This window comes from Ruditapes philippinarum, unplaced genomic scaffold, assembly GCF_026571515.1.
Source record: "Ruditapes philippinarum isolate M1 unplaced genomic scaffold, ASM2657151v2 ctg713_1_1_1_1, whole genome shotgun sequence".
In the NCBI taxonomy this organism is placed as follows: Eukaryota; Metazoa; Mollusca; class Bivalvia; order Venerida; family Veneridae; genus Ruditapes; species Ruditapes philippinarum.
The window spans coordinates 576,367-720,545 of NW_026864226.1; the positions used below are offsets into that span (position 1 = coordinate 576,367).

At 33.6% G+C, this 144,179-nt stretch overlaps 5 protein-coding genes, 1 non-coding gene and 1 pseudogene across 8 annotated transcripts in view; 1 reads left to right on the forward strand and 6 right to left on the reverse strand.

Moving 5' to 3' along the window:
* LOC132724898 (NKAP family protein CG6066-like) overlaps positions 1-4,943 on the reverse strand; it is a 10,944-nt gene extending 6,001 nt beyond the window's left edge. Inside the window, exons 1-2 of one of the 2 annotated variants that reach the window (XM_060709882.1) lie at positions 4,866-4,943; positions 1-129 (exon numbers count right to left, since the gene is read on the reverse strand). The exon at positions 1-129 is cut by the window's left edge and continues 463 nt beyond it. In XM_060709882.1, the coding sequence (XP_060565865.1) occupies positions 1-82 (82 nt within the window). In that variant the 5' untranslated portion in view covers positions 83-129; positions 4,866-4,943. Of the gene's footprint in view, positions 130-4,812 lie in introns of both variants that reach the window. The other variant, XM_060709883.1, reaches the window with a different exon arrangement.
* A 45-nt stretch (positions 4,944-4,988) lies between these two features.
* On the forward strand, positions 4,989-5,060 carry Trnad-guc (transfer RNA aspartic acid (anticodon GUC)). Its single transcript has one exon. It is a non-coding gene; the product is annotated as a tRNA-Asp (tRNA).
* A 12,846-nt stretch (positions 5,061-17,906) lies between these two features.
* Positions 17,907-25,554, reverse strand: LOC132724893 (heparan-sulfate 6-O-sulfotransferase 3-B-like; annotated as a pseudogene).
* Positions 25,239-71,512, reverse strand: LOC132724899 (secretory phospholipase A2 receptor-like). Of its 2 annotated transcripts, none has more exons than XM_060709884.1 (12): positions 71,336-71,512; positions 67,808-67,846; positions 67,280-67,411; positions 33,512-33,600; positions 31,916-32,003; positions 31,105-31,323; positions 30,493-30,609; positions 27,872-27,960; positions 27,523-27,610; positions 26,751-26,963; positions 26,119-26,212; positions 25,239-25,392 (listed from the first exon to the last, which is right to left on the reverse strand). In XM_060709884.1, the coding sequence occupies exons 1-11, from the start codon at positions 71,379-71,381 to the stop codon at positions 26,127-26,129; spliced, it is 1,206 nt and encodes a 401-aa protein (XP_060565867.1). In that variant the 5' UTR covers positions 71,382-71,512; the 3' UTR covers positions 25,239-25,392; positions 26,119-26,126. The 2 variants fall into 2 exon arrangements, with proteins under 2 accessions (XP_060565867.1, XP_060565868.1); XM_060709885.1 differs by having other exon boundaries at positions 67,280-67,382; positions 67,806-67,846; positions 71,336-71,511.
* Positions 71,513-73,450: 1,938 nt separating this feature from the next.
* On the reverse strand, positions 73,451-80,092 carry LOC132724903 (uncharacterized). Its single transcript, XM_060709890.1, has 9 exons — positions 79,972-80,092; positions 79,667-79,750; positions 79,226-79,389; positions 78,354-78,478; positions 77,205-77,353; positions 76,355-76,415; positions 75,407-75,566; positions 74,625-74,766; positions 73,451-74,064 (listed from the first exon to the last, which is right to left on the reverse strand). The coding sequence occupies exons 2-9, from the start codon at positions 79,737-79,739 to the stop codon at positions 73,874-73,876; spliced, it is 1,065 nt and encodes a 354-aa protein (XP_060565873.1). The 5' UTR covers positions 79,740-79,750; positions 79,972-80,092; the 3' UTR covers positions 73,451-73,873.
* Positions 80,093-91,645: 11,553 nt separating this feature from the next.
* On the reverse strand, positions 91,646-110,313 carry LOC132724894 (angiopoietin-2-like). Its single transcript, XM_060709876.1, has 5 exons — positions 110,166-110,313; positions 93,408-93,541; positions 93,020-93,119; positions 92,061-92,171; positions 91,646-91,863 (listed from the first exon to the last, which is right to left on the reverse strand). The coding sequence occupies exons 1-5, from the start codon at positions 110,311-110,313 to the stop codon at positions 91,646-91,648; spliced, it is 711 nt and encodes a 236-aa protein (XP_060565859.1).
* An 18,544-nt stretch (positions 110,314-128,857) lies between these two features.
* LOC132724895 (angiopoietin-4-like) lies at positions 128,858-137,874 on the reverse strand. Its single transcript, XM_060709877.1, has 5 exons — positions 137,772-137,874; positions 131,044-131,192; positions 130,663-130,762; positions 129,570-129,728; positions 128,858-129,072 (listed from the first exon to the last, which is right to left on the reverse strand). The coding sequence occupies exons 1-5, from the start codon at positions 137,872-137,874 to the stop codon at positions 128,858-128,860; spliced, it is 726 nt and encodes a 241-aa protein (XP_060565860.1).
* Between the last annotated feature and the right edge of the window lie 6,305 nt (positions 137,875-144,179).

The window sequence follows — 144,179 nt, forward strand, 5'->3', positions numbered from 1 at the left end:
TTGAACTTGAATATCTTTTCCTAGACTTTTTGTACTTATTGTCTGAATATGAATCATCACTGTCATAACTAGAACTTGACATCTTGTTGTTTAAGGTGTCTTGTCTTACTGGTTTTTCTCTCAGGAAATCTAAATAATATGTAAAATTTGCTGAAATTAAGTGTCTTTAAGCACAGAAAATTAAAATATCATCTGAACCTGTAATACAAATAAGGCTAAGCCTCAAAGCAAGCTGGCTTGACAGTATATATCATATATATAATTTATTGTAGTAAATATATAACACTATTATGTATTTATTAAACCCTCTGGCTGGAATTTTTTTTCACCAAGTCAGCTTACTTTCCGCTGAATAATTCACTCAACACTTCTACACGCTACTTTTTCATTTGAAAATACATCCATTCTATGTTCTATATATTATCGAAATTGAAACACCCTGTCGGAGAACATAATTTTGCTTAAAAAAGCAAAATCTGAGAATCATATTTCGGGATTAATAATTTCATTTCGAGAAAAGGATATCATGAAACAGCATACTGAAGTTAATATTGACTTGGCCTCTTTGTCAATCTATTCTATATCAGGATTATCCTAAAATACTATAATTATAGAACTAAACTATAGTCCAATATATTATATACATCAAGAAAGGATAAGTAAGAAGAAAATTACATGGCAACACCAGGGATGTTTATGTTATTTTATTATCTACCGGTTTCGACCTTCCGTGAGGTCTTCATCAGGATAAATTTTGACAGAAATTTGGGTCTGAAGTATTAAAAATGTATAGGATGGTAAGTCACATGACTGACCAAAATAGTAACAACAAGTGCAACGATATATGCTATATATATAAAAATAGAATAAGATTTGGCTCAGTGCCAGAATGTTGTTAAGTCCATGTGTAATAGTTATTAAAGTAAAAATATAGTTTTAGAGAGTCCAGTGCTTTCTGATTATTGAAAAGTTCCATAAATAAAAATACACAAATAAATTGTTCTTTTGTGTCACCATAAGTATTACTATTTCTATGTTATGCACTTTTTTTAATGTAAATATATGTTGGCATCAGTAGTTTTAATGTACAGTCTAGTATAGAGGGTGCCATGTACATCCATAACTATTTATGAGCTTCTTTCATGGCTGGCGATTTCATACGTAATTTTGATAAAGGAGTGAAAATCGTTCAAGTGGGCCAAGAAGGAATACAATTCCCCACAACGATGTGGCCAAATGGTAAAAATGTCATCAATATATCTGAACCATATGAGTGGTTCTATTTGTTGAGTGGCAAGAAATCTCTCTTCTAAGTACGCCATGGATGAAATAGGATAATTCTGGGTATCAAAGTCAGTATGTGCTTCTTCCCACTGTATTTGTGAAGTTGAGCTGATAACTGGTACTTGTGGTATGAATGACTTAAGGATGGATTTTGTTCTTATGTACTTTTCTAAGTATAAAATATTATATTGTGTTCGGGTCTTTTGAACATGAAGTTTATTTGAGAATTTAAATCTTGAGACTTTTGGTTCGTCAATTTTGCGCTGTTTCTGACCTTCCGTTGTTTGTCTCATCTTCGGATTTAATTTAGACCTTTCCTGTTCCGGAAGTGTTGCTATGGACGTTGTTGCCGAAAGTAAATGTAATTTGGTTTCTGATTGTTCGGATTGTGTGAGTGAATACATCTGGTTTCGTTTTCGTTGCAATTTCCCTTTCCAAGGGCTCCGATGCTGCATTTTGTGATGGATCAAAAAAACTGGATACACGGCGGGTATATAACAATTTTTAATCCCAGCCCACACCACGTGTTTAGCTGGATGGTTATCCCGGCGAATATATTATATACATGTTGAATATATTACAGGCTTGATATAGTTTATGATGGTCAAGCCTGACATCTAATAAGCATTGTTTAGAGCTGTCATTGATTCAGTGGAAAGCATATATTGATATCCAATGACAAATATCAACAATACACAAATATATTGATTATTACCTATAATAACTTATCTGTCATTCACTTCCAACTTGTTTAAATGATTTCTGTAAAATACATGTTCTGTACAGTGTATTATTTTATAAATGCCCATTGAGTGATTTTTTTCTGACCATTTATTTGTCATCATTGGTTTGAAATATTATATTATGTAACAACAGCATAATGTTAGACATGGACACCTGCTTCTGAATATGTTTTAACTTTTAGGTGAATTTTTATAATTTCTAGACATTGAATTAATCACAATTATCGATTTTTAGAAATTTGTATTCATTATTGATTGACAGAAAAATATCAACTATACATCAACTGATCAATATTTTTTCTCTTGAATACAGCTCTACTTATGCTCATACATGCAGATGCATACGAACATTAAAAAGTTGTGCTATGGGTTTATACGAGCTTTATGGTAAAGCCAGTACCTGCTAGTGATGGTTTAAAAAAACTTAAGCCAGAAGTGCTGCAAAATGACACATCGCAACTTTTAGGCAGGTCTATAATCAAAGAGATATCAAGATCATTTTGGACGGACTATGTCTTACGTTTTGACAGTAAGAAAAAAAAATTGTTGAATGGGTCAAAGACTCAAACCGTTCACAACAAATTAATTTGGCTAGGCTGATCTCCTATGCTGCGGTGTGACTTCTATGGGAACCATTATAGACAGGGAACCAGAATAAACAGAAGCAGTGCATGAAATACGGAATGGCAGTTTTAAAACGGAAAATGTAAATTGTGAGTGAATTGTGTGACCAAAAGTGTGCAGTTCTGAGTGTACTAAAAACCGGATTTTATACTTTTGTTCATCTCTAAAGTTTAATTAAACCATACTATTACCAAAAAAATACTGAATATTTACAGAAAAATTAAAAGCTCGCGAAAATATATTAAATCTAGGTATTTACAGTGTTTAAATATACTGGCATGCGAGCAGTTCCCGTACAGAAGCAGTACCCGTATTTTTCATTTAAACGCTTGATTTTTACTTGCATTCTTCAAAAATTCATTTCAAATCAAGCAGATACATAAACGAGACAAAATCTAAGTGTCAGTTCGGCAGTACGTATATAAAGTCTCATTTTTAAATCACTTTCACCTGTGCGTCGTCAAAACGTGACCTTGTTTTCTCTGGGGATTCCGTCCTTGCGCGCATGCGCAAAAATACTTACACGTGAGGCTTGTTAAAGGGTTTTTCCACTAATACCACCTGTTTACAAATAAGTAGGCAATGTGATGTAAACTTGTTTAATTATCAGAATGTTGACCAATATTACTATATATAATAATTTTATGGCTTTGATGCGTAAAATATCATGCATACAAGCATGATATTGCATGTGAATGCGTTGGGGTATAACGGTACCGGGTAATTGATACCCGCGTTTAGTCTACGCTCTATTTCCTGAATTACATCTATTTATCTCTTAGATAATGGTCTGTTCAACAATTGTAAATGAAAAATAGGTCCTATATAATAAAATTGTATAATAATAATGGTTTAGATTTTATGTACGGGAAATACTTCTCTTCTTACAATATAATGGATAATTTCGGTACCCCATATGAGGCCTCATAACTAAGGGTTATTCTATGTTTAGAACATAATGGAATTTCCATGATTTGTGTGACGAGCTGAATATTGATGTGTAACATTCAAATTTTGGTGAGTGAGCGTAATAAACAAGAGCTGTCCGTAAGACAGCGCGCTCGACTTTTTTATTGCTTGCCAATAAAAAAAGTTTTTGCAGTAAAAGGCAATACAAGAATCTCTGTATTTTTAAAGTGAACAATGGCCATGAGCATTAAGATATTTAGTGAAGAATTATTTTACTGAATTGTGTGATACGTAATGTTTATATGACATAATTTATGGTAAAGTGAACAAGTGGATAGGAATGAATTTTTTTAGATTTTTTAAGTTTTTTAGTGCTTGCCTATAATACAAAACATTGACAGTTAAGGGCCATAATTCAAATAAAATCTTTGACAGAATTACCTTCTCCTGGACATGTTTGGGAATCATGATTGTAAACAAGTATTCCAACTTTCAAATTAATATCTCAAACAGTTCAGTCAAAAAGTGGACTGGTACTAAAAACTTACCCAAGATTCTAAGTCGATAAAAGGCCTTAATTTTTAAAACAAATCCTTGACAGAGTTACCTTCTCTTGCGTACAGATGGGGGTAATGATGTGAAATAGCATTAAAAGTTTCAAAGCAATATCTCAAAGGGTTAAGGCAATAAGTGGATTTTACCCATATTCAATGTATTTTCTAAGTCAAAAAGGGGCATAATTCTGTCAAAAACCTTGACAGAGTTATGTCCTCTTGTCTGTTGATGAAGGTCGTGATGGTAAACAAGTATGGTCAGTTTCAAAGCAATACCTCCAATGGTTTTGAAATAAAGTGAGGTGGTACAAAAAACTTAACCAAGCTCAATACACTTTCTAAGTCAAAAAAGGGCCATAATTCTGTCAAAAACCTTGACAGAGTTATGTACTCTTGTCTGTAGATGGAGGTTATGATGGTGAACAAGTATGGTAAGTTTCAAAGCCATACTTGTAATACTTCTGGAATAAAGTGGGGTGGTACGAAAAACTTAACCAAGGTGTGACGCCGACGCCGACGCCGACGCCGGGGCGAGTAGGATAGCTCCCCTTTTCATAGAAAAGTCGAGCTAAAAATAATGTTTAAGTAACTATGATTTTTGTACGGGAACTGCTCGCATGCCAGTACTCTGAGAAAGAATGAATGATTCACAAAAACAAATATGGTGAAATTTATAACATTAAATATATCATAATCACCTGCATAAAATATAAATCGACTGAAATCAAAAATTTGATGAGAAAAAATTTACTTTGTAATCCGTATCTCTAACGTCTTGTTTTTACCATAATCGGAGTACTCCAAACGACTGCATAACAGCAGTGTAAACTAGACTACTGTTTATCAGTTTACTTTACACTCATAGCAGTATGAATCCTCGATAGTATAGTGGTGAGTATCCCCGCCTGTCACGCGGGAGACCGGGGTTCAATTCCCCGTCGGGGAGGTTCATTTTTTTTTTATATATTTATGCAATATATAGCTTTTATTATTAATTGACATTCACTGTGAAAGTTTACCTATATCATGTTATAGTCTCTTTTGTTGTTCAAATATACGAGTCATAAAGTAACTGTATCCTTTTAACTCACTAGAACCAAAGGTTTATGTTCTAAATGGGCTATAAACTATAATAAGATATATCCTAATATACATATAAAGGCCATTTATGTAAAATACTTGATTATGTGACTAACACCTGTGCTTCAGGGTGAGCTATCACAGGTGCTTGGCACATGGCCATGACTTACACTATATCCCAGTTCCCCCTACACAACCTAAAACCCTTAAACATCATCCATACATCATTAGTATTGACAAAAATCAATTACATAAGAGTTCAAAACAATTTTTTAGTCATGTTTTTTTTATATTTATATATATACTTGATTTTTGTCAATACTTATGATGTATAAGGGTTTTGGGGTTGCAGAGGAAGAAAGATGGTATAGTGTGAATCATGGCCAAGCACAGAACACCTGTGGAGCTATTAGTATCAATTGGGGATGCTCTGGCGTCCGTTGTTTGTTGTCATGCGTCAACATTCATACTGCTGGGCAGATTTACTTCAAATGTGTATCATCCTTGTGACAGTCACACTTAAATTTGCAACCCGTACGAAAACTTCCGCCCTGAAAAAAGCAGAAATTCCGCCTAGCTACTAGGCGTGATCCGTCTAAGGCATTTCAGGTTTACATATCACAGATTCCTCCTATAAGCAGGAATACGCTGCGAAATATGCAAATTTTCTTAGGAGGAAAAACAGTTAGGGTAGCAGGAAAAAAATCCTCCTTAGAAAATTTAACCAGGAAAAAATTCAGCTTAAGGAAAGCACTAGCAGGAGAAAATTCCGCCTTAGGAAAATTCTTAGCCGGAAAAAATTCCGCCTAAAATATTTTAACCAGGAAAAAAATACCTACTTAGAAAATCACTAGCAGGAGAAAATTCTTCCTAAGGAATACTAGCAAAAAATCCGCCTAAGGAAATGAAGTTATTCAATTTTGTGATAGTACACTAATAAAGCTGAATTATGGATGGATACAACATTATTATTTAGCTGCATAAGAATAATTGGAATCCAAAATTGCAGACAGACAATAGGTGATCACAATTACAATGCTTTTAAGTTATTTTTGTGAGCTTTACCATAATGTATTCTACATTAGGGTGCATGTACAGTACGTAAAAGAGTCACACAAAAAACAGAAACACGAGTTATATTTTTTATTGCACTGCTATTGTATTGTTTTAATCCATGGCAAATTATTTCATTTTATTTCACTGTAAAAGTTTTTTGTTCAGCCAGTTGTTTTCATTTTTATTCCAAGCATAACTGATCTGCTTTAAGTTATGGCATCGTTAATATCCTTGTCCTTGACTCCTCCTCTCCCATTCTTTTTACACCAGCTTGAGACATATCCTGAAACACAAACAGTCATCAGTAAAACACTGCCACCACTAATATCTTATATTATTGTTTCTTGTCATTGTATGCAGTTATAATTATACATGCATTTAAACTATAATTCATTACAACCAAACTTAGTGTTACAAATTTACTCTCAAACTTAATGCAAAATTATTTAATTTATTTGAAATATATTTTATTGTTTAAATGTATCCAAAAGTTACTTACCTGGAATTTTTATGATATTGGTATTTATCTTCTTATCCAAGGTCATAATGTAGCATTCAAAATTCATTTACAACTGAGCATATCCAGATTATTGTCATTTTCATTCACAAGGTTAAGTCTTATTTTTTTTTTCTTTGAAAAATTCAAAAAATATTCAATCCTTACACTTTAAAACAAAATATTATCTCAAAAATTGCTTATATATTATCACCACAATTTTTAACTATCAATAAAATCCTTTGTTATTTGCTTTCTTTCCCACTGTCTCAGCTTCTGCTGACCCATATTTCCTAGATTTCAAATTATGGACAAGTCCATGATATGATGGTAAACAGGGATAATCCAACCCATCGTTTTATTTTCACAATTATATAAAAATACCAGAAAATAAATGGAAAAAGAATCCAAAATTCATAATAAATATCTTTAAAAAAAACTTTGCAAAGTCCTTCTTTACAGACTCATCATATAAAATGTACAAAGTAACTGTTTCTTCCCCCCAAATAAATCACATGGAACAGTCTGGACTGTAGCAGAATTTACGATCTGACCTGTGTGTTATCAGGTCTATGGTGTTAAATCATAGTAGAGTGGTTACTAGAGGCAGTATTTATTTATTTATCCTGGTGATAAGAAATTTTCAGGGATATTACTCATTTAATTATATTACATTAAAGAGCTTAATATATGAGTTTAGTTCATACCCAAATTTAACACAGTGAAATATATTCTATGCAAAAGTCATCACAACATCATTATATATGTTCTAAGTTTTAGTTTTGTTGTGGAGTTTTTTTTATCAATTAATGATTATGTATGTTTATGTTTGTACAAACAATATTTTAGTTTTGAAAATTAACAATGAATAAAAGCAGCAAAATAATTGTTGATCACTTAATATTCGATTTATCATTTACCTGTCATCTGCAGAAATTTCTCCAAATTCAGAAATCTGTCTAGTAAAATTTTCTAAGTTCAATTTCTGGTTAACAAAAAACTCTAAGTACATAATTCCTGTTAACAAATAACTGACAAAATTCTAAGTCCTAAAACCCGTCTAAATTATTGCTCATCCCATATTTTCCGCCTAAGCCTTAGGCGGAATATGAAATTGCTTAGCAGGATTTTTTACAAAATTCTGTGTCCGTCTTAAATTAGCAGGAAAATCTTATATACACGGAAATTTTAAGCGTTTTCCTGCTAATATTAGGCGGAATCCTACTATCTTTTTCGTACGGGTTCTGTCATTTCAATTGGCCCCTTTTTAAGGGTCATAGAATTTTTTTTTAACATCTTCTTCTACTGAACTAATTGATGGATGATCACCAAACTTTTTCTGTAGCATTCTTAGGTAGTATTTTATCAAATTTGCGCATATTAATTTGATTGGCCCTTTTTAGGGGCATACAGAGCTAAAAGTAGAAAAACTTTTAAACATCTTCTCCTACTGAACTAATTGATGGATGATCAGCAAACTTTGTCTGTAGCTTTTTAAGGTAGTCTTTTATTAAATTTGATGTCATGTCAAACATTTCCATTCCCATCATGTCAAATATTTCCATTCCCATCATGTCAAATATTTCCAGTACCATCATGTCAAATATTTCAGTCCTGTCATGTCAAATATTTCCAGTACCATCATGTCAAATATTTCAGTCCTGTCATGTCAAATATATCAGTCCTGTCATGTCAAATATTTCCAGTACCATCATGTCAAATATTTCAAGTCCCATCATGTCAAATACTTCCAGTCCTGACATGTCAAATATCTACAGTCCCATCATGTCAAATATTTCAGTCCTGTCATGTCAAATATTTCAAGTCCCATCATGTCAAATATTTCCAGTACCATCATGTCAAATATTTCCAGTCCCATCATGTCAAATATTTCCAGTCCCATCATGTTAAATATTTACAGTCCCATCATGTCAAATATGTCCAGTCACATCATGCGTCAAATATTTCAGTCCTGTCATGTCAAATATTTCAGTCCTGTCATGTCAATATTTCCAGTCACATCATGACAAATATTTCAGTCCTGTCATGTCAATATTTACAGTCCCATCATGTCAAATATTTCCAGTACCATCATGTCAAATATTTCAGTCCTGTCATGTCAAATATTTCCAGTCCCATCATGTCAAATATTTCCAGTACCATCATGTCAAATATTTCCAGTCCCATCATGTCAAATACTTCCAGTCCTGACATGTCAAATATTTCCAGTCCCATCATGTTAAATATTTACAGTCCCATCATGTCAAATATTTCAGTCCTGTCATGACAAATATGTCCAGTCCTGTCATGTCAAATATGTCCAGTCTCATCATGTCAAATATTTCCAGTCCCATCATGTCAGATATTTCCAGTCCCATCATGTCAAATATTTCCAGTCCCATCATGTCAAATTCTTCCAGTCCTGACATGTCAAATATTTACAGTCCCATCATGTTAAATATTTACAGTCCACTCCCATCATGTCAAATATTTCAGTCCTGTCATGACAAATATTTCAGTCCTGTCATGTCAAATATTTCCAGTCCTGTCATGTCAATATTTCCAGTCCCATCATGTCAAATACCTCCAGTCCTGACATGTCAAATATTTACAGTCCCATCATGTCAAATATTTCAGTCCTGTCATGACAAATATGTCCAGTCCTGTCATGTCAAATATGTCCAGTCTCATCATGTCAAATATTTCCAGTCTCATCATGTCAAATATTTCCAGATCCATCATGTCAAATATTTCCAGTCCCATCATGTCAAATATTTCCAGTCCTGTCATGACAAATATTGTCCAGTCCTGTCATGACAAATATTGTCCAGTCCTGTCATGTCAAATATTTCCAGTCCCATCATGTCAAATATTTCCAGTCCCATCATGTCAAATATTTCCAGTCCCGTCATGACAAATATTTTCCAGTCCTGTCATGTCAAATATTTCCAGTCCCATCATGTCAAATATTTCCAGTCCCATCATGTCAAATATTTCCAGTCCCATCATGTCAAATATTTCCAGTCCCGTCATGTCAAATATTTCCAGTCCTGTCATGTCAAATATTTCCAGTCCTGTCATGTCAAATATTTCCAGTCCCGTCATGTCAAATATGTCCAGTCCCGTCATGTCAAATATTTCCGGTCCTTTCTTGTCAAATGTTTCCATTCCCGTCATGTCAAATATTTCCGGTCCTTTCTTGTTAAATGTTTCCATTCCCATCATGTCAAATATTTCCAGTCTTGTCATGTCAAATATTTCCAGTCCCATCAGGTAAAAAAAACCTCTGTGGAATCCTATTAAAAAAACAACAAAAAGACAAAATTGTGTAATTACTCTTTTTAATACAGTAATACTTTTTTTCTTTAATATGTGTCTTGTAGAAAGTAAAAAATAGAAACCATAACAGTTGTCATTATTGCATGATGCATAAGAGGCCTAATAAACACGTACAAAGCATAAATAATACAGCTAAAACATTAGATTGGATTTCATCCGTGTGATAGGTATAACAGCTACTTTAGCACTCGCACACTTCCTTCATTAACAAACATATAAAACATACAGTTTTTTTAAAAACATATTGTTACAGTACATTATATAATTAAACAAGTCACACACTTCATGAGACTGCCTACCCTTTAACCCTTGACAGCATTAATATTATGTTAAATGACTCCCCCACTCCCCCACGAGAAAACATCCATTAACATCATTTTCTTTTAATTGGCATATTTATTTTGTTTGGTTTTACCAACACTATTGAAGTCATAAGGCGCCATAACAGGAAAGATGATTTTGGCTAACTTCGTAAGTTACAAACTCAAAGCAACACCAGGGGTCAAAACCACCTCACCCTCTGGAGCTATGAGATGCATAGACTCCAGTAATTTGAAGCCATTAAGTCGCCTGTGACGATGACTCGGGGATAAATGGAGGCTTCAATTCTGATGCCTCAATCCTTATAGACAACGTGGTTTAACATATTTACCTTATATAGAAATTCCATTCCCTTATTCTTGAAACAATACAAAGGCTATGGAATTCCGCCTATCCTTGGCTATTCATATTAAAACAGCCTTCAGCTTTTATTCTGTTGGAGAAAAAAAACATATTTTTCCTTTAGAAAAGCTGAAGGCGGCTTTAATCATCAACATAGCAAGGAGAATTCACTTTTTTTTACTTTTAATGTAAAAGTAATCAAAAATGTCTTTAGAACAAAGTTAAGGGTCATTTTCTCATGGCAGGACGGATTCAAATATGAAGAGAAAACTTGTACAATTATAGCAACAAAACTTTTAAATGCCTTGTTGTTGACATCATACTGTAATAATATACTCGTAACTAAACAGCCTATTTCAGTTATTTCTTCATGAATTTAAAGTCAAATATGACGCTGCTATAAAATACAGAGCTATAAATGACGAAATATTATATACTAAATTGACTATTATTTTTTTGAAGTTGGGTTTTTAAGTCACATCAACAATGCATTTGTTCAGCCTAATTAAAGAAATGCTTATATGGCAGACTTACCATTTAACAAAAACATACCAGTTATACAGTTATTTCATATGTTTGACTCAACAGTTCCCAATTCACATATGAAATAACTGTTTTATTACCTGATCAATTACTGTTTTAACAGTATTTGCAGAAGACAAAAGGAATAAGAAAATAGTTTTGCAAATATATGTTAATAATTAAACTTTCTCAATCTAACAATATTTTAACTATGTCACATCACGTCTGGTTTATAATCTAGATCGATGGACGCATCAAGGGGGATTCCTCAATGACGTCAGAGCACAAAGATGTCAGAGCACACGAGGGAAACAGTCGAAACTTAATTGAACGGTCAACAGTTTGCGAACGTGGACATTTTTAGATTTTCAGAAAACAGTAAAAAAAATACCAAATTTCATTTATATAAGGTAACGGGTAATTATAAATATCAGATCTTCATAATTCCTGTGGCATCATATCTTGTCAACTTAATTTATACAAAAATAAGTTCCTGACACAAAACGCCTAATTAAACATATAAATAATCTCAAACAAACTATCATATAAATATCACATAACTAAGTTTTTCACCAGATGTATGCCAAATTATTTATGATAAATGTAAAATGTTTTAAATATTAAATGAGCTGTGTCATGACAAAACCAACATGATTGGTTTGCGACCAGCATCCGCGCAGTCTGATCAGGATCCATGCTGTTCGCTATCAGTTTCTCTACTTGTAATAGAGTTGGTAAGCGAACAGCATGGATCCTGATCAGACTGCGCAGCTACACAGGCTGGTCTGGATCCATGATTGTTGCAAACGCATTATGTTGGTTTTGTCGTGACGCGGCTCATATGTAGTCTCAAATAAAATCAATCCAGCTACCTGTAGCTGTTGGTACTAATCCACAATGGTGACATTAATGAGGTTATGACCTTAAATTAAAACAAAATAACTCCATCAGCAATGAGAAAGTCAGGAAGGTGAAAAAGATATTTAAGTCTCTCATGCTTTGAGTTTACCACTGTCATATTATAATATGACAAAATATCAATATGGGAGCTCACAAGCATCGTCATTCGGGTCAGCAATGGTATATAATCTACATTGTACTGAAGGGAAAGGAAAAATTTGCTGTTGCTCTTTAACATGAATACTGTCCGTTCAAATATGAAGGAGTGAAAGGTATAACTCTAAATACACTTATGGCACTTACTTACTATAAACAATTTTCAAAAAAAAAGAAAAATATGTAGAAGATATTGAATGAGTGATGCTTCAATAATGAATTTAAAGAACGTGTTGCATAAAATAATCTTAATTGCGAGCCTCTGAAGTATTTTTCATAATACATTTTCCTTGCCTGTAAACATTAATACTATTTAGCTGTTCAATGATTTTGAAATATTAATATACATATGTGCCATCCAAGCAATGCTATTTTACGTAAAAAACTAGTAAAAATATAAAACTTAAATAAAAAACTTTATTCTCTGATGAGAGATGAATTATCATAAATGACATACATAAATTAGTTTTTCAATAAATGAGCCGTGTCATGACAAAACCAACATACGGGTTTGCGACCAGCATGGATCCAGACCAGCCTGCGCATCCGCGCAGTCTGATCAGGATCCATGCTGTTCGCTATCAGTTTCTCTACTTGTAATAGAATTGGTAAGCGAACAGCATGGATCCTGAACAGACTGCGCAGATGCGCAGGCTGGTCTGGATCCATGCTGGTCGCAAACCCATTATGTTGGTTTTGTCATGACACGGTTCAAATATAAATGAACTTTAATGCCCATTTAGTTAAAAATTTGTAAATACATGTAAATATATCTTATCAATCAAGTAAATACCTATTTTGATTGGCCTTAACTTAAGGTAATACCTATTTTTATTGGCATAAAGTATTAAATAGCCATTTAATCAGCCTAAAGTTTTAATTGGCCAAAAGTAAATACCCATTTAATCGGCCTGAAGTAAATACCTATTTTATCAGCCCATTTAATAAGCCTAAGGTAAATACCTATTTATTTGGCCTAAAGTAAATACCCATTTAGTCAGCCTAAAGTAAATACTTTTTTTGACTGACCTAAAGTAAATACCTATTTAATTGGCCTAAATAAATACCTATTTAATTGGCCTTAAACATAGCACCATTGTAACACTTGAAATATATATTTAGTATACCATATCAAGAAATAAATACCCTTGTAACTGGTCTTAAACTGTAATCAAATATAAAAGAATAAAACATGTCTCTAATTGACCAAAGTGATTTAGCCTTTGTTGTGCATATAAAAAGAAAATGAAGACAACCCAGGCCCTATACTTTTGGTAGTTCTATTTGTTAATATTAGGGTAGTCTTACTGCAATGCTTTCCCGCAAAAAAATGTCTAACATCGGCCAATATCATAATAAATCAGTCATTTCCAGAACGTTATCTATCTTTCACAATATTCGTAATTTAATAATTTTTAACCGTTTATGATCGGAATTTAGTACATAGCAATAAAGTTTTGAGTGATTGCAAATGATCTAATGCCCAAGATTTTGAAAAAATAACATTCCAGAAATAACCTATTTGCTTTTTTCTTTCAGTTCCAGCATGTTTAGGGTTTATAATATTGAAACAAAATGAAAATTGAAATTAAAAATGATCCCAGACTAGATCTCTCACAAAATTGAAATCTGATAAAAATCTTGTTAAAATATTTATAATAGCAATACATGTACTTCCTAAAAAAATTGTAACATAATTACTGGCACTACAAAGGAAATGGACAAAATATGCAACATGAAATTGTCACCTTAGTGCAGTAACGGTTTAAGTCCTTCTAAATTCAATAGGAATTAACCAGTTATTGCACCAAAGTGACAAAATGTCAATTTAAAGTTCTCACAGTCTTACTTTTTGTGGTATCATATACATAGCTAACATAGATAAAAGTTATAATATTGTTGGGTGCCTTAAATTCATCCCTGTCCTAGAGTCAACACCATTACTGTGTATGTCAGGAAGACTCAACAAATGTTCATTACTATAGAAAATAATTGAGCAGCATCACAACAAAACCAACATAGTGCATTTGCGACCAACATGGATCCAGACCAGCCGACGCCTCCGTCCAGTCTGATCAGGATCCATGCTGCTCGCTTGCAGTTTCTCTACTTGTAATAGGGTTTGTAAGCGAACAGCATGAATCCTGATCAGACTGCGCAGGCTGGTCTGGATCCATGAGGGTCGCAAACGCACTATGTTGGTTTTGTCATGGCATGGCTCAATTAGATATTTTCAAATTTAATGTATCTGCCAAATTTCTTCAACATTGGAATCATTAGGCAATACAGTGTATCAAACTAGCACTGTAAAATGCTTAGGGTAATGAATCATGGCCACTCGTGGATACTACTATTTTGGATTTCAGTAACACAATTCTATAAAACAATTTAAGAATAAACATATTTGAGCAAATGTACTTTTATCTTACTATATCTTAACAATTTGTAAACATTTTTAAAACATTTATCATTTACAGTGATTTTTTTAAGAATTACAAGTCAGACCTATTCCAGAATGACATTAAACTTAAAAAAATTCTCAATTTATTTTACAAAAATTCAAAAAAGTATAAAAATTTCATGAATCCAACACAACATTTAGGAACTAAATTAATGCTATTTCAATGATTTTATAATATGGTATTTTCAAACACGTGTGCTGACATCTGAAAGTTGATGTGGTTTTCAATTGTCTTCATTTTGCTACAGTAACAATGCTGCAGTAACGATGCTAGGGTAACGATGCTACAGTAACGGTGCTACAGTAATGATGCTACAGTAACGATGCTGCAGTAAAGATGCTGCAGTAACGATGCTACAGTAACGTTGCTACGGTAACGATGCTTGATAACGATGCTACGGTAACCATGCTACAGTAACCATGCTACAGTAACCATGCTACAGTAACGATGCTGCAGTAATGATGCTACAGTAACGATGCTACAGTTACCATGCTACAGTAATGATGCTGCAGTAACGATGCTACAGTAATGATGCTACAGTAACCATGCTACAGTAACCATGCTACAGTAACGATGCTGCAGTAATGATGCTACAGTAACTATGCTACAGTAACCATGCTACAGTAATGATGCTACAGTAATGATGCTACAGTAATGATGCTACAGTAATGATGCTACAGTAACCATGCTACAGTAACGATGCTACAGGTAATGATGCTACAGTAACGATACTACAGTAACGATGCTACAGTAACGATGCTGCAGTAATGATGCTACAGTAACTATGCTACAGTAACCATGCTACAGTAACCATGCTACAGTAACGATGCTACAGTAGCGATGCTACAGTAACAATGCTACAGTAACGATGCTGCAGTAACGATGTTACAGTAACGATGCTACAGTAATGATGCTACAGTAACTATGCTACAGTAACCATGATACAGTAACGATGCTGCAGTAACGAATCTACAGTAACAATGCTACAGTAACCATGCTACAGTAACTATGCTACAGTAACCATGCTACAGTAACCATGCTACAGTAACCATGCTACAGTTACTATGCTACAGTAACTTTGCTACAGTAACAATGCTACAGTAACGATGCTGCAGTAACTATGCTACAGTAACCATGCTACAGTAAAGATGCTACAGTAACGATGCTGCAGTAACGATGCTACAGTAACGATGCTACAGTAACGATGCTACAGTAATGATGCTACAGTAATGATGCTACAGTAATGATGCTACAGTAACCAGTAACGATGCTACAGTAATGATGCTACAGTAATTATGCTACAGTAATGATGCTACAGTAACGATGCTACAGTAATGATGCTACAGTAATGATGCTACAGTAACCAGTAACGATGCTACAGTAACGATGCTACAGTAATGATGCTACAGTAATGATGTTACAGTAATGATGCTGCAGTAACCAGTAACGATGCTACAGTAACGATGCTACAGTAACTATGCTACAGTAACGATGCTACAGTAACGATGCTACAGTAACCAGTAACGATGCTACAGTAACGATGCTACAGTAATGATGCTACAGTAACCAGTAACGATGCTACAGTAATGATGTTACAGTAATGATGCTACAGTAACCAGTAATGATGCTACAGTAACGATGCTACAGTAACTATGCTACAGTAACGATGCTACAGTAACGATGCTACGGTAACGATGCTACGGTAACGATGCTACAGTAACGATGCTACAGTAACGATGCTACAGTAACGATGCCACGGTAACGAAGCTACAGTAACGATGCTAAAAATTGCCAATCTAAAAGGCATCCATGGTTTGATTAGGAAAAACAATTAAAAATCTCCACTGGCTACACATACTTTTTACAGCAAAATCATATACACAAAATTGGCAGGGTTACCGCTATATGAAAATGTATTATAAACTAATTAATACAAGGACACCCTCCTTCCCTTACCATTCTCCTTTCAAATAATTTAAGCAATCTGAAGAGAAACAATGCAAATGCAGATAATGTGTATAAAAGCTGTAAGATGGTTTATGATGATTAAATGAATGTTCGTTTTCACAAAAATCCAAACAAATGACTTTCATTTTCACAAAAATCCAAACAAATGACTTTTGTTTTCACAAAAATCCAAACAAATGACTTTCGTTTTCACAAAAATCCAAACAAATGACTTTCATTTTCACAAAAATATCATAACAAATAACTTTCATTTTCACAAAAATATCATAACAAATAACTTTCATTTCAGAAAAATCCTAAGAAATGACTTGTTTTCACACACACACACATATAAAACCACAAACAAAAAATTTCACTGTAAAAAAAAAAAAAAGAAGCAAAAAAAAGAAACCAATAGTGTCAATCACCAAAACATAATTATATCTTGCTTATAAAGTTACAGCAGTCAATATACAAACCCTGTTAAAATGATGACCTTTTACAAAAATGAAAACAAAAAAGTTATCTAAGTACCGTACATTTTATGTTAAAACATATAAGCTTAGCACACATTCAAACTTTTAGCTTTTAGCCTAATACTGTAGTCATTGTTGTACATAGTAATATATATCTGCTTGCTCAAATATAGACTATAGTCATTAAAATCTACACTGTTTTACCAAAAATATACTTTATCTTATTCTATTCTATTTAAGAACTTCAATTAAAATCTACATGTACACTGTTTTACCAAAATTATGTTCACCTTATTCTATTCCATTTAAAAATTTCAATAATGAATAAAAATCTACACTGTTTTACCCCCCCCCCCCCCCAAAAAAAAAAAAAATGTTTATAAATTTTATTCTTTTCCAATTAAAAACCTCATTTAAAAATCTACATGTACACTGTTTTACCAAAATTATGTTCACCTTATTCTATTCCATTTAAAAATTTCAATAATGAATAAAAATCTTCACTGTTTTACCCCCCAAAAAAATGTTTATAAATTTTATTCTTTTCCAATTAAAAACCTCATTTAAAAATCTACATGTATACTGTTTTACCAAAATTATGTTCATCTTATTCTATTCCATTTGAAAATTTCATTAATGAATAAAAATCTACACTGTTTTACACCCCCCCCCCCCCTCAAAAGAAAAAAAAAATGTTTATAAATTTTATTCTTTTCCAATTAAAAACTTCAATTAAAATCTACAGGTACACTATTTGAACAAAAATATGTTTATCTTATTCTATTTCAATAATTTCAATCAAAATTTCTGTTTTGGAATTTGTACAGTGAGAAAGTTCAATATATTTACTGTATTGGACACTGTACTCAGGTCAGGGACCATCAACCAGACAGTTTTTGAACATTTTCCCAGACAGTTTTCATAATTTCAAACCTAGAGACCTGATAATTTGACACAGTATAGCTAGGTTCTTCTCCAAACAAACTAGTTTGTTTATTTCTGATTATATTGACACTTATAAATTAATGAGGCCTGTCAAAGAGGGTAACAAAATTACCTAAATTGTCAACACTACAGTATCATGTGTCCGGACAGATATGCACATGATGTGATTCAATTCAGTTAAATGCTTGGGTATTTTAATTTTTTCATTTTTAACATAAAATAAAATATTTCAGCAGCAAATGCTGAAGTTTTGGATATTCTATTGTTTACTCTGCAAATGATTATAGCTGGTATATGAGGTCAGTTTTTCCACTCTTGACGCCTAAAATTTCATTCTTGAAAAAGACATTAAAATATTACAATTTGAATTATTTACTGCTTACCAATACGGAAGATAATAAATTTAATTAATTATAGAAGAAACATGCATGTTGATAAAAAAGTGACTGATAGATCGAAAACCACTGAACAAAGAAAAAAACTATATTAAGCATTGTCTGGGCCGTCCTGGTTTGGTGGTTGTCCGGTTATGGTGGTCCCTAACCAGTTATATCAAATAATCTATAATATTGGATAATAGAAAACACATACATGTATGACTTTTTCTATGTTACTATGTACCATCAAGGGTAAAAGTAATTGAGCCGCATCACGACAAAACCAACATAATGCGTTGGCGACCAGCATGGATCCAGACCAGCCTGCGCATCCATGCAGTCTGATCAGGATCCATGCTGTTCGCTTACAAACCCCATTACAAGTAGAGAAACTGATAGCGAACAGCATGGATCCTGATCAGACTGCGTGGAGGCGCAGGCTGGTCTGGATCCATGCTGGTCGCAAACGCACAATGTTGGTTTTGGTCATGACACGGCTCATTTATGACAAAAGTATCTGAATAATATTTGTATTTGTAACAAGCATTGAAAAAGTTTTTTAGATACTTAATCATGTTTCTTATTTGAATAAACTATATATGTACTTTAGCAACAACATGCATAATTTCCTTATTATAATTTTTGCATATACATGTAGAATTTACATACATGTTATTATTATTGAAGTAAACATTGATCAGTTACTGTGTATATTTTGGATTCATGCATAACTTGTGAAATCGTTAATTGGTCTTGCTGTATTGTGAGCTTGTCCAGTGTGGTTTCTATATGACCAGTGTACATGTCATAAATTAATAAACATGTATAATAATAACCATTGTAAAGTTTAATGTGAAAAAAACGTATAATAAATATAACAGTTACACTCTTACTCAGGAAATTTGTCTTTCATTAAACTTTAATTCTAATCTACCGGTATTCTATAAAGATTTTTTCTTTAAAAATTAAATTAAGACTCTTAAATATCAACATTAAATTATGGCACAAATGGAAAATATGGTTTTAAAATAAATATATATGCAATATTCAAGTAAAGCTTTGTTGTTTGAAAAAGAAATTTATAGTCACAACATCTTAAGATGTGTGTCCTATTTTGATGAGGAATATTGGCCCAGTTGTAGAATTGATACTGTTACAAATAATACTACAGAACTGTACAATACAGCTATTTTGACATCAATATAGCTATCAAGTTTTGAAAACAGTTACTTCAGAACTCAGCAAATATGAGTTTTTACCTCATCAATCCTGAAGTACAATTTACAAACAAACTTGGTTAATATTTCCATAATAAGCACAATGCATTGATTATTCTATAGTGAAGGGTAGTGAACTGTGAAACTAAAATGGTAAGCCTGTTTGTACCCCGCGATTGGATGGGGAAAACCTACATTTGCTGAGTTCCGGATAACAGATGCATGTAATATCAAGATCTAAATGTAGCTACATTTATCAAGTTGTATACATAGCTATCAAGTTCTAAATATAGCTATCAAGTTCTAAATATAGCTATCAAGTTCTAAATATAGCTATCAAGTTCTAAATATAGCTATCATCATCATCTCCTTCCTCGTCGTCTTCAATATCCTCAGAATCATCAAACATGTCTTTATCATTATTTATATAGTCCTTAACTTCAGTATCGTCACCCTGTGACCTTTTAAGGTTTCTGATTCGCTGTAAGAAAAGATCTTTGGCATATTGATATAAAATTATATCTAATCTATTCTGCTCTAAAATTTTGGCTTTCTGCTCTTCAGTTATTTTCGTCCTATCACTACGGGTGACAGGTAGCTGTGAGAATTCTATGTTGAACCTCAATTTAAACGTCTCTTCAAACAGCCGTTGTGTGTACCGCTGGAATTCAGTTAGGCCAAAATATGCCATATTTAACAAGTTTTCCTTAGCACTTTCTAACATAATTTGGTCCCGCAGTTCACTATCCATTGCACTTGTATTGTAACAATTTACTTTAGTTAAATTTGCCAACATGCGAGTCTGCCTATTTACGGCGAGATTATCTTTACAATTAAGGAATTCATCTAGTGTTACACCTGACCAATCACTACCATTGAAACACGGAGCAACTTCATCTGTAGTGGCACTGCGTCCGTTACAAAAAAGACGAGCAGTCTTCCAGGTAGCTCCTCTCTGAACATGCTTCCAAATTCACTTTAGATACCTTTTTTACAGGATCTCTTAAAATAGTGGATGTAGTAATACCTACATAGAAAAAAAGGTATGTATGAAAGCAGCAACAAAGTTCCGAAATGATATGTTTTTAGTTTATGTTTAATATATTGTATATTTTGTTACTATTTTGCCATTTACTTGTAATATGCCCAACCTGAAGTTTATACATGTAATCAATGTGATGTTGCGCTTAGACTAGTTACTGTAAAATATGGCAATAAGACCGATTCAGGGTGTAAACTGGCAGGTGTCATATAAATAAATTATGCTCAATTAATTGCTATGATTAAATTGGCGAATGAGAGGCCAATATGTTGATAGATCTGCATATTATGTCACATAAAATTTAGATGCGTGATAACTGAAGTCAATTATCGGCAGAAAATGTGTTGTCACCAATTCAGCTTAAGACTTTAAGTTACGCCCTGAGGCGAGGATTATACTTATTGACAGGAGTTGTGTGATTCGTAAACATCTGTACATACAGTAATTAAAAAGTGCAGCAAAGTTAATTAAGGGCTTAGCCCTTCCATTAGAGCCCAGAATCATCCTACAGGTATTAGAAATTCTAGGACAATTTCAATTTTTTTTTAATATAGGTGGTGTACGTCAGTGTATAAATCTGATCTTTTATAATGATAAGACTCATACCTTCTCGTCCTCACAAGCTTTTCTTTCTTATTCATTGCTTTTTCTACACAAGATGTTAGCTCTGTCCAATCAGCATGCAGGCCCCAAACCCCCCCGTGGAATAACGAATTTAAAAAACCCGTTTCGTTTTTTTCTTCGTTTAAAAAATTTACAAACGTTTTTTTTTTTTTATAAACATTTTCATGGGGGATTTTAGATCCCTATTTTTTAAAAGAGAACCCCCCGAAACCCCTTGGGAACCCCCATTTTTTTGTACTGTAGGAAAAATTCACATCCTTTCCTTTTCAGTTTTACATTGTATTTGAATGGAATATATTCAGACTTTCTAAAGTCGGGTTTTTTAAAAGGAACATTCCCTTTTTTTATATTTCTCTCCTGACTGTGACAGAGGGAAAGTCAGTTGCGGAATTTAAATTAATGAGATCCCCTACCTTTAAAGGGAAATTCCCCTCTTGGTCAGATAAACAAAGAGAAATGCTCCCAGTGAACAGATGAATATTAGAACAGATATCGTCTTTTTCCAGCCCATTTTCTTTCTTTTTGACCAAGCTCCAAATAGATATCTCTGCATAAACCTTGCATATGCAATTTTGAAATAAACCATTGACTAGTTGGAGCCTAAATCAAATTTTCGTAAATTTCTCATCACAAAAACTTACGAATCCTTATTTGTCCACCATATTGGGTTAAGTGGAAAACAATTTCGTCTGCCACACCAGAATATATATCGTTATCGTCTTAAGAAAAATTAACGTTAACAACATCATTGGTGGTCGGTTACGTGATACAGAAAGAATAGATTAAACCACTATTAAAGGGGAGACGAATAGTAAATAATTCTAATATTGTAAACATATTTATGTCCAGATTAAAGTTTCTATTAATATTTTAGGTCTCAGTTTCCATGTAGTAAAAATCTTACCTAAAATGAAACATGCAAAAATGTGTGTAATTTATGTGTACAGTACAATTTTGACAATACTGCAGTAGATTGTACATTTCTTGTTATAGATTCTATATAGAACGTCAATAACAACATCTAAATTTTGTTATAAATACTATGCAACTCATTTTTTAACCACTTGCACAGGACATTTTATCATTAGGGGCCCTAAACTTCCTGGTAGAATACGAAGAATAAAAATATGAAATTTGTTTCATCAATATTTCTTGATATTTCGTTGATAAGCATATAATGAACTAAAAATACTGTTAACTGTACATAATTATGTGCGACCTTTCTTTTAACATTTTGCAATTCTTTTTGAACGATGCAAAATTTTGTTTTGTATTCATGTAAAAAGACAAAAATGATAAATTATTGTGTTGAAAGAATTTAATAGAATCTAGTATTTATTTATTTATTTATTTATTTATTTATTTATTTATTTATTTATTTATTTATTTATTTATTTATTTATTCATTCATTTATTGAAACAGTGAGTGAGTGAGTGTGCGAGCGAGCGATTGCGCGCGGATGTGTGCGTGAGTGAGTGAGTGAGTGAATGAATTGGGCGTAGATATTTTTTCATTTTTAAATTGTAATTTAAATTTTGGGAAAGTTGGGATTAAACCCCACCCACCTCAAAAACACAACCCGTTTTTCAGTGTAGGGCAAAACCTTGTGGGTTTTTTTAAAAAATTCCCCCCATACCCCCAAAAAGGGGCCCCAGATCCTTTTAAAGCGTAAAACAGGGCCGTTTTAAAAATAGAAGTGCCCATTTTTTTTTAAGGGTTTTTGCTATTTTTCCAAGAAAAACTACTCTTTATGAAAATTTTTTTATTTTTTGTCCAAAAATTTATTAATGTTCCCCTTTTACCCGCTAGTTTTCTCTTCACCCATGACGCTTTTCCCTCCAAAATTTTTTACAATTTTAATGTTGTAAGAAGTAGAACCCCTATGTAAAAGATTTTAAAAATATAAAACTTTTAGGGTTTGGGTTGAGGAATTGGTATTTAATATGTCTTATTCATTTGTTTTTATAAGTTTCAATGTATTTTCAATTAAAACAGTTAAGGATTTATTAAAAGTAATTTAGATAAATTTGTATTGATCATGAGTTAGAATTTAAGATGGCAACATATATTCTTATCTTACAATACTTTCTAGAAGTCACTGTTTCTATTTGTTATGCACTGATGTTTGTAATTTACAGCAATTGCAGTACAGAGCTAATATCACAGTGTGAGTGACAGATCTATGTATAATTTGCAGAGTTTGGTCCACGATTGGTATGTTATATTATGTTTATATGTCATTGTTTATATATTTTTGGAGCTACGTGTATATTTTTAAGTTGAGCATATATTGTATATTGTTTTATAAGTAAATGATTAAGTGATCCTCGGGGGAAACAATTATCCAACAAAATTAAAATGAGAACTGCAGGGCTTGGTTTTATTTTAGTCTGTACTGAGGATAAAGAATTTGGTGGGAAAATCTCTCACCCCCCCCTAGCAAACCGGCTTGAAAAGGGGACTCAGTTTTTAACCCCTTTAAAAGTGCTGGCAAACAAGTTGAAAATTTCCAGCATAAAAAATTGGGCCCTTCAAACCCTTTGGGGGGCAAAAATTACTCAACATATTGTTCCTCTTTTCTTTATACTTGAACCATTAAACTGATATATTCTTATACTTATGATATAACAATCATTTTTCTATCCGACGACTTGGTGCTTTAGCAACAAAATCTCTACTTGTTGTTTGTTGTGACGAGGTAAGTGCTGGTCAGGGGTCAATCTACATATGTTACATCTGTTGTTACCTTAACTTTTAAAGTTGTAGAAATTTTGTAAACACAATTTATACGGCTCTTAATAAAGTCTTTAAAATATATCTTGTCATTTCAAATATACATTAACTGTAAAATTCAATTTCAGAAAAGTTTTTGATTTTATCGATTTTGTGAAGTTAGCGACCTAAACTTGTTATATACATGTACATGCAGTTAAACATTTAGAACAAATATGATATACATGCAGTTAAACTTTTAGAAAAACTTAAGACTGACTCTTATTGTAGTTTTAAAGACATTTGTAAGGCCCCAACAATAAGTTTGACTCATTTTATTCTCCTCGTCTAAATTTAAGGATCCTTGTAAATTGACAGTTTTATCAAAAATAATTTGTTTAACTGGTTAGTGTTTATTAGTAAGCAGTTACTACAATAAATTGTTCGAACGGCTAAACCGTTATTGACTTTAATTTTGTAAATGCTTACTAATAAACACTGACATACGTATACTTAATAAGTCTTTTTGGGCAGCCGGGCCACCAACTAGAGGCCACTGGGTCGCCAACTTCACGCCGCTAGGTCCCCAACCTCATGCCGCTAGGCCCCCAACTTCATGCCGCTTGCCCCCCTACCTTCACACATCTCAATTTTGTATTGAATTGCTGTAAAAACAGCTTCTTCTTTTTTAAGCCTTTAGATAAATAGAATCATGTAACATTTGTTGTATATTCATTGAACAGAAAAAGTAAGTCAACCAGTAACAACTAAGCTAAGACGGCTAACTTTCAATCAACATATCTTGAAATGAGCTTTGCTCACTGTCGTTCTTTATGACTTTTAGTTTGAAAAGTCTTTCATCAAACCAAGAGAAATTTTGCGTCACGTTCATAATATTGTCGAGGTTTTGGTCATTTAGTGTTTCGCTCATTTTTTTTAATCCTTTTCAATTTCATTCGTTTCCAATACAACAATCTATATTTTATCTCATATTTCTTCATTTGTTTGCGATGGAGCAATTAAATTCAACTAAAACTCAACATAAACTAGAGCATGCAAAGCATATATCATCTTCTGTAACTCTGTACACACTCAGTTATATGGTAAATAAAGGACAATAAACATGTATAAGCTTGATTAATATTATTAAAACTTTGCAATGTCGACATATCTATCGTAAATCATATTTATTCCGGCGTTAGTTGTGTGTATCACTGTCATTATTGTCCTTCTCCTCATCCATGTGATCTTATTAGGGCGCAACTGAAAATAATATAAAACAATGTTTAAAGGTCAAAAACGCCGTGCCGTTCATTGGCAGAGTTAATATGCTTTTAGGGCAGGATTTACTTGAGGGTCATAAGCCTCCTTTTCGCGGAATGGTACTGAGGTGTCACATTGAAAATTCCATGATAATTGTCGCATGGACACATCTGCAGATTTTTTAAAAAATCCAATATTTACCATGTTAAATGTTGAATTCTTCTTAAGCCGGTGCTTCAGGGTGTGGACGGAAACTTGCAATTTTCATTACTGTTATTCATGAACAGGCACAATCAAAACGAGCCTGCAACATTTTCAATTTTTCGTTGTATGCGTTCTATATGGATTCTAATTTTTTCTCTATTTTACATCGGTAGAGTGTGTTAGCTTTTCCTTTTTGTGCCAATTAATGCATCATTAAACATACAACCGCTTCATAACTTATCATTGCCTTAGCATTTGAGATTAATTCAAATTGCATCAGCTATATAACATTTACAATTGGGGGGGGGGGGTGTATTTAAAAGAAAACTTACTTGTAGGAGAATGTTCACAGAAATAAGATTTTAGACTAGTACAGAAGTGGTCATTCCATTTCCATATAACTTACATCCCAAGACCATTCGAAACACGGTGTGTTATCTGTGACTTCTTATTTGTATTTGTGATTTCTTTAGTGCCCGTCAATCAGATAATAAAATGCTTTATTTTTATAATAATACTTACGCTCACAATTAGGTACATGTATAACTGCCGGATTGACTTGTGCACGTGCCTCCGTTCTTGCAAGGGCGTTCTGTGCAGGGATCATCCGTGGCGGCTTATAAAAGAAAAAAAAATACACCAATATATTATGTTTTACAGAAATTAAAAAAAAATATCTGGCACATTTTTCTTTTCAATTTTCGTGACAAGATTTGAAGTTGTGGCATTTCGTGATATATTTACACTCATTCATGCTTTCAGTTTTTCATTCATTTCCAACAATACAATGGTGTCGTCTGAATTTTCATTGCAGTCTATGATCTACTTTGTGATATTTGCAACATGAAAAAAAGATCATTCTTTCAACAATTCAAATGAATGATCGAGATGGTAATAATTCCGTATCGACCGAAAATCATGTCTTTGTAACAAGTATATGACGTAATTTCAATGATGAACTATAGAACAGTTGTATCTGAGGTTTACATTGTCATTGACAATCACTTTTATGTGATAACCTCGAAAAGAACTTGTGACCTGTCACTGTTAGCATTAGTTCAATCTTGATTATTTTGTATTTTAAGTGTATTTTCCATTCATCAGTTTCCATGATAATTAATATATTTATCTGCAATTATATTGTGTGTACATACCTTTCTCGCAAATGTAGTCAGAACTCGTAGAGCAGTCATAGGGATCCCAATACCCGTGACTTAAGCCTAACTTGTAGCAATGAAAATCTGGTGATCTGGGTCCGTTACCCCAATTTCTGTAGGGGTATAGAGTGCCAGATGTTACCCAATAGAAATCGTCCTTGGTATAGTGCCACTGTAGTCCTAACCAAACACTCGTCGTTAATGTTGAAACTTAAAGAAAGTGAACGTACTGCTGTTATATATAATGTTATATTGTAAATGATATATGTTATGATGTTTATCATACACATGTGCTGTTAGATTATATATAATGTAAGATTGTAAAAACTATATATTAAAAAATATTTTCCTGTACAAATGTGATTATCTTTGTGACATTAAAACTGTTACTTCAAAATTGACCGCTTGCTGATACAAGAAATTAATATTAATATTATCTTGGGGTATATGTATTTCCATAATCGCTTAATGTAGTCCTTGACTCCCTCCTGTGTCTATTTGACTGGGTGCAATCCCGACACTGACATTTTTGTGATTGAGCTAAGAGATGATAAGGTCGTGAAATCAAATGTTTAGATTCACAATGAAACATTTTTAATTACCGTTAAGATAATACATTTATAGATTTTCTTCCTCCACCAAGGTTATTCAAATTAAAACTATTACAAATAGATACAGAAGCTTGATTTCGCTTTAAGCAATGAAAAAAATACCGTTACAAACGGTATAAAATATTTTAGGTTTAAATAAATTTTAGACGGACACTTACTTGCGCTACCGGTCGTCTGCAAAAATGAATTCTCCGCGGCACTCATTATTTCTACTAGATAAGCACCTTCGTCTGCTACACATGCAAGCTGCAAACCATCAATAAATAGGTGCATATGCATGGAATGTGGTCAAATATGTGATACAAATTATATGTTTTGTTAAAATATTTTTAATAAGGCACCGTTTAAATAAAGATAAAGCGATAAGTCATGCTTAACGCTGTGAATGTCAATAACAAAAGGCAAATGATTACATAGAATCCTGAAATGGGACAAGACGTCTGTAAATTACATACAGATAACCAAATATGAATTTAAAAGAATACAGCATGTAACGTATAGTCATACCTTAGCCGCTTCCCAAGTTTTAGTATTTGAACTGAATTTGTAGCATTTTCTTCCATAGTGAGACCAACCTGCCTGACAATAGCCTGATGCTAAAGTCAAAAAAGAACGAAAACATTACTGCGAAAAATAAATTGTTTTTCGTACACTGTACGACCTTTAAAATGAAATCTAGTTTTGAAAAGATGTGCAACTTACTCGTATAAATATTTGGTCATATAATATGGAATGCCGGTAGGGACATGCCACTTTGCTTATTTGCCAACTACTTAATTGCTTATTTGCTAATTGCTGATTTGCCAATTTGCTTATTTGCTGATTTACCAATTTGCTTATTTGCTAATTGCTTATTTTCTTATATACATAAATTTTTATGCTATTGTCAGGCGACACGTCCGACTCGCGAAGTTCTTGTTTGATATAAAATAACAAGTCTTTGTAGACTTTATTTCAAGCTCATGAACCTATATCATGTTATTATGTTTATAAAGTTTTGTTAATAAATTATACTTTGTGACAATTATGATCAGTCCATCATTACCTAGAATATAGGTAGAAAGACAGATGGAAAAAACATTTTAATAAATTTCGAAAAAAATAAATTCAGTTTCAGAAAGTAGTTGTTTTTTTAATTATCTTGAGTTTCAGTTTTAGCTCCACTATTCATGCTATTCTACCCACTAATACATTGGTTTTCTTGGTTACTTGTTTTTCTGTCATATCTCTGTTACTTTTGCTGATTCATGCATCTTACTGCAACTTTGCATAAACATTGTGTAGCATGCATACAAAGAACATGAATAGGCTGTGCCCGTTACACTGAAGGTCAAGGTCACCAATGAATTGTACTTTGGTAACTTTTAAGGAAGCCTTTGTTTTTCTGTCATATCTACTGCTTATATCTAATTGTAACTTCACATATGCATTAGGCAACAAGCATACAAAGTATGCAAAGAGGCTTTGTCCATTATACCCTGGGTCATGATCATGGTCATGGTCACCTGATAGCATGTAAAATGTACAACATGAAGAAATGGAAAAGTGTGATCAATATCAAAAACATTGAATCAAAGCAAAATGTTGATGCACACACAGACATAAGTGATCTCAAAATATTACAGAGCTAAAAACGAAGGCTATTGCTTAAGTGCAAAGACAAACACCCGTGTTAAGCATGCACCAAATGTATCATTCGTGATACTATGTGTTCGTACCACTAAAATGAGGCCCTCTGTGACAAATCTGCTGAGAATAACGACATTTTATATGCCATAAAATAAGAAATAGTTTTGTTTTCAAGTTCATTTATTTTCAATCTTTACTCAATATTTTTCACTTAAATATGACTAATCAAGTGTTCATTATGCCATCAATCTCTGACTTAAGCTGCACAAACATATCTATAGCTGCAACACATTATAAGGCATTCTCAAGCACAGATGCTGGCGGGTCAAATCCTGCCCCTTACGTGATACGCGTCTGTAAACACTATATCAAAACTATTTTAATATTTATTTAAATACGAACTGGACATTTGTTACAACGATAAAACCATTAAGTACTTTATTGAGACTTGGTGGTATATGGTATTTTTTCATACCCGTATATGTAAAAATTGCTTGAAAACCAGTTTTAACGATGTCCAATTCGTGTTTGAATATTAAAATATTTTAAATAGAGTGTTTACAGGGGCACGTTGGGGTACGGAATCTGACCCTAAGCGTCTGTGTTCTCAAGGACATGTCAGCCATCAGTTGTAGACATATATCTGCGTAGGCATCACTGCAACTAAATTCGTTGACCAACAGTATTCTTGGAAAACACTGAATTTACAAGAATACTGTTGGTAAAAGTTAACAGATCTGACTCAACTGGTTGTCTGTAGTCAGATTGTCCATATACTTCCGGCACAGTGTTAACTTTTTCTACTGCAAAAGAGCAAATTAGCAATAGGCAAATAAGCAAATACGTAAACCAGCGGTTAACAAATAAGCAAATTAGCAATTCAGCAATTGGCAAATAAGCAAATTTGTCGTTAAGCCTATCAGCCATTGGCAAATAAGCAAATCGACAATTAGCAAATAAGCAATTCAGCAATTGGCAAATAAGCAAATTGGCATGTCCCTACCGGCATTCCATAATATAAGGAGATATTTTTTGGAACTTTGCGGCAATATTAACTTAAATGTATCTCTTATGGTTACAAACCGTCTATAAACAGACAATTAATGATATAAACATTAGCATAAACGTCATGTACGTAACAATTTATATGTACATTTGCATTTTTGAATTAGTGTTGTATTGTTATAATAGTAATATAATAGTAATTTTTACACTAAGAAAGTATATTGTACCCGTTTGATAAACATAGGGTATTGTTTGGTTATATAAACCTGTTAAGTTGATTAAATAAACTGCAAGTCAGACCCCTCTAATTTTACGCAATCATTTAACTTACTGTGTTGCTGCGGATGTGATGACGATATACTTAGAGCAAGTGTGACGTTGTAAAACATAAATAATATATACAATATAAATTCTCCGGTGGAATAGGATATTTAAATGATAACTTTAACGTATCGTCCATTAAATCAAATAGTAAAAAAAACATTTTAACTTACTCTCACACTTTTTCCCTTTGGAACCAGATTGGCAATTACATGTATAATCAGCTCCATTTACAATGCACGTACCTTCATTTTGGCAAGGATTGGGGAAACATGGGTCTACAGACGCTTCTAAAATATGAAAGAAAAAGAAATAGTTGATCTCCTTTCTTTTATTTTCCAAACTTGTTTAAGATTTTTGTACCATTTGGATCTATATCAATAAGTTATGTGTCAATTTATAAATCATTCTCTCCCTTCGTTTTTTTTCTCAGAATAAACATTTCTATCATGCAAAGCGGCCTAAACTGAAAAGCATTGAAACCGCTTTCAATTGAAATCGGGCTGAGAATCGCACATAATATCAATTTTCTTTTTTTAAATTCTGTGTATATTTACTTTTCATTATTTTCCGTTCTAAGTACGCCAGTTGATATATAACATTTTCAATTGTAGTTTTTATTCGGCTTTTTGTGATTTTACAATGAATTTTGCTTCATGACAATTGAAACATGGGAAAAGTTTGTGTGTGTGTGTGTGTGTGTGCGCGCGCGCGCGCGCGCGCGTGTACGTGCATACTTGGAGTATTTATTGCAATGCAAAGCCAGTGACGAGTTGTTAACATACCCTTTTCACAAATGTAGTTAGAACTCGTAGAGCAGTCAAGTTCATCCCAAAACCCGTTACTTTGGTCAAACTTGTAGCAGAAAACATTTGAAAATTCTTTACCAGAACCCTCTAGCCAGTTTCTATAGGTATGTACAGTGCCGGTTGTTACCCAGATGTATGTGGCATAGTAATTGTGCCACTTCAGTCCAAACCAAACACCCGATGTTAATGATGATACTTAAAAAGAAAAGAAATGCAAACATAAACTTATGAGATGATATTTATATTGATAAGTTTTATTCTATTTCATCTAGACTATAAATGTTAAATAATTAATTTATATTATCACCTGAATCCTATATACACAACTTTGTCGTCCTGCTTATAAGCAAAGCTACAATCGGGATGACCCTTTCCTTGGGTCGGCTTTGATGGTGGTAAACATTTTTTTTGGATATGATCCATGCCCTCGGAAGAATGAAGACCTAATCCCTTCTCGTTTATTATCAAAATATAAAGCCGTACCAAAAGTGTAGATATTTAAAAAATAACATTTTGCTATGTTCCATTTTGGGCTTACTTTTTATGCATTCGTTAAACAACTTGTTAAAGGTTACTTTTTACAAGTATGAAAGGCATTACCTTCAAACTTGCAATTCTTGTTTACTATCGAAATTGAAATAAATTTCAAAGAGCAGATTAATTCACCTCAGGCATGAAATACTTATTGACTTTGTTTACCCTGTCAATCATTTTAGCAGCTAAGTGAAGCAAAATGTCCGAAGTCTTGTTTGTTTATGCAGAACAGACTCCTTAACAATAAACTTACTCTTTTTCCCAGTATATTCAAGAAAATTATTTTCATCTTCGCTGTAGATTTCTGCCAGATATCCACTGTAATCTTTCACGCATGAAATCTGTGTAATAAATGATAATGATAATAATATGTTTGATATCCTAAGTATGTCATATTTAAAATTAAAAGACATGTCAAAAATGCATATATATATATATGTATATATAAGATAACTTGTATTTTGTGTTGATACGGAGCAGTAATCATGATTGAACGATAGCAAAGGAAATGAGTGTTGTCGTATCAAAATGTCTAATAGTAACGAATATCTCTTGTAGCAACAGCGAAATGAGTAATTTATCAAAGCTCTTGGATATAATTAATATGAAATGCCTTTGCATACGGCGGGTTCATACCACTAGCAACTTGTAACAAAGCTTTATAATAATACAGAAGTGTTGCCATAACAATGAAAAACGGTATGCTTATAATCTATATTGAATAAGGTTCCAGCATGAAATTTTGATTTTGTATAAGATTTTGTATCACATACCAGTACCATTTTTTCCGACTCTGTAAAAACGATAGTGCACGATGTATATGGAGTGTGATACTTTTTCAAGCATAAGTTAGAACGTTAAAGGAACTTCACTGAACTGTTGACATGACGTGACAAAAAATAACTTTTCGAGATTTTATGTTCCGTTTGATGTAGGTGTAGACCAAGAAATATGTGTGCAAAATATCACTTTATGGTTCCTTATAACTTCTTTAGTTGCGAAAAATGACCTAATATTCAAAAGCTTTGCAACACTTTCAACATAAATCGGTTAAGAATGGCACAAAAAATACGATTTTCAAAGTATTTCTTTGTAAATTTCTTAATATCTTTTGCATACCTTACTGTTTTAAGTGCTCCAGCTGTGTTTTGTAAAAGATCATTTTTTTTATGTTTTAAGCATTTGGACCTCATTTTGGTAGCTCTTATTTTGGGTATATGATAAACAATAAACCAGTATGAAGCTCATACAGCTTCATTGCTACAAATGTAAATCTATTGACCTCGGACAAAAATAATATGATGCTCGCTAAAGGTTGTCATAATGTTATTTCATTAGATTTAAATACGTCTAAAATTTATGCACTCAATGCCCTCTATTCATATAATAAACATGAGTAATATTTCATAGATGCCAGTATTTGACGCTTATAGTAGTTATAGTTGTAAATATGTATTATTTATTAGATACCGGTGCCATTTTTTTCCGACTCCGTAAAAGCGATATTGCACGGCAGTGTAAATATAAGAACGATACAATGTCACGTATAACCTAGAGAGTTAATAAAAAATCATTTTGATAGTTTTTTGTGTTTGGTATATGATAAATAGTACACTGGTATTACCTTCGCTGAGTATCATTGCCAAATCTATTGAACTCTGACAAAAAATGATGTTATGCTCGCAAGAGGTTCGTACTATGTGATAATCATTCAATAAAAATCGTATAAAACGGACATAATTTAATGTCCTCTATTTATATATGAAAAGAAAACAACAACATGAGTATTCATAGATTATAGTATTTGTCGCGTTACATGATTTTATTGTTACATATATATGATACTTACTTTAGCTGCTTCCCAGGTTTTTGTGCTAGAACTGAATTTGAAGCATTTGTCACCATAAATATGCCATCCTGCGTCACATTTTCCTTTACCTGCAAACAAATTATACAAAATGCATCATTACCACACGTTATAGTATGATCTGAATTTAAATTTTATATTTGGCAATCGCAACTTTTCGGCCCTTTACGTCAGTCTTCGAACACATATGGATACACAGAACGGATACGGCATTTCGGTCTAACTTATGCTAAGAAACTAAACCTGCAAACAAATAGTAATTGAATGCTTAGAGTTTTTGACAAGTTTTTATCCAATATATCAAGTAAATGTCCACCTAAAATAACGATACATTATTAATATATTTATTATCAGGGTAGTAGAAATGTTTATGTTTAAATAATAATGGTTGGCAAACATATTTTTAATCATAATTGCACCGAAACAGACTTCCTTTGGATGTCAAATATTTACATTCGTTTTACATTATCTCTGTTTCTGTTTACATCTGCAACCACGTGATAGATCTACTGTTTAATATGAATAAGCCGAGGATGTTCCGATCCTCGGGATTATTTATTTCAATACAGGCGAGTGTGACAGATGCTGCTCCACCTCTCGAAAATATATGATAGACTATTGGTAAAAAATATGACAGACTATTTGTAAAATATATGATAGACTATTGGTAAAAAATATGACAGACTATTTGTAAAATATATGATAGACTATTGGTAAAAAATATGACAGACTATTTGTAAAATGTATGATAGACAATAGGTAAAAAATATGACAGACTATTTGTAAAACATATGACAGACTATTTGTGAAATATATGATAGACTTTGGGTAAATTATATGATAAACTATTGGTAAATTATATGATAGACTATTGGTAAAATATATGATAGACTATTGGTAAAATATATGACAGACTATTTGTAAAATATATGATACGTGACGTCACAATGTAGCGCCAAATATCGCGTGCAAAACAAGACGCATAAATATTACTGCGTGCTGTACAATTGCATTGGCGTAGCAAGCAAGGGGGAACGTAACATTTTTAATTGCATATGTTACTATAAGTAGTAAAAAAAATTGTGTACAAAAATCCCATATTGAGGCTATTTCCGGTCATCACGCACCTTTTATCCAGTAACGACAGAACGTCTGCGCGTATACACGTTACGTAATTGACAGCCGCATCGCAAAAAATGGCCGTCGAGAGGACGTTGAAATCTTTGGCGAATCGCTTGATGGATTTAGATAATCTAATCGAACAACATGGACAGCCAGCTGACAATAAAAAATATTAGATCAATTATGTTATTGCTTGATTTTATTCCAGTTTGAAAATTTGCTGCGGAACATATGCAATAAACAGATCATTACATGGGGCAAGTGTGCCTTTAGTCGGGCAAATAGGTCACCAATTGTGCCAAAATGAACTAAAGGCACACTTGCCCCATGTAATAACCTCTACTTCTTTGATAATGAAATTAAATAAAAAGGTTAATTTTTTTCGATTTCGTGAAATATGGTATATATTTTCACTCAACATGATAAAATACCACTTATTGCATATGCTACTATAATTAGTAATAAAAATGCCTTTCTTTTTTTTTGATGCGTAATTCCCGTATTTGAGCAAATGTGCCAATAAGCCATATTGGCGCACTTGCCAAGTGTGCCAAAATCCCATATTGAGGCTATTTCCGGGTATCACGTACCTGTTGTCAAGTAACGGCAGAACGTCCACGCGTATACACGTTACGTAATTGACAAAAAAGCTAGTGGCATCGCAAAAATGGCCGTCGAGAGAACTTTGAAATATTTGGCGAATCGCTTGATGGATCGGCCAACAAGGACAGCTAGCTGACATTTATGCTCTTACGTTATTGCTTGATTTTATTGCATTATTTGTCATTAAGTAGCAAAATGTAAACGGTTTCATACTTCGACTTCCATACAATATAATAAATCATTATAACTAACATATAAAAGAAGGAAAGGATAGTTTTGCTTAATGACTAGTGAGTACTAAACAACACTGAAACAAGAGAACCTTTTAACGTTTTTTTTATTATTGTTTTTTGTGTCGCCTCTACGGAGTAATGGCGACATATAGGGATCACTTCTCCGTCGTCTGTCCGTCCGTCTGTCCGTCCGTCCGTCACAAAAGCTTGTTCGGACTACTCCTCATAAACTACTGGTGCAATTTCATCCAAACTTTACAGGAATGATCAGTGCCAAGTCTAGTTGTGCATATTGTCAGCATTGACTGGTTCAATGATTTTTGTCAGAGTTATGGCCCTTTAATAATTTCTATTTTTTATAGTTTGACCGGACTACTTCTCTTATACCACTAATGCAATTTCAATGAAACTTTACAGGATTGATCTGTAGCTCAAGTCCTTGCGCATATTGCACGGGTTTTTTGGTTGAATGACTTTTGGCCAAGTTATGGCCCTTTGATAAAAAGGTGGTTTTTTCTGTGTGTTGCCAGATACACAAAAGCTTGTCCGGACTACTCCTCATATACTACTGGTGCAATTTTATCCAAACTTTACAGGAATGATCAGTACCAAGTCTAGTTGTGCACTGTCCGTCTGTCTGTCCGTCGGTCACAAAACTTGTACCAACATGAAATTGGCCATCATGAGGCGAAACATGTGATCAATGATCACTCTTGTTTTTGTTTTTTTGTTGGTTGGTTGGTTGGTTAAGGAATATTTTTATGTTTTTGTTCTTTTTGTTGCTGTTGATTTTATTTTAATGTTGGCATAAAGTTTTTAAAACATACAATTTTATGAAACAAAGTTTTTGGCTCAATAATACAAACTACTTACTGTCACAATATCTTCCTCTGAACTGACTTTTACAGCTGCACGTGTTAATCTGTATTCATCAAGCCGTGCATGTACCGCCCATTCTGACACGGATTTGAAATCGGCACGGACCTTGCAAAAAAGATAATCTCACTTATTCAAAAACAAGTAGATCTAAGGAATATTCATATTTATTTTGCCTGTACCTTTTTTACAAAATGATAAAAAAATAATGCAGTGTCTTATTTCACACAGATTGTTCGTTGCTTTGGTAAAATTGGATATAATGTCCTAGTTTTAGTTTGTTAGTGTAAATACTGCCCGCCTCTTAACATTTCCAGTAAAACGTTTTGTTTATCATAATTAAGTACTTAACAACACACAGAAATAAAAACAACAATATCAAGTTTGAATAGATAATATTTAAAACTTACCTGTCTCCGCGTTTATGACGCCCATCTGTGCTCTTTAAACCTGCAGTTTAAATAATATAGGTTAAAAGTCTTAAAAAAAAGAAAAAAACTTGATGAATAAAGATATCCGAACATTTCTTTTAGATAAACAAAACTTAATTTGAATTGAAATATATAAACATATAAGCCGTTATTGTAACACTTTGAAGCATTCTGTATACCAAGTACTTATTTACGTAAGACAAAGTCTCAAGGACATGCACGGTTATTTGCATGAGCTACTGCTGCATATGAAAATCAAATCAGTCAAACCGATACTTTAGAGTGTTTTGGCGGCCTTTCAAATCCTCATTTTATCTATATTGTTGTGTGTCTAAAGAAGAGATAGATAACTGATGTGTTTTATTGTACATGTATTCCTTGTATTACATAGAAAACTTGAAATTTGATATAAAATGAAATTTAAAAAAAAATGTATTATGACATTTTAGGTTCATAAGTTATAAGTGCTATTATGATTTAAATGAATGACGGACACAACATTGTTAAAGCGAGATTTTATTTCATAAGAGCGAGATTGTATTTCATAATTCATGCACAGGAACGTTAAATATTACATAGATTAATTAATTGTAGTTAATTTGATTATAATGTACGTATACGAGTATAAAAACGCAATGCCTGGTCTAATTACTATTATAATTCAAAAAAACATAACATGTAGCGCTAATTTTTTTCTCAGCAACCTATCATTTAAATCACTAAATGTGGATTATAATGTACGTATATAAATGAAAATACACAATGTTTGTTCTAATGACTACATGTGTATTAATATTTTCAAAGAAACATCTCAGTGCGTTCTTATTTAGCGTTAATTGATTAATTTTTTGTCAGCAAAATATAATTTAAAACACTGAATGTTGATTTTTGACTACATTGCTCATTCAGCCAGATATAATAGGGATTATTTCCGGTTTTCACTGAACTGAAATGAAATAAAACAATAATATATTTTCAGCACGTATCTAAATTTCAATTTCCATCGAGGGCCGTTGACAATTCTTTTTAGATAAATAATTATCAATTATCGATGAGAGCAGAAGTGACCGCAAATGCGACACGTCTATAGGCATTTGTGTTTACATGCCAACTTACAAAATAGATTGTAAGTCACGAGTTTTGTTTTTGTCGGAAACAGTTCAATAAAAAAGACGTTAAACATACTGAAAATAAAAAGCGTTATCAAATATCAGGAGATTCAAATTAATCATTAGTAAGAATGATATTTGCATATGTTAACATTATTTAACCTATGTCGCTTAATATATTGATGATATTAGTTTATTGGAATAATAACCATTTGTACATAGTGTCGATGTTAAGACAGAAGTTAAAGCTGCGGTCTCACTTACTACCGGCAAAGCCCAGGACCATCCCGGTAAGCTACGGTTCATGCCGGTGCTTCCCCGGTCGTTCCCGGATGACGCCGGAAGAGCCGCGGTTGACCCAGGCAGAGCCCCTGTCGATCCAAGCAGAGCAGAGCCAAGGACGATCCAGGCAGAGCCCCGGTAGAACCCCGGTGGATTAAAAACGCCCGAAAATGATAACATTGATACATAATTTTTATTTAATATAATATATATTATTCCAGAATAGTAATTCATGATGATTTTCTGAAAAATCCTTATGCCAGACTGGATAGAAGGGAAATGGGAAGGGTTTCAATACAAACAAGTGCAATCATCGCAAATTGTGGTTATTCTTTTGAAATGAACCGGGCTTTGCCGGGGCTCTACCGTGATCATCCGTAGCTCTACCTTTATCCTCCGGATTTCTGCCTGTAGTTACCGGGGCTCTGCCGGCATCTACCGGGGCTCTACCGTAGGTCTACCGTAGCTCTACCGGCATTATCATACCACGGATCATTCCCGGTTTGTGCCGGCAGACCTTCGGTGGCTTCCCCGGTATTACCCCGGTCGTTCCCGGCAGAGCTAAAGATGAAGCGGACAAAGCTATACATTCCGATCATCCCGGACCACCCCGGTGATATTAAATATTTTATTCATCAGGGGTCGAATGCCGGATGTTCCCGATCATCGCGGATCATCCCGGACGTTGCCGACAGAGTTACGGTTGTTCCCGGTCGTACCCGGTCTTCCCGGGTCACCCAAAGTCTACCAGGGCTCCGCCGAGGGGTCTGCCCGGGGGTAAATGAACTGTAGTTAAAAACTACAGTTCGCTTACATCCCGACAGGCCCCGGTAACATCCCGGGGTGATCCCGGAACGACCGGGTACATCCCTAAATCTCCGGCAAATCCAATATTGGGGACATCCGGCTTTGACCCCGGTGGAAAAAAAATTTTAATGTTTCCGGGGTGGTCCGGGATGATCCGGGGAAAGGTATAGCTTTCGGGTTCATCCTTAGCTCTGTCGAGAACGCATGGGTTTTCACCGGGGAAGCCCGTAGCTCTGCCCCCACAAAAGGGGGGATCCGGGATGATATAGCCGGTGGCACGGGCCCTGGGAATGGGCAGACCCCCTGAATGCCGGGAAGCCCCGGGGATGACGATGAGCTACGGTTGATCCAGGTAGAGCCCCGACAGAGCCCGATTCATTTTAAAAGAATCACGACAATTTGCAATGATTGCACTTGTTTGTATCAAAAAACCCTTCCCATTTCCCTTCTATCAAGTCCTGCATAAGGATTTTTCAGAAAATCATCATGAATTACTATTCTGTAACAATAGATATTATATGTAATAAAAAGTATGTATCAATGTTACCTTTTTTACTCGTTTTCAATCCACAGGGGTTCTACCTGCCTGGATCGTCCTGTGCTCTGCCAGGGCTCTGCCTGGATCGACCGTGGCTCTGCCTGGGACAACCGGGGCTCTTCCGGCGTCATCCGGGAACGACCGGGGAAGCACCGGCATGAACCGTGGCTTCACCTTGGCTCTGCCTTGATAATCCGGAGCACATCCTGGGTGGTTAGTTGGGAATTACCGTAAAGCTGCCGGGGTTAGTGTGACTGCAACAATAATTTCACCCCGGATCATCCCGGTAACTTATCGGGATGGTCCTGGGCTCTGCCGGGAGTAAGTGAGACCGCAGCTTAAGGGTTTTCTGTGCATGGTATCAATGTTGATAAAATAGTTATTGTGCAGATATAAACACATAGCATTACGATTTCTTAACGAATAAAATTTAAATCACTTAATGAATTCAATTTAAGTTTCTGTACGAATTGATTAGATTATTAGATTTATTAACATTTAGATTAGTTAGATTTATTAACATTTTTTTCTGACTGAATATAATGAAGCTTTAATCTAAAATTATAAACAAGATTAATTTAAACAACTACTTACAAAGGCACACATATATTCCAATGACAACAATATGTCTGATATTCATTTTGAAGGAAACAATCTGTTTTAGTGTCCTTCCTTTTTAGCAGAAAGCAGTACGGCTTCAGGATAAGTTAGTTCTATCAATATCATATGATAGACACCTGGCCAGAATATACCGGGTTAGCATGGTTCTGAGACATTTATAACTGTGAAACTGAATGACAGAGTGATTTGCACAAAACATAAAATAATCATTAAGATGGCAGATGAATATAGGATTTCAATGTTTTCTTTTGTTTCACATTGTTCCATACGAATCTAAATGCAGTAAAAGTCTTATATTGTAAAGTTTTCAAATTGCTTCTATCGACTGAATTGTAGTTGTTGGAAATGCAATACGCAATGAAAGATAACATTAAAACATAGTTAAACAAAGTTATATTATATAATTCCCTTGTTCTTGAAACATATTGACGGATTATCAAAATTCTCATTGAGCATATTGCGCGTTTGCGATGAATACCTTTATGGATTTGACAGATGTTCAATTAGACTTTAACTGTAAATGCTCAACATTTATAAATTTTCATTGCTTATATATGAATCCATAAAACGAACATTATTAACGCACGTGACTGCTATAAAGAGACATGAATTTTCATTGGAATTTGATTTGTGATTTCAAAGACCTTCTTTTCCTTGTTGTGTTTCTTCTATTGATATAAACTGCGTCTGATACGGTACAAGCATTGCTGGTCAGTGTAGGTGTGGTTCTATTAGGTGGCGGGGTAATGAGGAACAAATTGGTCAAGTTCAGAATTATAGACACTCGCTCCGACATAGAGTTTGTCACAACGCTATATATTTCTTCTTATTCATATGACCGGATAAAGATTTTAACGGCAGCTTGCACTTTCCACTACCATCCGCGAACACAATCACGCCGAGCCTGCAACAATTTCAATTTTACCGTTTTGGGAGTTATTTAATGGTTTCTTTTTATCTCGTTTTTATTAACAGTTAATATTTATACTTTCAAGGTTTGATATATGATGAATGGAATTGTGTATCCTGTTGAGATGGAATTATATTGTTATGTATTTACATAACTAGTTAATCTCTTAACTAACTAGTTAATTAAGAGGTTAACTAGTTAAGTAAATACGTAACTAGTTAATCTCTTAATTAACTAGTTAGTTAAGAGGTTAACTAGTTACGTAAATACATAACTAGTTAATCACTTAACTAACTAGTTTATTAATATGTTAACTAGTTATGTAACTAGTTAACCACTTAACTTACTAGTTAATTAAGAGGTTAACTAGTTACATAAATACGTAAATAATTAACCTCTTAATTAACTAGTTAGTTATCAATTTGTCGTATAGTTGATTGCACAGGCTAATTAGTCATACATGTTATATTCAAAAAGAATGACAACAAAAAGATCTTACAAGTGCATATTTTTATTTCATAATGTGAACTATAAAACATGACATTGATTTATGAATATTATAGTACAAGATACATATAGTATGTCAAAATGATAGATACCGTATTTGGGAGTCGGCTAGATTTCATCACATTTTATGTGTAAACTGTCACTATATATTTTGGGCTAGAGATTCAGTCTGGGAGTTCGAATTTGGTATTTCACTTGTTCACTTGTGTATTTGTATTTGTATATTAAAAGTATGTAACATCCGTGAGTTCTCTCTCCGTTATACGACAAGGTTATCTTGTGGCAGAAATATGCCACCATAAGTTACGTTACTAGTTAACCTGATAACTAACTAGTTATTTAATAGGTTAACTAGTTACGTAACAAGTTAACCTCTTAATTAATTAGTTAGTTATCAGGTTATCTGGTGGCAGAAATATGCCACCATAATATACAATATGACCACTTACTGAAACAGTTTCTATACCTAGAAAACGACCAGTTGTTATATTTTTGTCAATAAAACTTTGCTCGTTGTGTTAAATGTTAACGAACATTTGTTAAAATGACTATGTTTCAATCTCTCATTTTCAATAAAGAAAAAATTTAACCTTCATGTAGTTTTAAAATACAGAATTATCACCGTGTATTTATAATTAACATAAAAAATAAAAGTCAAATAAATTATGAATTAATACATGTTATTGTATATACATGTAATATAAATGAGCATTTGATCCTAGAATATCTTTATTGTTCTCGTGAATAGAGTATGTGGGGGTCGACGGTGTCCTCATCTACACCGTAAAATGTTGTAATTGGTATGTATATCATGATATGCAATAAGGTACATTATCATTTTTATTCAAAAACAGACCAGACCTACCTAAGCATTTACACCAAAATCTACTAAATCGTAAGTTTTCCCAAAACAAGAAGCCGTCGAAGACGGGTGATGCTCACCGACTGGGTACTTTGTTACAAAAACGGAAGTTATATAACTATTGAGGTAAATTTTGAGAATGGTTTAGTACTATAAAATCAGACATAAGCAAACCAGCATCTATAAAAGTTCATTTTATGGGTGGTTCAAGAACTTCCTAGTGACTGTAAATTGACTGCAATCCAAATAAATTTGATGGTCTGAGACCCAAATGTTGCCTGCGACACGTTATCTCAATATGGTGATCATTTCTGTGAAATAGTTTGAAAATCCGACTTCAAATAACAAAAGTATGGTCCGGACACGATTTTGCTACAAGGTCATGCTGTGACCTTGACCTTCAAAGCAGCGACTCAAATGTTGCGCGCGACACGTTGTCTTAATATGGTGATCATATCTGTGAAATAGTTTTCAAATAACGAAGTTATGGGCCGGACACGAATTCGGGACGTACGTACGGACGGACGGACGAACTGACTGACGGACGGACGGACAACCCGGCGACGATATGCTCCTCGAAATTTTTCGGGGAGCATAAAAATCTGGCCTGTGGTTGGAATTTAATTATAATTATATGATTATTGTTACGTCATGGAACAGATCAGATATTCCTCAATGTGTGACATCGTCAAGAAACATATAATTGATATGTATCATCTATACTTAGTTATTTATTTTAAGGACTGAGAGGTGCCGCAGAAAAGAATTGTCAATTTTAATGTGCATTTGAATACGTTTATGTAACGTAGTTTTGATACTCATAGCTGTAATTTGTATTTGTAAAAAAAGTATATCATTGCAAATATTTAGCTTTGTCGCATTTTCAGAAATTAGATAATTAAATATCGACCAGACTTTTTGATGGCGGATTCATCCGTGTTCGTAAATCCCAATTTTGTGTCAGCGATTCCTCACAGATGTTGGCTTATGATGTATTTACATCCATAGAGACAATAATGTTAATATGCATATCACAGTTTCTTGTGACTCCTTATGTCCCTTATGTTCAAAGTTAGTGGTTTGCCAAAGCACCTTCGAATAAAAAAGATGGTGGGCAATATTCAGTAATGCGTTTTTTATGATTATTTGTTGAGACGATAGAATAACCTGGATTTCCTCTATGAGTATTTTGGATGTAGGTCCTTAAGTTAAGGATAATCAAGTAGTTTTAAATGTAGTGTTGAGTCTTCAGCACGCACTTTAAAGTGCTGAAAATATTAATACCACTCAAACCGGTGCTAGGGGCCGTATGGGATGTTGCACCCTGTTCTTTTGAAAGAGTCACGTAACTACACGTTGTATGTTATCGTAATATAAAATATATTAATAATAACATTTTTGTATAAAAAATCACAAAGTTATTTTCATTAATCAGTTTCATATTTTATATCATTAGAAAAACCTGTATACTCATATTTTACACAGTAAAAATAGATTTTCAAAACCTTTTCCTTTTTTCTTGGTAAAGGGTTAAACCATAGGTAATCGGCGCGTTGATTGGTCACTACCCCCGCACCCCCCTCACCCCCACACCCACTCTACTGTATTTTACATGGTTTTGAGAGGTAGGAGGGCTGTAGAGTGGGTGTGGGGGTGAGGGGGGTGCGGGGGTAGTGACCAATCAACGCGCCGATTACCTATGGGTTAAACTTGACCTGTTCTACAAAAACGTTCAATAGTTTAGTTTAGGTTAAACATCACTAAATAATTTTATGCTCAAGAGGCACATTATTGAAATCGTTGATTTCGTTATATTCCGTCCGTTTCCGTCGCGCAGGTTTCCAAAACGGTATGACGGTATGACGGTAGGGGTCCTGAATCGTATTAGATACATAGAAAAATATAATAAACTATCTTGATTATATCGTATGTAACGATGGGAATACATGTATTGATTTCAACTTAATTATATATTTTTCGATAGCGCATAATAATGATGGACACCACCTTTACAGTAGAATTGCATTGTTTCATGAAATAATCAAACATATATATTTTCAGAGTCACTTTGCAAATATTCCATGATCGGACATTACTTGTCGGAAATTATGGGATTCTGAACTAGTAACCCATACAGAATGTATGGTACAGCAGTATATGTGTAAAGTAGAATTACAAAAATCTGGAAACAAAGTGATCCCTCGGAAGCATTAATCACAACAAAATTACAAGAGCACTGCAGACTCGGTTTGATTGAGTCTGTACATGTGGGATAATGAATAGGTGCAGCATATATCTCACGCCCCCTAGCACCGGCTTGAGCGGTACTCAGTTCTCAACACTTAATAGTGCTGGCATCAAGTTGAATTACCAGCATACCCCTTGCCTTACAAACCTTGGTGGCAAACATTACTCAACATATTGTTCCTCTTTTCTTTATACTTGAACCATTAAACTGATATATTCTTATATTTATGATAAAACAATCATTTTTCTATCCGGCGACTTGGTGCTTTAGCAACACAATCTCTACTTGTTGTTTGTTGTGACGAGGTAAGTGCTGTGCAGGGGTCAAACTACATCATATGTTACATCTGTTGTTACCTTAACTTTTTAAGTTGTAGAAATTTTGTAAACACAATTTTTACGGCTCTTAATAAAGTCTTTAAAATATATCTTGTCATTTCAAAGATATATTAAGCGTAATATTTAATTTCAGAAAAGTTTTTGATTTTATCGATTTTTTGGAAGTTAGTGACCTAAACTTGTTATATACATGTACATGCAGTTAAACATTTAGAACAAATATGATATACATGCAGTTAAACTTTTAGAAAAACTTAAGACTGACTCTTATTGTAGTTTTAAAGACATTTGTAAGGCCCCAACAATAAGTTTGACTCATTTTATTTTCCTCGCCTAAATTTAAGGATCCTTGTAAATTGACAGTTTTATCAAAAATAATTTGTTAAATTGGTTAGTGTTTATTAGTAAGCAGTTACTACAATAAATTGTTCGAACGGCTACACCGTTCTTGACAAATTTAATTTTGTAAATGCTTACTAATAAGCACTGACATACGTATACTTAATTAGTCTTTTTGGGCCGCCGAGCCACCAACTAGAGGCCACTGGGTTGCCAACTTCACGCCGCTAGGCCCCCAACCTCATGCCGCTAGGCCCCCAACTTCATGCCGCTTGCCCCCTACCTTCATACATCTCAATTTTGTATTGAATTGCTGTAAAAACAGCTTCTTCTTTTTTAAGCCTTTAGTCACACATGATAAATAGAATGTAACATTTGTTGTATCTTCATTGAACAGAAAAAGTAAGTCAACCAGTAACAATTAAGCGAAGACGGCTTTTTTCTTGAAAATTATCTTTTTTATTGAGCTTTGCTCACTGTCGTTCTTTATGACTTTAAGTTTGAAAAGTCTTTCATCAAACAAAGAGAAATTTTGCGCTCACGTTCATTATATTGTCGACGTTTTGGTCATTTAATGTTTCGCTCATTTTCTATCCTTTTCAAATTCATTCGTTTCCAATACAACACTCTATATTTTATCTCATATTTCTTCATTTGTTTGCGATGGGGCAATTAAATTAAACTAAAACTCAACAGAAACTAGAGCATGCAAAGCATATATGAGTCGAGTCACGACAAAACCAACATAATGGGTTTGCGACCAGCATGGATCCAGACCAGCCTGCGCATCCGCGCAGTCTGATCAGGATCCATGCTGTTCGCTTACAAACCCTAAAGCAAGTGATAGCGAACAGGATGGATCCTGATCAGACTGCGCGGATGCGCAGGCTGGTCTGGATCCATGCTGGTCGCAAACCCATTATGTTGGTTTTGTCGTGGCACGGCTCATATCATCTTCTGTAACTCTGTACACACTCAGCCATATGGTAAATAAAGGACAAAAAACATGTATGAGCTTGATAAATATTATTAAAACTTTGCAATAATGACATATCTATTGTAAATCATATTTATTCCGGCGTTAGTTGTGTGTATCACTGTCATTATTGTCCTTTTCCTCATCCATGTGATCTTATTAGGGCGCAACTGAAAATAATATAAAACAATGTTTAAAGGTAAAAAATAGCTGTGCATTTCATTGGCAAAGTTAATATGCTTTTAGGACAGGATTTACTTGAGGGTCATACGCGCCTTTTTCGTGGAATGGTACTGACGTGTCACATTGAAGATTCCATGATAATTGTCGTATAGACACATCTGCAGATTGAAAGTCCTTTACCATAACCCCCTAGCCAGTTGGTATAGGTAAGTACAGTGCTGGATATTACCAAGATGTAGTTGGTTCTGTAATTGTGCTACTTCAGTCCAAACCAAACACCCGATGTTAATGATGATACTTAAAAAGAAAAGAAATGCAAACATAAACTTATGAGATGATATCTATATTGATAAGTTTTATTCTATTTCATCTAGACTATAAATGTTAAATAATTAATTTATATTATCATCTGAATCCTATATACACAACTTTGTCGTCCTGCTTATAAGCAAATCTACAATCGGGATAACGCTTTCCTTGGGTCGGCTTTGATGGTGGTTAACAATTTTTTTTTGATCAGATCCATGTCTTCGGAAAATTGAAGACCTAATCCCTTCTCGTTTATTATTAAATATAAAGCCGTACCAAAAGTGTAGATATTTAAAAAAAAATATTTTGCTATGTTCCATTTTGGGCTTACTTTTTATGCATTCGTTTAACAATTTGTTAAAGGTGATTTCTTACAAGTATGAACGGTATTACCTTCAAACTTGCAATTCTTGTTTACTATCGAAATTGAAATAAATTTCAAAGAGCAGATTAATTCACCTCAGGCATAAAATACGGCATTTTAAATAAGGCATTTTTTCACCATTTGAGACAAGGGGGGGGGGTGAAAAAGGCGTTAAAAGGTGTGTATATCGCGTAATGGGTTAATAGGTTTATATGATAAATATGACCAGGCTAACAATATACCCATGTATCTCCTATTTAAAGTGGGTTATCCATCATTAAGGTGACAACGGAGTCAATTATCACTGAAAATACCTAAAATGAGATTTTTTGCTTAGTAGATTTATCAACCTTTTCTGAACACATTCGTGATTTAATTTTGGAAGCAGTTAGTCCAAAAAATGTGTTTTTAAACGTTTTAAAACGGTACCTGTACCATTTTTATCTGCTATCGCGTAACCTGTCAATTATCGATAACGCTCCGCCCCCTGTTGAGGCATCAATGAGGGAAATCGTAGTTCCATATATGCGTGAATTACCGGTCCATACTGGTCCATACTACTCGTAATTCATGTATCGTACAAATACCGTACATCTTTTATGAATGTACGTAACATAATGTATGAAACATAAATAATTAAGCATAGCGACAAATCGCACGAGACACGGGGTTGATTAAAATATAGTTGCTAAAATATCCATAATGTGTGAAAATAATTTGTCTGTCCGTTAATCTGATAGATATTACATTGAGTTTATGGACTTTTGTACGGATTCAAGGGCTTGTTTTACATTCAACCTCGTTTTCTAACAATGTCAAGTAAAACAAACAACAAAAAACAGACAACATTTTTTATGTGAACGCCTATATGACTTGTGGTAAGGTGGTCCCTGACAAATTTCTAAACCCTTTTAGGTTGTCTAAGGATGATTATTTCTCAATGAATCAATAAAAAAAGATAATAAAATAAAATTAATCAGTGAATGCTTTGAATAAATTGTTCGCTAGTAAATCGAACACAGTACTAATAAACCTGGGAGAAAGTTTGGAATTTATTGTATATCCCAGTAGAAACTGGATCTCTATGCCGTGCATAGATGATTTTCATGATAATAGAAGTCAAGAAGGTCAGATCATATAATGATCGAGTGATACCTTTTATTTCTATTAAAATTATGTGAAGCATTTATATCAATTTGGAGGAAAAAATATATAATATCCCGTTCTTATTTGTACATCTACCATGGACTTTAAAAGACTGTCAAAAGCTCAGTTTTTTTGTTTATTTTAATTTATATTTTAACGGAATTTTCATACACGAAATACACAGATAGAGTGACACTGGTATAATATAATAATAATGCTGATGATAATAATAATAAACTTCAAATGTGAAACAATTAAAATACCCCGCTAGCGGGTGCACAAATACGTCCCATTTCCCCCCACCGAGTGCCTCAAAATTTTACCGAAAGTCACGTGACATGTGCGACCGATACCAGACTGACGGTAAATCACGTTAAGATTTTGAAGAAATTTCTGTTATAAACTGATCTTTTAATCAGCAACTTTTTAAATTGGTCAGATGTCACTGGGTCATAAAATGTTGTTGGAGTATGTTAACCGCAACTTGTGACCCTCTCTTGGTGCGATATTTGTGTATTATGCAATTATTTAGCGTGAAACGTAGGGGTCCGAGAGAGAAACAGCCGATTTTATGACACTTCGTTTGATGCGCAGCGGGTCGGACTAACTTTGAATCGGCAAACTTTTTTAATAATCAAGCAATTAACATGCGGTTTTAAAGCACATGAAAGGAAATTCATTTACGGAGGGAACCGTGTCAGGGATTTTTGTTTGCTCAATCAGCGACTTAATTATCTTTAATTACGTAATATGTATGTTGAAAAAAGTCGCATAAAATGTTTGACGTTACGTAATATTTTTTTGAGAAAAGATAGAAAAAATTTGAGACACGGTTCCCCAGATATTATAAGTATGTTTATTTTCCAAAAGTTTGATGACAAAAAAATAAAAAATGACTTTGATATGACGATTTAAAATTTTAGGATTTTTATTAAAAATCAATCATTTACAAAGGCATTTTTTTTCAAATATGTTATTTTTTATGATGATCAACGACATTTAATGCACAAAGATTAAATAAATAACAATTATTACTAAAATAAGTTGGTTTAAATGACATTTATGTGATTACCACGGAAAGTGTCTGTTGTCACCTTAACAATTATTGATAATGCAGAAAGCATTATTGTGATTGTTTGAAAATATCAATAATAATTCAAATTCAATATAATGGTATAATGGTCATTTTTGGAAACTACATGTTTGTACTTAAGGAAGAAAATTGACAACATAAGATATAAGGAAATTATATATGCAAAAAGCAAACAATAGTTACTGTAGTGGTTCTTTTATGAGATATTTGAGAGGCCCTAAACATAAGGAAAAAAGTCTTGCATTAAAATCAGTTTTTTTGTAGTCAATAGGGGAAAGAGTTTTTGTTACATGAAGTTATATATTTATTTAATCTGTACTTTATTGTACTGAGAGAATTTTTTTACAAATATGTTTAGAAAAGATGATATTATATACATATGTATGTCAAACTGAATGACTTTTTTTATTTAAATTTTCATGACTATTAACCTTTAATTTATCTGACTAATGTGTGCAGTGGATGTACCCAGTAATGTGAGGCTCAAGGCTAAATACAAATACACAGCCTACCCGTAATTTGAGGCTAAGGGTGAAATTTATATACAAAAGTGATTGGAATGCTTATTAATTTGTGAAGAACTGATAAAAGATATAACAAAAGATTTTTGTAATGGAATAATATTTTATTGTGAACATATCTGATTAATACATGGAAATATTTAAAATACATGTTCATACAAAGGATGATATTTGAATGAAATAAAGATTTTAATGGAGAAAAATGGGATTAAAATGATTATTAAGAATTGATTTAGCATAATGTATTTACAAACATTTGTAATGGTAAATTTTGAACTTAAAAAGCGGCCTTCAGCTTTTATTTTCTGTAGGAAAAAAAAATTCTATGTTGTTTCTAACAAAGTATTTCAGTAATTTTATCCATTAAAGGGATACTCAGGGAAATAAATAACAAAAATATTAAAATAATCTTATGTACTCAAATCATCTGCAAATTTCATTTTTCACGTCAATTATTTTAATTTGTCAATTATATGAAACTATTTATCTAAAAATAACATATTCAACGTTTAGAAAAGCTGAAGGCTGCTTTAATATATCTTGAAGAAAATGAAGATAAATGTCATGTGTTACAAGCTAAACGCAACAGAGAAGATAATGCAGCAACAAATTTTACAATTTTTAATTAAAGAAAAACAGTAATTTACAATAATACAAAAACTATGAAAGTAAAGTTTATCTCACAATTATCCAAGATTCAAGTTTAACAAATGTCCTTAAGTTTAACTCACAGTTCGAGATTCAATTGTCTACAACTCAAATTTAATCAATGTCCAATGTCCACAGCAGAATATCAGAATATGTCCAAATTACCGTCCACACAGAATTACAGAATCTAAACATATATATTACAGTAACTATGTAAGCAGTACAATAGCACATAATCAGTATATCAACATCACGAAATAGCATAAATTAGCACACATACCTCGAAGTACAAACATTCATCATATATATATATATTTATATATATATATATATATATATATATATATATATATATATATATATATATATATATATATATATATATATATATATATATATATATATATATATATATATATATATATATATATATATATATATATATATATATATATATATACTATCAATGAACAATCTAGAAAACTAAACTACTTAGAGAAAGAATATTCCAGAATGAACATGAAAAGAACTTTCTTGAAAGAAGATGAATAAACATGAAACATTATATAAACATCAAATAAACAAAATTATTAAAAAAGATAGTGGCATTAGTATGGTATCGAACCCACAACATTGAGATTATCAGTCCTGCGCTCTACCTACTGAGCTTTTCAGGAAATAGATACTCAAGACATTTAAAACAAGAGCCCGGTTTGAACCGGGTGATGCTCCCCGAATAGGTTTTGGACACAGGAAAGTACACCTCTTGTAGTTTCAGAGTTATGTCCCTGGAAAAAGTTCAAAGTGCAATAATTCAAAAATTATGCAAGGCAGAGTAACTGTTCATTGCACTGCACTTCTAATCAATGCGATATATCAACCTACAAAGTTTCTTGTTGATACCTCTTATGGTTTTCGAGTTACATCCCGTGCAAAGTTTAAAATGTAAAAATGAACAAAGGGCAATACTTACAAAATTTGGCATGCTTTTTTTGTACTGCACTTTTAATCAGTGAGATCTATCTACCAACAAAGTTTCGTGTGGATATCTCTTATAATTTTAGCGTAATGTCCCAGACAAAGTTCAAAAAGTATAAATAAACAAAGGGCAATAACTCCAAAATTAGGCAAGGCAGAGTTATGATTCTTGTGCACTGCACATCTACCCATTGAGATATATCTACCTACAAAGTTTCATGTTGATATCTTTTAGTTTTACAGCTATGTCCTGGACAAGGTTTTTCTAAAAGGGGAGATAATTAAAAAATGAGGCTGGACAGAGTTATGGTTCTTTTGCACTGCACTTCTACTCAATGAGATCTTTTTACCTACATAATGTTTCATGTTGATATCTCTTACAGTTTAAGAGTTATGTTCCGGACAAATTTCAAAGTGTTAAAATTAACAAAGGACAATAACTCCAAAATTAGGCTAAAATGAGTTATGGGTCTTGTGCACTGCACATTTACCCATTGAGATCCATTTACCTACAAAGTTTCATGTTGATATCTCTTATACTTTTAGAGTTATGTCCCGGACAAGATTTTTCTAAAAGGGGAGATAATTCAAAACCAGACAAAATAGAGTTCTGGTTCTTGTGCACTGCACATCATTCCATTGAGATCTATTTACCTTCAATGTTTCATGTTGATATCTCTTATAATTTAAGACTTATGTTGCGGACAAAGTTCAAAGTGTTAAAATTAACAAAGTGCAATCACTCCAAAATTAGGCAAAGAAGAGTTATGATTCTTATGCACTGAACATCTACCCATTGAGATCTATTTACCTACAACGTTTCATGTTGATATCTCTTATAGTTTTAGAGTTATGTCCCGGAAAAAGATGTTTCTAAAAGGGGAGATAATTCAAAAACGGACAAAATAGAGTTACGGTTCTTGTGCACTGCACATCTTCACATTCAGATCTTTTTACCTACAATGTTTACAATGTTGATATCTCTTATAGTTTTAGAGTTATGTTCTGGACAAAGTTCAAAGTGTTAAAATTAACAAGGGGCAATAACTCCAAAATTTGGCAAAAAAGAGTTATGGTTCTGGTGCACTGCACACCTACCTACTATTTACCTACAAAGTTTCATGTTGATATCTCTTATAGTTTTAGAGTTATGTCCCCGACAAGATTTTTCTAAAAGGGGAGATAATTCAAAAACCGGGCAAAATATAGGTTATGGTTCTTTGACACTGCACTCCCCCTCAATGCCCTCTACCACTGTATGATGTTTAAACCAATTATCTCTAAGGGTTTTCAAGTTAATTGCTCCGGACAAGACAACGGACGGACTTACTCACAAAATGGTACTTATATGACTTTTTCTTTGATCTTTTTGGCCATTTTTAGTCACACAAGGCTTAAAAAAAGACACACAAGTAAAAACGGAATGAAGAGGATCAAAGAGAATTTACTGTTACCCATTGTTCTCCAAGTCACACAAGTACCTCTGGGTTAGTATGGACAGATAGACGGACGGACAGACGGACAAGGTGGCGACTATATGCTCTCCCTTCGGGGAGCATAATAAAGCCTTTATACATAACACATGAGTGCTGATAAAAAAATAATAGAAAATTTTTATTTTTAAATGATTTAGAAATTATTGTGTTTGTAAATATTTGTTGATTAAAATGTGTTTTAAAGGCATCCCACTAGTTTAAAAATCCCCCCATCTTGTAATGTTTGGTGAAGAATAATCCCCCATGAAATTCAAAGCCATTAGGTTTACTCGACTGAACAACTTTGTAGAAGAATATCATTTAAGTAAAGATCTTTATGACTCTGAAGCTAGAAGAGTTCAATGAGAGTACCAATAATTCCTCACTGTTTTTATTTTCCTAATTATTGACTTAATACATTTAAAATTAATCAAAATTACATACACATGCTCTTCTTTTCACAAATGAAGTGCCAGTCTTCTGAGCAATAATAGTTAATCCAATCTCTCTGGGAATAATGAATCGCCACACAATCCGTATTATCAGAGTTATTTGGCTGTCCCCTACCCCAATTTGTGTACACACCAGACGCCGTATTTTTGCTTGATATCCAGACAAAGACACCCTCAGTCACTATATCATTCAATCCAATCCAAACTGTAAAAAATGAGTTTATTAGGTAGACCATGGGTTATGCATTACCTCCTTCTTGAAGAGTTTTCAAATAGGCTGGAATCACTTGTCAGCTACATTAAAAATGAGGGGTGTGGGTAAGAATCAAACCGCATTAGGGTCAACTTTTTAGCTCAACAGAGCCGAAGGCTCAGGGTGAGCTATTAGTATCAAAGGGGGGTGCTCCGGCGTCCGTCGTCATGTCAACAATCTTCTCTGAAACTACTAAGCAGATTTACTTCAAATTTGGTCTGTAGCATCCTTGTGACAGTCACACTTGAATTTGCTTATGTCATTCCAATTGGCCCCTTTTAGGGGTCAGCAGAGCTAAAAATAGAAAAAACCTTTAAACACCTTCTTCTACAGAACTAATGGATGGATGATCACCAAACTTTGTCTGTAGCATTCTTAGGTAGTCTTTTATCAAGTTTGGTCATATTAATTTGATAGGCCCCTTTTAGGGGCCGCTTAACCTAAAAATAGCAAAACCTTTTAAAATCTTCTTCTACAGAACTAATGGATGGATGATCACCAAACTTTGTCTGTAGCATTCTTGGGTAGTCTTTTATCAAGTGTGCTCATATGAATTTGATTGGCCCCTTTTAGGGGCCGCTAGAGCTAAAAATAGAAAAACATTTAAACGTCTATTTCTACAGAACTAATTGATGGATGATCACCAAACTTTGTCTGTAGCATTCTTAGGTAGTCTTTTATCAAGTTTTTCTAATATGAGTTTGATTGGCCCCTTTTAGGGAACTCTAGGACTAAAAATAGAAAAACAGTTAAATAACTTCTCCTACAGAACTAATTGATGGATGATCACCAAACTTTGTCTGTAGCATTCCTGGATAGTCTTTTATCAATTTTGCTAATATTATTTTGATTGAGAGGGCTAAAAATAGAAAAACCTTTAAACATCTTCTCCAAAACAGAACTAATTGATGGATGATCACCAAACTTTGTTGGTAGCATTCTCGGGTAGTGTTTTATCAAGTATGCATATATATCAGTATGCCCTTTTAGGGGCCGCAAAAGCTAAAAATAGAACAACCTTTAAATGTCTATTTCTACAGAACTAATGGATGGATGATCACCAAACTTTATCTGAAGCATTGTTGGGTAGTCTTTTATCAAGATTGCTCATATTATTTTGATTGGCCCCTTTTAGGGGTCGCTAAAATTAAAAATAGATATACATTTTAACGTATATTGCTACAGAACTAATTGATGGATGATTACCAAATTTAAACTTTGTCTGTAGCATTACTGGGTAGTCTTTTATTAAGTTTGCTCATATTAATTTGATTAGCCCCTTTTAGGGACCGCTAAAATTAAAAATAGAATACGTTTAAACATCTTCTCCTACAGAACTAATTAATGGATGATCACCAAAGTTTGTCTGTAGCAATTTTGGGTAATCTTTTACCAAGTTTGCTCATATTAATTTGATTGTCCCCTTTGAGGGGCCGCTTAAGCTAAAAATAGAAAAACCTTTAAACATCTTCTACTCCAGAACCAATTGATGGGTGATCACCAAACTTTGTCTGTAGCATTTTTGGTATTCTTTTATCAAGTTTGCTTATATTAATTTGATTAGCACCTTTTAGGGGCCACTAAAGCGAAAAATAGAAAAAAACCTTCGAACATCATTTCCTACTGAAATAATTGATAGATGATCACCAAACTTTGTAGCATTCTTAGGTAGTTTTCTATCAAGTTTGCTCATATCAATTTGATTAGTCCCGTTTAAGCTAAATCTTAAATACCCCAGGTCATGGCATTTCTTCAAATTATTGTTTGAACATATTCTATGCTCACATTTAATATTAGAAGATATTGCCATTCCAACACTAAAAAGCAGTTGTTTCTGGTGAGCGACTCAGGGCCATCATTGCCCTCTTGTTTTTCTTTCCTTTTTTCTCTTTAACATTATTTGGGTATATCTCAGATCCCTTTTGGAAGAAAAAAAATGTTTGATTTTAACTATATGATTATTGTATGTAATTATTTGTTAAATAATGCCAAATTTAATAGCAAATATATTTCCAGATATTTTCAGTTTAATAGAATTAAAACTACACTGTAAAAGTATTTTATATTTCGCATAATCAACAAATATACTGTTAAGAAAATTTAGGCAAACTTTGAAAACTGCCCCTCATTGTGGTAAATTTTATGGATATTTAAAATAAAGCTTTTATATATTGAAATGGTCAACTATGTGTTTAAAGTGGGTGCGGTAGGGTAACATTTTTATACCTATGAAAAACATTTTGTTTAGAAACTATCATTATGCTTGTGAAATTTGTTACCTGAATGTTATTATTTGTTTCTTAACAATATGCAATAGGAAAACTACGGCAGTGATAATAATGATTATTTGGAGTTTCCTCATTTCTGAAAAAAAACCTTCAAACAGCAAAGTTTAAGTTGAGAAATGTATCAAGAACTCATAAACCACACAGTAAATTTTATTTTAATTTTGCATACAGGTGACCTTCAAGACACATAACCGTCATATGTTGTCAATTTTATAGTTTCTTATAGTGCCAATTACCTATGGTGTACCTTGAGTTATTTCATATGATCGGTAATTCAACATATTTATCCAACCATTTTAGACGCTTATATCTATAAAAAGTGATTTTCACTTAAAATTCATTCATTTATTAGTTAACTCAGCTCTACCTTCTTACGTCAAAGGTCAAAGACTAGTCACTTTGATGTACCCTCTCTTTAGGGGGGGGGATTTAGATTTACCCTTGCCTGTCTGTCCTTCTGTTCTCATTTTGTATCGCATATAGCTCAAAAAGTATTTGACCTAGAGTCATAAAACCTTTCAGCATTTGTAGTTGTGCACTTGGGTATTTTTGTGTGGATTTATTTAGTATTTTTAGAGTTATTGCCCTTGACTTGACTTGTGTCGCACATAACTCAAAAAATAGTTGACCTAGAGTCATAAAACCTTACAGGAATGTTGCTCAGCATGTGAAGTTGTGCACCTGGGGTTTTGCCTGTGGAGTTATTATCTGTGATAAAGGTCAAGGTAACTGTTACTAAAATAGAAATTCAGTTTCTGCTCAATAACTTGAATTTGCTTTGGCATATTGACATCAAACTTGGTGTATGGATAGCTTATATCAAGAGACAGCTGGTATATGGCCTCAGAATTATTGGGTACTATGAAACAACTCTCCACAGCCAGAAAGTAGCAATAATGTTAACTCTGACACTGCTCATACAATTAATGAAGAAAACTTGACTGAAATTGAGATCAATGAAAATCCAAATATACAACCATTATTCAATAAACAAGGATTAAATATTTTTCATTTAAATATCCATTATCTTTACCCCAAATTTGATCAGATGAAAATTTTATTACATTACCACAAAGAAATAATTATTGATCTACTTTGCTTATGTGAAACATTTTTGAATAGTCATTTTGAAGACAGTGAATTGCAACTAAATAATTACAATATGTTTCGAAGAGACAGACAAAGTTATGAAGGAGGATTAGTTGTATACTGTATTCCTAGAAAAAATTTCGCGCGTTTTAAGTTAGCGCTTTTCGCGGTAGGTATGATTCCGCGAATCTTTATAGCCGCATATATGTCATTTATAACAAATCCCCACAACCAAATAAGACATTAACGTGCAGAATATTTATAATAATTTACTTACACATAAAACATATAAACACAGGTGCTGTAGAAATGTGTAAAGAATTATCTATGTATGTTAAAGATACCTGTTTGGACCCTGAAAAAAAGTCAATTATTAATTTATTAGCAATTATCATGCTTATTGATGTGCTCGCTAGTCACAGCGTATACAAAAGCATTTACAGTTTGCGTACATTGAATGATCGGGTTTGATTTGCTTGGAGTAGGTGTAATCCTTTGTTTAAAGTTCAATATCGATCAAGTGCTACATTGATAATCAGCTGTTATGTGGTTATAATGAAAGTGACGTACAGTCTGATACTCTGTAAAAAAAATACGTATCATCATTTTGAAGAAATAGTCAGTTTTGATTCAAATGAGAAAACGGGTCTGACTAAATTTTACTTAATCACATAGTGAAGAGGTAAGAAAATAAGTAAAAAGTGTTCAGGGAACAATCGTCCGTCTGTTCGACTAGTCAATAGATGAATAGCTATCGAGTAACGTAGCGCTTTAGGCGCGACTTGTCAAAAAATAAAAGAATTAAAAACATCCAACAGGCAAGGTCATGCACATAAACTGTTATTTAGGTCGTAGCGACTTAATATTTGCGGAATTCGCGGTTACTACAAATCCGCATGTTTGTCTCAGCGAAAAATGCCGACTTTGTGAAAAACTCGAAATATTGTATGCGCGAACATTTCTAGGAATACAGTATGTAAATTGTAAATATCATAGTGTTCAAAGACATGACCTTGATAGTGACATGCTTGAAGCCATCTGGCTTGAATTAAAGTGTTCTAAGCAAAAGCTATTCATATTTGGATATATCTACAGACATCCATCGTCAAATTGTGTCTGGAATCGGGAATTTGAACATAATTTAGAGCGGCTATATAATCAGAAAACAAAGAGATTATCATATCTGGTGACTTTAATTATAACATGAGTAATTTAGATTCAAATTCTACGTGGAGGAACACTATAAATGCATTTAATTTGACTCAGATGGTTGAGAAACCCACCAGAGTCACCCATCAAACTTCTTACATCATTGACCATAGCTATACAAATATGCCATGTAACATAGTCCAAATATGTGTACCTCACATTAACCTTAGTGACCATTATCCAGTCTGCTTCACACGAAAACTGTCATCACAAAAGGACTCAGGACCCACACATAATATGATACGATACAAAAATGTTAAAAATTTTGATGAACAAAATTTTATCCATTCTCTAAAAGCACAGCCATGGTCTGTTATTGATATTTTTGATGACATAGATGATTCACTTGAATATTTTCTCAACCTATATAATGATTCACTAAAACAAAATGCTCCTTTAAAACAAAAAAAGGGTAAAACATAAAATTCTAACAGACTGGTTTAATACTGAAATATCCCATGCTATGACGAAAAGAGAATATACCAAAAGGTCTATTATGATGAAGATTCCTTCAAATACTGGAGAAATAAAACAAAATCACTTATAACAGATGCAAAAAGTCATTTTATACAAATTCAAGAAATAATAATCCTAACAACCCTTAAAAGCTATGGAAAAATCTAAAAGACATTTCAGGTAAATCATCCCAATCTCAAACTAACTTAATTGTTGATATATCAGGTAATCCTATACAGGACGCACACACCACTGCTGAATATTTCAATGATTTCTTTGATAATGTATTTAAAAAAGCTCCAGACAATTGTTCTATACTTTCAAATGAAGACAAAACAACAATTCACGAGTTCACCACTAAACACATAAGTGCAACTTCTTCCTTTCAGATTCCACAAATACAAGAAGAATTTCTCATCAAGCAACTCATATCCCTCAAGACTCAAATAAAGCAACAGGTTTGGATGACATAGGGCAACATTTTTAAAACTCTCAGCTGAAGTAATAGCAAAACCACTCACACAAATATTTAACCAAAGCATTTCAACATCTGCTTTCCCTACACTTTTCAAAAAAGCAAAGATAATACCAATTTTCAAAAAGGGAACAAATCTGATGCAAATAACTATCGTCCTATTTCCATTCTCCCTGTTCTTTCCAAAGTACTAGAAAAACATGTCAGTAATCACCTTCAAAATTTTCTCGAAACACATTCGTTATTGCATAAGACTCAGGTTTCCGTTCAAATCATTCATGTGAAACAGCATGAATAGCAATCATTGACACTTGGATTTCTGCAATCAATGACAACAAACTTGTAGGCACTGTTTTTCTTGATCTAACTAAGGCATTTGATTTACTTATTTACTTAATCATTCACTTTTAATTCAAAAGATGACACAATATCAGTTTGCAGGGGAAACACTTAACTGATTTAAATCTTATCTCTCGAACAGAATACAACAGGTCTCAATCACTGTCAAATTATCAAGTGCCAAAGAAATATCATCTGGAGTCCCTAAGGGATCCATTCTTGGCCCCACTCTATTCATTCTATATATAAATGATATGCCTTTAAACCTTACAAATACATCTACTGACATGTTTGCAGATGATACAACTTTCACCTTATTTGGATCATCTATTGACTCAGTCTGCAGATCACTACAAAATAGCATTGACATCTGATCTACGACTGGTGTGCAAGAAACTCTATGCTACCAAATCCCTAAAAAACAAAAGCAATGATAATCTCCCAAGCAAATATTATTTACAACACAATCAAATCAAGCAATGACTACATTTTGAAAATGCAGGAAAATAATATTGAATTTACTAAATCTGAAAAATTACTAGAAATTCATGTGGATCATAGATTATCATGGAACTGTCAAATTGAACATCTGATTAAAAAATGCAATGCATTACTGTATCTTCTACTTCGTATTAAACAATACCTAAACAAATAAATGAGAATAGTTTTTTTTATAATGCATACATATTGCAACACCTAGATTACTGCTGCACTATTTGGGGAAATTGTAATGATGAATTACTGAACAGCTTATACAAATTTCAGAAGAGAGTCACCCGTATTATACTTGATGCAAACATTGATACACCCTCAGATATATTGTTTCATGAATTGAATTGGTTAAAAATACATGACCGCATACATTATAAAAAGGCAATTCTTGTTTACAAATCCCTTAACAATCTATTGCCACATTATATGTCTGATTTATTTTCGCACACAAATCACACAACTCCTAGATCACACACTTTACATACACTACATATACTAGTACCAAAACCTAGATTAGAATTTTGCAGAAAAGCTCTTGCATACTCTGGGCCTAAAATCTGGAACAAGGTCACTGTTACTAAAAGAGAAATTCAGTTTCAGCTCAATAACTTTGGCCTATTGACACCAAACTTTATGTATGGGTAGCTTACATGTATATCAAGAGGCAGAGGATTGCTACCCAGGTGTCTGTGATCAAGGTTAATGTATTCAGTTTTCACATAACAACTTGAGTTTGCTTTGATCTTTTGACACCAAACTTGCCGTGTGGCTGCTTTGGATTTCCACTTAGATATATGGGAGCAAGGATAAGGTCATTTGCTTACAATAATATTTTCAGCTTCTACTAAATAACTTCAGTGCACTTTGACCTATTAATTGCTGTCACATCAAAACTTGGTAGTTGCGGCGCTTCTTGTCTTATAACTACTACATTGCAATACAATTTGAGTCAAACTTTACAGGATTGATAAATACCTAAAGGCCCTGAGCATATTTGATGGGTTTTCCAGTTGAATGATCTTTGGCTGAGTCATGGCCCTTGAATAAAAAAGCTTTTATTTGCCTGTTAATGATTTGTTGACTGTCTCCTACTGTGCAGTAAAGCTACAACATGCTACACAACAGGTGCGATATATTGGAAACAAACTGGTTAATCACCCATCAATACATCTGCTTAATGCTTGATTTGCTTTCATCAGGCGACACGTGATCAGTGATTGCTCTTGTTTGTATGGCTCAAGAAATTATCATGTTTATTAACACGACACATTGTAATCATTACCATGGTATAAATTTCTCATAATTGACGTTATGAAGTTGTTCTCTTGCTCACTTGTGATCTCTACCAGGTGTCCTCCCAAATCGATACAGTGATGCTGTAAAACATATCAATAAACATTGAAACATATGTGAAGCTATTGACTATCAATAACACGGTAATATAATTCAATTGTTTACGTGAAAATCATGCAAAATACTATCATGCGTGCATTATAATAATAGTTTATAACATTTCAGACGCGTATCTATGATTTTGTTAGGGTTAATGCGTATTATAGAATGAGTTAACATTATTTACTGGCTTTCCGGGGCATTGCATGTTTCACTAGTGTCATAAGTTAAATGAAGACTTTGATGCAATATTATATTTTATGTATATTCTAAGTCATGGCCAAATACCGGTTGAGACCCCTTTATAACACTAGTTCAATTAAACGTTACTTATTGCTCACAAAGCTAACGACAAAAACTTGCTGCTGGGTCGGTGATTTATAAAAAAAATATTTGTCCAATACATGCATGCTATGAAACTATTAAGCTTGGAGATAAAGACAGTTGAGTGTTGATGAGAATATCTTTCAGGAAGATATATTTTGAAACCAAGTCTTGAAATAATTGCAATCGAAGCTAAAAGAAATAATAACACAGATGTTTTATTGTTTAACAGCATTCAGATGGCTATATTCAAGTATCTGCTGGGAAATGAAAATGTCTATTATCTGATGTAATACTTACCTCAGCTTGAAGCCAAGTACAAAATGTATTCATTATGTAATAGCAGCTTCCCTTGAATAAGTACCAATAGGCTGGGCAATATTCCACTACAAAAAAAACACATGATAATTAGCCTAAGAGCCAAGGGCCATTTATTCAAAAAAAATTCAAATCTGAAACTTACACCAGGGCAAGCATATAGTATCTCCTTTACAAAAATGCAAATCTTACAAATTTTTGCTTTCACATTGTTTCAGAATTCAATATGGCGGCCGATTTTATGCAAAACGGATATAGATCTGATTATGGGAAATTTTACAGCAAAGATTATGCTGTTTTCGATAAAAAGGTGTACAAACATTTCAAAAATAATCAATTTATAATGAGATAACAATGAAATATATAGCTTTTCAGGTTTCAGTCCTAAAATTTTCAAAATATCAAAGAAAAATGCCTCTTTTTTTGCACATTTTTGTAATACAGTTACCTAAAAATAACAAAAATATTCCAATTAGCAACTTACATTCTAATATTGTTTTGTTTTTCATAAATACTATGAGTGTTTAAGTTGCTTTAATAAAAAAATGGAAGAAATCGCATAATTTGTAAGTTAAAGTGGGTGGGTGGGATAATTTCACCCAAAATGAGAAAAAAAAATCGCTGAACTATGTTTATTGTATTTCTCTGCTTTTGTATTTTACTTTATATGTGATTTCATGAAATTATTCTCTATTTTCATGTATTTTAAATTTATTGTTTTCAAGTATTTTTCTTTATTTCTTAAGGTACGATGGGTGGGGTTAAATTTAAAAACTGCACATTGTATAGAGAATTACAGAAAAATTGAAATATACTCATTATAATAATTTCTCTTAAGTTGACATTTTTTAAAAGAAATAAATTATTTACAGTAAATGGAGATTTTCTTAAAATATTTAGGTATATTTCATTGCATAAATTTGGACTTCAATTAATATTTCCTGATTCGCTCTTATGCTACACGTCAATAAGTAAGCATGATTGTTTGTGTTTCAAAGTGTCAATCTAAATTATTACAAGTTTTGTACTTGTATAAATTTCGTACATGAATATATTTTAAGTAAAATATAATTGTTGTTTTACAGAAAAAGACAAAACAGCACAAGTATGTCAATTTGTAATGACATTTTTATTTGCTGATAGTATTAGAACATGTATAACAGGATACATGTATAATAATATTCTAAGGCATATGGTGTAAAATTTACATTAATAATGTTACATTTTGTATGACAGTGCAATTCTGAATACATTTAGTATACTAGTCTACTTTCGAAAATTTGCAATATTTGTTTTATATGAAAAGTGACTTATTATAAAGATAGTCTAAGTAGAAACCAACAAAGCATACCTTACAGGAGTTTATATCTCGCTTTCCTTTTCGCTAGCCTATAACAGGCATTCATTTTCAACATTTAAGGTATCATTTAGACAAAAACAAAAACATGCAAATATAAGAACCCAAACATTTAACATACACCAGGCCAACAATATGTGTTGCTTTTTTTTTAAATGACTAGTTTGAACAAAAAGTTATATGTTTAAATATGAGGATTAAACAGAACATCTTATCTTATTTTAGAAAAATTTCAATCTAATGTCAGACGCCCAAATGATGGCATTTTCTGGCTTTGCATTATATAAAACTGTCAACATTAATTAAGGCATTTTAGTAATGTCAATGTTGATTAAAAATAGGTAAACAAATGACTAGCATAATTTCAATGTTATGATTTGATGTTTGAAAAAGGTATATGAGAAAAAACAAACCTAGAACTGAGTCGCAAAATTTATTGTAAATGCAGTCAGACGAGAAATTCAGATAATTTAACAAATATTTGTTTACATGTATTATAACCCTATTCCATGATTTTCCAGATATTTCACTTGTGATCCATATGGTACCATGAAGGTCCATTTGGAGGGGTGTGTTGATTTTGCACATACCAATTTGACTTATATAATGTTCATAATTATTAAAACATGTCACTAATTTTTTTACTAAATTTTTATTTTACATTAGCATTTTAGCTTTCTACTTTAACATTTATTTTATATAGATTGAAGTTACAGCATGATTCTCAAAACCCACCTGAAGGCTTTAGTTTTTACTATAAGAACTAGATATTAAAAACTTATCTAACAACTTGTATTACCTGTCTGTACATGTTGCCCCGTTCTGACATGGATCAGGATTGCACTCGTCAATATCTGATTAATAAACTTGTATAAGCGACCGTGCAAGGGAAATACCCAAAACGGTCGTTTAATGAAACTGTCTCTGAAGACAAAGCATGATAAAAGTCAAAATTTATTCATGACATCTTTCTTTTGCGGTGGGAATGTTTTTCAACTTCATTTTAATAAATGTTTAATAGTTAGAACGCTCCGATAATCCTAATGGATGCTAATGTAGAAAAAAATAACTTTCAGATATTTATTAACAAATCAGTTTTGATCCGTTACGTACATGTTTGACATTTTTCCAGAATTTTTAAACTTCTCCGTTGTATTATCTTGTCTCAAACACGAAAACCCTGATAAGTGAAGCTTTTTACTGTTGTGCATTTTTCATTTGAAATAAACTACATCTGATTGTAATGATTAATTTGATTTCTGATCAAGTTCAAGGTCAATTCAATGCAGTCTAAATATCAACAGCTAAGTGTATACACCATCTGAGTAGGGGCGAAGCGCTGCATTGTTTTATCGATATTTTTGGATAATACACGTCACACATATACATACACTAAAATGATTTGGCAAATAGAGTTTTTCACACATTTATATACTGTGTTTTGATTGTTGACACTTGTGACATTACGAGGCGGCGTTCTCTAAAAACACAATTACTTGACAGGTAAAAGTGGTCGTTTAATGAAAAGATTGATCTCAACTAGCTGACTTATTAGCGGTCGTTGGTCGTGAAAGTCGCTTGATACAATAAAGATATATAGAGAAATTGAACGGGGGGAATTGAAAGTGGCCGCATTAAGACAAAAGTCGCTTAATACACGTGGTCGCATGGGCAAGTTAGACTGTAACTAATAAATGAGTATAATTATATTTTGAAAAAAAAAAACAACAAAAAACGTTTCCAAACAAACATAAAAAGTGGGGTAAACATTGTTTACTTTTTCCTGTCCATCCTATGTTTACAGTTCTAAAATTGTCATTGAATCACCAAGGGGTTAATATGACTCCCCGTCATATCTATGAAGATAACACTTAGAACATTATTAACACACATACAATACAAAACACACATAATTGATACACTTTTTATAGCAAAAAGACATACATCAACAACTTTCTATGGAAAGAATTTTGTCACTGGAAACATTGCAATGAAGGCATGACACTACAATAAGAATGTTACACACTTCAACAAACACTTCGGTCTAATATTTTCACTATGCCCAAATATTTAAAAAGAAACACCCATGAATGTATTTTTAAAATCCATACAGGGATGTCTAATTGTTGGCCGGACACGAGCAGCAATATGCATTGTTCTAAAGAAAAAATTCATAATCTAATTGTGACCCTGACCTTTGAACTTCAAGCCTTGGTGTTGCACACTGATGCAAAACATTCAAAAAATATATGCACACAATATAAGTATAGCAATCATGAGGGACTATTTAATAAATGGTTCCTCGGTAAGGAAAGTCGCAGTGCGGGTTAATCCGATCTATTGTTCCAGATATAAAGGACAAATCTTATACGAGTATTCGATTTTAGCCAAGCGTTTTATGCCCCCAAAGGGATGCATAATATAATTGCCCCGTCCGTCTGTCCGTCCCCACTTCTTTCGTGTCCGGACTGTAACTTTGTCATACATTGAGGGATTTTGAAATAACTTAGCACAAATGTCTACCACATCATGTGAGGTCAAGGTCACACTATCATTTTAAAGTTTCACATTATCGTAATTAGAGTAAATGGGTACATATATTCGTGTCCGGACTATAACTTTGTCATGCATTGAATGATTTTGTAATAACTAGGCATAAATGTCTACCACATCAAGACGATGTGTCGCGTCCAAGAATTACGTCTCTAACTCAAAGGTCAAGGTCACACTAACATTTTGAAGTTTCACATTATCACAATTAGAATTAATAGGTACACACAATCGTGTCCGGGCTGTAACTTTGTCATGCATGGAAGGATTTTAAAAAACTTGGCATAAATGTCTACAACATCAAGCCGATGTCTTGTGTTCAATAAAGTACCTACCTCAAAGGTCAAGGTCACACCACCATTTTGAAGTTCACTTTATCTCAATTAGAGTTAATAGGTACACACATTCGTGTCCCGGCTGTAACTTTGTCATGCATCGAAGGATTTTAAAATAACTAGGTATAAATGTCAACCACATCAAGACGTCATGTCTTGACAAAGACCCATGTCCCTACCTTCAAGGTCAAGGTCACACTTATAGTTTGAAGGTACTCATTCTCTCGAGAAGTGTTTAAAGATACACATTCATGTCCGGACTGTAACTTTGTTATGCATGGAACGATTTTAAAATTACTTGGCACAAATGTCTACCACATCAAGACAATGTGTCGCGGCTAAGGCTCATGTCCGTTTGTCCGTGTGTCCCCACTAACTCAACAATCATGTCCAGACTGTAACTTTGTCATGCATTGAGAGATTTGGAAAAATTTGGCACAAATGTCTATCTCATAACAACATTTTGTCGCGTCCAGGAACCACGTCCCTTCTTCAAAGGTCAAGGTCACACTTATATTTATTTTGAAGGTCCATGCTATCACAATTAGAGATTACAGTAGCAAAATGTAAACGGTTTGATACTTCAACTTCCATACAATACAATAAATCATTATAACTATTCTTTCGATCAAAATATAAAAGAAGGAAAGGATAGTTTTGCTTAATGACTAGTGAGTAATAAACAACACTGAAACAAGAGAACCTTGTTTAACTTTGTTTTTTTATTGTTTGTTTGTTTGTTTTTTTGTTTTTGGTTGTTGGTTGTTTGGTTGGTTGGTTTAGGAATATTTATATGTTTTTTTTTTGTTGCTGTTGTTTTTTATTTTAATTTTGGCATAAAGTTTCCAAAACATACTATTTTATGAAACAAAGTTTTTGGCTCAATAATACAAACTGCTTACTGTCACAATCTCTTCCTCTGAACTGACTTGTACAGCTGCACGTGTAATCTGTACCATCAACCGTGCATGTACCGCCATTCTGACACGGATTTGGATCGCACGGACCATGCATAAAAGATAATCTCAGTTTTTCTAAAACAAGTAGATCTAAGGAATATTCATATATTATTTTGTCATTCGTTATATATACATATAAACTTTTTACTTTGTAACTTTTTCCCTTGTTCCCCCCCCCTTTTTTTTAATGTTTCGTCATTCTATCCACTGTCGTTTTATCAATTTATCTAAAAAATTCATTTTTGCCTGTACCTTTTTTACAAATGATAAAAAACATTGTAGTTTCTTATATCCACACGGGCTGTTCCTTGCTTTGGTAAAATTGATATAATGTCCCTAGTTAGTTGTTTGTGTAAATACTCCGCCTCTTAACAGTTTCCAGTAAGATGTTTTGTTTATCATAATTAGTACTTTAACAACACAGAAATAAAACAACAATATCAAGTTTGAATAGATAATATTTAAACTTACCTGTCTCACGTTTATGACGCCCATCTGTGCTCTTTAAACCTGCAGTTTAAATAATATAGGTTAAAAGTCTTAAAAAAAAGAAAAAACGTGTTGAATAAAGATATCAGAACATTTCTTTTAGATAAACAAAACTTAATTTGAATTGAAATATATAAACATATAAGCCGTTATTGTAACACTTTGAAGCATTCTGTATACCAACTACTTATTAACGTAAGACCAAGTCTCAAGGACATGCACGGTTATTTGCATGAGCTACTGCTGCACATGAAAATCAATTCAGTCAAACCGATACTTTAGAGTGTTTTGGCGGCCTTTAATTTTATCTATATTGTTGAGTGTGTGTCTAAAGAAGAGATAGAGTAACTGATGTGTTTTATTGTACATGTATTCCTTGTATTACATAAAATAACACACAAACATTTGACATTTATCTTCATAGTAAACTTGAAATTTGATATAAAATGAAATTTAAAAAAATATTGTATTATGACATTTTAGGTTCATAAGTTATATGTGCTTTTATGATTTAAATGAATGACGGACACAACATTGTTAAAGCGAGATTTTATTTCATAAGAGCGAGATTTTATTTCATAATTCATGCACAGGAACGTTAAATATTACATAGATTAATTAATTGTAGTTAATTTGATTATAATGTACGTATACGAGTATAAAAAACGCAATGCCTGGTCTAATTACTATTATAATTCAAAAAAACATAACATTTTAGCGCTAATTTTTTTTCTCAGCAACCTATCATTTAAATCACTAAATGTGGATTATAATGTACGTATATAAATGAAAATACACAATGTTTGTTCTAATGACTATTAATATTTTCAAAGAAACATCTCAGTGCGTTCTTATTTAGCGTTAATTGATTAATTTTTTGTCAGCAAAATATAATTTAAAACACTCAATGTTGATTTTTGACTACATTGCTTATTCAGCCAGATATAATAGGGATTATTTCCGGTTTTCACTGAACTGAAATGAAATAAGACAATAATATATTTTCAGCACGTATCTAAATTTCAATTTCCATCGAGGTCCGTTGACAATTCTTTTTAGATAAATAATTATCAATTATCGATGAGAGCAGGAGAGACCTCAAATGCGACTCGTCTATAGGCATTTGTGTTTTCATGCCAACTTACAAAATAGATTGTAAGTCACGAGTTTTGTTTTTGTCGGAAACAGTTCAATAAAAAAGACGTTAAACATACTGAAAATTAAAAGCGTTATCAAATATCAGAAGATTCAAGTCAATCATTACTAAGAATTATATTTGCATATGTTAACATTATTTAACCTATGTCGCTTAATATATATTGATGATATTAGTTTATTGGAATAATAACCATTTGTACATAGTGTCGAAAGCTGCGGTCTCACTTACTCCCGGCAGAGCCCAGGACCATCCCGGTAGGTTACCGGGATGACCCGGGACGATCCGGGGTGAAATTATTGTTGCGGTCACACTTACCCCGGCAGCACTACGGTAGCTCCAAAACTAACCACCCAGGATGCGCTCCGGATCATCAAGGCAGAGCCCAGGTGAAGCTACGGTTCATGCCGGTGCTTCCTCGGTCGTTCTCGGATGACGCCGGAAGAGCCGCGGTTGATCCAGGCAGAGCCCCGGTCGATCCAGGCAGAGCAGAGCCCAGGACGATCCAGGCAGAGCCCCGGTAAAACCCCGGTGGATTAAAAACGCTCGAAAATGATAACATTGATACATCATTTTTATTTAATATAATATATACTATTCCAGAATAGTAATTCATGATGATTTTCTGAAAAATCCTTATGCCAGACTGGATAGAAGGGAAATGGGAAGGGTTTCAATACAAACAAGTGCAATCATCGCAAATTGTCGTTATTCTTTTGAAATGAACCGGGCTTTGCCGGGGCTCTACCGTGATCATCCGTAGCTCTACCTTTATCCTCCGGGATTCTGCCTGTAGTTACCGGGGCTCTGCCGGCATCTACCGGGGCTCTACCGTAGGTCTACCGTAGCTCTACCGGCATTATCATACCACGGATCATGCCCGGTTTGTGCCGGCAGACCTTCGGTGCTTCCCCGGTATAACCCCGGTCGTTCCCGGCAGAGCTAAGGATAAAGCCGGCAAAGCTATACCTTCCCGGATCATCCCGGACCACCCCGGTGATATTAAATATTTTATTCCATCAGGGGTCGAATGCCGGATGTTCCCGGATCATCGCGGATCATCCCGGACGTTGCCGGCAGAGTTACGGTGTTCCCGGTCGTACCCCGGTCATTCCCGGATCACCCCGAACGTCTACCAGGGCTCTGCCGAGGCTCTGCCGGGATGTAAGTGAGACTGTAGCTTAAAGCTACAGTCTCGCTTACATCCCGACAGAGCCCCGGTAGACATCCGGGGTGATCCTGGAACGACCGGGGTACATCCGTAAATCTGCCGGCAACGTCCGAGATGATCTGGGGACATCCGGCATTCGACCCCGGATGGAATAAAATATTTAATGTTACCGGGGTGGTCCGGGATGATCCGGGAAGGTATAGCTTTGCCGGCTTCATCCTTAGCTCTGTCGAGAACGACAGGGGTTACACCGGGGAAGCACCGTAGCTCTGCCGCACAAACCGGGGATGATCCGGGGTATGATATAGCCGGTAGAGCTACGGTGGAGCCCTGGTGAATGCTGGCAGAGCCCCGGTGAATGCCGGCAGAGCCCCGGAGGATGACAATGGAGCTACGGTTGATCCAGGTAGAGCCCCGACAGAGCCCGGTTCATTTTAAAAGAATCACGACAATTTGCAATGATTGCACTTGTTTGTATTAAAACCCTTCCCATTTCCCTTCTATCAAGTCCTGCATAAGGATTTTTCAGAAAATTATCATGAATTACTATTCTGTAACAATAGATATTATATGTAATAAAAATTATATATCAATGTTACATTTTTTACTCGTTTTCAATCCACAGGGGTTTTACCTGCCTGGATCGTCCTGTGCTCTGCCAGGGGTCTGCCTGGATCGACCGTGGCTCTGCCTGGGACAACCGGGGCTCTTCCGGCGTCATCCGGGAACGACCGGGGAAGCACCGGCATGAACCGTGGCTTCACCTGGGCTCTGCCTTGATAATCCGGAGCACATCCTGGGTGGTTAGTTGGGAATTACCGTAAAGCTGCCGGGATTAGTGTGACTGCAACAATAATTTCACCCCGGATCATCCCGGTAACTTATCGGGATGGTCCTGAGCTCTGCCGGTAGTAAGTGAGACCGCAGCTTAAGGGTTTAATGTGCATGGTATCAATGTTGATAAATAGTTATTGTGCAGATATAAACACATAGCATTACGATTTCTTAACGAATAAAATTTAAATCACTTAATGAATTCAATTTAAGTTTCTGTACGAATTGATTAGGTTATTAGATTTATTAACATTTAGATTAGTTAGATTTATTAACAGTTTTTTCTGACTGAATATAATGAAGCTTTAATCTAAAATTATAAACAAGATTAATTTAAACAACTACTTACAAAGGCACACATATATTCCAATGACAACAATATGTCTGATATTCATTTTGAAGGAAACAATCTGTTTTAGTGTCCTTCCTTTTTAGCAGAAAGCAGTGCGGCTTCAGGATAAGTTAGTTCTATCAATATCATATGACAGACACCTGGCCAGAATATACCGGGTTAGCATGGTTCTGAGACATTTATAACTGTGAAACTGAATGACAGAGTGATTTGCACATAACATAAAATAATCATTAAGATTGCAGATGAATATAGGATTTCAATGTTTTCTTTTGTTTCACATTGTTCCATACGAATCTAAATGCTGTAAAAGTCTTATATTGTAAAGGTTTCAAACTGCTTCTATCTCCTGAATTGTAGTTGTTGGCAATGCTATACGCAATAAAAGATAACATTAAAACATAGTTAAACAAAGTTATATTATATAATTCCCTTGTTCTTGAAACATATTGACGGATTATCAAAATTCTCATTGAGCATATTGCGCGTTTGCGATGAATACCTTTATGGATTTGACAGATGTTCAATTAGACTTTAACTGTAAATGCTCAACATTTATAAATTTTCATTGCTTATATATGATTCCATAAAACGAACATTATTAAGGCACGTGACTGCTATAAATACTTGCTACATTTTCATTGTCTTTAAATGTCATTTAAAGACATCTGTGAATCCATGAAATATTCCCAGGAAAGCACAATGTGCAACAAGTATTTTTGCAATTTTGCAGTATATGTAATATAATGTTTGTATGATTCGTCATATACATGAATCGTCATCAACATGATTCGACATTTACACATGTTGCTGTATCCCATAACAAAATTTTGTAAAAAGTTGCAATGTGATTGGACAAAAAATAATGTTGATCATTAAGGGGCAATGAATGCAAAATGTTACTCTTTGCAACGTTTGTCATATATCCTTGAATAATGCCAAGAAGCAAGTTCTTAGCATATGTATAAAACAATGAAATATTTAGATTTGTTTTATATGGCTTCTCGGAACTAAAAAAAGCTAATGGTTTGATCCCCAGTCCCTTTTTATTCCTTTTCACATATTTGCTCTGGTCAGCAATGGCTGGATGCTGTTCAGTCGTTCATTTCATGTAATGACTCCGGACCGAGATTTTGTTAAACACATTTTCGTTTCGTTTTATGTAGCGGTTTGCCTCCATATTTATGCTATAATTCATGAAAAATTAAAACAAATTAAAAAGAAAAATATTATCAAGTGAGCAAAGATTTCAAGCAGCAATTAAAAATTTACGAAAATTACCAACAGTAGGTCTGTATATGCAAATATAGCTTTTACTGAGTTAGTCTCGCAGCAGAAATATGATGATAAGATACTGCAATTGCATATAACTTGTAAATAACGTTTTGAATCGTGAACGTTTTAAATTTTCTTTTAAAGTCTGAGTGCATGCTCCTCCATGTTGATTTTCTGCTCAACTGGCTGACCTAGAGGCATGAAACTTTAAGATCTCTTTAAGTATCAATAGTATCAGGTATCTAGGGGGTTGGTTACATTAATGAAACCTAACAACTAGTGTCACCACTCATTATCAAATAGTTAAATTTAATTTTATTCTTAATTCCATTTTAAGTCCTTTATTGGTTCAAACATCATTATCTTCAATTGTCAAGTTTAAACAGAGTTGATCTTCTGACATTTGTGTTTTAAGATTTTGATAACGAGGCACACGTGCGTTAACTCTATTTAAGCGAAATAGTTAACCCCCTCTGAATTGTATGATGAAAGTGCAAGCAGGACATCAGCCACTTGATTAGAAAGCATTTGTGTTCATATTATTGATTTATATCTGAAAGTTTTTCTGATGTGCATATATCCATAAAAATAAAGTATAACAATGATATTTTATGCTGAAACTTGTTCAATCGTTTTCAATCGTATCTCCGTTGCCAAAACGGTGGACAGGCGTCAGAAGCTGTCTTAAATCTGACGTCAGTCTGACGTCTTGTGTTTGCTGGTTATAGGCTTTTAGACCTCAATGGAGTTCCTCTTGAATTAGAATCTATAAGTTGCAGACTTTTAGCCAGAGTAAAACAAACACTTCCTAAAATGCGGGTGAAAATTTATTGTTAGAGGATTTTCATTCATACAAGGAAAAGTGGTTAAAATCATAGTTGTAAATTTTTAATTATTTGAAACAGTAACCTATAAAAAAGATGAAATCATAATAAAATGGTCCTACACAGTAGCACTTGAAACATCCAGAAACATTTTCAAGCCAATCTAAAATAAAATATGTATGTTCTATGTTTTAGCAAAACAAAAAAGAAGAAGAGAAAAACAACAAAATAAAACATTTTATAACAAAAATTCAAAACAAAATTCATAATTTCAAATGTATAAGTATATTTTAGATCATATTGTCGTAATTAATTAGTTTCTAATAATAAGCCAATTATAAGCAGCGATCGTTAATCCGTTTGGTATGCCTGGTTGGTAAGTCTGGTTACAAAGCCTGGTTGGTAAGCCTGGTTGGTAAGCCTGTTTTTCCGAGATTTACGCCACAGGGATAGACATGCCTCCCATTGAAGTTCCGCCAAGTTTGCTCAAAATTCCCGCCTTTTCTTGTAGTTTTCTAAACATGATGACTGCAGCAGCTGTTGATGCAAGCATCCCGCCGACCAGGAAGATGATCAGAACAATGAAGAGGCCTTGGTTGAGACAAACATCGTTTACGTCTGTGGGACCTTGTGTATAAAACATTATCGACATGATAAGAACATTTTCGGACGTTGATACCGACTAATTTACAAAAGGAAAGTAACAGTTATTTCCCTTTGTCCGCCAAGATTTAAGACACATACATTATATATTTGTGAATGAAATACAAACAACGCAGCAAATAACTTAACTTTGTAAGAATGACTTTATCAACATTTTGATGATTCGAAGTTTGAAAAAGTAATATTCAACTTCTTTCCACCTTCAGTCACAAGTTAGCTTTTTAATCTCAAATTAGTAAACACATTTAAAATTCGGTTATACAACTAATGAAAATTTACAACAATTCAAGAACTGAGGAACGCCATTTAGAATTTGCTCGAACCGAAAGTGCTAATCGTTTGCTACCAGTAGAGAGCGAGACCAGTCTCCGCATCCGGGCATTCACAATTTCAAATTTACTGTTTCAGGTTCAAAGACAGGCAAAAACCAACCGCAACTTTTTCGGCCCTTTCCGCCAGTCTTATTATGAATAATAGTCGAGAAAGTTCCGATTAAGGCATATCCATTACATAAATAATCTTACCTTCAATAACAACCTCATCTGTGGCAATCTTGAGAGAGGTACCAACACTAATATCCTCGACAACATTGTCTGGTTCAGCCTGACGCTTTGTTAAGCTTCTCTTCTTTCGTCCGTAACTTGAAGACCCGTCTGTGCATGTCGTCTGCGAATTAACAGTGGTTTATTATTTTACGTAAAATATGAAAAGTGTTCTGAACGCTGATCGTAAACTAGTTTTGATGTACCTCCTTATTCAATAGAAAATAAACTGCAAATTCTGATTGATCCTTTGAAAGCTTTGTCATATATATTGAGAGAATAAAACCAGAAAAAGGACCATCTAAGAAGGACAACATTGGTCAAATGCTTAATTTATACTTTGATTAAAAAAGAAATTGACCGCTTTTGTAAGTTTTACACCGCGGCACAGGATATACATTTACTTTAATGCATATTGTGAAAAAGAAAAATATTGCAAATTATATTAATCACTTCCTCTCATTAGAACTAACCGTTACTGGTGTAATACAGGGAAACAGGGCTATATCTTGAGTTAGACTAAAACCCACGACCCTTGTTTTGAAGGTAAAAAACCTTAATCACTTGGCCAAATATCTCTTTATTGAGTAAACGTTTTGATTATTTAAGTCATCTGTAACATATGCAATACCATACATACAAAATCAAACAAACGTTTCTGATGTGATTTCCATTTGCTATCTCTCCAGCCAAAAGGTTTGGTTACTAATATACATGTACGAGTATGTATAATTTACAAATTGTTTACATATTATTGTACTTACAGGGCTGCATGATCCGAGACAGACTTGCAAGGTGCAAGAAAACACCATAGGTACAGGATCACCTGATAAGCTGGTTGTTCTGAAGGCTCCAAACTCTGCCTGGATAACTCCCTGAGTTGTTCTTGAGATAACCGGGAACAGATAAGTATCTACTGGACAGCTGAAATTAAAACACATGTATGTTAAAATAAAAATATTAATGTCCCCGACAATTGTGCCTTTAATTTATCGTTTATAAAATTAGATATAATTATCTTGTGTTCGCGTCCATAAATGAACTAGTTTATAATGACAAATGGCAGTCACTGTTCCTTTCAGCTATGAAAAAAAAATTCTGTTGATCTTGACCAACTGTTAACAAATGGTCATAATTATATAATTTATACTGGAGAGCAGACGACAAAAGGACATCACTGTCCACTATCGTTATGAAAAAAGGTACAATTCAGTAAATAAGTATTTTTTTTTGGAATAAAGTGAGTTGTAAATTTGCTTTTCATAACTGTATTTTAACTCAAATCAATGTTAAATTAGATACACCAATCAGTTAATGTATTAGCTAGAACTACATTCGCTTTAAGAAGCTGCATGCCTACAGATGAGCCAAACATTTCAAGACAATCAAACTTGAGATAAATGTACTAAAATTTCACGAAAAGTAAAAAAAAAAGATTTAAGATTCAAGTAATTATTTAAATGTTATATGCGATTATTGGACTGATTTGGCAGTATTTATAATCATATTTCTACTGCGCGACTGTCACAGTTAGGACTATTGTGCACATTTTGACGTCGTTGTGGTAATTCACATGGAATGTAAGTGCTGTTTGCAATGTGTGTTCACTTCCGAAATTTTACTTTGAAATACATTTTTTATATATGAAATTAGCATGAATCTGGAGGCATGCTGATTAAAGCAGGTTTTATTTTGTGTGTTAATGAACTTACTAATCTGTAATGATATTAATGGTGTCTGCTACACAAGATCTGGCCTTGATATCAAAATCCTCTGAAATGAGACGTATTTATATAAGTATCAGTCAAACAACGAACAATCTCCCTAACTCATTTATAAAAATAAATTGCATGCAAGTAAAACTGTTGTCTATAAAGGTCGCTATCATTCTACCATAATATTTTATATCTATTATGTATGAGGCGATACAGAATACATGATACAAAAATAATATGTCAAGTTTACATGGACATGTATTTATAAATCAGCCCAAAATACGTTAAGAAATAATTTAAAAAAAGAAGATAAGCAAATTAATGTTTTCCGAGATAATTTTAATGGGTGTAATATTTTGGTTCTTTTGAAAATATTTCATCAACGTTTATGTGACAATAACTCAAGAGTGAAACTAAAATATCGATACATGACTGTGATATCGTTATTTGCCGAACATCTTACATAAGATTATCATAGAACACGCTGACAGTCACTTGACAAGGCAGACGCATCGATTAAAACGATACATCGATACAAGTAAAATTTATCGCATAAGGAGACCTATCTAGAATCTAAAATAAATATACTTCATACGTATGAACTCAGTGTCTACGTCAGTTAGTGCTTCACTATTATAAACCATTTATCGATACAAGCGATACAAGCGATATCGATAAAAGTAAAATTTACTGCATAAGAAGACTTTTTTAAATTTGAAATAAGAACGCTGTATACTCGTATAACTGTATTACCATTATAACCGACATTATAACCGATATATCGATACATCAATATCGATACATTAGGAGTTAACTGTGTAAGAAGATATGTTAAAGTACTACATACGTATGAATTCTGTGTCTAACTGCATCACCATGGTGATCGTGTCTGTTAGTTTAACGGTGCTACCAGATACAGAGTTTCCGTTAGAGTAGAGAGCCATTGTGGCTGTCGGTTTGACAGTCTTATTCTGCCCTGCGTCATCGTCCTTGTTCCTGTAAAAACATACAATAAAAATACTTTATATAAACAAGTAAGTGCCGGTATGGCCGAGTGTTTAACACATCGGACTAGTAATCTTATGATCGCTAGCTTATCGGGTTGACCCGTCATGGGAAAGCCGCTATGTCCTTGAGCAAGAAACTACGCTCATTTCTTGGTACTTGTTGGTCCCAAGATTGGATTCGAATGTGTCTATTACTTTACAGCTTCCTACACAATCGAACTTAATTCTATCTTTAAACCAAGCCACGTAAGCTAGGTGCACACTGGTCTCAGCTTTCACACAAGCAGTGGGCTCATCGCAGCGGCAGTGAATCATTCTCCGCAGTAGTAGAACATAAATATAGCTTCCGGGTGAGATGTTTACATATTATACTTTGAATACTTTTTAATGTATAGTCTTAATTTATCTAAATTTATCAATTGTTTCAAAAAGTTTCAAGATCAAAAAAAAAAACTCTAGTGAACATAAATAATTACCAACAGAACAAAATAGCCGCTCGAAACAAATACTTTATTTGAAGCTAACGAGAGAGTCCTTGCATAGAGTGGAATTCGTGTGCAATTTCAATTGTACAATAGCAAAATAATTGTAAAATATGTACATGAACTTCGCATTAAAAAAACGCGCACACATTTTTATCAATATACTTGACGTTTACGCACTTGTCATACAATGTCAGTCTATAAGATTAAGGTTCATTGTGATCATTTACAATTTGCTACTCCCATTGTTGTTAGTGATTGACCAAGGTCCCTGTGTTAAGGTACGATTATGAATATTTAATATATGAACTATTTCCATGAGCAAGAACTGTTACACGCAAAATGGACTTATTCTGAAAATTTGTTATGTCTTTTCTGATAACTTTTTTTGGTTTCTGTTGATGAGATATTTTACTAGCCAGGTAATTCCACAAAATAGCAAATGGAAAATTATAGACCGATTCACTTAAACATCGCTACAATGTGTATTTTACTGGAAGAACTTACGCTGCAATGAGATTGTCCGTCACCGTGAGGTCAGCCAGGTCGGCAATACACATGACTGGTATCTGTTTATCTGCCCCTGTCTGATAGTTCATGTTTTTCTGTATAACTATCTTAAATGTCTCTTCCTGTAATATATATAATAAATAACATGGTTGAAACATATTTGTTTTAGCTCGATTGCGAAACAAGTTCTTGCAACTTATATTAATCATTTTCGAGTACCAACCAGTACTGGTGTCATATGAAGAAACATGGTCGTGACCCGAGTAGAGCTCGAACCCATGATCTCTGGGTTGAGAGGCAGACACCTTTACCACTAGGCCACCGCTCCCCTATATAAAAATAACATGCATGTTAACACGCTGAACAAAGCTCTTTCAAAGCGTATGTCTTGCAAATTTCTGACGATTTTGTAGAAACAACACTCCGAGTGGTCATAAAGAAAAACACATAACAATCTAAATATTAATGAATTAATGTAAGGAATTATCATAATAATAATAATAATAATAATAATAATAATAATAATAATAATAATAATAATAATATATTATTTATATTATTATTATTCATTATTATTATTATTATTATTAAAATCTAAGTCATCTAAAGAAAGGGTATGTGTATGGACCCATTTTTCTTATTCGGACATACAGTAAAACATGTAACTTTAAATAAGAAACAAGAATTTTAGAGTTTGTTGTATTTATGATTTTACATGCACACAATGATCTAGCTATCTAAATCGTTTCCTGATTGATTTTTTAACTCACAAAAAGGGGTGTAAACTGTCAGATCTATGTTTTTGCACATAAAAAGCAACTAAAAAAACGAAATTGAAATGACTAAATATATAAGAAAAAATACATTACCCATTTTATATTACAAGCAGCAAAGTCGATTGTATGTGTTGAGGTACCGGATGTGGTCGTCTGTCGGCAAGCTGAGGTTTGTCCCTGGATATACACAATACCGTTGTCGGCGGCGTCGGTAAGTGTGATTTCTAGCAAGCTTTTCGTACAGCTGTCGACAACAACTGCAGAGCAAAAAATGGACTTTAACTGTATAAAGAAGTAGAGCCACTCACTATTCTTTAAGATTTCTAAAAGATGTCTAAAAGTCAACTGTTTTTGCATGAAATCGTTTGTCTTCTATAACAAAAAATGCACGTGCCTGTTTAGAAAAGCAGGTTTAAATAAATAATAGTAAAATTTATCCTGTGTTGATTGTTTGTTATACTTTTATTAAATCTCTTAGTGAAATAATATTAATATAAAAATGCAGACTATATTATAATTTTAAAATTTACATACGTGTTGGGTTAAACGCCTGCGCATGCGTGCCGACCAGGGCTAGCGACAGAATGACTAGAGTTTGAGCTAACATGTCTACAGTTGCTGAAAAACGAACACAAAAGAAGCATTAAAATATAAATTTATCTTATTTATTGAAGATTCTTAACATTTTGCACACTGATTAATTTTGACTATATTAATATATTTACTATTTCGTAAAAAGACCTCATTAGAAAAATAAGAAAGTCAATGACTAAATGATAAATCCTAGACTATCAGAACAAAGAAAATAAAAAGATAGATAAGTAAAAATGTTTTCCTACCTGTCGGTCAAAATCTAAAATCGAAAAATCCGACGTTGATCAATTGCAAACACGAGCTTCTGTTCTTCTGCCGTCTGCTGCAAAATAGTTACATTTATACTGTTCACTGTTAAAGTAATTATCACATTGGAATTAAATAAAACGGGATATAATTAGGGTGACACCGGCAGGTAATATTCTTGTTTTTATTTGGCACCATATATGTTTTTATAACCTCAAAAGTCTTGAATAGTTAATAAGTAATAATCATTGTTATTGTTCTTTAGCTAAAAGCTAAAGGTCAACCTTTCCCGACCAGTTGTACTTTTGGCAGATAAAAAGTCGCTTTCTTCCTCATATTGTGGGGGTGTGGGGGGATACGTTGCAACAACACTGTCAAGGTCATATGTCGACTTTCCAACTCACATAGCAGAATTCCAAAGTAAATGTACCGTTATCGTTATGTTAAAAAAGAACAACATAATGCCATAAAACCTAAATGAATACTTTAAAGGAACTCTTCCAAAGTCCTATAGCCTAAATGATATATACCCGATAAAAGAAAAGTGCCTCTTTTACCACTTTTACACTATCATATACATAAACTATTTTTCTGACAAAGATGACATGTGTTTTTTATCTTTTATATTTATACAAATTCATTCTATCAACGATGATGCTGAAGAGAAAAAAATCATAAAAAAACGGAGTTACGAAACAGCCTCCGTTTTTGTGTCCTTAACGAAATCAACAATATTGCATTTAACCCAATTTATTTATATGGTCAATAAATGACGACCTAGAATAATAACTTTTAGTGTCGTGTCACCGTGTACGTGGCAATCTATTTTACAACTGTTATTAAATGTCATGTTTAAGGTAATAAGCTTATGGTGTCAGGCCACTTACGTAAGCAAATATTTTCTCTTATTCCACTTTTTCGACTGTGTAATATTCCCGAGAAAACATAAAAGCAACGCAAAAATAACTTTATTATATACTTATAAATGAAATATTAAGAAATATTGATGAAATGAAATACGAATTCTCATTTTCCGTATTTTCACTGTACAAAAATATATTTTTCATTGCAGTGAAACATATTTTCTATATTTTCACTGGTGCTTTGTCGGACTTCTTTCTGCTATATACAGACAATATACACAATTTAAGGGAAAGTCTTTCAAATTCTTATGTAAAGAAGAGAAAATGTATATAATAAAAAGAAATTTAAGTTTTTTTATACAAATACAGGATTTATTTTCACCTTGTGGTGTGAAAATTATCAAATTTCACTCGTCACCCAAGAATATTTATTTTCAAAAACACTCGATATATTTGATAAATCATAAAAAAAATTGAATACCCTCTATTGATCAAATAAATAAATAAATAAATAAATAAATAAATAAATAAATAAATAAATAAATAAATAAATAAATAAATAAATAAATAAATGAATGAATGAATGAATGAATGAATGAATGAATGAATGAATGAATGAATGAATGAATGAATGAATGGATGAATGAATGGATGAATGAATAAATAAATAAACCCCCACCACCGACAACAACTACAAAACCGATAAAATTGTGAAATCAATAAATTCAATGGGATTGCTGTAGATGTTTAACAGAAAAGTGGCGACCATGATACTATTTGAGCCGCGTCACGACAAAACAAACGTAATGCGTTTGCGACCAGCATGGATCCAGACCAGCCTGTGCTTCCGCGCAGTCTGATCAGGATCCATGCTGTTCGCTTACAAACCCGATGACAAGTAGAGAAACTGATAGCGAACAGCATGGACCCTGATCGGACTGCGCGGATGCGCAGGCTGGTCTGGATCCATGCTGGTCGCAAACCCACTATGTTGGTTTTGTCATGATACGGCTCATTTTTCAGTTATTCATGTATGGTGAAACGACTGAAAAAAGAAGATTTTTCATTAATTACGTCGTCACAAACTAAATGAAATTGTAAATTTCAATGCTTTTAAATTATAATAATGAATTTGAAATGCTTATATCATGAAGAAACTAGGGCTGAATGCGACATACTTAGACATAAACATTTTGACTACTATACTGTTCTTATACCAATTGCCAACACTATGCTACTTTATTTAAACTGTTTGTTTGTTTGTTTCATTTTACGCCTTTTTCAACAGTATTTCAGTCATATAGGCAGGTAGTTTCCTAACCATCGTTCCTGGAGAGTTACACCAGTACTAGACTACCTTCCTCCGCGCTAAACTACCAAAGCATCTCCCGGGGATCGAACCCACGCCAGAAAGGTAACTGGATTAGAAGTCATCGACTCTAACCCCTCGACCACGGAGGGTTAACTGTACATAAGAGATTTTAAGAAATATAAATGATAGCTATTTTAGGCGGCTTTTAGGCATATAAGTAAAATGTTCATTAAAGCACATTTTCTCTTGATATCAGGGCCTTTCAAATAGAATTCTTTTTCTATTTATTAAACTTTCTGTTTGAAACTCCCTGTCTTGATACATGTACATCCGTTTATTTGATGGAGCTTTAAATAACGTTGCATCTTTCAATTTTAAAGATTTTATGCAGTTCTTGTGATAAAGTAAAAATAAGTACTGGTAGCTTTGAGAAATCCGTAGTGAATTTACCAAGCGATTTATTCGATTATTTAGAAAGAAAAAACAGTAAACAAAAAGGCACGATCATAAACGTGACCTGAAGTGATAATACGGTTAAGAAACGAGAATATTGTTCTGCAAATTTAATTATTAACATAATCAAGTTACTGGCAACAGACACAGGTCAGTATCTGAAAAGAAAATCGGTCAGCAATAACTCTTTAGACGTCGCGTGCATATATATTTCCTTTATTTCTTTGACAATGATGCCCCTACTTTACCTGCCTGTCACAGCACCATATATACATGTTATTGATCGGACATCGACTTTATATTTAGCGTCATTGTGACCCTGATTTTAAAAAAATGACCTTAAAATAATTAGGTGTCATCTACTGACCAGGTGCAATGTCCATGCTTGGTTATATATGCTTTGGATTCTTTTATGTCAGGAAGCTATCCAGCTAGCTTACGGAACGTCTGTGGTTAAACTCGGGTGCCCGTTTGTGCCTGAAATAATGAACGGACGGGCACCGAGGTCTTCCTCCACCAGTAAAGCTGAAACGTCGCCATAATTACATATACTGCGTCGGTTTGATTTAAAACCCAATCAAACAAAAAATATTTAAGCCATGGCTTATTTTTTCTAAATTTGTTCATCGGAGTTTGTTTATCAGCCAAGGATTTTACATGAAGTGTCATGGTTACCTTGTCCTTTGACCTTATGACCTCAACCATCAATATAGGTCATTTACTGTCCATGGCCAATGTCCCTACCAAATAAAATGAACCATGGCTTATTCCTTCTCAAGTTATCGTAAAATCAAGGTAAACAGGCCGTTAGCAAACATATCACAGGACGGTCCCCACAAATTGTCCTAACTGAAGCAAAATTCATGTCTGAATTATGGGTATTCGATAGTGATATCCTAATATGATTCTAAAGACACGTATTTAGTTTACGGTGAATACTTTCAGTAGTTTCAAAGATTTATGTGGCATGTAAAACTTTAATCAGGAATTTTCTAAGTTAAAAAAAATTGACTTATAAATAAGAAAAAGTTGAAACTGGTCCCGCTAGGTGGCAGCCCTTGTTTTATTGATAATAGTTCAATATAGAATGGTAGAATTGATTTACAAACATGTTTTGATAGTTAACTTGAACAGCACCTTTCAAGTAATTTGTAAAAATGTTTGGACAGTTTCTAGGTAGCTTCCTGCATTATATGAAATAAAATTACTAATTAAATTCTGTAAGTAAGAAACATAACAGGAATAAAATAAAACAGTACAGTAACTTTAAAATAATCAGTAAAAATTAATGTAGAAGTAACCAGTTACTTAACAGTAAACTAATAAAAAAGTACTGCAAGAGAGGATGAACTGTTATTGAAACTAGTAATTACAGAAGAACAAGAAAAAGTAAGAAACATAACACCAAAGACCCAATATCAGCAAAGTTACTATAACTGTATATCTACATTTATGAGTAAAGGTCAAGGTCTGTCTTGTTAACTTAAAGGCTTATTCTAAACAATTATTATGTTCAAGTTGAGGACAATCCATTCAACAATAACAATGCTATAGCCACATATAGCAAACATTAGTAAAATACAAATTTTCAGTAATATTGGCTGAAAATCTTACCTCTTGAGTGTTAAATAAACGATTTCTATAGTTGCGCTTTGTGGCTTAGTTTTTGACCACAGGTGACCAATATTAAAACTTGAGCTTGAAATTAAGCAACAGCCATTGTAACAAATTTCCAGGATATTTGGAGGAAAATAGTTGCCTTAAGCGAGTAAAAGGCAAATCATGCCTCAGAAATTTATATACTTTTTTCATTCTTTAGAAATGTCAAGCATGTGCTTAAATAATGGATTAAGAGATTGTTAAATGTTTAGCAACTGAAGAAAAGCACTGCATGTGCAACAATGTGTCGTTAAGGTAGCAAAGTGTTAACAAACAAGTATTTTGACTGCCAATACAAAATACTAATTGACTGTAATTATACCAATTGCCAACAGATTTAAACAGCAAACAATTGTTTATGTATATGGCAAACGAGTATGATAACAGGATACCAAAAATCAAAAGTTTTTCAGAAATTAAAAAAAATGTTTTTTGAGGCATAATGGGCCTTTAAACTGGCAATATGCCCATTCACTGCAAATGGTGAGTGCTAATATATAAGTCAAAATAACTTTACATTGTGTCACAATTGTGTTCAATCTTATAATTTATTATGAAAAGAAAGTTATTAATCAACATGACCAATATCGATTGTTATGTATCAGTTATGTTCAGTTTTAAAAAAGAGTGGGCCAGTCTTTAAAAAAACAACAAAAAAAAACCAAGAAAAACCAGAAAAGTGATTATAACTGTATAGTCACAGCAAAAGTAACAAAAATTTAACAGTTACACTTATATTAACAGGAACAATAACAAAACAGTAAGCTAACTTTATCAGAATGGTAACCAGAAACTGTAAAGTAATAATAACATTTGCTAACAGGAATAATAACAAAACAGTAAAGTAACAAAAAACCCAGTTGCTAACAGGAATAATAACAAAACAGTACAGTAATAATAAAAGTTGTTAACAGGAAAAATAACAGAATATAAACTGTAATAGTATAGTTAAAGGAACAGTAACAGTGATGTCACTATAACAGTATAGTGACAGGAACAGGAACAGTAAAACAGTAAATTACAATTACAATTGTTACCAGGAGTTTCAATAAAATAACTATAACAGTATAATAATATAATATAAAATATGAAACTAACTTTGTACTGAGGATTTGGAAATAATTCCAACATGTCGGGGATATTTCGTTTTCTAGCAAAGCGTTGTTGACTTTTTAAGTTCATTCATACACTACTGCTGAATGCCCTTTTAACCTGATTATATAGGTACCTCTGTTGTGCAAGAACATTTTTATGCATGTGCACCTAGACAAACACTTCTTCCAGCACAATTTTCTTATATTCTTTACATGTCACAATTTTATAATTCCTGTCCAACAACATAAACATTCAAAACACCCTCTCTACGCTTCATTTCTACGAAAGTCACAGGCTGTGTGTACTTGTACTTCATGATTGATGTATATAACCTTAAATTAGCCAACTGAGTGAAAATTTGGACTAAGCAGGGTATTCACAAACAATACCATTAAGTACGTACAGGATAAGGGCCCTTTCTTCAAGGTGTGAAAGCTATTATATCTGCTTTGTCTACACTGTAACCACGTACAGGTATACATGTTATTTTAGCCTGCAGCCACAAAGTAGGATTGGTTATAAAAAAAAATCTTATAAATTTATCAATATTTGCGAGAAAATTCCAGAATTTCCTAGGAATTCACAGTTTTTCCCCACAGTACCGAGATATATAAACATTTTCCACCAAAGTGCCAATCATGAAACAGTATGATAAATTTCTTTTATTTACCAGTAAATGTAAACACTAAATAGAGGATATTCGAGTTTCTTCTATAAATATAGGATTTATTTTCATCGAATGGAGCAGGTATGAAAATAAATATTTCACGAGTGGCAGTAGCCACGATTGAAATATGATGATTTTCATACCACAAGATGAAAATAAATCCTGTATTAATAGCAAAAAACTTGAATTTTCTGTTTATTATTTACTTTATCCATTTTTTACCTTATAAATAGAAAGAATTCCCTTTTAATTTTGTGTACTGGCTGAATTTAGAAGAAAGTAGTCTGGCAAGACACCATAAAGGCAGTGAAAATACGGAAAATATGTTTCACTGCAGTGAAAAATATTTTTTTACAGTGAAAATATGAAAAATAGGCATTTTATTTCATCAATATTTGTCAATATTTCATTTATGAAATCAATATGTAATAAAACTTCTTTATGTCTTAATGAGCCAATATATTTCAAGAAAATCAAACTTGAGAAAAAAAAATACAAAGATTTTAAGAAAAGTAATAGAGTCAAGTAATAATTTACGTTATGTGCATTTAAAGACTGATTTTGTTGTGTTTATCAAAATCATTTTTACTGCATTACTAAAGCAGTGCGGGTTTTATAAAAATATTGACCTCTTTTCGGTAATTTATGTGTACTGTAAGTGCTGTTTACTTTCTTTGTTCACATATCAATACAATACTGTTCTTTAAAGTGACAAACAAAAAATGAAAACCATTACACTTTTAACAGATTTCTTTTCAGTTGAAAGTATGTTTCTTTGTTATCTACTAACCAACTGTAATTCACATGATATAATCTACAATATTTTAGTGTCTTAATAAAAATTGTCCACATAATCATCATACGATCATCAGCAAACTCCTCACAGTAATAACCTCCCTTGGCAGATTGTACTGATAAGAGGAGATCACTGCGTAGGAGATTGCACCATCATGTGTCCGTTAACATCCCGTTGCGGAACTTGCCGCTTCCCATTGTCCTTTTGAGAATCCTTGACCAAGGCGTGGCCCTTTTTTTAGCTTTCTGAAATATTCTTGCTTATATACTTTTTTGTGTTTTATTATTGGGTTTTACGTCACACCGACACAGTATAGGTCATATCATGAAAGCGAAAGTGGTTTGTGTCCTTATATATGGGAAACATTCCCTTTTGTCAAAGACACCAACTTTAGTTTTTGCATATTATTATGCTCATTATCAGTTTAATGACGTTTTACCAACGTCGTTTATACATTACTGTCCCCTCCGTGAATTCTCATCCTGAGACTTCGCCTGTGAAATCATTGAGTACGGCAATGGCGGCATGGCCGAGTGGTTAACGCGTCGGACTAGTAATCTAATGATCGCTAGTCGCATGGGTTCGAACCCCATCAGAGGCAAGTCGTTGTTTTCTTGAGCAAGAAACTTTACATTCATTGGTCAGTACTGGTTGGTTCTAGAAACGAATTCCAAAGTGTGTCTATAAGCTTATCGCTTCCTACACAATCGAACTAAAATAAATTTTGTATAAACCAATTAGTTACCGTATACATTCATGCCTCGTAAACAGATGTAACAAGGGCAACAATGTCGCAAAATACGCCCGTCACAAAAGCTTTGATAGAGATGTGGGTATTATAGATATACATATAGTTGATATGCTCTGGGCAATATCCGGACAATATCTAGATATTTTATCATCTCTAGTGGCCTTGACCTTTCAAATATTAACCTTTATTACATGTGTCACACTTGTAGTCATGATAGTTATCATTTCTGTTACATTCCATCAATAAATTATCACTAAATGGTCCCTATACACATCTTCTGTTTAATCTTAACTTTGACCTCTCTATGTTACATTGACTTTAGTGGCAGGTGGATTAAGCAGGCAATACTTAGCCCCACAGTGGTGAACATTTGTGCCAAATTACATTAAAAGCCCCAAATGAATGTAGAAGATTTGCTCCGAACAAGCATTTTCGATGAACTCTTAGTGTGACATTGACCTTTAACCTAGAGACCTGGTTTATGTACGTGACACGGCTTCTGAAAGTGGAAAACATTTCTGTGAAGTTTCATCCCGCCAAGCGTGTAGCCTATGAGATATGCTACTGACAAAATCTGTATATTTCATCATCTTTTAGTGACATTGACCTTGTATATATTGACCTAATTTCAAATATCACAGTCGTAATCATGATGATGACAATTTGTGTTACAATCCCTCATTAATTGATGACTAAATGGTCCGAATACACATTTTTATATTGTTATCTAAAATTTGACCCCTATGTGTAACCTTAAGCTCGGTTGAAGGGACTTGAATTTTGCATGCAGCACTTACAATGGGGAAAATTTGTGTTAGTTATATCGAAATCCCTCTATGTATATAGAACTTTTCCTCCGGAAAAGCGTTTTTTAATAACCTCCAAGTGACACCTGACCTTAGACCTAGAGACCTGGTTTTTGCACATGATACTGGTTCTCAAAGTGATGAACATTTACATGAAGTTTTATTAGAGTCCCTCTATGCGTTTTGGAGATAAGCTCTGGACAAAATATCTTTATTCTATCATCTGAAGTGACCATTACCTTGCATATATTATTCTAAGTTACATGTTTCACAACCGTTGTCATGATAATGACCATTTGTGTTTCAATCCCTCAAAAAGTGGTCTGAATACACATTTTTATATCCTTATCGAACTTTGACGACTATGTGTGAAAAATCTTCTTTTTTTCAGTTCTACCCTGTAAATTTTACAGGAAGTCAAACTGAGGTCGAGACAGGGTGAACAGGGCAGGCAGTGATGTTCAGATCCCCCACTCAGCAAGAAAGTGCACTTAAGGTCTTGTTCTTCTTACTTCATTTGTTTATTTGGATTAGAGGTGCCGGAAACATTACTGACACAGTGTATGGTATCACAAAAAAACACAGACTGTAATAAAAGTTCATACGAAAATATACTATAAACTGAATTCATAGATTATAAAAAGGAATTTATTAAATTTATAGTAAACATAAAATGAAGTTTCTGTATATTTAATTTTGATATATAGCATATTAACACATATAATGTGCGTTATGCCATATAAACTTAGTGCTTTGTGCTACACACTTTCTGACGCACTATTTCGATAAATACACATGCTTTAAACATGATTCACTTATCTTTGGATTCCCATATTCCTCCCTGTCCACTTAGCTCCAATGATTTAACAGAACAGAACAAACAAGAACAAACAATTTATTTACATTAAGGATTTAAACACAGTTTATTATCTATGAAATTAAACATACTCTATTAAGCAATGATATAAAACAAAGTAACATTCACGAGGTTAGCAACAATTTTAAATATCAAACATCAATTAATCTTAGAATGTTTTCTTTAATTGTCTCATTTTTATCATTAGAATTGAAATGTTTGATAAATTTATAAACAGATGGTCTTTTGGTGATGTAAATGTTCTTCATGTATCTTTTCTTAATTCTGAATAAAAGCTACATATGCAATGATATTCATCTTCTATATCTAATGATTACAATTTACCACATAAACAATATCGTTCATTACGGGGAATAGGATTTCGACTAAAATCGTCCTGTTTGAATTCCACTTATTCTTAATTTACAAAAATAGAATCTAAATCGTTTTGATAAAATATCTAAATATTTCTCATATTCATATGTACTATTGACATCTTTCCAATAATAATATAAAAAAGGAACTATTTTCTACATAAGCAAACCATCTTTGTTTTACAACATCCAAAATGTGATTTTTTAAAACCTCTTTCAAAAATTCAGTCTTGGTAAAAACGTATGAAAATCAATAAGCAATAATTATATTATTTTTTTTACTTTTGTGACTTAGTTTACACAACCACTATTGCTATAATTTAATGCTAATTATATATTGCTTTCTATAAGATACTATCAGTATTAATTCTAAGGCAGTATTCTATTATTGTCATATTTATTTACAAACAAAGGGTACCTGACCAATTCATAATTAAATAATCATTATTGGAAAATGGCTTAACCCGTGATTTGAAAATAAAAATGTATCCCGTACATTAAGTATTTTATCGTGTATACAACAATTATACAATATTTACCATAAAAGATGAGAAAAAAGATCAACAAGACAAGGCTAGGTTCACAGAACGCAGCCCCTGACACAATCCAGTTAAAATGGTAGGGCACCCATAAGCACCAAACTTAAAATTGTGAGTGGGCATACGGGTATCATTTCCTATAAAATTATTGAAACATACAATCGTATCAAGAAAAATAACACACAATCTTTACCACATAAAAAAATTTGAACTTAAGACGTAAGAACAAATATTGTATCAATAGTAAATCTTACGAAAGCCAAATTGAGCATCTGAAATGGTATTGCTATCCTTACAAAAGCGCTCAACTCTGTTATTAATGAAAGATTAGATAAACAGCTATAAAGTGTAATTCCCCCATGGTTATTAACTTTGTTCTTCTTTCTCTTCTTATGTAAAGGTTATGTTACATCTTCGGTCAATTGTCAAGAAAAATACCACAATTCAGTATACAATTAAATAAATCACAAAAATGCGACGACAAAATACATGAAATATAAACGCTGTCAATAAATACTTGTTTAAAAGACAAGTATGACGAAGTGTTTTCGAGTTGCGAACATCTTTAATATCAAAACGTGTTGTTGAAAGTTAATCTCCGAAGTGCCTAATTGAAATACTAAATGACGTATGTTTGTTTATATAGGAATAGGTGATACATTGCAACAAGTTATCAATATGTTTGAACATTCAATTTGGTAAAAAAAAAATTCCTTATCTTATTGAAGTGCGACTGTTCCCTGCGCATTTTTTTTCTAGGGACTCGAGTAATATTTATCTCACTCAGGCTATTCGCCCCCGTATATCCCGCCAGTGACTTGTATGTAGAAAATATACACGTCACAGACGGGCCGGTTAGTGATATTCGACTGTAAATAATTAAACCCCATTGCCGTTAAGCCCATGTTCGCGATCAATATAACTTTTCACAGATAAAAAAAACAACAACATTTATATCGGCCTTAACATTATAAGTCTATTATATAAATGTAAGTTGTAGAAAGAGAATCGGAACACGAGGCTATCTGAGATAAATGAGTGGGCGTAGTCCACGAGTATAAATTAAATTTCCGAGTGTTTTGGTGACCTTTCTGTTTTGTATCATCAAAAATATTATTGTCGTAACAATATAAAGTAAACAATCTAGGAGCATCTAAATATGCATTTTCTTTCATTATCTCTTTCTCTGACCATACAATTAGTATAACCCGGAAAACCCCAATGAAAGAGCATACTTTAGTTTTATCCTCGGCAGACTGCACGGTAACTGGAGCGCAGGTGTGTATTTATTGGTATACTATTTTACATTGACGCATTTTCAACAAAAAATTGCTTTAAACTATGATGTAATATGCGTTTTAATGACAACGCATTCCATACATTTAAATTTAGAAATTTTAAAATATAGAATGCAAAAGATAACTGCAAGTTCTGTCAGATAACAGGAACAATAAAAACAGTTAAGATGTCATAGTCTCACAGAAAGCCATAAGAATCATGTTCTATTTTCTTCGTAGCATCATTCGCGAAGTGTTTAACTTGCTTTGAACTGCATTGTAGTACCACGCTCCTTCGCTGTACCCCTTGTTGAAGTTTAAATAAACACATTCATAATCAAAGCCCCACCATCCGCCACAGTGTTCATTCATTACCGGATCATAAACCGTGAATTCATTTCTATCCAAGGATCCGAGAAATGTTCCAGTGCTCGCCGCCAAACCTTTAAAATATCAAATATATCGCACATGAATATTTATGGAATTTCATTTGTGATCATAGTACTTTTAACCGAAATGTTGATAAATAAGTTAATAAGAAAAGAAATTCTTTAAATGATATCAAATTTAAAAGAAAATATATGATATCAACCTGATTTCTCTACGGGTTGCACATCTATGGATAGTCTGTACGTTTTACCAACGAGTTCAAAACGATCATACTGCTCATGCGCTGTCTCTCCGCTCATAACTGATAAACTATACCAAAGTTCTGTCGGTGATTCTGTCAGTTCTTGAACATACCGTAGACCTACAAAAGAATATTAAACTTAGTCTATATAGTCATTGCATGTAATCAAGTTATATACAAATAAACAAGAAAGAGAAGAAGAAGCAAAAAGAGACTTTCAGAGATTTCACGCATACATTGCATAGACAAAGGTCGGAAGCGTGATATATTTCACAGTAGAAAAACTCACCGTTCGTATTTCCTCCCTCCGTATTTGCAAACCGACACATTAACGGCGCAATTTTGTTAGAAAAATCAACTTTTTGTTGAAATTTGCCCTGAAAACTATCTAGAATGATAGCAAATGGTCTAACTATAAACGATCCGAATACCAATATCTTAAATTCTGTCATAAACGCTGTACAGACGTTTAAAGTTATGTCTACGTGACATCACACAAACCACTCGTGCGAAAACCGTAAAAAAGAACGCTATTTAAATGTTGCCAAACAGTTAAATATCATTTTTATTTCACTATTATAACAAAAACTCTGTATGTACCTTGACAAATATTAGAAGAAATAAAATAAACACCAAAAACTTTTCAAAATTTTGTTATTCTCATAATGTTTGTGCAAACGATAGATTAAACGACATTTTTTCCAACCGACTGGAACAGCCTTTAAAGAATATTGCAGAATGAAACTACGAGGAGAAAACAAGTTTAACCACCAAAAAAAAGAGAGAAAAAGTCAAACAATTGTTTTTCTTGAAGAGTTAGAATGGAAATAGATCTTGATTTTTAGTAATCAATAGTCACTTTGACCTACGGGCCTTCGAGATTATATTACTGCGCAACTCCATACCGTGCTATATTGTAACACAAATAACTCAAAATCAAGCTCTATTTCCTAAAACAATAACGTTACCAAGCCAGAATTCGCCATTAACGTCCCCGAATCCGTCTTCGTACAATTTTAACGTTGTTTTTGCAAAGTCAGTCGAGCCATCAAACCGGTTTTGGAAAACCTGAAATTATACAAAGTAAAACAATATCATGTAAAAATCACTCGAAACCCGCGTAAAAAATCGTTCAACTGAGATACCTTGCTAGAATTTTTATTTTATAAAGTTAAAGTCATTTTTGCATAGGTTCATCACGGAATTTATTGACCTCATTGAACAAAATAATATAATGCTCGCCATAGGCTCCCATAATTTATGATTTATTAAACTCGTCAATAAATTTAGTATCAATTTCTTTATACACACCGTTATTGTTTGTATCATATTTAAAAGAAGTAAATAGGATCATACCGTCCAGCCACCGCCATCTGTTGTCATGTCACAATAAACTGGTATCTTTTTTGAGTTACGAAGTCTTATTTCATAAACACCACTTACGGCAGACCTGTCCAACTCCAATATTTCTTTACAGTCTATCTTAAAGTCTGGAAATATAATGTGAAATTCAACTGATTTTTGGAAATGTTTTTTTTAAAAATAATTATACCATCATCTTATGATATACAATGTATATTGAGAAAATGTCAAGGTTTAAAGCGGCATTTGGCCTTTATTTCTTGTTGGAAAAACAATTATCTATTATTTCAACCAAGTATGTCATTAATTTTATCTTTTAAAAGTGCATCATATCTCTGTTAAGCCTTCTTCAAAACAGCGCCCCGAGAGCTATTTATAACACGCCAGTGACGTTTGTTTCTAACAAAATATATTTGTAAAACATGTATGACCCCTATCGGCAGCCAATTAGGCATGTGGTCAGGTTATTATGACCAAGAAATCTATAGGTATTATCTATTGGTCATGATTTGTCACTATATAATTGTGACCGTAAAGGTTGTGAGCAGCAATTTTATGACAAAGTTATCACAAATCTTTCGAAATAATATATGCAAAGCTTTTATGAATCATGCTGGCCTCCTTAATTACAGCCAATATCTTTCCTTACATTAGGCCTTGAAATGTGTATACCAAAAGCATTATTAGTTGAATAAACTTGAGTTGTTGAGTTATTGGTTGGAAACTGTGTTTACGTACAAAGTCAATATGACTTTGACCTCTGACCCTTAAATCAACAGGGGTTATCTACTGGCCAAGACCATGGCACCTGGGAAGTTTGAAGGTAAAGGGCCTATGAGTTGTTGAGATATTGATCAGAAAGCGTCTGACCTCTTGATCCCAAGAATTCATTGAGATCAATCTTTGACCAAAAACAATGCATCTGTGAAGTTTTAAGGTCAAGGATTCATGGATTGTGCAGTAATTGATAGAAAAACCATTTTGACATTATTGTGATCAATGTGACCTTGACCTTTGACCCCTTAACCCGAAAATCAATAGATGTCATATACTGGCCAAGTCCAATGCATCTGCAAAATTAGGGCCCACGAGTATTCAGTTTAATGATCGGAAACCATTTTTACAAACAAGGTCAATGTAACCCTGACCTTTGACCTAAAAATCAATAGGGGTCACTTACTGGTCATGAGCAATCCCTATACCAAGTTTGAAGTTTCTAGGTCTAAATGTTCTTTAGTTATTGATCGTAAAATGTGTCAATACGCCTTTGGCCTTTAACCCCTTGACCCAAAATCTTTCAAACTGATCATAAAAAATCAACCTACCAAGTTTGAAGTTCGTAGACCTACGCGTTCTTCAGTTATTGATCGAAAAACGTTTTTTTTCCCAACAAGGTCAATGTGACCTTAACCTTTAAGCACTTGGCCCAAAATCATTTAGGGTTATCTACTGACCATGAGCAATAACCATACCAAGTTTGAAGTTCCTAGGCCTAGGCGTTATTAATTTATTGATCGGAAACCGTTTTTACTTACAATGTCAATATAACCTTGACCTTTGACCCCAATATCAACGAGGGTCATCTTCTGGTCATGGACAATAATCATACCAAGTTTGAGGTTTCTAGGCCTGAGCGTTCTTTAGTTATTGACCGAAAACGTTTTGGTCTACTGACCGACGGAGACAAATGCAAAGCAATATACCCCCACTTCTTTGAAAGGGGACATAAAAATAGAAGATCGGGAAACAAATTGTCCACTTAGAGAGTGGACCGGTAGATTTGAGGTACAGAGGGTTTTCCTTAATTTTTATCGACGGCAAATGTCTTTTTCCACAATAATTCTTTTAATTTGACAACTATAATTATGAAACGATTTATTTAAAAATAACATTCACATAACCTTATAAAAGCTGAAAGCCGCTCCGTATTACATAATGAGGGTTCCGATAGTGATTTTACTATATGGAACATAATAAATCAACACATTGAGGTATTACAAAAATTTTAACATAAATGGTTACGCCGACACCGACGCCGACGCTTGAGTGACTACAATAGCTATATTTATTTTATCGAATAGTCGAAGTAAAAGGCTAGTCACGGGTTCCTTTGCCATTTCTATTTCATTTGGTTTGTTAAAATTCAAACTGGAAGCTCTCTAAGTTTTACAACAACCTGGATAATTAATGAAATTAACAAAGACAAGGAATATTACATTCATTATAAGGGGGTAATTGCCCCCAAAGGGTCATCTCGGGACTAGTTATATCAAGATGTATCCATATAGAACGAATCAAGTTCCTATGTATCCGCACTTTGGTTTATACATGATATATTTTAGTTCGATTGTGAAGGAAGCTATAAGCTTATAGACACACTTTCGAAGCCGTTCCTGGAACCAACCACTACTGAGCAATGAGTGTAAAGTTTCTTGCTCAAGGAAACAACAACTTGTCCCGCACTTTTCCTATATAGCCCGTTGAATGTTTGAGATATCAAGTCCCTGTGACTTAAAAATGTAAATGTATATGGTAGGTAGAACTCATCAAGGTGTCTGCAAGTATGAATTTCATTGTTACAGGTTAACGAGTATTGGACTATGCGACAAGTCCTATACAAGTCTATATAAATGAAGTACCCCTGTGGGTATGTTCCCTATAAAGTTCATCAAATTAACAGCCATATGCATGTTTTTTTTGTATAAAATACATATGCGAAGCAGCATTTTCCTCCAAAATAGTGTTATTAGTATCTTCACTTGCAGACTCCAGTTAACAACTTGTATACAACTATTGCATGGAAGCACTGTAGAATGTTTGAGATGAAATCCTCTGCAAAGAAGATTGGTTGGCCACACCTATATAACAAGATCATTTTAATGTATCAACCATTTCATTCATAGAAATAAATCATCTCTTTAGCATGAAATTTTTAAGGTAAAATTATGGACATTTTCTCATAATGTAATCTATGGGAAAATCAATGCGAGCGTCTGACCTTCTTCATACAAAAACCGCGGGATTCTCCACGTCGGAGTATGAATTAACACAATACCGGAAAGAATAAAATGACCCGAAATTTAATAAAAAAAAAAAACAAACTGCGCACAATTAGATGAACACTTGTGATCATTAACCAAACGGAAACTTACTTTGCAGAAGACAGGTGAAAACGTCAGCGAAATTTGATTGATGAAGAAGGAACAATAAAAACTGACATTTTTTTGGCTATAATAAGTTGTGGCAACAAGATGATATCTTAAGACCACAATATAATAACAATAAGTCGTCGCCACGAGATAATATTTTAAGGCCACAAGATAATAAGTAGTGGCCACGAAATAAATAATAATGTAAATGTCACCTTTACGCCACCGTACTTTCATTTCTTTGATAGAAATATATGTAATAGCTTTTATAGATTTATTATTGCAATTAAGAAATTACCTTTTAGGCATATTTCCGTAATGGTATGATTGTACGGTACGGAACAATTTGATTCTTAATGGATACGATATACGGAACAATTTGCTTCTTAATGGATAAGGTACACGAAACAATTTGCTTTTTAATGAATAAGGTACACGGAACAATCTGCTTTAAATGGATACGGTACACAGAACAATCTGCTTTTTATTGGATACAGTACACGAACAATCTGTTTTGCAATGGATAAGGTACACGGAACAATCTGCTTTTAATGGAAAAGGTACATGAAACAATCTGCTTTTAATGGATTCTGTACACAGAACAATCTGCTTTCTATTGGATACATTACACGGAACAATTTGCTTTGTAAAATGTATAAGGTTCACGGAACAATCTGCTTTGTAATGGATACGGTACACGAAACAATCTGATTTGTAATGGATAAGGTACACGAAACAATCTGCTTTTTTTCGATACAGTACACGAAACAAACTGCTTTGTAATGAATACGGTGCACGGAACAATTTGCATTTTATTAGATACATTACACGGAACAATATGCTTTGTAAAGGATACAGTTCACATACCAATCTGCTTTGCAATGGATAAGGTACACGGAACAATCTGCTTTGTAATGGATACGGTTCACGGAACAATCAACGTCTTAAAGAAAGCAAATTTACTGTGATGATGCTCTTTTTCATTATCGATTATCAGATAATAGAAAAGATTCAGTAAATCCGGTTTCAAATATGTTTCTATGACTATCAGCTTCGAGAATATTGTTAAAGCATCACCTTGCTCTATTTTGAAGGACACTAGTATGTAATTTGAGAACAGAGGACTTGCTAGAAATCGCTAGTTTTTATTATCTTCGATTGTTTATCGTATCCCTCGGTCGCACCTATGAAAAATAACTGTACCAGAATGTCCTTAGAAAGTAGTTTTGGATTTTCATAATGTTAATACTCCGTGGATAGCTCGTACAATTACGGGTACTCTGCGCCTGAACTTGTCAAAATCGGTTTAGTAAAAGCAAAAATATTGATAAAAATTGTATGAATTGGGCATCAGTGCACGTGTCGTATCTTAAACGTCACAGGACATGGCCACATCGAAAGTAAATATCTTTTAGGGTAAAATATTATTGCTTGACTTTATAATTGTGTTATTGCTATTTTCCATATTTCCCCCATAGCACCTGCGTCTGCAGTATTCAATTTTTAACATTGTATGTATGTGTAGTAATCAATGATCCGGCAACTCCGGGAAACTGAAACAACACGCCTGTCCCATATCACTTGGCACCTGCTGTTGTCAAGATTAAAATCTAGAAAAGGAAAAATCACTCGGAAGGAATGAAAACATTACAATTAGCAGACTTGGTCAATTCACGACAGAACACGCAAAATTGCAACATCCTACATACTCCTATCACTGGCTTAAACTGTATTCAACACTTAATGATCGGGAGTCAATTGTCCCGAAGGACAAGAACAATATAAAAACACCGAAATGAAGTACCGGGCATCTTTTTTGCAGCAAGCACATGGCACTTGAATGTATATACCACTTACCTCTGTTTGAATATTGCACTGATCCGTCCGAAGTCAGAATTGGTGCACCTTTCAGAAACACTCTGCATCCAATGCATTGATGATTTTCCGGTTTGAAGAAAGACGAAGGACACTTATCATGCAGATAACACATTTTGCTGCATGAGAGTGGATCAGGAACGTCGTCTACTATAACCGTAACATCCTCTAGAGGACATGTTGCTTCCACGGAGTTTCCATCAAATCGATATTTTGTCCAGGAAATGGCATCAACCGTAATTATGTTGAATACATTTATGAAAATCATGCAACATATTAAAACATCGTTTGCATCAATGTCTTTTCTGTTGCACATTTTATATCAGATGTTCCTTAATTCTGCAGATCTATTGAAAAACGTCTTCCCAGCAAAAGGACGAAGCAGAATGTGATAATGGCAACGAAATATAAATAAAATAGAGAAAATAAGAATCCCTTCAGAACGCTCAACACAGCAAAATTGAAAAATAAGGTTTATGAAATATTTAGTAAACAGAATGTAAATTGCAAAGATAACAAGAAGATCAAAGGTATGTGGGCTTTCAAAACAAAACATTTATGCTTCATACTGTTGAACTAGTCACGTACGCTAGTAAGTTATACTTAATAATTCAGCGCAGTGTTTGTCAAACCGATTTGCTTCAAATTTTTTGCTTCAAAATAACATTGCTAAAAACTTTCTTTTTTACAAACTTCAAAGCAAAGAGAAAATGTGTGGTATGTTTCTTCTCTACGAAAGAATGGCTGTTTATACCTGTAATGGACAAAACACAACGCCTTGATAATTTAATAAATAACCAGAAACAATTTCTGGCGCACACCTTATAAATGTATGTACACAAGTGCATAAATACAGATCCGAAATATAAAATGATCAACGGAAAGAGGCATGATAATGAAACATAGTGAATAACAACAATTACCTGTTAATGACATAAAACAAACGCCTTGATAATTTAATAAATAACGAGAAACAATTTCTGGCACAAACCTAAGAAATATATTTATCAAAGTGCGCATGCGTGAGATGGTTTTTCCGGGAAGTTTGTAAAAACAGAGACCCGGTATTAGTTGTTATAATGAAACGGGTGATCGAATGGAATAATATAGGAATGAGGATAATGAATTGTATATCTGACTGTAGAGAATATATGGGACTGTAGAGAAATATAACACATAGATAGCAGACAAATACACAAGATATATATGCAAATACGAGGAAAAAATGATGACATAAAAACGATATTCGTAAAGAATAACGAAACTGAATATCGACCGCAAGACATAATCGCCCCGACATTAATAAAAAATTAAAGAGGAAGAGCCTGAATCAGACATTGCAGGTTGTAAGCTTTAACAATAAAGTAACTAAACTACTAGGTACTATTTAACTAAATCTAAATACTGTAGGCAATTACAACTTGTGAGTAATCATATTATACCCTGGGCAAAATACCTAAAACTCAAGCATGTTCCACAAAAATACCGTATGCCGTGAATCTAGAAAAATATATGTCACGCGGAAACAAAATTTTAATTTACCAGTAGAACTGTGAATTAAATGAAGAGGTGTACTATCAACAATAAATCCTTTATTATGCTCCCCGAAAAAATTCGGGGGAGCATATAGTCGTTGGGTTGTCCGTCCGTCCGTCAGTCCGTCCGTACGTACGTCCCGAATTCGTGTCCGGCCCATAACTTTGTTATTTGAAGTCGGATTTTAAAACTATTTCACAGAAATGATCACCATATTGACACGACGTGTCGCACGCAACATTTGGCTCGCTATCTTGAAGGTCAAGGTCACAGCGTGACCTTGCAGCAAAATCGTGTCCGGTCCATAACTTTATTATTTGATGTCGGATTGTAAAAACATTTTACAGAAATGATCACCATATTGAGACGACGTGTGGCGTGCAACATTCGGGTGGCTTTTCTGAAGGTCAAGGTCACAGCATGACCTTGCAGCAAAATCGTGTCCGGCCCATAACTTTGTTATTTGAAGTCGGATTTTAAAAATATTTCACAGAAATGATCACCATATCGAGACGACGTGTCGCGCACAACATTTTGGTCGTTTCCTTGAAGGTCAAGGTCACAGCATGACCTTGAAGCAAAATCATGTCCGGCCCATAACTTCGTTATTTGAAGTCGGACTTTAAAAATATTTCACAGAAATGATCATCATATTGAGATGACGTGTCATGCACAACATTTGGGTCGCTACCTTGAAGGTCAAGGTCACAGTATGACCTTGCAGCAAAATCGTGTCCGGTCCATAACTTCGTTATTTGAAGTCAGCTTTTAAAACTATTTCACAGAAATCATCACCATATTGAGATGATGTGTCACGCGCAACATTTGGGTTGCTACCTTTAAGGTCAAGGTCACAGAATAATCATGCAGCAAAATCGTGTCCGGCACATAACTTCATTTTTTGAAGTCGGATTTTACAACTATTTCACAGATATGATCACCATTATGAGACAATGTGTCGCGCGCAACATTTGGGTCGCTACCTTGAAGGTCAAGGTCATGGCATAACCTTGCAGCAAAATTGTGTCTGGCCCATAACTTTGTTACTTGAAGTTGGATTTTACAACTATTTCACAAAAATGATCACCATATTAAATCGACGTGTCGCATGCAGCATTTGGGTTGCTACCTTGAAAGTCAAGGTCACAGCATGACCTTGCACCAAAATCATGTCCGGCCCATAACTTCGTTATTTGAAGTTGGATTTTACAACTATTTCACAAAAATGATCACCATATTGAGACAATGTGTCGTGCACAACATTTGGGTTATTTTTACACTTTGAACTTTGTCTGTGACATAACTCTGACACTACAAGAGGTATACCTTCCTGTGTCCAAATTCTATTCGGGGAGCATCACCCGGTTCAACCGGCTCTTGTTTTTAAAGTAATGCAAAGTATATTTGTATAAATAATCAGGGTAAAATATAAAGTACATAGTTTTAAACATAAAGCGAAACACAGCAGGTACCGAAAAACGCCTAACTTCAAAGTTGAGACACATCTAGACTATAAAGAAAAGAAAAAGCATTAATCTAATTTCCAGTTATCGTTAAGCATCTATCCAGGTTTCTTTCTTGTATGTTTCTGTCTCTGTCAATTGTTGTCTTAGTCCTTAGTAGGATTTCTCAGTGCAGGAACAATACATCTTGTACCTGTAACAGAATGAGATGGATTATTTGCAACAGAATAAAAAAGTTTTGGTTGTTGACGTGACATCTTGTTTGCTGTTTGATGTTCCTGAAAAAGACGTTAACGTACAATTGCTAGATCCACGTATTGTGGAAGAAGTACTATGTGATGGACATGTTGTGGAACTAGAATCTAACGGGGCTGTAACTGTAATGGGGGAGGGATTGGATAACGAGTTCTGATAAGAATGTAAGTCAGAGGAGGCGGGCTTGTATAAGGACTCAGTTGTTTTACATAAAGGCATTCCCAGAACGGGAAGATAAATGTTTCAATGCAAAACCATGGACCTTTCCTTGCTGATTTTTCTTATTCAACTTATAGATGGGAATTTCAAAGGTTGGTTGGTTGAGAATGGTGTAGACATCCTTATCCTATTTATCCGCAAGTTTGGATTTCCCTCTTACACCTACATTTCGGATCAGTACTCGATTCCCGGGCTTCAATTCCGATTCTCTCACACGGAGGCCATAATATATTTTATGTTTCTTGTCTTGTTTCTTGGCCCCCCAGAGTGCAACATGCTGACAGACATTCTTGACATTCTCAGGACTGCAGGTTAAATACTTCTTGAGATATGCAAAAACAAGTCTACAATTTATACTTAGTCAAGGGCAATAACTCTGAACAAAACTAAAAAAAATCCTTATTTAAAACACCAGGTGCACAGCTTCACAGTGATGTTGATGATCATTCCTGTAAAGTTGGTTGATTCTGACTCAAGCACCCAAGGTACACACAACACAACACAACATTTTGGAATGGCTTTTACTAAGTGAAGGACAATTACTCTACAAATACTGAATAAATCCACAATAAAACCCCCAGGTGCACAGCTACATATACAGACCAACATTTCTACAAAGTTTAATGACTCTATATTAATTACTTTTTAAGATATACACGACACAAGTTGAAAATAGCCAACTGTTACTAATTCAAGGGCAATTACACTTGAAATACCGCATCAACATTTCTCTTAAGTATCATGACTTTAGGTCAAATAATTTGAGCTATGCACGACGAAAATTGCATTTTTGTTACAAATTAAAGAAACATAACTTTAACCAACAGAATACATCAACAAGCGAAACAGCAGGTGCACAACTTCACATCCTAAGCAACATTCCTGTAAAGTTTCATGACCTTAGGTCAAATATTTTTTGAGCTACGTGTGACAATGAACCAAGCGCGTCTGTTTAAATAGGAAATGGAATAATAATTACTTTTTACATCTAAATCTTTTTAAACGAACCAGTAAACATCAACCTAATTTTCTAGAGAGAAAATTACCTTAATAAAACTATTCTATCTTGGAGGCAAACTATCTCAAATATTCCAGTCATGTGAACCAGATAATCAGTTTGTTTTAAACGTCTTACAAGTCACCATAATCAGTTTAAACAAGAAGATTTATTAATGGATATCTCTCTAAGTTATTGGAAAATACCGCATCTATATTTTATTGTTCAGGCAGTTTGTGTAACATGTTAAGGAACTAGTAGACCCTTTGTAACACTTTCGTTTTTGAATATTTAGTTGTTTTCTTATATTACGCTTAGCAAATACTCTCTTAATTTTTACTAAATGTCTAGTTTTTGTAACATGAACTTTTTTCTGTGCATGAACGTTTCTCACCCTCGCTGATCGATTGGTGAGCTACAAAGACACGGATCGTAAGAGACGTTGTAATGTTCATTATCTAGAAACAGTCCGACTAAAACCAAGTCTGCTATTATTATATAATTATCAATATTTATTTTTGTTTTCGTATTTGAGAGGTTTGTCCGTCTTCGAATTTTTTAAAATCCAGTAGCAACAGAATGATAATGAACAGCCGTTATAAAACATAATTTACGTATTAATCAAAACAATCAATATTTGATATACTTTTTTTCTTTCAACCTAACATAAAAAACATTGTAATCTGATCTGTTTCTTTTTCAAAAACAACCACAACACAATTTAGCAAGGACATATGAATGTTTGTGTTGTAGGGGTTAGGCGTTCAATAAAACCGAGATTTCAATTTTCTCCAATTTTCTTTTGTTGCTATCAATTATCAATCTGCTCAGCATTTATAATGTTGCTAAAGGATAACATAAATATTTTTATTTAAATATTTTAAAACATAAAAGGTTTATGATATCCCAGTTTTGCCGTTTACAAATGTGTCTGGCTTTGAATATGGCGACCAGCATATATCCAAATAGCTCCAACTATAGCCAGACTGGTTCTCTCGCTCAAAGCGCGAACCTTTTGAACACAGCAACGCTTTGAGCCACGTTTGAAATTGTCGAAAGAACGCTTGGAGCCACGTTTGAATTTGTCGAAAGATTTTGTAAATGCTTGTTGTGTTGATTATAGTGAAGAAAAACATTCAAAATTGACCATCAACGTGGAAAATAATATTGAAAATAGGGTTATATGAAAATAATGGAACTGGAATAAATACAACATGACTTTGGCGGCACATTTTTATCTTGTGTATTACGTTGAAATTCTATTAAAATGCTTAAATGTTATGTGTTATTGATACATATGACAAATATATGAGCTGGGCTTATCAAATATACAATTCATTTAGATTAAAATGCATTTTGAGCTCCACATCTCAAGAATCTGTGTATTTATGGGATGAATAAAAATATTTTATTTGCTAGTTACTTTATCTTCTCCAGATACATTCTTACTAGATTTATAATTTAATATCACTATTGTAACCGTTTTAAAAATCGTATATACAATATGTGGTTTTATAAAGTGTAAAATCGATAATTTGGACTTGATCCTTGCGAACCATTTAATAATGTACCGTTCGGTCTACGATGTAATTTAGCAACATTTCTTATTAGTACTTACATGTATTTCAAATATTGATAAAAATAATGAAAAATAGAATAATGAGTAAATAACGTGTTTTAATCTTAATTTTCACTGAAGAAATTAAAAGAGAAACAAAACTACAACATTTATATTATTGCAATATCATATACGCTTATTGGGTAAACTATTGCACTACAGCTGACATGTCCAGACATATACAGCAATCATTGTATTTTATTAAGCATATAATGACGTAAAGATACCATGTGAAGTTTAGAGACTTATCGTAGAAATTTGCTCTGCCACTAAGTGCTAAAATTACAGAATTATGTTCATAGGATGGCAATTATTTATAAATTGTATGTTATTAACTTCGTCCCTCTTGACGCGTGCTGTACCTTATCACGTTAATAAGCAAGGGAAAAAATTCTTCGGTTTAGCTTAAAATAGAGGTTTGAGAGATTCAGCTTGGTTTAAAGTTATAAAGAGCTTTTTCATGTTTATAAAGACATGACGGCATTAAACTGAAAATCGGTATAACCATTAAAATAAAGAAAAATATTCCCTAAAAAAAGCCCAACACGTCAAATTGAAAATGTTGCGGGCTCGGTTTGATTGAGCCTGTTCATGGACAGTACTGTCAAGTGCAAACAACCGTCCACGCCCCCTAGCACCGGCTTAAGCATAATTCAACATTTAAACATGAAATGGTAAAATGTTGAATTTAGAAACATCCGCAGATGTGAACTACTTTTTCTACAATTGCAAATTTAATTAGTTAAAAAAATTCTCTCCAGATTCACTCTTACAAGATTTATAGTTTAATAAGTTATTTGTAACAGTAATGCGAATCGCATAAACAATCCATGGTCATATAAGCTGTATATTGTTGAAGATGACTGTGTTCCCTATGCGTTGATTTGCTTATTAAGTCTTCACGTCCATTTTCAATTTGGCAGAATTAAATTGATAAAGACTATGTTTTTAGGGTGTGTGTGACGCATTTACACTGCAGAGGTCATATGCGATTGTAGGCCCATCTGTGCATTATTTCAGACAAAAATAGAACCACCGATGTTCCGTAAGCTAGCTGGATAACTTCATCACATGGAATAATTGAGAGTACCCGTCGAGATTTAGACCCACATAAATGAGGCACAACTGGTATGACGTAAACGTCATTAACCACTCGGCCATGGACATCCAACGTTTTCGTTGAATTTATAGTCAAAATAGTTTACTTTACTGTCTTTGGTCTTTCGGCAACATTGTTATTTATACTTTAGTCCTGGGATTTGAATAGTTCTATTCCTTAAACCGGTGCTAATATCTTCTCTTTCTAGAATTTCTCTATTGCAAATAATTCGAAATAACTTTGAACCAATTAATTAATACAATTAGCTAAACGCGTGTGTTTAAATGGGAAATGGGTTAAAGATTTCTCTCCAAATCCTTTTAAAAGAACCAGTAAACATCAACCTAATTTTCTAGAGAGAAAATTACCTTTATACAAATATTTTATCTTGGAGACAAAACATCTCAAATAGTCCAGTCATGTGAATCGGATTATAAGTTTGTTTTAAAAACTTATTACTAGACACCAAGCAGATTTATTAATGGATATCTCTTTGAGATATTAGAAAATACTGCATCTATATTTCATTGTTCATGCAGTTTTTTTAACATGTAAATGAACCGGTAAACACTTTGTAACACTTTCTTTTTATGTTTATGTATATTCAGTAAATTTCTTAAAATGAGTACCTTAATTTTTACTATATGACTAGTTTTGTAACTTTTTTATGTGCATGAATTTTTTTCACACGCAGTGATAGTGCTAGTCGTACATAGACGTCAACCAGGGATCGTGAGAGACGTTGCACTCCATTATCTAGAAACAAACCCTGCTTTTTATCAATATTTAGATTTATTTTCGTACTCTAATAATATGTCTGTTTCCAGAACGTTTGTGATTGATGAGCAACCAAATTAATATATTCATTTTTTTAAACTAACATAAAGGCACATTGCATTCTTTTTTTTATTTTTGTAAACAACAACAAATGTAGTTAGGGCTTAAAGTAACAAACTAAGTAAGCTGGGATAAAGACATTAATACCGTACTTCTGGAATTTCTGATAAGGCTTTCTCAAAATTATAAGTGCCCCCGCCCAATGTCAAATCATTAATACTAACATCTGCAAGTGTAAAGTGTGACATTGGTAAAAAAGTAGTTCCGTGCCTACCACCCTCAGTGTTGTTCTATGTTTCGTTATATCCCGAATGATTTATTCCAATACTTTAAATATTGAGGATTTAATATGGCTGAAACCAATTCTTTTGGACGTTGAATTTGGAGGGGGTGAGGTTAAATTGCATTTAAGCTTCTTTCAGCTTCTTTCGTTGCTATCGAGGGTTCTTCTCAGGAATTATATTTTTAAGAAGATGTCTGAAATATTTATATCTAAATATTTTTAAATATTGTTTCAGTTAAAGGCTAAGTTCATTATAACAAGTCCTAAAAGTTTTGTGATGCGCATGCTCCGCTTCAACATACGACTTTTACAAAGCATTTGATAACATTAATGTGAGTGTGAACTAGTAAATATATTTTAGCATCAATATTATTAAAATACAAAGTTAATTCTACATACTCTACAGCGGCAAGTATTATGTTTTAAGTTAAGTATTTTGAATGAATGAATTTGATCACTAATATTTCCTTAAGGTATGCTAAATTATTGCCATCAACTCATGTTCCACTTGCGCTTTTTGTTAAAATTGATTTATTTTCATGTAAGGAAACTATACAGCTAAATATGATTGTTTGACTCAGGTGCCTACTGAGTCATTCCATCAATCGCTATGAAACCATTACAGAGTTGTTTTGAGTTAACTTGACAAAAACACATAACTTTCTGCAAAAACTAAAATAGTGGAAATAAAGAATCCTTAAAGAACGAACAAAACGACAAAATTGAAATTGTTGCAAGCTCGGCTTGATTGAGCCTGTTCATGGACGGTAATGGAATGTGCAAGTTACAAACGTCGACACCAATTACCGGCTAAAGACTTAACTATCTCGTGGCCACGACTTACTAACTCGTGGCCACGATATCGTATCTCGTTACAACGACTTAAAAACTCGTGGCCACAACAAAATATCTCGTGCGCACGAGATAAATAAAACACACACATGTCACCTTTGTGCCACCGTTAGAATATGTTCGGTCTGTGTGGACAATTTGATCCAATTAAATTGTTCTGTTAAATACAAAGGTGCTCTGGCAATGTGCAACAGCTACACATTAAAGAAAGTATCTTGAATTCAAATGAAATTTTGAGTTATCAAGTCGAAATTTCAAGTAAGTAACTCGAAACTTCGAGTATTTCGAGTTAATAAAAAGCACACACCTGGCAGTAATGCTCGTCCGTACTTATGGAAACATCAATCTTATTACTATTATCTTATAATTGAACTGCAAAACACTGTACAGTATGTTTGTTTAAACATATATTAAGTACCTAGATAAAGAAAAAATATTTTGTTTCATGATGCATGCATTTTCATTACCCATTTAACTAAAACATCTTTGAAAATTTAAGGACAAATACTAGGTATTTGTCACCATATCTGCTCCAAAGAACTTTCCATCTTACAATTAATACAAAATACTCCAATATTATTGCGTTTACACCGATAGGCGCGGAAACAAAATTTCATTTCCTATTACTCGAATGAATATTTCACAATACATTTTACCATATACGGGACAGTTCAGCAAGATACAGGACACGACTGTTTTCAAGTTTACTTCATTTTTATGACTGCAATATAAGTTAAAATGTATTCGTTCGTGAAATGAAGTATCCATCGAACTCTATAATAGTCAAAACGTCTACATATCAATTACAATATCAAAATTATGATTTTTAGAGGCTACCTGCAAGTGAAAAACACATTTAAGACGCGTATTTTTAAAAAACATGGATACATCTTAGTTTTCGTGGAAGAATACCATTCCAATAATACCAATGTCAATTAACAAGTTGAAATAATTCGACAAATCAAGCAGAACAAGCAATTATCATAGTATTGCAAGCAATCCATAAGTCCCCTACCGGTAAGAGCCCAAGCAACATTCTGAAGGGCCACTGGCCATTCACTTATGTTCCTATTTTTAAGTAAATTTGTTGAAAAAGTTCTTTAAAAGTGATCACAGGAAACAGTTTTTATGTACAGACAGCAGGACTGAAGGACACTCTAAAGTTATTTTTTAAACATCCCTGTTATCAAAATATAACATTTTTAAAATCCTATCATGAAGAAGTTGGAGTAAAAATTACCAATTTCTCAAAAAAAAGTCTAAGTTCAAAAGGGGCATAATTCTGGAAATAGTCTTGCTAGAGTATTGAACACTCACAAATGTTGGGTGATAATAAGAAACATTTATATGAAGTTTGAAGTAGATACATTCAGAAAAAGAAGTTATTAAAAAAAAAAAAATTTTTTTAATGAAAATTTTAAGTTCAAGGGAGGTAATTCTGATAAATTTTGTGCTAGAGTTGTAAACCTTGTCACATATGATGTGGTTGATGACAAGCAACTTATATTTAAAGTTTGAAGAAAATACCTTAAGAAATAAAGAACTTATAGTGAAAAAACTTAAAAACTAGAATCAGAAATCTTGAAATTCAGTCTATTTGTTGCCATAGCAACCAGAATTTTCAACATAGGAAGATAAGAAAAGGATGTGCATAATTTCCATACTGCCATCTACCCATATGTCAAGTTTCATAAACATATTTTCAGTACTTTTTGTGTTATCACTGGATCCAGGTTATGTGTAAAATTTTCCATATTTTCAGTCTATTTGTTGCCATAGCAACTAGAATTTTCAACATAGGAAGAAAAGAAAAAAATGTGCACAATCTCCATACTGCCATCTATCCATATATCAAGTTTCATAAAAATATCTTCAGTACTTTTTGCGTTATCGCGGGATCCAGGTTATGTGTAAAATTTGCCATATTTTCAGTCTATTTGTTGCCATAGCAACCAGAATTTTCAACTTAGGAAGAAAAGAAAAAGACGTGCATAATCTCCATAGTGCCATATATCCATATATCAAGTTTAATTAAAATATTTTCAGTACTTTTTGCGTTATTGCGGGATCCAGTTTTGTGGACGGACGGACTGACGGACGGACAGACGGACAGACAGACAGACGGACAGACGGACGGAGGGTAAACCTAAAGTCCCCTCCGGTAAACCGGTAGGGGACTAATAAATCACAAGAGAATGTGAAAGAGAGTGAGTCCCGTAAATGATAGGCTTGTAAATGTTGAAAATGTCTGTTTGACTAGGGAATTCTATAAGGAATTGTTGAATAGTTTACATAAATGACAAATTATAAGCAAGATAAATATCCGCTCTAAATATCTGAAGTATTATAACATTGATATTTATATTAAAAAAAATACATTTGTGTGTATTGTAAAACGCATAGTTTTTAAAAGCCTCGTAACTGATTTTGTAAAAATGACGCTTGTAAAAATCTAAGCAATAGTTATTGTTCAGATTTTAAAAAAATATGGAATTTATTGCAAGCAAAGCCTTGTGGAGCACAGCAATAAGTTATACAGTTTTTAAAATATGAATTATAACTGGCTTACCGTTTGACCCAGATTCGTGGAATAAGTCACCTACGAAGTATCGGTACAGCACGAGTCCCGCGTAAACTGGTATAGATTGACAGGCCAACACATGGTCGGAGTGTTTTGACCTGTCAATCAAAGCTTTGCGTTTTACATCATAAGTCATCATGGAGCAATGTGTTTGACATGATGAAATAGTAAATTTAACAAGAATCATATTATTGAACCAATTCCTGTCGAATGTGCTGATGTGGTCAGGGTTGCTTAATATTGATACGCAGGATTTATATCAAACGCAAGCAGAGGCAATAGCTCAGGTAAATAATTTATAAAAACAAATCCTGAATTCTCGCAATATCTAACTGCATCATTATTTGAATGAAAATACAAATTGTAACATGTCAGGCGCGCAGCTTTCCTTCGCCCAACCAGCACCAAGCCTCAAAGAAGATGACGGTAAAGTGTTCAAACATAACGTGATTAATCTGCCTTAATCGCCATTGTAATATTAAAAGAACTTTGAAAATCATATTTATGTGATTTTTTTTTATATTTGCATGCCGATTTGAAAAGCTTTTGTCGTCTGATGACATTAAGAAGAAACAGAAATACATTGCCCTATAAGACACCGAAAAACAAAAACTGGACAGAGTACGTCTGGAGCGAGTGGGCTGCAAACCGTAACCTACAACCGGAGACTAAGCAAGAGCCTGGTTATCCTATTCCCGTTAATATAGAGCAGTTCCGTTCTTGTGAAGAAATATATTTTTGGTGGCAACGATTATCTGTGAAATTGAAAGGAAACAATGGAAAATTCTATCCTCCAACATCTTTACTAAACATTGCTGCAAGGCAATAAAGGTATCTTCGAAATGAAAAATCCATGCACGTGAACTTTGTTAAGGCTGAAAAACCTTATTTCTGAACTTCAGAATATTGGACTCACGCATGCACGAGTTGACTAACAAGGGCATAGGGGTCAAAGTCAATTGTTAAAAAAAGAGATTTTAACAAAATGTGGAAAAAAGTTTGTCATGGAATTATGAAAAACATACATTCTGTCTGATTTTTTTTAAAGATATATGTGTTAGTTTCGAACTTGGAGCGATCAATGACTGATTTTGTAGTGTTTATCAACTATTTTTTATTGCATTACTAAAGCAGTAAGGGCTATTTAATATTTTGACCTCTTTTTAGTTATTGACGTGTACTATAAGTGCTGTTTGCAATTGGTAAATTACTTTTCTTGCTCACATCACAATACATTACTATTAAATACAATTTCAATTTTTTTCATGAAAATTAGCATGAATCTGGAAACATGCGGCTTTCAATTGACAAACAAAAAATGAAAACAACTACACTTGTAACAGATTTCTGTTTCAGCAGAAACTATGTTTCCATGTTTGCTACTAGCAAATTTACAACACTTTTTTAATTCACATGAAATAAACTGCTCTGATTTAGTGAATATGATGTGCAGTTACTGATAACAATGCTTACGGGCCTGTACTGGAGTTTTCCAAATGTGTTGGCTCACCACCGAAAGTGGTTTGTGTCCTTATATATGGGAAACATTCCCTTATGTTATTTCACCAACTTTAGCTTTTGCATATTATCATGCTCATTTTCAGTATTATGACGTTCTGCCAACGTCGTTATACTACAGAAATGCCAGACTACGAGACAGTAATTAAAGTGATTTGAATATGATAAGCCTGGTAGATACAGAGAGGAGTTTACTTAATATTTGCACAGTTTACTGTTTCACGGTGCGTATATTCATATCGGTACCCTAATTGCGATATATACTAAAATGGTACCCTCTTTGCACATGCGCTGAAAACAAATAGGCGACAAACACCAATCTAGTAATTTCTTTATTCTTTGAATCTTTAAGTTTCAAATACCACTTTAAAAAGATAAAATGTGAAGCAGTTTTATTTAAAACGCTGGGATGATCAGGACATTTAGCAAAAATTGCCATTAACATTGGTGGATGTGACATCGATATTTGTGTGGGTTAAATAATCAATAATGCATAATTTCTCGAATTTCTTGTTGATTCTATTTATTAAACCACGCTTTCTTCTAAACCTAAAAACATAACAGACCTAACACCACTAAAATAATACTAATAAGGCTTATTTTGTATCGTGATGAACAACTATAGGTCACTCTTTAGGACATAGCTCTAAACATTGATCGGTCTTACCGATCAATAACGATAATAACATTAACATTCTATCTGACAATTATATAACGATAAGTACCTAAAAATGTACTCGAATCATCGAATTAATATCTGTTTTTTACGATATCTTCACAAGACTAAACTATCCAGAAAAAAATTGTATATTTCTCATAATTGAAACGCCACGTGAATACAAAAAAAGACAAATGTACATGTTATTATGCATTCCCTATCAGAACCTTAATAATTTTTTAACTTTAAAATGTTACCTCATTCAATTTTGATTAATTTTACTACTTGCAAATTGTCATCCATTTACAGTAGTCATCATAATTGTTTGTTTGTTTGTTTCATTTTACGCAATTTCCCAACAGTATTTCAGTCATATAGGCGGGTAGTTTCCTAACCATCATACTTGGAGAGTTACACCAGTACTACACTACCTTCCTCCGCGCTCAACTACCAAAACATCTCCCGGGGATCGAACCCACGCCAGAGAGGTAACTGGATTAGAAGTCATCGAGTCTAACCCCTTTATACCTATACTTAGTTATTCCTAAGTTTTTAATCTAATACTATATACATATACCTAAATAAGCACCATCCTTAGTCTTGCTTCAGTATATTATAACATTGTCTACAATAAATATACTTTTGTAAGGGGAGACAATCCAATTTACTTAAACAAACATTTTAATGCAGTGATTACTTCCTTTATGATATTTGAAATGTAAACACACAAAAAATATACATGAATTGCTGATTAAACAGAAAACTACCTGTCACTCTTCAAACCAAACATATGTCAAACCGAACTTAATATTTAATGTTAAGCTAACATTTTAACAAAAAACCCACGATAAACTAAATTTAGTAAAATCAGACCTTAAGTAAAACAGAACATTATTTTAGTATGAAGAATGACAGCGTATAGAAATGTACACACATGTAAATCATAATTATTTTGTGGAACTTGAATAACCCACTATTTAAAATGTCTTCATCATTCTATCTACACATGATAAATTCAACCCTCATACAGTATACAGCAGTCAAAGTCTGTTCTTTAAAAACTAAATGTCAAACAGTTTTGATAATTGATTATATTCAATCAACAATAATTTTAACAGCAACTGTTTTCACCAATTCATTTTAACTTTGCTACAGTTTAAAGAAATGCAACACACGCATAGTCAACAAAATCAGCATTTAACTGAAATGTTAAAGTCTCGCTAAATATTTCTTTAATAAAAATGTCAATGTATTTTAGATTCTTTGCAAGTCGGCACCATCCTTTGAGTTCTTTCATTCTTGCAATTCTATGTACGATTTATGAAAAAACTAAATATTATCATGAGAGGGCTCTGGGGATTATTGTGCCCCTAAACACTATGGCTTTCATCAAATTTATCTTATAAGAAGGCACTGGGGATTATCATGCCCCTTAAGCACTATGCCTTCATTTTTATTACATTTAATGTTAATTTTTCTGTTTATTTTGTTTTCATAAATGAGTTACTAACAACTTTAGCTTGATTCTGCAACAAGACTTGGTCGTCGAAATACATTTGTCCCAACTTGAACATCTACTACACGAAAATGTCCATCTGGACCATGGAACACTTTTGTCACTCAGCCTATAGTCCAATGCCCCCGGGGTGTGACTGGATCAACTTTTAACACAATATCGTCCGCTTTGAAGTCACGTGAAGTTTGAAACCACCTCGATCGAGATCCCAGAGTTGGCAAGTATTCTCGAAGCAAACGCTTCCAGAAATGACGTAGGAGTTCCTGGACATACCACCATCGCTTTTTAACATCATAACGATCATTGTCAATAATATCTGGAGCGAATTGTCCACCAAGCTGGCCAGTCAAGAAATGATTGGTTGTCAACACATACTCATTTTGGTTTGATGTTAAAGGACTGCTGTTTATCAAGTTTTCAGCTCCAACGACTGCTGTTACTAATTCCTCATCTATGATATCCGCGTTCCCTAGAATCGCATATATTGGTTTCTTTGCCGATTTCACCATAGCTTCATGACATCCGCCAAAATGTGGTGCATTTGGTGGAATGAATTTCCACTCAATTTTTCTATTTACAGCACTTTTAACGATATCACTTTCATCAAGTTTCTTGAATAGATCTTTGAGTTCGTTAACACAACCGACAAAATTTGTCCCATTATCAGAAATAATAACACTTCTAATGATAATCTACGTTCATTTTTGGCAACTTGACACTCATCGATGAATTGTTGAGCCCAAGCCGATATTCGTACTAAACGATTCCAATCAGAGTACCTTGTTGGTTTGAGTCAAAGTCATTATTCTCACTTAATGTCACATAGCTGTTATAAGGCGACTTGCGTTTTATTTCTACTTTGGCCACATCATGTATTTCCATCTTGTGCTCTGGCTATAATTCCGGAATATTTTAAAGAAAGCCTGGGCCATTCCACCACTGAAGGTTTCCAGCCAGTTCTGTTCTCGACGTTCCACGTGATGTCAGATGATCTGCATGATTCTCTTTTGTGGGTACGTGTCTCTATTGACTAGGTGAAGTATGTGAAAGAATGCATCACACACGATTCGCAACAAATGTCTTATACTTCATGCTTTGTCTATGAATCCAATACAGAACATGCATGCTATCGGACCAGAATGTACACTGGTGAATGTTCATTTTCAATGAAGAACAGATTGCTTCCAAGTACTGCAGCTAGAAGTTCCATTCTCGGAATTCTTAATGATTTTAACGGAGCGACTCTTCCTTTTGCAGCAACACTTTTAGGCTTATGTAAAGCTGAATTTTTGTTGTACACTACCGATCCATACGCTTCACTTGATGCGTCAAATATTATATGAAGTTCAGTGTCTTCTGATGCATGGATACACCTTTCAACCTTTATATTTGAAAAGTCTTTAAGTTCACTGTACCACTGCTTTATGTCACAAGCTAACATTTCAGGCAATTCAATGTCCCAATCTAATCCTGTCCGCCAAATTTTCTGCATAATCATCTTTGCTCTCACTGTGAAATGAACTAAAAAACCTAAAGGGTCATAAAGAGCAGCAATTCTTCTTAATACACTTATTTTAGTTTTTTTATGTCTGATCTGGTTTCTGTATAGCTGTATGTGAATTCATCCGAATCTGACTTCCAATTTTAGCCTAATGTTTTAACTGTTTGCAATTCACTTTCCGACAAATTAACATGGGAAGCTCTCATTTCTACAGGAATTTTATTTAATACTTTTGTGGAATTTGACAGCCATTTTCTTGTGCCAAAGTTCAGTCAATTCATTGCACAATTCAATTCTGTTTACCTCATTTTCCACGGAATACATACTATCGTCCATATATGTATGTACAATTTATGACTGTTTCTGCTGCAAGAGGATATTTCTCTTCAAATTTGGCATTTAGCTGGGTGATGTACTGTGCTATAAATGGCGATGTATTAACACCGAAAACAAGTCTATTAAATTCACACGTCTCTACTAGATGTTTTGGTGATTCTCTCCAAAGAAATATATGATAAGGTCTGTCTGGAGGTGATAATCCTACTTGCAAGTACATTTCCTGAATGTCACAAATTATGGCAATAGCATTTCTTCGAAATCTGAGCAATACTTTAAATAGATCGTTTTGCAATTTCGGTCCCTGATGAATCACGTCGTTCAATGACAGTTAGTTATGCTTGGCTGAGGCATCAAAAACAATCCGGACTTTTATAGTTTCCTTATGAAGACGTATAACCGGAAAATGTGGCAAAGTCCATTGAGTTTTTTTTAAATGTCACCATAGCAAGCTTTTAGATCACCATTTGCATTTAGTTTTCTTTCTGTGTTTTTAATCTTTCAAATGCCATTTCATTAGTCATTTCAAGGGGGGCGGGGGGTGGTGGTGGGACCGAACCTGATATATATTGTCTTTCTTCCATTACGACTATTTTCACTTTTTCACTATTTATTTTTTTTTCATCAGAACATCATTGCTAGGTTCCCATCTTACTCTCAAATATTCTTCCAATTTCCCAAAACCTTTTAAGAATCTCAGTTATATCACAATCTTTATTATGGACATTTGTAATGTCCATATGAAAAATGTAAATAAATTGATGTCCTCATCTTTCATTGGTACGGGTCCGACACATGTCCAACCTAAAAGAGTCAATCTGGCTGAAGGTGAACCTTCCGGTCCACTAATTTTTTCAACGACGTGTGTAGCTCTTAATAATATATTCCAATTAATAGATCAACTTTTTTTCGATGTCTTTTTGTGAATTCCTTTTAAGTGCGGCCACTGATAGCAATACTTTGCCCAATCTACCGGTCTCAAGTTCCCTGTTACTTTTTGTGTTGTATGGGATTCCATGTTAATTTTTGTCTCTTTTTAAACTGCTTAGCTGAAAGTTCACACACATTGTATCAAAATTTACAGATTTTCCATTCAAAGTGTTCACTTTTACAGTCCCGTACTCTGAACTTACTCCTAACATCTTCACTTCCCATCGGCCAATAATGCATAAATTGGAATTGTTCGACCATTGTCATACAACAGGACGGGAACTTGACGAAGTGCTACATAAACATTTTGTGTACATGTACTTGTATATGCCTGACTTGTCAATGTCTGACCTTTTGTGTTATGTTGACTTTGCAAAGGGTTTATTTTCACCAGGCCTAACCACTACAGCTTCAGGATTTAAATCTCGCTGGTGCAACAGGCTATGATGAATTTTCAAGCAACCATTTATTCCGCACTTTTTACTCTTTTACATGTTCTACCAGAATGATTGTCCCATAGACAACGAAAATATAACTTTAAAGAGTTTGCTTTCTCCCATCCATCTTTCACTGAAAGTTCCTTCATTGCTTTACAATCCCATATCCCATGTGACACAGCTTACACTCCCTCTGTGACTGTCTAATGTTACTGAAGAACGACCGTTGATCCTTAGGTTTTTCAAACTTCCCATCAAGACCAAATTTTGTTTCAATAGCTATGTTCGTAATTCTGCTTCCTTCAGTATCCATTCATTTAATATCTCTACTGATTCTGTTAGCTCTTTTTCATATAATAACCTTTGATATCTAGCAATCATTGATTCAGGGAGCTTTTTAACAACTGTGAATACATGAACGCACTTTGTAAATCTTGTTTCTGTAATGTTGACGATGGTTACATCCGGTAAATCTGCAAATTGTTCTATATTCTTAGCGTTTTCATATCTTATGGGTGGAAATTGTTCTATCTCGTTTAAGATTTTATTCACAATTCTTCGTTTTCCTCCAAATTTCCTTTCAAGTCTCTCTTTTGCTTTTTCATAAGCAATTTCACTATGACCAAGTCCTTCTATAGACTTCGAAGCTTCCACTCTGAGATATTGCCGCATTTGTAAAATTTATATTCTGCACTTGCCTCGGTTTTATCTTTACAAGCTGTAAATGTAGCTTTCCAAAATTCATACTCCTTCTTAGAACCGTGAAAATTGGTATTGATACTCGTTTCATTTGCTTTGATAAATCAATGTCAATTTGTTTTTACTATCGTGTACATGACTATTTTCATGACCACTTACACTTTTAATTTCTTCTTGTAAATTATGATAGTCCTGCATCACTTTCACATATTCCTTCTCTATAAGTTCAATCTTTGACATAGTGTCTAACATTTCTTTTGTTCTACCCTGAATTGTATATTCATGTACTAGTTCTTTCAAAACGTGATGTACATTATCCATAGCTTCTTCTAGTTTGTCAATATAGCCTTGCAACAAAGATTTGTTCTCATTTCTTTAATCTATCTCATATTTTAACCTATTCTTCATTCGTGTAAACTTTGCCTTCAATGTAGATTTTCTAAAATATGATAAACAAAATCAACAAGGGAAGGCAGCGTTCAATGAACGCAGCCCCCATATGACCAAGCATCAAGAACCAGTGGCAAGGAGCCCAGGCGGACCCCAAACAAAACCAGGACAGGGCAAAGACAGAGCACGGACAGGCTAATCACTAAATGACAAACAATTTGCAACTGATTAGGAATTCAAAGAAAACAAATAAATGATTGAACAATAGGCCAACATAGTCAAAGGGGAAGGGGACAGGAGACTGGGGGAAGGGGGTGGGGGTAATCAAAGAAATAAAAACTAGGAGTAAAGGGGAATATACTTATCGAAGACGAAAAAACAACAAGGGAAACAAGCAAAAGTGTCACCAAAACAGTATGAAACAACATAGACATACATCTGAGGAACACAGAGGGGCGCAGCCCTGGAACGGTCAGCAGCATAATAATGACTGCTGGGGAGTTTAAACCGGTTAATGGTGCACCAAACCTCGCTCTTAGCCCCACCATGTTCCTATTTAAACGAGACAGTGTAAATAAAATGAATCCCCGCCAAGTGAAATTCTAACAGTTGTCATGGTTACAAAAGGTTAAATAAGTAAAACACTAAAATGATCCTGTAGAAACATATAAAAGTAAACCCAATGACCATAACAAAAGTACTCAATGTCCTAAAGGAAGACAGAGCAACAAGAAAATCACATACAAGGGCCCGACGAAGCAAGGCAGAAGACGAACATTAAGACAATTCAGTCCCAATGGGCTTTAAGAACAATCCATCATAGTCTCCCACTTGGTCCGTCAGATGTAATCAAAAGAGGAAAGCGTAGTGTCCAACTGTAAAAGGGTTGAACACTAAACATGCAGTATGTCTTAAAATAGTAGGGTCATTACTTAATCGCACATCAACGATATTTGATTCCTCTGTGTGTAATTTGGTACCAGAAATACCCTTTTTCCCTTTCTCACTCATAATGTTGAAACCGACTGTCCGACTTTTCTGTCCGACTACTATTTCACTGACGCTTCTTAATGTCTCAATTCGATACTGCAGTCTTGCCGATAAAAACCTAAAGAAAACCTCGCTCTGCTTCCACTCTATGGACGTGAAGATCGATATTTGTGTGGGATAAATAATCAATAATGCATCATTTCTCGAATTTCCTTGTTTATTCTATTTATTAATATAGAGAAAATAAGAATCCCTAAAGAAAGCCCAACACGGCAAAATTGAAAATGTTGCAGACTCGGTTTGATTTGAGCTTTTCCTAGACGCGTACTGTCAAGTGCAAAAACCTCCACGCCCCCTAGACCGGCTTTTAAACAGAATTAAAATTTATACCAGGAATGGTAATTTTTAATTTTTGAAACATCCGAATATTAACACCGCTATCTTCTAAACCGGAAAACATAACAGGCCTAACACAACTAAAAATAATACTTCTTTTAACAAAAGCTTAATCGATTGAACAACTATAGTTCACTCTTTAAGACAATTGGTAAAGTCTGGAGACGCCATTGTATAATACTGAGAAATAACTCTTTTACCAAAATGTAAATGTTAAATGTATGTAAAGTCCTTTAAAAAGCGACAGTTTTTCATTCGTCTTAATAGAATACCAGTGTTTCCTACACTTGCAAAAATACGGCAAACAATAAAACTGGCAATGTACAGCCGCTTACCGATGAATTAAGACACACAAATGATGTAAGACCGACTCGAATGATATGTTTATCAATTGTTTGTTATAGTCACAAATTAAACTAAACATCATGTAAGAACTAATAGACTGAAACTGAAACTAAACACAATATACACTGTATGAAAGAACAAAATAATAGGGTTGTCATTTGTTCTTCTAATTGTTTAACGATTCATCTTCAAATTGTTACAGCGGCGGCATGGCCGAGTGGTTAACGAGACGGACTAGTAATCTAATGATCGCTAGCCGCACAGGTTCAAACCACGTCAGGGGCAAAACGTCGTTTTCTTGAGCAAGAAACTTTGCACTTATTGCTAAGTACTAATTAGTTCCATGAACGGATTCGAAAGTGTGTCTATAAGCTTATATAGCTTCCTGCATAATCGAACTTAAATAAATTCTAAATAATCAAGGAAGGGATGGAGAACAACACGTCAGGAACACCAGAGTGGGTTTACGTTATTATATTTATCTACCGGTTTCGGTCATATAATTCTGTATAAACAAAATTGTTACCGTATACATTGATGCCTTTTAAAGATATGAAAGTGATCGTAAGCAGATGTAAGAAGGGCAACATTGTCGCAAAATACGCCCGTCACAAAAGTTTTGATAGAGATGTGGGCATTATAGATATGCATATGGGAGATATGCTCTGGGCAATATCCGGACAATATCCAGATATTTTATCATTTATTAACCTAGATGACATGTGTCACACTTGTAGTCATCATTTATGTTACAATCCATCAATAAATGATGACTAAATGGTCCCTGTACACATCTTCTGTTTAATCTTCACTTTGACCTCTCTATGTGACCTTGTCTTTGGTAGCAGGGATTGATTATGCGCGCAATACTTAGCCCAACATTTGTAGAACATTAGTGCCAAATTACATGAAAATTCCCAAATGAATGTAAAAATTTTGCTTCGAACAAGTATTTTTCGATAAACTCTAAGTATGACGTTAACCTTTAACCCAGAAACCTGGTTTATACACGTGACACTGCTTCTCAAAGTGGAAAACATTTCTATGAAGTTTCATTAGAATTTCACCAAGCGTGTAGCCTAGGAGATATGCTCCGGACAAAGTCTGTATATTTCATCATCTTTTAGTAGCATTGACCTTTTAAATATTGACCTAAATTACAAATACAACAGCCGTAACCATTATAATGACACTTTGTGTTACAATCCCTAATTAAATGATGACTTATTGTCCGAATACACATTTTCATATTTTTATCTGAACTTTGACCCCTATGTGTGACCTTGAGCTCGGCTGAAGGGACCTGAATTTTGCTTGTAACACTTACAATGGTGCAAATTTGTGTAAGATATATCGAGATCCCTCTATGCATATAGAATTTTTGCTCCGGACAAGCATTTCACAATTAGCTCCATATGACCCTTGACAGTTGACCTAGAGACCTGATTTATGCACATGATACTGGTTCTCATTAGTATGATAGACATTTACATGAAGTTTCATTAGAATCCCGTTGGAGATATGCTCTGAAGAAGATCTGAAAGTTTTGTTAAACAGAACGTAAATATCTGAGCAATTTAACTAGAAAGTTAAAGAACTATCCTGTACATTTTATTGTAGAACTATCCGTTACATTCCATTTTATTTAATTTCATAATGGCAATAACTATCCTTTACATTTTAGTTATCTTAGAATGAAAAGAACTTAAATATCCATTATATTTATTTTAGAATTGCCAGTGAGATTCACACATTTCATTTTGTTATTCAAAAATGACCAATGAAAAAAATCTTCTTATATATAGTTTTTCCCTGTAAACTTTACAGGAAGCCAAACTAAAAACAGCCCAGCCTTCGGCCGGAAAAACAAACAACAGACGGTTAATCTTTTTTTTGTATAAATTGCTTGCGGCTTGTAGATATGCATGCATTCGTCTACTCAGCAATTTGGAACAAAGTTAGTCTTGCTTTCGTTTATTTGTTGTTGTTGTTTAACAAAATCACACTATTTTCAAATTCTCCAATACAAATAGCTTTTCTCATGTACAACATGTCAGTGAGCTTTAAGGGATTAAAATTAACGTTTAACTGAAGTGATAGTGCCGTGTTTGAATATCATATTCTTTTTATCATTTTCAAATTTTATTTACTTAATAAAAAACGTGCCAATGAACAAGTCTTTTTTTCTTATGACGGACAGGGAACAAGGGGTATGACTTAAATATGCAACGGAAATTTTTTAGCGTTACGGGAGTAACGGAAATATTTTTTTTGCAAAACAGGCAAAAACGTATGCTTATTCACGAAAATATTAATATTTAAGTTATAAAACAGATTAAATTAGTGAAAGACGTAAGTATGTTTTTAAAAATACGTCACAAACAATTGCAGTTATTTTGAAGGATTCTGTGACGATGTTTCAATTTTGTCTAGTGTTTTTACAACATTTAGTGGTTTAATACCTAAATTCCAAGCAAATATGCAATCTTGTGTTTAATCAAGTAGTTAAATCTTTGATAAATTAGTAAACAATACGTAACCAAGAATTTATTATATTTAACGATTTATTAACTAGTATTTGATATTACAGACATGTTTTTGCTAGTTGTAAAATAAAAGAACAGTTCGTTCTCAAAATCATTCGAACATTATGCAATGCGCACCAATATTTAAATGGACACATTCTTGGTGCAGCAGAGATATTTCTCTTTACCTCTGTCTTTGTCTTGAAATTATTTGAAGTTTGCCAATTATCTCATTTTTTTACTTGTTATTCAATTTATTTTGCTTGACCAGACCTTTCAATTTTTGTGGAAACAGACAATAGACAAACACTTCAGAATTTCAAACATTGCATTACTTGAAATTAATTTATGCATAAGATTCTACTTTTTCACAAAAAAATATGCAATTTAATTATTAAATAACGAGCACATACCAAAAGCATGAAAAAAAATTATAAGTGCTTTTCAACTGCATTATGTATGTAGAACAATTGTCAAGGCTGATTTTGTACATTACCTGTGAGTGTTCACATCATTTGGCGGCGTCTTTGATGTGTAGCATCAACATTTAAGCTGTCTGTTTTTATTTTACCTAAATATAAACTTCAATGTAAAACTCCCATAGGCCTATTATGTGTTCTGATTGAATATCACCCTCCTATGATATATTCCTCAGGTGAATATTTCTTATAGCACCCTGGGGCACATAACTCTTGCATACCTCTATATTTAATTTTTTGAGCAAAATTGAATTGTAAAAATGATAGTGTGTGTTCCATTTATTTCCTTGTTTCCGTACCTTATAAAGATTGTAGTTGTAGGTCAATTGTTATAATAATGTTAAATATTTAATTATTGTCTATATATGTTACTTTATTTTTGATAAGACATTGTAACAGTGCTACTTCTTAATTTTACCTTTTTGTATAAGGGGGAAGCCCTTGATTAAATCCTCACCAGTTAGTTTTATTTTGCATGATGACGAATTGATAATAGCTTGAGAGGATTTAGATTGTTAAAATACCACATCAATATTTCCCCCAAATGAATTATAAAAATATTTATTGATTGTCAAAAACTATATAAAATTCTCCTCGGTGACATTAAACAGTCCAAACTGGCCATAAGAACTTGCAAACCATGAGACAGGGTGGTCTGTACCAAAACAGAGATGGACCTGAGATCGAGTCAGGGTGAACAAGGCAGGCAGTGATGTGCAGATCCCCCACTCAGTAAGGAAGTACACTTAATGTCCCGTTCTTCTTACCTCATTTGTTTATTTGGACTAGAGGTGCCGGAAACATTACTGGCACAGTGTATGGTATCACAAAAAACACATTGCAGACTGTAATAAAAGTTCATGCAAAACGATACTATAAACTGAATTCATAGATTATAAAAAGAAATTTATTAAATTCTTTATAGTAGACTTAAAATGAAGATATTGGACATTTAATTTTGACATATAGCATATTAACACATATAAGGTGCATTATGCCAAATAAACTTAGTGCTTTGTGCTACATACTTTCTGATGCACTCTTTCGGTAAATCCATATGCTTTAAACGCGAATCACTTATCTTTGGATTCCTACATTCCTCCCTGCCCACCTAGCTCCAATGATTTATCAGAACAGAGCAGAACAGACAATTTATTTACATTAAGGATTTAAACACAGTTTATTATCTATAAAATTAAACATACTCTATTAAGCAATGATATAAAACAAAGTAACATGCACGAGGCTAGCAACAATTTTAAATATCAAACATCAATTAATCTTAGAATTTTTTCTTTAATTGTCTCATATTTTTAATACATTTTTGTATTCAAATGGTTCATAGATTTATAAACAGTGGTCCTTTTGTTGATGTAAATGTCCTTCATGTATATTTTCCTAATTCTGAATAAAAGCTACATATACAATGATATTCATCTTCTATATCTAAATGATTACAACATATACAATATCGTTCATTACGGGACATAGAATTTCTGCTAAATCTTTCTGTTTGGATTCCACTTATTCTTAATTTACAAAAATAGAATCTAAATCGTTTTGGTAAAATATCTTAATATTTCACATATTCAAATCTACCGTTGACATCTTTACAAAAATATAAAAAAGTAACTACTTACTACATAAGCAACCCAAACCATCATTGTTTTACAAAATCCCAAATGTGATTTTTTAAAACTCTATCAAAAATACAATCTTGGTAAAAACGTATGAAAATCAATAAGCGTTAATTATTTTTTTTTATATTTGTGACTTAATTTACACAACCACTATTGCTATAATTTAATGCAATATTATATATTGCTTTCTATAAGATACTATCAGTATCAATTCTCAGGCAGTATTCTATTATTGTCATATCTATTTACAAACAAAGGGTACCTGGCCAATTCATAATTAAATAATCATTATTGGAAAATGGCATAACCAGTGATTTGAAAATAAAAATGTATCCCGTACAATAAGTATTTTATCGTGTATACAACAATTATACAATATTTACCATAAAAGATGAGAAAAAAGATCAACAAGGCAAGGCAACGTTCACAGAACGCAGCCCCTGACACAATCCAGTTAAAATGGTAGGGCACCCATAAGCACCAAACTTAAAATTGGGAGTGGGCATACGGGTATAATTTCCTATAAAATTATTGAAACATACAATCATATCAAGACAAATAACACATAATCTTAACCACATAGAAAATTTTGAACTTAAAACGTAAGAACAAATATTGTATCAATAGTAATTATCCCTTTACGAAAGCCAAATTGAGCATCTGAAATAGTATTGCTATCCTTACAAAACGCTCAACTCTGTTATTAATAAAAGGTTAGATAAACAGCTATAAAGTGTAATACCCCCATGGTTATTAACTTTGTTCTTATTTCTCTTCTTATGTAAAGGTAATATTACATCTTCGGTCCATTGTCCAGAAAAATACCAGAATTCAGTATACAATTACTGTAACCCAATTTATATTCGCGAATACAAATTTTCGCGTATTGCCGAGGTCGGACATATTTGCGAATATTAATTTCCGCGTTTTCTTGATTACCGAAAAAAAAAATTCGCGGATTGGAAAGTCCGATGGGGCCGTAAAAGCCATTAGCCGACTATTAATCTTCAATAATTGAGGTCATTATTGAAGTCTTAAATGGGAATAACAATACGCTAGCATTATATTGTATTGGTAAGTGAATTGTGATCACAATTCAGCAAAACATTTTCTCTATATATGTACATGTACGCTTCGCTCGTTCTTCATTTCTTAAACATGTCGAGTTTAAAAGGGTGGTTGATAAAAATAACCCTCAGAATGCAGGGATTGTTTCGGCATCGTTGATTTTGCCTGATCATGATCTGGAAAGCACACCAGAAAAGAAAAAAATGATAAAAGCGGCAAACGAAGCTGTATTTGAAATTTTATCACCAAATCTCCAATCAGAGATCGGAACCCACGCCGAGAAAATAATGTTATATGAGTCCGCAATCTAACCAACTGAGCTATACAGGCTTGTTAAGTTTGACGGGTAAAATCGATACTAGTATGAAACCATCTTGTATTTCACTGTTCGTAATTATGTACCACCCAACCCTTTTGTGATGTTCGATAGGTTTATTACCACCTTTGTCTTAAACAATTCACTCAACGATTATTTTATAGGGATCCAAAAAACAAAGCCTTTTTGTTCTATGCTCGATATTGTTTCCACACTTTTTGTTCAAACGATTTATTCAAACATTTATAATATGAAGAAACTTAAAACTGGACACATGCTCCTTATAGTACCCTATACGAACGTCATTGATCAATAGGCCTCTAGTATATTCAATAAATTGTATTAAAATGTGGATGTTTATTTTGATTGCTATAATTGAAAATAGAGTTTTTTGATAAAATTTATAAAATAGTAGTAGTTTACTTAGTTTGTGTTTTTAATGCCTTTATGGCATATTCATAACAATTCATTACTTCCTAACAGAGTGCCCGTAAAATTTGAAATATATCGGTGTGACCAGTAGCCTTTGCTTAATGAACAAGTCTAAATAAAATTTCTCTCCAATTAATTCGCGAAATCGTGCGGACTTATTCGCGCAAACAAATATTCGCGCTTCGTGGCCATCCGCGAATAAAGCGAATATTAATTGGTCGCGAATATTCGTTGGGTTACAGTAAATAAATCACAAAAATGCGACAACAAAATACATGAAAAATAAACGCTTACAATAAATACTTGTTTAAAAGACAAGTATGACGAAGTGTTTTCGAGTTGCGAACATCTTTAATATCAAAACGTGTTGTTGAAAGTTAATCTCCGAAGTGCCATGTTTTAATTGAAGTACTAAATGACATATGTTTGTTTATATAGGAATAGGTGATATATTGCAACAAGTTGTCTATATGTTTGAACATTCAATGTGGTAAAATAACTTTTGCTTTTTGTTGATGCTCATCTTAAGTTTTCCCCATCAATTTGGGACGTGATATCTGTATTTTTATCGTTCTCAGTAATACGCCGTTTGCAATCGTAGATCTTTGCATTTGAAAGGAAATGAAATAGACTTTGAAAAGTACATATAAAAAATCTGGAAACAAAGTGATTCTTCGGAAGCATTGTAACAATAAAATTACTTGAAAATTGCAGACTCGGTTTGATTGAGTCTGTACATGAGGGATAATGGACAAGTACAAGACCCCTCACGCGCCAGCATCGGCTGAGAGGTACTCAATTCACAACACTTCATATTGCTGGCATCAATGATCCCAAAATGATAAAATTGCAAAGGATCACAATGAATCGTATCATAAAACTCACATTTATTAAAGTTTAAGTCAAATGCTTTCTTTTCACCGACTTTCACAATTATGTTTTTTAAACAGTTTGATTTTCACCAACATATTTACAGGGCTCGGAATTTGCTGCATTGATACATGTACAAGGTGACACTAGACAAGAAGATAGATAAATAAAAAAAAGATATTAAATAAATCACGAAAGAAATAAAGTTGACTTATTTGAAATACTTTTAATTTGCGTATCCGTTGAACGTCTGAGCGCGTCGGGTCATCTTTATCTCAGTCAGGCTAAATTCTCTAATATATCCCGTCAGAAACTTGTTTAACTAATACTATGATAATTCAAATAAATTTCTCGAAATTTGATTGGTTATAAAACTTTGCATACGTATATACCGTGAAGAACCACAAATAATATGTTTTCTACATCATAGGTAAAATTAATCACTACGTGTGTGTAAAAATTATTACTATCTTTTGTTCTTTATATACTTATAAAAATACTGTATTCCTAGAAATGTTCGCGGATACCATATTTTCTTTTAATAATTTGATTTTTTTGACAAGTCGCGCCTCAAGCGCAACGTTACTCGATACATTTTCATCTATTGACTAGTCGAACAAGGACGGTTGTTCCGTGAACACTTTCATATTTCCTTACCTTTTTTCATTATGTTATTAAGTAAGATTTAGTCAGACCCGTAAGCTTTTATTGTCATTTGAATCCTAACTGACTTTATCTTCAAAATGTCGATACGTATTAAGATTCGCGGAATCATGCCTACCGCGAAAACCGCTAACTTAAAATGCGCGAAATCTTTTCTAGTAATACAGTAATCAAAAGTTACACTGCAATGGTTTTTTTTTACACTGTACTAGAATTACTTTCTAATGCGCAGGTTTCGTGAATCCGTTGAACGCCTCATGGTATCTTATTGCCCGCACATCTATGAAATGCTGGGGTTTCGTTTGAATTAAATTTTGTCGTCCATAACAATATGAGTTTTTTTATTTTCTAGGGACTCGGGTAATATTTATCTCATTCAGGTTATATGCTCCCGTATATCACGTCAGCAACTTGCATATAGAAAATATACGCGTCACAGACGGATCGGTAAGTGATATTCGACTGTAAATAGTTAAAACATGATAAACAGTCTCAATAAGGAAAGGCGGCGTTCAATGAACGCAACCCCCACATGACCAAGCAACCCCCATTGGCGTAAAGCCCTTGTTCGAGATCAAAATAACTTTTCACAGAGCCAAAAAACATTTATATCGGCCTCAACATTATAAGTCTATTATATAAATATAAGTAATAGAAAAAGAATCGGAACCCAAAGCTATCCGAGATAAACGAGTGGGCGTAGTCCATTAGTATAAATCAGATTGCCGAGTGTTTTGATGATCTTTATGCTTTGTATCATCAAAAAATGTCATTGACGTAACAATATAAAGTAACCAATGTAGGAGCATTTAAATATGCCTTTCCTTTCGTTATCTCACAATAAGTATACAACGCACTCCATACATTTAATTTAGAAAATTGAAGATATAGAATACAAACGATAACTGGGAGTTACACGTACAATAAAAACAGTTAAGATGTCATAGTTTTATTGCCATAAGGATCATGATCTATTTTCTTCGTAGCATCATTCGCGAAGTGTTTAACTTGCTTTTAACTGCATTGTAGTACCACTCAGCTTCGTTGTACCCCTTGTTGAAGTTTAACATAATACAATTATAACCAAAGCCCCACCATCCGCCACAGGCTCCATTCATTGCCGGATCATAGACCCCAAATTCAGTTGCATCCAAGGATCCGAAAACCATTCCAGTGTTCGCCAAACCTTTAAAATATCAAATATATCTCACATGAATATTTATGAAATTTCATTTTTAATCACAGTACCTTTAACCTAAATGTTGAAAAATAAGTTAATTATAAATGCAATTATTTAATGTTATAAAATTTAAAAGGACTCCACTGAGGTTTTTTGACATGACGGGACTCAAAATATTTTTTCCAGATAAATGTATCATTTGATGTAGGTTTAGACCACTAACCTTTGTGCAAAATTTCAGATTATTCGTGCACTTCGTTATTCCAGTTGCAAAAAAATGACCCAAAATGAAAAGCGTTTAAAAATTCCCCACTTAAATCGGGCTAGGAAAAACATAATATGTAATACGATTTTCAATTTATTTCAAAGAATATTTCTTAACTATCTTTACATACATTTCTGTTTAAAGTGCCCAGGCTCATTTATGTAAGAAATTCAAATGCTATGTTTTTAGGCTTTTAAACCTCAGTGGAGTCCCTTTAAAACAAATATGTGATATCAACCTGATTTCTCTACGGGTTGCACATCTATGGATAGTCTGTACGTTTTACCAACGAGTTCAAAACGATCATACTTTTCATGCGCTGTCTCTCCGCTCGTAACTGATATACTATACCAAAATTCTGTCGGTGATTCTGTCAGTTCTTGAATATACCGTAGACCTACAAAAGAATACTAAACTTAGTCAATATACTCATTGCATGTAATCAAGCTAGTAATAAAAATATACAAGAAGAAGAAGAAGAAGAAGAAGAAGAAGAAGAAGAAGAAGAAGCAAACAAAACAAGAATTCTATGACTACCGGAAATTTCCCTTATACATTGCATAGACAAAGGTCTGAAGCGTGATATATTTCACAGTAGATACACTCGCCGTTCGTATTTCCTCCCTCCGTATTTGCAAACCGACACACTGAGGCGCAATTTTGTTTGAAAAGTCTGATAAAACAAAAACAACTTTTTGTTAAAATTTGCTCTGAAAACTATCTAGAATAATAGAAAATGGTCTAAGAAAGAATCCGACCACCAATATCTTCCAATTCTATCATAAACGGTGTACAGACGTTTAAAGTGTTGTGTACGTGACGTCACACAAACAACTCGTGCAAAAACCGTAAAGAAGCACACTATGTTAATGTTGTAAAAATGTTACATATCACTTTTATTTCACTATTATAATAAATACTCTGTATTTCCCTTGAATAATAATAATAATAATAATAATAATAATAATAATAATAATAATAATAAAAATTTAATTAATAAACACAAAAAACATTTTCAAAATTTTGGTATTCTCTAAATGGTTGTGCAAACGATATACATTATTTTTTCAACCAACAGGAAAACCCTTTAAAGAATGTTGCTAGATGAAACTCCGAGGCTAAGACAAAATTTAACCACCAAAATACATATTCAAACAAGTTTTTTTCTGCTTGACGAGTTAGAATGGAAATAGATCTTGATTTTGAGTGATCATTAGTCACTATGACATACGGGCCTTCGATATTATATCACATCTGAATTCCATACCGTGCTATATTATAACACAAATAACCCAAAAATCAAGATATATTTTCTAAAACAATTTCGTTACCAAGCCAGTATTCGCCATTAACGTCCCCAAATCCGTCTTCGTACAATTTTAACTTTGTTTTGGCAAAGTCAACCGAGCCATCAAACCGGTTTTGGAAAACCTGAAATTATACAAAGTACAACAATATCATGTAAAACTCACTTGAAACCCGCGTAAAAAATCGTTCAACTGAGTTACCTTGCTAGAATTTTTATTTTACAAAGTTTTGCGTAGGTTCAACACGAAATTTATTGAACTCATTGATCAAAATAACATAATGCTCGACACAGTCTCCACATTTATGATTTATTCAACTCGTCAATAACTTTAGTATCATTTTCTTAGTACACACCGTTCCGTTATTATGTGTATTATATTTAAAAGAAGTAAATATGATCATACCGTCCAGCCACCGCCATCTGTTTTCATGTCACAATAAACTTGTTTCTTTTCTGAGTTTGTCTTTTCTGAGTTACGAAGTCTTATTTCATAAAAACCACTTATGGCAGACCTGTCCAATTCCAATATTTCTTTACAGTCTATCTGAAAATCTGGAAATATATTGTGAAATTCAACTGATTTTTGGAAATGTTTATTTTAAAGATAATTATACCATCATCTTATGATATATAATGTAAATCGAGAAAATGTCAAGGTTTAAAGCGGCCTTTGGCCTTTATTTCTTGTTGGAAAAACAATTCTGTATTATTTCAACTAAGTATGACATTAATTTTATCTCCGAAAAGTGCATCATATCTCTGTTAAGCCTTCTTCAAAATAGCGCCCCGAGAGCTATTTATAACACGCCAGTGACGTTTGTTTCTAACAAGATATGTTTGTAAAACATGTATGCCCCCTATCGGCAGCCAATTAGTCATGTGGTCAGGTTATTATGACCAAAAAATCTATCTACTGGTCATGATTTGTCACTATATAATTGTCACCGTAAAGGTTGTGAGCAGCAATTTTATGACAAAGTTATCACAAATCTTTCGAAAAAATATATGCAAAACTTTTATAAATCATGCAGGCTTCCTTAATGACAGCCAATATCTTTCATTACATTAGGCCTTGAAATGTGTATACCAAAAACATTTTTAGTTGAATAAACTTGAGTTGTTGAGTTATTGGTTGGAAACTGTGTTTACATACAAGGTCAATATGACTTTGACCTCTGACCCTTAAATCAACAGGGATTATCTACTGGTCAAGACTATGTCACCTGAGAGGTTTGAAGGTAAAGGGCCAATGAGTTGTTGAGATATTGATTAGAAAGCGTTTTTACCTATAAGGTGGATGCGATCTTGACCTCAGACCTCTTGATCCCAAGAAATCATTGAGATCAATCTTTGACCAAAAACAATGCATCTGTGAAGTTTTAAGGTCAAGGGTTCATGGATTGTGCAGTAATTGACACTATTGTGACATTATTGTGATCAATGTGACCTTGACCTTTGACCCCTTGACCCGAAAGTCAATAGCTGTCATCTACTGGCCAAGTCCAATGCATCTGCAAAGTTTTAGGGCCAACAGCCGACAAGTTTTCAAGTTATTGATAGGAAACCATTTTTACCAACAAGTTCAATGTAACCCTGACCTTTGACCTCAAAATCCATAGGGGTCACTTACTGGTCATGAGCAATCGCCATACAAAGTTTGAAGTTTCTAGGCCTAAACGTTCTTTAGTTATTGATCGGAAACTGGTTTTCCTACAATGTCAATACGCCTTTGACCTTTAACCCCTTGACCCAAAATCAACTATGGCTATCAAACTGATCATAAAAATTCAACCTACCAAGTTTGAAGATCGTAGACCTACGCGTTCTTTAGTTATTGATCGAAAAACCTTTTTTCCAACAAGGTCAATGTGTCCTTGACCTTTAAGCACTTGGCCCCAAAATCAATTAGGGTTATCTACTGGCCATAAGCAATCACCATACCAAGTTTGAAGTTTACTAGGCCTAGGCGTTATTAATTTATTGATCGGAAACCGTTTTTACTTACAAGATCAATATGACCTTGACCTTTGACCCCAATATCAACGAGGGTCATCTACTGGTCATGAACAATCATCGTACCAAGTTTGAGGTTCATAGGCCTAAGTGTTCTTTAGTTATTGATCGAAAACTATTTGGTCTACTGACCGACGGAGACAAATGCAAAGTAATATACCCCCACTTCTTTGAAGGGGGACATAAAAATAGAAGATCGGGAAACAAATTGTCCACTTAGAGAGTAAACTGGTAGATTTGAGGTACAAAGGGTTTTCTTTTTATCGACGGCAAATATCTTTTTCCACCATAATTCTTTTGATTTGACAACTACATGAAACGATTTATTTAAAAATTACATAGACATTCACATAACCTTTATAAAAGGTGAAAGCCGCTCTGTATTACATAATGAGGGTTCCGATAGTGATTTTACTATATGGAACATAATAAATCAACACGGTTAGCTTTTAAACAAGAGCTGTCGGTAGGACAGCAACGGTCGTCTATTTTTAGTGCTTGATAGTAAAAGAGCCTTGATAATGTAAAATTTTATAAGTCAACAAAAGGGCAATTTTTTTAAATCCATGTTACAGTTATAGGCCTTGGAGAGAGTCCTATTATGCTCTCAAAAAAACGAGCATAAAATTTCAACTTGTTTCAAAGCCAGATTTCGATAGAATATGAAAATATCTGAGGTTGTATGCAAAATTAAATGTAGAAGTTGAAAACGGGGAATTATTCCGCCAAATGTTTCATAAAGTTACCTCCTCCTGTCTACAGGTTGGGGTCATGATGTTGAATAATTGTGCAAAAGTTTCAAAGCCATATGTCAATGGACTTTGAAAATATTTGAGGTATTACAAAAACTTAAAAATAAATTCTAAGTCGAAAAAAGGGGAATAATTCTGTCAGCTTGATACAATTACCTCCTCCTGTCTACAGGTTGGAGTTTATGATGTTGAACAATGTGCAACTTTCAAAGCCATATGTCAATAAACTTTGAAACTATTTGAGGTATTACAAAAACTTTAACGTAAATTATAAGTAAATAAGGGGCATAATTCTGTCAAAATGCTTGATACAATTACCTCCTCCTGTCTACAGGTTGGGGTCATGATAGTGAAGAAGTGTGCAAAGTTTCAAAGCCATATGTCGATGGACTTTGAACATATTTAAGGTATTACAAAAATGTTAACATAAATGGTTACGCCGACACCGAAGTCGACACCGACGCCGACGCTTGGGTGACTACAACTCTATTTATTTTTATCGAATAGTCGAGCTAAAAAGCTAGTAACGGCTCCTTTACCATTTCTATTTCATTTGGTGTGTTTAAATGTCAAACTGGAAGCTCTCTAAGTTTTACAACAACCTGGAAAATTAATGAAATTAACAAAGACGAGGGATATATCATTCATTATAAGGGTGCAATTGCCCTAAAATGGTCATCTCGTGACTAGTTATATCAAGATGTATCCACATAGAACAAATCAAGTTCCTATGTATACGTACTTTGGTTTATACACAATTTATTTTAGTTCGATTGTGAAGGAATCTATTAGCTATTAGCTTATAGACACACTTTCGAATCCGTTTCTGGAACCAACCACCACTGAGCAATGAGTGTAAAGTTTTTTGCTCAAGGAAACAACAACTTGCCCCGCACTTTTCCTATATGGCCCGTTGAATGTTTGAGGTATCAAGTCCCAGTGACTTGAAATTGTATATGGTAGGTAAAACTCATCAAGGTGTCTGCAAGTATGAATTTAATTGTTACAGGTTAACAAGTATTGGACTGTGCGACAAGTCCTATACAAGTCTATATAAATGAAATATCCCCGTGGGTAGGTTCCCTATAAAGTTCATCATATTAACATCCATATGCATGGTTTGTTTGCATAAAATACATATGCGAAGCGGCATTATCCTCCAAAATAGTGTAATTAGTATTAGTATTAGTACTTGTTTACAACTATTGCATGGAAGCACTGTAGTATGATTGAGATAAAATCCTCTTTGAAGTCTTTTTGCAAAGAAGATTGGTTGGCAACGCTTATATAACAAGATCATTTTAATGTATCAACCATTTCATTCATTGAATTAAGATTTTTAAGGTAAAATTAGGGACATTTACTCATAATGTAAGTCTATGGGAAAATCAATGCGAGCGTCTGACCTTCTTCACGCAAAATCTGCGGGATTCTCCACATCGCAGTATGAATTCACACAATACCGGAAAGAATAAAATGACCCGAAATTTAATAAATAAACTGCGCATGCTCACAATCAGATGAACACGTAAATTTGATTGATGAAGAAAAACAATGAAAACTGACATTTTTAACTATAATAAGTTGTGGCAACAAGATGATATCTTGAGACCACAATATAATAACAATAAGTCTTCGCCACGAGATAATTTCTTAAGGCCACACGAAAATAAGTAGTGGCAACGAGATAAATAATACTGTAAATGTCACCTTTACGCCACCGTTTTTTATTTTTTAGATAGAAATATATGTAATAGCTTTATAGATTTATTATTGCAATTAAGAAATTACCTTTTTGGCATATTTCCGTAATGGTATGATGGTTCGGTACGGAACAATTTGATTCGTAATGGATACGATACACGGAACAATTTGCTTCTGAATGGATAAGGTACACGAAACAATTTGCTTTTTAATGAAAAAGGTACGCGGAACAATCTGCTTTGAAATGGATATGGTATACATGGTATACAGAACAATTTGCTTTGTAATGGATAAGGTACACGGAACAATCTGCTTTTAATGGATACAGTACACAAAAACAATCTGCTTTTTATTGAATACAGTACACGGAACAATCTGCCTTGTAATGGATAAGGTACACGGAGCAATCTACTTTTAATGGAAAAGGAAAAGGTACACGAAACAATCTGCTTTTAATAGATACTGTACACTGAACATTCTGCTTTTTATTGGATACAGTACATGGAACAATCTGCTTTATAATGTATAATGTTCACGGAACAATCTGCTTTTTAATGGATACGGTACACGAAACAATCTGCTTTATAATGGATACGGTACACGGAACAATCTGCTTTGTAATGGATAAGATACACGAAACAATCTGCTTTTATTGGATACAGTACACCAAACAATCTGCTTTGTAATGGATACGGTGAACGGAACAATCTGCTTTTTATTATGTACAGTACACGGAACAATCTGCTTTGTAAAGGATACAGTATACATAGCAATCTGCTTTGTAATGGATAAGGTACACGGAACAATCTTTAAAGAAAGCAAATTTACTGTGACGATGTTCTTTTTCATCATAGATTACCACATAATAGAAAAGATTCAGTAAATCCGGTTTCAAATATGTTTCTATTATTATCAGTTTCGAGAATATTGTTCAAGCATCATCTTGCTCTATTTTGAAGGATATCTTTTATGTAATTTGAGAACAGACTCTGTATTTATCTATTGCTAGAAATCGCTTGTTTTTATTATCTTCGATTGTATATCGTATCCCTCGGTCGCACCATGAAAAATAACTGTACCAAAATGTCCTTAGAAATTAGTTTTGGATTTTAATAATGTTAATACTCCGTGGATAGCTGGTACAAAAACGGATAGTCTGTGCCTGAACTTGTCAAAATCTGTTTGGTAAAATCAAAAATATTGATAAAAATTGTATGAATTGGGTATCAGTGCGCGTGTTCCGCATCTTAAACGTCACATGGCATAGCCACCTCGAAAGTCAATATCTTTAAGGGTAAAATTATTATTGATTGACTTTATAATTGTGTAATTGCTATGTTCCATATTTCCCCCCTAGCACCTGCGTCTGCAGTATTCAATTTATAACCTTGCATGTATGTGTATTAATCAATGATCCGGAAACTCCAGAAAACTCAAACAACATGCCTTTCCCATATCACTTGGCACCTGCTGTTGTCAACATTAAAATCTAGAAAAGGAAAAATCCCTCGGAAGAAATGAAAACATAACAATAAGCAGACTTGGTTTGATTGGGTCTATTCACGACAGAACACGCAAAAGTGCAACATCCTACATGCTACTAGCACAGGCTTAATCTGTTTTCAACACTTAATGACTGGGAGTCAATTGTCCTGAAGACCCAGAACAATATATGAAAACACTGAAATGAAGTACCGGGCAACTTTTTTTGCAGCTAGCACATGACACTTGAATTTATATACCACTTACCTCTGTTTGAATATTGCATTGATCCGTCCGAAGTCAGAATTGGTGCACCTTTTATAAAAACTCTGCATCCAATGCATTGATGATTTTCCGGTTTGAAGAAAGACGAAGGACACTTATCATGCAGATAACACATTGTGCTGCATGAGACTCGGTCAGGAACGTCGTCTGCTATAACCGTAACATCCTCTAGCGGACATGTTGCTTCCACGGAGTTTCCTTCAAATCGATATTTTGTCCAGGAAATGGCATCAACCGTAATTATGTTGAATGCATTAATGAAAATCATAAAACATAATAGAACACCGTTGGCATCAACGTCTTTTCTTTTGCACATTTTATATCAGATGTTCCTTAATTTTGCAGATCTACTAACAAACGTCTTACCAGACAAAGGACGAACAAGAATGTGGTGTTGGCAAGCAAATAGAGATAAGGTTCATGGAATATTTAGTGAACAGCATGTGAATTGCAAGAAAACAAGGAGATCAAAGATGCGTGTGCTTTCAAAACAAACCACTTATGTTTCATGCTGTTTAAACTAGTCACATGCTCGTGGTAAACTAAGTTTTTAATAATTCAGCGGAATGTTTGTCAAATCGATTTGCTTCAAAAAAGAATTGTTAAAAAGGAGTGTTAGGACAACATGTTTAAGATACTAAAATATAAAACTGTAGTTATCATCATCATTATCAACATCATCATTATTGAAATCATTATCACCTCTCTTTCATGGTCGTTTCGTTGACATTATCACCATCATCATCATCTTCTTCATCATCATCATCTTCATCATCATCATCATCATCATCTTCATCATAGTCGTCGTTTTTTTCATCATCATCATTATTATCGGTGTCAAAATCAGCATCACAACCACAATTATCATCATCATCATAATCATAATTATTATTACCATCTTCATCATCATCAACATTCTCATAATCTACAACAACAACAACCCAAAACAATGAAAACGGCATCATCAGCTGCATTATCTTCATCATCAACATCATCATTGTTATTATGCATTTGCATTATACTGGGGACTTGCTCATAGAGTGATCTGTCAAGATTCGTACGAAAATATAAAACACAATATATTACGAAAGACCGGTGATGACATTTCACGTTCACGAATTCATGATATTAACAAGATTTTAATATTTCATTATTTTTAGAGTGAAATATTGAATTTTTGAATCGTGAATTCATAAATTAGCGATTTCAAAATTTCACGATTTCTCTTAAAAAACTTGAATAAATGAAATCGTGAAATAATGAAATCGTGAATTCATGAATTCACGAGTTCACGATTTCATTTTATAAAGTGAAATCGTGAATTCATGAATTTGCGATTTCATTCTTTCACGTTTTTACTTTAAAAAATGAAATCGTGAATTCACAAATTCACTGTTTCATTATTTCATTTATTCAGGTTTTTAAGAGAATCGTGAAATTATAAAATCGCGAATTCATGAATTCGCAATTTCATTACTTCACGATTTCACTTTAAAAAATGAAATCGTGAATTCGTGAATTCACGAATTCACTATTTCATTCTTTCATTTATTCAGGTTTTTTTTAAAGAGAAATCGTAGAATTATGAAGTCGCGAATTCATGAATTTGCGATTTCATCATTTCATGATTTCACTTTAAAAATTCATGATTTCACGATTTCATTATTTCATTCATTCAGTTTTTAAAAAAAAGAAATCAAAGAAAAATTCATTAATTCACTCTTAAAGTACTGAAATATTAAAATCTTGAAATCACGAATTCGTAAACGTGAAATGTCACCACAGGTCTTTCGTAATATATACATGTTATTATTTGCGTCATTCTAAGAAAATTACAAGGCCTTTGGTACCTAAGAGAATTCAGTTTAACAAATATAATTTCAGAAAATAAAAAAATAACAAACTTCCAAAGTACAGAAATGACTTAAGCGTTCCATACTATCATTCATTATTCACGCTCCATACACTGTATACAAACAGTATTGATTAAACTGTCGGATATTGAAACGGCTTTTAAACTATTACGACAACTATTCACCCTTTACCTCATATATACGCAGAACAACGCACTTTCGACCCCCCTCTTTTTAGGCCTGAAATAGTGGACATTTTTTTAGGCCCCAAACACATGTTTTCGCTTGAGAAATGTTGCCAAAAAAAGTGAGCACTTTTTCGGCGCCGCCCCCAACCATAAGATACATCAGGGGGTTGCCAGAAGGGGGATGTGCCCCCTTCTGTTTGGGGGGTTTAAAGGGGGGGGGGGGAGTCCCCCTCATCGCCAAGAAAATTGTGGAGAGGCTTAAAATGACCCCAGGTCGATCATAAGGTAACGTGTAACCAACGCCGAAAAGCCTTTGACTCTATCTCAATCTCTTGAGAAGTTGCAGCACTTTGAAATAAATTTTGATGGAAAAAATCGAGGCAAAATAGTGATTTTTGGCAATTTTGAGATGTCCCCTCGTTGCCATGGTAATAGGAAATTTAAGACTGAGCATGTCGTTATAAGGCAATGGTCCAGTCAACATTTGTGCCAAGTTTGATTAGTATTGAAGCATTTTTCATAGTTTCATAGCAGTTTGAACTTGTAAGAGGAGGCTTTTCAGTGAAAATGGCCATTTTTCACAATATGCTCATGGGGGGAAGGGTTAAGCCTTTCTCAAGATTGTTAAAGACCCAATCTTCCACTAAAAAATAAATAAATAAATGAATAAATAAAAAAATCAAAGCTAAAAAATCACTATATAACATCCTGTCTAAAATAATTTTACACCATTCTCCCTAAATCCATACTTTCCAACTATACAAAGTACCATGATATCTTTTCACTGTCACTTTATCAATTCAAATTACCTTTAATATAGCCGGAAATCTAAACATATACCTTGCAGAGCCGAATACACCGTATCATCTTGGGCATTTCCAGAAAGACTAAAATTCCTTTAACCTTTGATAAAGTAATGCACAATTATTTCCCTGTATATAGTCTGCCCAGTACACTTTTTCCCAATAAGATAAACCTCGTACATTCAGTTTAAGAATCAAAACATCTCGGCCATTTTTGATAACAATCTCGGCATTAATGCGCATTGAAAGTAGTTCTACCCAGTGGTTCTAGATGAAACAAAAACAGAGGATGTCACCATTGATAATGAATGTATATATTTGGTATAAGTCTATTTCGGTAGAAATATGACTGCAATTTTGTCTGACATTCACGATAGTCAATTTAAAAATGCTTAAATATAACCAAGTTGAACAAAAATTAATGTCGACAGGTAGATATTTTATATTTTCGGTTTCTACAACAATAAAAAAACATTGTTTACTTTAATTCTGGTACAAGACTTTTGCTAATACACTTAATTTAGGTGGACTTTATCTAGATAAAATGGTATATAGTCATCAACTCCTAGCATTTGTTTATATGTTTCGTTACACCGAAATACCGTATCGGTTCTGTGTATTTTTTTGTCCGAAGTTTGACGGAAATGTCTGGAACGATGCGATTGTCAGTTTAAGTGCATTGTTGATAATATGTGGTATAACAATTGATTTATTTCATAGTTTATGGATTTGTACAGAATTAGTGGTCTGAAGCCAAATTCCGACTTGAACTGCATTCTTTGATGTTTCATCAAATATTATTCATTGTTTGTTTAAAGGTTTTATCTGGAAACCTTTTATTTTTTTGTAAAAGCAAAGAAATAGTGGTCTGAACATGACCAAAAGCAATCCCAAACGAGATCCTCTCTTGATATATACCAAAAAATAGATAAAAACAGAATCCCTAAAGAAAGCCCAACACGGCAAAATAGAAAATGTTGCAGGCTCGGTTTGATTGAGCCTGTTCATGGACGGTACTGGAAAGTGCAAGTTACCGTCCACGCCCCTAGCACCGGCTTAAGCAGAATTCAACATTTCAACATGAAATGGTAAAATTTTGAATTTAGAAACATCCACAGATGTGTTCATACGGCGGTTATCATGGAACCTTCAATGTGACACTTCCGTGCCATTCCATGAAAAGCGGCGTATGGTCCCCAAGTAATAAAAAGCGTGTGCCCTAAACGAGAAAACAATGGGCGGAACTAAATAAAATGGAATTTTGAAAGGGGATCAGAGGTTATGAAGCCTGCGTATCACAGATAAGACGTCAAAAGACAAATTTAAAAAGCAGGCAACATATCCTAAGGGTGATTCAACATTATTCAAGTAGGAATATTGGAACCACCAAACTAGAAAATGCCGAAGAATTGAAACCAAAAATACCACAAGCATAACAATAATGTCGTGCTGAACGATCTTCAAGGATCGAAAATATAACATCAGTTATAGGGTTAGGGTTGGTTTGTGCTGTCATTATCTCATCCATATGTCTTGTAAGCGTCCGAAAACAATGTTTCTATTAATAGTAACAATAACCTTGACCTCGACCCTAGCTTGCTATATTCCTAGGTTGATTACAACTTCTCATTGCTAGCTGTAATTATCGCCCGGATACCATTTTTTATATAGTTAGTAACAATGATCTGGACCTTGATCCTATGGGTCCAAGAACGAACGAAGTCTTTATATAAGCCTACTATATACTAAGGTTGATTCGAACTTGTTATTCTTAACACTAGTTATCGTCTGGTCATTATTATTAGTGACAATGACCTTGACCAAGGGGATCGAAAAGCCCCAAGCGAGGTCTCTACACAAACGTGTTATTTACCAAGTCTGATGATAATGTCTCCTGCATAGCTTTAGATATTGTTCGGCAACAGTTTTTTTTCTATTCTAAGTAAATTTGACTTTGATCTTAACCACTAAGAAGTCATTGCAATGAAAAGCTATGTCTCTTCATGGACATGATATATGACAAGTTGATTGCAATATGTCATTCCTAACTCAAGTTACCGTCTGGAAACCAGTTTCCTATTTTAAGTTACATAGACATTGACCTTGACCCAAAGAGTCCAAAGCAATCCCAAGCAAGGTTGTCAACTAATCCTGTTACATTCCAAGTTTGTTTACAATATCTTATTGGTTACTCTTGTTATCATCGGGAAATCATTTTCTACATTTAGCTCGACTATTCTATGTTGCCATTGCCATGTGGACGTTGATGCTGCCGTTGCTGTCTGAAAATATTAACGTTGGTCATACGATTTTTAAAAAAAATAATTCTCAATGGATTTCATTCATACTTGGATACAACCCCCTTTGGACAAGACCTTAAGGTTGGCCAGAATCAATTAACCTTAACTCTTAAATGTCCTTGACCCTCACAGGTCAAATGTTTGATTTTTTCTTCACTGTAAATATAATTGGCCATAACTTTGCTATTTATGAATGGATTGTCTTCAAACATGGACACAACAATACTTTGGACAAGTCTTTTAAGTATACACAATTAATTATGATTATGACCCACACTCAATAATAACATTGACCATCAGGTCAAAATAATGAATTTTGCTAAGTTTTTGCTTGACTTTGACCGTCAAGGTCAGATGATTGAATTTTGCTTAATTTGTCAAAACTTTGTTATTTACTTACAGATTTGATTCATAAGTGCATCAAAGAACACATTTGACGTTACCGACATGGTAAATTATTTTAATTTGACCTTGACCTTTAAGTACCTTGACTGTCCAGGCCAAATAATGGAAATTTGCTTATTTTCATAACTTATTCATTACAGATTGGCTATATTCTTTGACAAAGAGCACTAACGACAAAACCAATGTTCATTGACCCTTCATTGACATTGATCGTCAAGATCAAATTATTGAAATTTGCTTAAATTGTTATAAATTTGTTATTCATTTTTATAGACTTGATTTCTTCTGATATATGAGAAATTTTGACAAAAACTGCTTTTTTAAATACATTTCCTGTATTTTTCTAAAAAATATCTTTATATATTTTATCTTTGATAGAGACATTAAGAATTATTGTGAATATACAATACAGGTAACCAATGAACGAGATTCTGCATATGACTTTACTACTGTTATCCATTTTCATGTCGTCAAAATAAGTAAATTCCAGAAAAAAGAGCCAATCAACTAGCATGCTCAGCTCTGAAGTGCAGATATTTAATACTTTATATTTAATTAATCTGGAGAAAAGCTTTTTTAATTTAACTTTATTATGCAAATTGTAGTTCAGTCAAGTCAATGTATTGTCGGGTGCATAAGTCGTTATGTTCAGTTCTTAAAACAAACAGGCATGTGGAAACACAATTATGTTGAGTTAAAAAGATATGTTTTAGGGTGTTACAGTTATTATGTTCGGTTATTAATATGCTGTTTGGTGCTCTTCTCATCATGTTCAACCATGAAAATAAACAGTTGAGTGGTACTATCATTTTGTTTGGTTGAGGCAGTGTATTATTGGGTGATACTTTTATTATTTTCAGTTGCAATGACATGCTGTTGGGTGCTTTATTCCTTCTGTTCAGTCGTGAAATAGAACTGTTAAATGGTACAATCATTATCTTAAATGGTACTATCATTATCTTGTGTGTTGAATATATCTTCTTCAGTCAAGTCAATGTGTTGTTCGGTGCAAAGGTCGTTATGTTCAGTGGTTTTTTGGTACTATCATTATGTTCAGTTCAGATGATATACTGTTCGGTGCAGAGGTCATTATGTTCAATAGTGAACACAAACTGTTGTGTGATACAACCATTATGTTGGGTTCATTCGGATATTTTCGGGCAACAAGATGGGAGAGGTCACGTCGAGGCTAATGACCACTAAATTGCCAAAACAATTGTCTTCCCTATAAATATGATCGGGGGGCTTAAGAACGTTATTTTCATAAATTGGACTTTTAAATACCCTATGGGTATTTATTAGTTAATTCATGACTATACTATACTGTTACAGTCATAATGGGTACAGTATATATAAAACTTAAAATATGGGTAAGGGTAGCCTGTTAAAGTCACACGTGACCACCGTAAATAAAACTTAAAATTTATCTGTTTGGTAACCTATAAGAGTCACAAATGGACACAGCAAAAGAAATTTAAAATATAAAACATCATATTCAAGTAAGGGAACCCTATTTGAGTCACACATGGCCACAGTATATGGAGCATATAAGTAAGGGTAGCCTATTAAAGTCACATATGGCCACAGCATATACGACTTAAAATGTATTTGTTGGTAACCCATTTGAGTCACACATAACCACAATAAATGGAACATAATATTTAAGTGAGGGAAACCTATTTGAGTCACACATGGCCACATTATATGGAACATTAGATATAAGTAAAGGTAGCGCAATAAAGTCACACATACCC

Coding starts and splice junctions, on each gene's coding strand:
- LOC132724899 (XM_060709884.1), bottom strand. CDS start 71,381: ATGAATATCAGACATATTGTTGTCATTGGAATATATGTGTGCCTTT. Junction 67,847..71,335: donor TGGAATATATGTGTGCCTTT/GTAAGTAGTTGT, acceptor TTTAAACTGCAG/GTTTAAAGAGCACAGATGGG. Junction 26,964..27,522: donor GCAGACGACCGGTAGCGCAA/GTAAGTGTCCGT, acceptor ACTTTCTTTAAG/TTTCAACATTAACGACGAGT.
- LOC132724903 (XM_060709890.1), bottom strand. CDS start 79,739: ATGTTAGCTCAAACTCTAGTCATTCTGTCGCTAGCCCTGGTCGGCACG. Junction 79,390..79,666: donor GCAGGCGTTTAACCCAACAC/GTATGTAAATTT, acceptor TTTGCTCTGCAG/TTGTTGTCGACAGCTGTACG. Junction 77,354..78,353: donor ACGGACAATCTCATTGCAGC/GTAAGTTCTTCC, acceptor ATGTTTTTACAG/GAACAAGGACGATGACGCAG.
- LOC132724894 (XM_060709876.1), bottom strand. CDS start 110,313: ATGACTTATGATGTAAAACGCAAAGCTTTGATTGACAGGTCAAAACAC. Junction 93,542..110,165: donor CCACGAATCTGGGTCAAACG/GTAAGCCAGTTA, acceptor TTATATTTCCAG/ACTTTAAGATAGACTGTAAA. Junction 91,864..92,060: donor TGATCGTTTTGAACTCGTTG/GTAAAACGTACA, acceptor GATATTTTAAAG/GTTTGGCGGCGAGCACTGGA.
- LOC132724895 (XM_060709877.1), bottom strand. CDS start 137,874: ATGATGATGTTGATGATGAAGATAATGCAGCTGATGATGCCGTTTTCA. Junction 131,193..137,771: donor TGTTGATGATGATGAAGATG/GTAATAATAATT, acceptor ATATATTTCCAG/ATTTTCAGATAGACTGTAAA. Junction 129,073..129,569: donor GCAACCCGTAGAGAAATCAG/GTTGATATCACA, acceptor GATATTTTAAAG/GTTTGGCGAACACTGGAATG.